This window comes from Nelumbo nucifera, chromosome 8, assembly GCF_055504915.1.
Source record: "Nelumbo nucifera cultivar China Antique chromosome 8, China Antique-T2T, whole genome shotgun sequence".
NCBI classification, from domain to species: domain Eukaryota; kingdom Viridiplantae; phylum Streptophyta; class Magnoliopsida; order Proteales; family Nelumbonaceae; genus Nelumbo; species Nelumbo nucifera.
Genome location: NC_142656.1, coordinates 10,413,860 through 10,539,889, shown reverse-complemented (window position 1 = coordinate 10,539,889; position 126,030 = coordinate 10,413,860). Strand labels below are relative to the sequence as shown.

Here is a 126,030-nt window from a genome sequence, read left to right as displayed (position 1 = left end):
AATACATCACAATTCAAGGGGTAGCATAGGTGGGGGTTTGGCCGTCTAGGACAATATTCAAAAAATCAATAAAAAATTCTTTCAAACCAAACAACCATTGGTGAATGCCCCCCTTAACTGTTTCTCGTCATAGATAAACAAAAACAAACTCACTAAAATGTGAAAATGTTGAATGGATTAAATACATCTAATACTGTGAGGCATGAGTTATTGGAAACAATCTCTTCTTTTTTTGAAAGCTGAAACCACCTCTTTGTATGTACAGATGTAAGGCTGTGTACATTTGTTTCTCCCCAACAGCATTAATTTGCTTTGCTTTATCCATTTATTCTTTTTACTCAAGTTATGCCATCGTGGGAACCACCGATCCACCAACTGCAATGTTCGTGACTTATTTTTGTGAGCTTGAATCTGCTACCCATAAGACACTACCCACACACACCTTACCCACTATACAATACAACCTTGCATCAAAAACATTTCCCCAAGTCCCCATTGGAATATTGTCATTCATGGGAGATGTTCCTGATATGTTGCTGCGATGTCATGTGCATAGGGCGTGGGTAGCAGATGCATATTATTTCTATGGGTTCGGATGTAGTAGGCACGTTAGATAAATACAATGAATGAATACGTAATAGTTGTGTGACACATGTCTCAGTTAATGTGTCTTTCATCTAAACGTTTTTGTTCCGTTAGATAGAAGTTATCTATTATTTTATTACCTTTGTCAAAATAATTAAAAAATAAAAACAATGAAATCGAAAAACCTAAATGTGTTGAGAGTTGGGATTCATTTACATTTTCTTTTTTCATTGTTTTTCATTTTTAATTATTTTGACAAAAATAATAAAATAATGAATAATTTATGTCTAACGAAGCAAAAAAGTTTGAAAGGCACATTAACTGTGACATATGTCACATAGCTATTATGTGCTCACTCGCTCAACTATTCACTAGGCGAGCCTTGTAAGCCATTTGTGGGTTGCTCCACTGTGCATGCCATAGACTAAGAACTAAGGTTGTTCACTGTCTGATTTGGTTTGGTTCAAAGAAAATCTCATTCCAAACTATTAAATTATAAATTGGGAAAATTTCATATCAAATCCAACCAGTCCAAACCATCATAGTACAATTTGGTCCAATTCCTAATGTACTTTGGGCCTCTATTGGGCTTAACCCAAATAAAAAGCCCCAATAACATGCATGCTCTCATAAATAACAAGATAACTAAAATATAAAGTTAAAATGTTAACAAGATACCTATTATTATTATTATTATTACATTTACACTTTTCCAAACATACCAGTTCCTTAGGCATTAAATTACATGTTGGAAATTGAAATAAGCAACGATAATATATAAAATGTTAAATGAATATATACATAATACATATGTTTAAACATATATAATGTATTATATATATTATACAATATATGCATATCTATAATGTTATATATTATATACATTAATACACATAATGTTAATAATTTGGTTTAATACAGTTTACGGACGGTTTAATATAATTTCTAAAATCTAAAACCAAATCAAACAAAAAAATTATGATATGAGAAATTCTAAAACTGTTTTAAGGTTAGACCAGATCAAACCGCCGTTTTCGATTTGGTTCGGTGCGGTTTGGCGATCTAGAGTCTAGACCTGCTGAGAACTGAGAATTTTCGGCAGTTCTAACTTCTAATACGTTAAACTCATTTTCTTGTCTGAACTCTGAAGCTCGTTGCCAGGTTTGCGCGGGGATTCGTTTCTTTCCCTCCATGTCGATCCAATTGTAAAACCTTTCGTTCAATCTCTCGCCTGAAATCGTCGATAGCTTAATCAGTCATGGCTCCTCCAGCTCAGTCGCAGAGATCTCAGTCTCCTTCTCAGCCCTCTGGGTAAGTTAATTTCTTCACCACTTACACTCTTTATAATTTTCTGATTTGTGTCAATCGAACTCATTATAGAGCCCTAATTTGATTCTCCAGAAAAGGAGAAGTCTCCGATCTGAAGGTGCAACTACGGCAACTCGCCGGGAGTCGAGCGCCGGGAACCGACGATTCAAAGAGAGAGCTCTTCAAGAAGGTCATATCATACATGACGGTTGGCATCGACGTGTCTTCGCTCTTTAGCGAGATGGTGATGTGCTCCGCGACATCGGACATTGTTCTCAAGAAGATGTGTTATCTCTATGTTGGGAATTATGCTAAAGGGAATCCGGATCTGGCTCTCCTTACTATCAATTTTCTTCAGAAGGACTGCCGGGACGAGGATCCCATGATTAGGGGGCTTGCATTGAGGAGCCTCTGTTCTCTGAGAGTGGAAAATTTAGTGGAGTATCTAGTTGGTCCGTTGGGATCGGGCTTGCAGGATCACAACAGTTATGTGAGGATGGTTGCTGCCATTGGGGTACTGAAGCTGTATCATATCTCGTCGTCGTCGTGTATAGATGCCGATTTTCCGTCCGCACTCAAGGCTCTTATGCTTAATGACCCAGATGCTCAGGTACCATTTTCCTGACTCGTTGGTTCCCATGTTTTCTGTTGGTAGCTGTGTAGTGTCAACAGAAAGTTATTAGGAGGGAAATACGGAACAGATTAATATTGCTTTTGGGTTCTTTCTATTTTCTTCTTTTGGTAATAGAAATCAAAGGTGACGGTAATTCAAATTCTGAGATGAAGAGAACTTTAAAATTTAAATGCTGCTTCAGGGGACCATCCCATCTTTACTTTAGTTTAATTATTTTGTCGTAATTGGATATCATGCATTTCAAGGCACATTTGCTGTCATGCACAATCCGTCGAATGTCAGCAACTGCATGCGCTAATCTATCTTTTTCGAGATTGTCTTGAACTTAAAATCAGAATTTATCTCAACAGTAGATATGCACTGTTAAGTGTAAAAAGCCAAATAAATTTAAGCAATCGAGGGAAGGGTACAGAAAGGAATAATGTTGACATGCGTTTCCTAGAAGGAGAGAAAAATAAGGTAGCTCCCCAGTTGCCCTTCCCCAACATAACAACCCTTTACATAAATAACTCAGGCTTTCAGCAGGTGGGATTACCCACCCAATACGATTCAGTTCTATTCACTCCTTAGTCCTTTCCCTGCCAGTGAGTCAAGCCATGATGTTTTCTGTTCTTACTTCCCTGATTTTGTGCTTATCTTGCCCAGGACTCGAGTACTACTATGTATCCACCCTACTACCACTTGAGAATTCTCTCCCACTAGATTGCCATACCCACAAGAGCTTGTGAATTTCAGTCTGTGAAGTAAAGCTAGGAGTCCAGTTTATGATACTCAGATACTTGAACATGCCTACCTTACCTTGTATCAGACACAATACAAACCTGATAAAGACAGTGAATACTGCATAGGCACTTATAGAGTGTATTTCATGGCATTTAGACCCTTGAAATTTGTAAAACATAATTTTTAATAAATTATACTAAGGAGTTTAATTAAAATTATCAATATTTAGAAACTGGATATCCATACTAATATTTGTGTTAAGGATCTAATGAAACGAACAGCCATATTCCTGTCTCCCATATTTATGTCTGTGCTAGTTTCCATGGATAGGCTTCTTTGAGTTTAGCCTGAACAATATCTGCAATCCTTACAAGACTAGAATATTGCATGATAATGTTGCCTTTATTCTTTCTGAATTCCCGATGTACTTGGATTTCCAATACAGCATATCATGTTTGGCAAGGGAAGGTTCCAATCCAACAAGATTGCAGGTCTAGTTGATGTAGAATCAGAGCTATAAATGCCACCCTATACTGATGTCTTCTGTAGAAGATGGCTTAAACTCCTTTCCTGTTTTAATCCAATGGGCCACCCTAATAATAATTAGCTTGGCCAAGGCTTTTTTGTTGATAAGAAACCAAGAAAACGTTCATTCATTAATTATAAGCAGAATATGCAATGAATTATACAAACAGTGGAGTTCCATTAACAAAAGTTTTAAAAAATTCTTTCTTTTTTATTAGTAAAATTAATGTTTGACTTCCCCTTGAGAACATTGAAGATCTTTAGCTTTGATATGATATAAACCCTCCAACTTTATTATCTTATTTTAAATATTAGTACCACCCATGCTGTGGTTGACTTTCAAGTTTCAATAATTGTGGCTGTTTTGATTTTACTGCTTCCATTCCATTAGTGACATTGAAGATAGTGAATTTCAAGTTAGTTTTTGATGCAGAGAATTACAAAACTGGGAAATTTGGGCACTTCAAATGTTTCTAATGGTAGTCTTAAATCTCCTTGTGGCTTCTAAAGCTATCGTAACTTACAACAAGAGGCCATATAATCTGCACTGCGTAATTCATGGTTTGGATAAACATATTTCTTTTATGCAATTGTGGAAGAAAAAGGAGGAGATTTTTGGGATTGAGATACTATTAGACTGTCTACAACCAAAACAAAGAAAGAGTGGGGGGGGGGTGATGGAAGGAAAAACCCATGGATGTGCAGTTGTGCATGTGCACATACAAATGCTTCATGTATCTGGGGATGTCAATGGATCAGGTTGGTAAACCCACATTGACCCAACCCTATTGGGTTGAATCAGGTCAACCCCAATTAGGTTTTTGGTCTGGTTAGAGTTGAGGTGGATCCTTTTTAAACTTGATCCATTGACTTTTCAATGCTGCAACATTTGTGTATATATGCTTGGTAGAGTATAGGTGTACATTGTATTATATATGAGATGGGCTGGATTGGGTTCAATACTCCCTCCTCATTTAGTCAGGGCGGGGTTGGGTTCAGGTTGGAGTTATTTCGGGTTGGTTTTGTGTTGGGCCAAGCTCGCACCGAGCCCAACCAGTTGACATCCTTACATGTATCCTTGACTGTGACCATATCCATTGTGTAAAGTTCTACCTAAGGATGGTAAATTTATTTCACATTTCGTTTGGATTGTTTATCATTTACATTTTAGCTAACCATTTATTGTCCCATGTTTGTCAATCCCCCCTTGTCTGATCCTGGGTCCTCCAAAAAGTTTCTCAAAATAAAAATTGGTGCTTTGAAGATTATTTCTTTGGTATACGATGAATTGCCTTGTGATGACCCAAAAAATATGTCTTTTTGGTAACCCAGTAAATATCTATTTTACCATTTCTTGATTTACTTAATAGAGTCTTGCTGTACTATAATATTATTGGTAAACAAAAGAGATTCCTGAAAATTGGTTTCTGCACATAATATTTTACTTTTTTGGTCCTTTATTCCTTGAAAATTCAGGTGTGCTCATATTAAATTAATTGCTTCCACTGTAATGCTTTGCCAGGTAGTTGCAAATTGTTTATCTGCCTTGCAAGAAATTTGGAGTTTGGAGGCAAGCACCTCCGAGGAAGCATCCAGGGAAAGAGAAGCTTTGCTAAGCAAGCCAGTAATTTATTATTTTCTGAATAGGTAAATGCTTTGTTCTGAAAGTAGTAATTGTGAAGTTTCATTGAGTAAATCATGGAAGCATGGGTTTGCTTCTACCAGGTTTTGTCTCTCTCAATAGTACATAGGCACTTATAGACCTTCATTTTTGAGAGAACTATCAGAGTTTCTCTGTTTGTTTTAATAATTAAATGTGTAAGCACATACAATGGAGTACGCATGCATGCATTTACTACATTGTATTAACTAGTAAATACCTATATTGCTTATATGTAAATTATTTGGACATTAATAACTTTTGTGTTAGATCCTTTTCTGATGGGTTTTTGCAATTATATTTTTCACATGTGAATGAATCTAAACATATTCATATCTTAGAACTTGCTCATTCCCACTTACATTGAAGGAGAAATCCATGTTTAATCATCAAACAAATTTACTTTCTTCTGAGTGAGTGTCATTTAGCTTTTTTGTTGGCAGATGTTGGGGCTGTTTTTTGTATATTGTTTTTCATATGGATGGTTTAGCGTTCTAAATTTGTATAGCTGGTGGAGTTTTTACATACTGGCTGCTTTTTCCATTTCACTGGCCTACTATGAATCGATTTTTCTATTCGTGGTGGGATGGGTCTTACATAGTTAGACCCTTAGAGTTACTAAAGTAGCCTTATTAGGCAAGTGGAACTGGTGTTATATGGAGGAGAGTGGTTGCTAGTAAGTAGTGGATTGGCCGTACTATCCATATCTTCATATGGTTGAAAGTGTATTGAAGAGCATCATGAATGTGGTTGCTTAAACAAGCATTGCATATAAAACTAGTGATGCATCAGATATAAATTTTTGGACTGGGGATGACCCCTTTTGTGACAACCTTTTTGACAATTTATTGGTTGGCTTTGTCAAGACAGGCCTACATCCATTGTCATCATCATCATCATCACCTAAATCTTGTTCCAACCATATGGGTCAGCTACATGAATCCTGATTTGCCATTCCATTCTTTTCAGTGACATATATCCATTGTTAAATTATGAGTTCAAGAGTGGCCTCTGCCGTGACTGTTAAGAAATTGTTGGAGATGTGGTAGTGTGGAATCTGCATCTACATTACTTTGAAAATGTTCCTCTCATGTCTCTGAGGGACCTCCATTCAACCAGGGTAGCATGGTTCCAATAATATGCACAACCAATCCTAGTGGTAATTTCTCAGTTAAAGTCATTTGTATATGGTGCTTCTAGCTAGGTGATTCATCTGTTTCATTTTTTGTGGAGTGGATATGGGAAGCCAAGGTGCTATCCAAAATCTTTTGTGTGGAAGAGAGTTCTGGACAAGATTTTAACATTCGATCTCTTAATATCTAGGAGGGATTTGGAGAGTAGGTATTCTGATGCTCTATTTATGGGATTGTAGAATCATCATTATTGCACACATTATTACATCGCATTTTCTCATATAAGGCATGCTCTCATTTTGTAGTTCTCTTTATGTCTCAATGATCATTCTTAGGAACTTACTTGGCTTAGTATCCTCATGGCCAATGGAGGGTTTTGGTAAGAAGGGGCATATTTATGGAATCTTCCACCTTTTTTCTTTTCAAATTGTTCGAGTCAATGTAAAGAATGCAATTTACATATTTTTGGAAGGAGAACCAACTCCTTGTAAGCTATGACCAGTTAAATATAGAGAGATAACTTTCTATCTTTCTTGGTTACCGTCTTGGAGGATTTCAAGAAATTCAATTTCAATCATTTAACAAATAAGTGGAAGCTTGCTTTTCACTCTTCTTTTATTCTTTCATTCTGATGTATAAAGAGCTGTACTTGGACCAAGACTTACCCCTTCACGGTAGTCAGTTTACTTGGACCAACAACCAAGATTTCCCTACCCTTGTGAGGCTGGACAGGTTTCTGGTTACTTCTAATTGGGAAGATATCTTTCCAGAGTTTAAGCAGATTGCCCTTCCTAGTTCAATTTCAGACCACATTCCAATTTAGCTGGTTTGTGGTGTCAGAGTGAGAGCAAAAGTCCCTTTCAAATTAGAGAATGCCTGGTTTGAGGATGCCACTCTTGTTCCTTTGTTGAAGTCTGTTTGGGAGGATCTGCAGGTTGTGGGTACCAATTCATTCATTCTGGCAAAGAAGTTGGGGGCCATCAAAGCAAGACTAAAGATATGGAAATTGGAGAAAAATATGAGTTTAGATATTGAGAAGAAGACTCTCTTGAGTACTATAAAAGAAATCGACTCAACTGAAGAATTGGGTCCTATTTCTGAGGAGCAGGGGACAGGAATACACACTTTTTCCACAAAACGGCAAATGCCAGAGCTAGAGCCTCTGCAATTACCAGGCTGGACGGAGAGGGCGGGGTGGGTGTCTCTGAGATTGATATGAAGCTAGTGGCTACTAGCTTTTATAAAAAGTTGTACAAGGAGTCTTAGTTCTTCAGACCTTTTCTTAGGTCCCTTTCTTTTAATCAGTTGAGTGATGTGTAGTCATCTCTTATTGAAAGATCTTTCACAGAGGAGGAAATAAAAGCAACAATCAAGTTGTTGGCTAATGAGAAGTCTTTAGGGCCTGATGGTCTTACAAATCTTTTCTATATTAAATGTTGGGATGTGGTGAGACAGGACATTTTGAATACTACCTTTATAACCCTCATTCCAAAGATTGAAGGTGCAGTGAATCTTAAGGACTTCAGGCCGATTAGTCTTCTGCATAGCTTCTACAAAATCTTAGCTAAAGTGCTTGCTGAGAGAATGAAAAGGGTCCTTGGTAGTGTTATCTCAAATAACCAAAGTGCTTTTGTTCCGGGTAGGCAGATGCTGGACTCTGTTCTCATTGCCAATGAGCTCATTCATTCTAGGAAAAAAGAAGGTTCCCTAGGGCTGATTTGTAAACTTGATATTGAAAGGGCCTATGATCATGTCAACTGGAGATGTGTTGATCTTGTGTTACATCAGATGAATTTTGGGCAGAAATGGAGGAATTGGGTTAAAGTTTGTATCACCTCTCCAAAGTTCTCAGTCTTGGTTAATGGACAGTCTACAGACTTTTTTGATAGTTCTAGGGGTCTTAGACAGGGTGACCCCTTGTCTCCTCTTTTATTTATATGTGTAATGGAGATCCTCACTCTATTCTGTAAGAAGGTGAATATTCTTCAATTTGCAGATAATACATTGTGCTTTGTGGATGCCTTTCCCTCACAAGTGGAGTTAATCCTTGGGATCTTATCTTGGTTTGAAGTGAATACTGGTCTAAAAGTTAATTGGAACAAGAGCCAAATTATCCTAGTGGGCCAGGTTTCCAACTTAGCAGATTGTGTTGGTATTTTGGCTTGTCAGATTGAGTCCCTTCTAGTCAAATATTTGGGATTCCTCTGGGGGTGAGCGGTGGTTCTTCTGCAATTTAGGACCCGGTAATTGAGAAAATGGAAAGAAAGTTGGCCTCTTGGAAGGCAAAATACCTCTCTTTTGGGGTAAGGTGACTCTGATTAAGAGTACTCTCTCCAATTTACCCACCTACTTCCTGTTTCTATTCTTTATGCCAAACAGGGTTGCAAATTAGCTTGAAAAGCTTCAAAGGAGTTTTCTTTGGAGAGGCTGGGAGGAGGAGAAAAAAGTGCACTTGGTGAGTTGGGAGCAAGTTTGCCTCCCCAAAGTTGAAGGGTGGTTAGGCATAAGGAAGTTGAAATCTTTTAATTCTGCTCTCCTCTGCAAGTGGATTTGAAGATTTGCAGCAGAAAATGATGCCTGCTGGAGATCTCTCATTGCTAGCAAATATGGTGTGGATTGGAGTAATTGGAGAACGAGGGACCCTCCTCCCAACTGGGGCAACTCTCTGTGGAAAGGGATAATGAAGAATTTTTCAACTCTGTTTGCTGGGGTCGCAATTAAAGTTGGCAATGGTAGCAGGACCAAATTCTGGAAGGAGGTGCTCAGATGAACCCCTTTCTGATTCCTTCCCTCTCCTCTTCCAGTGTGCTTCGGATCAAGAGGCTTCAGTTGTAGAGTGTATAGTGTATCTGGTGGTTCAGTTCATTGGTCTCCTTCATTTCGAAGGAACCTTTTCGATTGGGAGGTGGATGAGGTTTTGAATCTGTTGACCTGTCTTCAGAATCATGAGCTGGATTACAGTGTGGATTACAGTGCAGAGGATAAGTGGAACTCAGATGGGGTGTTCTCTGTCAAGTCTCTGGCTTCTAACCTCTGTAGGGGGTATTCCTGATTTCCCTGATCGGCAAGCGTGGAATCCAACCAGCCCAACTAAAGCCAACTTCCTAGTTTGGACTATGGCTCTTAATAAATGTCTTACTAGAGATAACCTAGTGAGAAGGGGCATTCAGATGTTGGACCTGTCTTGCAGTCTATGTGGGAGTAGTGCTGAATCCACGACTATTTGTGCATCCACTGCCCATATTCTGCTCAGTTGTGGAGCCAAGAAAAAGAAGACTGTTTGGAAGATGATTCCAGTTTCTGTAATTTGGTCCATCTGGACTGAGAGGAATAGAAGGATTTTCAGTAACAGGACTCTAAGTCCGGAAGAGCTAATTCAGAAAACAGTGGGCAAGCTGATGTCTTGGGTGTCTGTGTCTGCGGATTTCAGAAATTGTAATGTGTCAGCTGTTTTTCTTTCTAGCTCATGGTGGAATGTATAATTGCTGATTTGATCAGTCAGCCTTTTCTGGGACCGATCTCAGCCTCCTATGTGTAATTTCTTCTCAATAAATATTACTTTACCTTTTCCAAAAAAAATGTATAAAGAGCTACACATGTATATATGCTATACAGGGTTGCTCCATTGCGACCTGGGTGACCAGGGTTCAAATCTTGCAAATAGCCTCTCTGTATGTACAGGGTAAGGTTGCATACATCTGTCCCTCCTCAGACCTCACTCCACATTGGTGGGAGCCTCATGCACTGGGCTCTGTACATGGTTGTTCTCTCATTAACCATGCACAGATGCATATGGAGGTTGTTGCATCTTCCACTTTTTTGGAAGCCTTTCCTATCTTATTATATTCATGGGAGTGTTATCAGTCTTTACCATGCTGGTAACTTCTATATCTATTTCTGAGAAATGGATGGGCAGTTTGCCAACTATGTTTTTTTCTCAATCAGCAACAAACGTCAATGCTGTTCACTGATGGTAGCAGAAAAAGAGTACAAAAATGAAGGCGTTCTTCCCTTGAAGTTGGAGGAGGCACTACTGCATTGTGCTCAAGTGAACCTGGTATGTCCAAACCCTAAAACAAGGCTTCCCTTCTAGTTAGAGTACCATTTAAGGTCAGAAGGTTTTGACTGATCTTTGTACCCAAACCCCAAAACAAGGCTTCTTTCTTGACTTCCTTTCTCCTCCAAGCAAAAAGGGCCCCCTCCCCCTCCCACGAGGCCATTTAACCAAAACAGGGTATTTAGGATCCAGTTGGCAAAATCTGGAATGAGAACTCCTTTGCTGACTTGGTCCTCTGATTATCAATACCCTGAATTTTGTTTCTAAACAATTTTTCTCTCGTTTGCATGTGTCCATCTTCCTTCTATATGAAAGCTTATTGTGAACTTCATCATTTGTGAATTGTGGCAGCTTTGACCCTCTCTGTGAGGACTGGATAGCTGAATATCCCCCTTTTTTATAGTTGGGACCAAGGTTCAAAATATCGTTACGTATTGGCCCGCATCGGCCGATACGTATTGTATCGTGGCCTTCCCGATACGCCCCTACAGGGGGTGTTTTGGGTCAGACCATGGTTCAGAGGGTAGCCAGGCCTTAAATCGACCCCTCTGAACCAGATTCGAAAAAAAAAAACACAAAAAAAGCACTGATACACCGGCCTGTATCGATACTTTGAACCTTGGTTGGGACTGGAGCTCTTGTATTTATCTTTTTTCTTTGTGTTGGAATTTGTTTCTTCATTGATGATGGTGATGAAAACACAAGTAATAACAAGTAAACCTGAAATTTTCACTCTATAATTAAACCATCAAAGTAATGTGAAAGCTCTTTAGTTTCTTACTGATAACAAAAGCGTTGAAATTTCTTTTGCTGATAATATTGATTTTCAATATACACAATCTTGAACTATTTTTATTTTTTTTTTCAGTAAAAAAAGGTAGTGAAACAGACTTAATTCATTTCTGTCAAGTTCATTTTACAAGACTAGGTTTATTTGACGCTTTCCATCTTGTTGCATTTATTTCTCACTCTGCAAATGTCTGCATCTTCCCCAATTGAAATTTAGTTATGTAGATTCTATTTATTTAAGTTTTTTTGCTGAAATATTCTTGATTAAATTCTCACTTTGTATAATCTTTAGGAATTATGAAAATGAGCAATAACAGAAACAGTTTTTTTTCTCCTTATTTTATCTGAGGTCTTTGAATAATTATACTAATAGAAGCTGTTTTTCTTATAATCTTTGCAGGATTAAGGATTTCAGTGAATGGGCACAGTGTCTTGTGCTCGACTTGGTAGGAAAATATGTACCCTCAGATAGCAGTGAGATATTTGACATTATGAATCTGCTTGAAGATAGACTGCAACATGCAAATGGTGCTGTTGTATTGGCAACAATCAAGGTGTTTTTGCATTTGACCTTGTCAATGACTGATGTACATCAGCAGGTACATTATCAATCATCATCCTTCTGTTTTCCATCTCGTTTCTAGTACTAGTGAAAAAGAGGTGGATATTATAATTGCTCAATTGGAGATCCATGCATGCACAAAACATCAGGATGCTTTTTGTGTGGTCATTTTGAATGTCTGTCATACATGGGTATCTTATAGTTGTAATCAATTAAATCTCTTAACCATTTTCCTTGGGTTAGTTTTATGGTTTTAGTAGGATTTTTAGGTGCCTTTTACAGTTCTTACTTCTTAGAATCCCCATGATCATTAGCACACAAATCAGGGAATTGGAGTTTAGGCTTCATATTTTAGTTATTAGTGTTATTATTTCCTAATGATTGAAGATGGATAGAAAAGGTTTCTATTGTGTATATTCTGGGCCAAGAAGGAAACCGATCTCATGCCTATTGAATGCACAACTCACCAATCAATTTCCATCTCAAGACTGTATTCTATTCCTTTTTTCTTCTCTTTTTTTTTGTGAAAAAAGGGTAAAGAATTGTATTAAGTATCAAATAAGAACATCCATGTACAAATACTGCATTTTAACTTGCAGTTTTATTGGTCTATTAGTTCTCATTTTGAGACCATGTTGGAAGCCAATTGGGCTCTATTTATCTTTTATTTTATTACTAGTAAATCTTGTATTTTAACTGAACACGCATAATTGGATATCAGATGTTATTGGACAATTTCTGACATAGTGGAAAACCTGAAATAATGTCCATATCAAGATCTCCCTCTGCCCAAAAAATCTTAAAAAAAACATTATCCTGCTGCATAACACTAAGTAATTAGTGTCCTGCTGGATAACACCCGTTTCTTTCACAGCTTTGCTAATGCTAGGAGTAGAAGTTCAGGACTGTTATCAGTCTTGAACCCTAATGGATTTCAGGTTCGAAAATAAGAAGAAAGGTAAAGAGAAAAGAGGAGGAAGAGGGAAGAGAAGCAGTAGAACACAAGAGTTGAAAAGGAGCAGAAGCTTAATGTTCTGCCGCCGCCACTTTAATTAATATTTATAGGTTATGCTCATTACATGGAAAGGACAGATCTGCCCTTAGTCTTTACATAACAAATAGAGCAAAAATAAGACTGAAATAAATAACAACTGAAACAACTAAATGACCAATAGCTAACCCTAGGAAGACTAGAACACCTTCTACCCTACAAACACAGTGGGACCGTAGTTGTGGGGCCCACATCAGTGTTCTCTACACTCCCAACTTGGATAGTTCCGCCTCTAGCTTCTTCCGTGGTACAACTTTGGTGAGGATATCTGCCAACTGCATGTTGGAGGTGATGTATGGGAGACACACTTCTTGTGATGAGACCCTCTCTCGTACAAAGTGTCGATCAACTTCAATATGTTTAGTTCTGTCATGCTGCACCGGGTTGTGTGCTATATTAATAGCCGCTTGATTATCACAATACAGCATCAGGGGCTTCTCATACTCAATACCCAACTCCTCAAGTAGTGATTTCAGCCACTCCGTTAGCCATTGACTTGTACTCAGCTTCAGCACTAGATCGGGGGACAACACTCTGTTTCTTACTCCTCCAAGAGACCAGGTTACCTCCCACAAGAGCACAATATCCAAAGGTAGACCTTCTGTCATCAACACTCCCAGCCCAATCGACATCCGTATAGACTTCCACCTTCATGTGGTCATTGTTCTTGAACAGTATACCTCTACCCGAGCATCTCTTCAAGTATGCTAGTATTCTTTCTGCTGCTAGAAGGTGCGTGGTTCTAGGAGAATGCATGTACTGACTGACAACACTAACTGCATAGCTGATATCTGGCCGAGTGAGGCATAGATATAGGAGCTTTCCCACTAACCGCTGGAACGTAACTTTGTCTTCAAGTAGCTCCCCACTCTCTGCACTAATCCTGTGGTTCTATTCAATGGGTGTATCTGCAGGTTTGACACCCAGCTTTCCAGTTTCAGCCAACAGATCTAGAACATATTTCCTCTGAGAGACAAAGATCCCCTATTTAGATCTAGCAACCTCAATACCCAAAAAATACCGTAGTGTACCCAGATCTTTCACCTCAAACTCTTGATGAAGGAGCTGTTTGAGGGACTCAATCTCATGGCTGTCATTTCCCGTTACCACAATATTATCAACATATACTACAAGTAGTGTCAGTGAGGCCTCCACCCTCTTGATGAACAGTGTATGATCTGACTAGACCTGTACATAACCGAACTTCCCAAGGGCTAGTCTGAATCTGTCGAACCAAGCTCTAGGTGACTGCTTCAAACCATACAATGCCTTATTGAGCCGGCAGACCTTCTTACCTGCCTCTGTATCATAGAATCCAGGAGGCAACTGCATGTAAACCTCTTCCTGCAAGTTCCCATTCAGGAAGGCATTTTTAACATCCATTTGGTACAAAGGCCTAGTGTAGCTTGCTGCAAGAGATAATAGGACCCAAATGGTGGTCATCTTGGCCACTGGGGCAAATGTCTCCAAGTAATCTATACCATAAGTCTGAGTGAACCCTTTTGCAACTAGCCGAGCTTTGTACCTCTCAATGGAACCGCATTGTGCTTCACAGTAAATACCCATCTGCATCCAACTGGTTTCTTTCCTTTGGGCAAGTCAACTAGCTCGCAGGTATTATTTTTCAACAGGGCATCCATTTCAACTTGCATTGCACCTCTCCACTCCGGGACTGATAGGGCTTCTTGCACTGTTCTTGGAATAGGGACATTAGCAACGGAAGTGAGATAGGACCTGTAGGAGGGAGATAGGCGATCATAGGACAAAAACTGGGAGATGCAGTGGGCTGTAGATGTGGTGCAATGCCGTTTTCCTTTACTGATGGCAATGGGAAGGTCAAGGTCATTTGCAGGGGGACCTTAGCCGCAGTGGACTGCAATATCTGGACTTGGAGCCGCAGAAGAGGTTGGAGCTGGCCGGGACTGCTGATGACCGGGATCAACCTGCCTGCATCGCCTGTGATACTCTCAACTCCCGATCCCCCTGACCACCTTCGCTACTGCAGCCCTCATCATCCATTGGAATAGGTAAGGGAACAACCCCAAAAGTATTAACCCTGCCCTCACTGCACTCCCCTCTGAAGAAAAGGACCCAAATCTCCACGCTCACTACTAATATTAACCCTGCCCTCACTGCACTCCCCCTGAGGAGAGACCCGAGAATAGTAGGGTGTCTCCTCAAAGAAAGTAACATCCATGGATACAAACTTCTTCCCTGAGACAGGATCATAGCAGCAATAACCCTTTTGAGTTTGTGCATAACCAAGAAAGATGCATTTGGAGGCCTTGGGTTCGAACTTGGAGTGACGGGGACCGAGAAGCTGAACAAAACAGGTACAACCAAATGTTTTGAGGGGAACAATGAACAACTCCTCATCTGGGTATAGAAGGGAAAAAGGAGATGATATATCACAGTAGATGTACATGAAACAGGTATAAAACTGATCTGAAATCAGTAACCACACACAACAGCAACAGTCCGAACTGTTTTCACCCCCATAGAAGAGTTCGAAACCCCAAAAGAAAACTGAAAAACAGTTTGAAGAACAATCTGATATGCTGAAGCCGAATTGGGGTTTTAATCAGTCCTAAAAGCAAATTCTCAGCCGTACACTCCAGACAGTACCGTACGGATAAGGCTTGTAGTAGAGTTAATATGAAACCCTAAAACTGATCAATGTTGAGGAGAGAACTATTAGGGTTTGCCGCAGTATTAGATCACAAGGTTCAGTCCAGTACTAGGGTTTGCTGCAGGATTAAGACAAAACCCTAGAGAATAGAAAGATAAACCCTAGAGTGGTTCGGCCGCCCTTGCTAGATAGGTCCAACCTATCTTCTCTGATAGTACTTCTCTCAGAAAATAAAAAACTTACAATAGGATGTTGTTCGCTGCCTTCCAAGGTTACCCGAACCCTAGCCTTCTCTGATTCTTCCTGATCACCAACTCGCTGCAACTGTGGCAATTCTTCAAACAGCTGCTACCTATGGAGATCTCCAAGAACCAGTCAACGAACTCTACTTTCTCAGCTTCCAGCCTTAGATGATTCTCATGTGGTCGGCTGGACTAGACTCACATGAGAAACCCTAGCTCTGATACCAAGTAGAAGTTCAGGACTGTTATCAGTCTTGAACCCTAATGGATTTCAGGTTCGAAAATAAGAAGAAAGGTAAAGAGAAAAGAGGAGGAAGAGGGAAGAGAAGCAGTAGAACACAAGAGTTGAAAAGGAGGAGCAGAAGCTTAATGTTCTGCCGCCGCCACTTTAATTAATATTTATAGGTTATGCTCATTACATGGAAAGGACAGATCTGCCCATAGTCTTTACATAACAAATAGAGCAAAAATAAGACTGAAATAAATAACAACTGAAACAACTAAATGACCAATAGCTAACCCTAGGAAGACTAGAACACCTTCTACCCTACGAACACAGTGGGATCATAGTTGTGGGGCCCACATCAGTGTTCTCTACACTAGGAATAGGAAGAACTTCATTTCTAGTTTGGTGGTGGGTAACTGTGAGACAGAGGATCCTTTTATTATCAAGGAAGAAATAGTTGACTTCTTTGAGAAGTTATATTTGATGGACAGAATTCAGAGACCTTCTTTATCAGAATAGACTGGCTCTAAGATCTTGGAAGATAAGAAGTCATGGCTTGAGAGAGATTTTAGTGAAGAGGAGATTAAAGAGGCAGTGTTTAGTCTTGATGAACATAAGGCCCTTGGCCCTGATTGTTTCTCTTTGGTTTTTTATGAGGATTATTGGGATATAGTCAAGCTGGATTTGGTGGAGGCCTTTTCCGATTTCCACATATCAGCCAAGTTAAATCTAGGCAATAACTCAACTTTCATTAAGTTGATCCTAAAAAAAGTTGGTGCGGCTGAGATCAAAGACATTAGGCCAATCAGTTTTCTTGGTAGCTTGTATAAAATCTTGGCCAATGCCTTAGCTAATAGGCTGAAGGAAGTGATTGGAAGGTGTGGTGGCTTTTATTCAAAGTGCCTTAACCAGAGGTAGACAAATTGTGGATGGGATTCTGATTGCCAATGAAGTGGTAGCAGATAGAAAACAAAAAAGAAAAGAAGGGGTAGTTTGCAAAATTGATCTAGAAAAGGTGTACGACAGGGTGGACTGGCAGTGCCTTTAGAATACTTAGATACTTAAGGGATTTGGGGAGAGGTGGATTAGATGGATGAAAGGCTGTGTTCAATCTTCTTGGTTTTCAGCCCTCACCAATGGGGCCCCCAAGGCTTTTTTAAGGCCTCTAGAGGGCTGAGACAAGGTTGTCCTCTCTCCCTGCTTCTGTTTACTTTGGTGGCAGATTTACTGGATTATCTCCTTCAGTCTGCTTCAGCCAGTAATCTTATAAAAGGCTTTATGGTACTTAGAGAAAAGATCCAGGTTTCCCACTTGCTTTATGCTGATGACATCATACTCTTTCTAGAAGGTGAGATTAATTACTTTAGGAACTTGAAGAAAATTCTCGAAATGCTTTGAGTCTGTCATAGGTTTAAGAGCCAATTTATCCAAGAGCAGCATTGTACTCATCCATGTTCCCCAAAGAAAACTGAATACCTTTAAAGAAATCATTGGGTGTAAGGTTGAGGAGTAGCCTCTAAGCTACCTCGGCTTGCCTTTGGGGGGAACCCCAATTCTACTAACTTTTGGGACCCTGTGATTGAAAAATGTGAAAAAAAGGTTGGACTCCTGGAAAAGAAATTATCTTTCGAAAGGGGGTAGACTGACTCTAATCAAATCCTCCCTCTCCAGCCTGCCTATTTATTTTTTCTCGATTTTTAAGGTGCCTGTTAAAGTGAGATCTTGCCTTGAAAAGCTGCAACCTGACTTCCTTTGGGATGGAGGGGATAAAAAAGGGGAGCATATGGTTAACTGGGAGATAGTTTGCAAACCGAATAAGGATGGAGGTTTGGGTCTTGGACACTTGTTAGAAAGAAATGTTGCTCTTCTCGGGAAATGGCAATGGTGTTTTACCTTGGAGCAAGACAGCTTCTGGGCCTCCGTAATACAAAGCAAATATGGAAGAAACAATAACCGGTGGGACAGCAACACTATGACAAACGGTTTCTCTTTCGCCAACCCTTGGAAAGGTATTATGCAAACTCTTCCTCTCTTCTCCCCTCTAGTAAGACTCAGGATTGGCAATGGTAATCGTAACAGGTTCTGGATAGATACTTGGTGGGATCCTCGATCTTTGTCTGTTGCCTATCCTAACCTTTACAGCCTAAACTTGGATATCTTGGCTTCTGATGTTTTGGTCAGAGACAACCAAGGCCTGTCCTTTAATTTCAATTTTCGTAGAGTGCTATCAGATTTTGAAGCCCAATAAGTCTCCTCCCTCCTCCCTTCCTTGAATGATGTGTTTCTCTCTTTACACCTTCCTGATAAACGTATCTGGTCCTCTACCCCTATTGGCATCTTCTCCACCAAGTCCTTCTTCACCCACCTTATTATGGGATCCCCTACTGCCTTCTTGGTCAACAGAATTTGGCCTCAGGTGGTACCTCTCAAAGTTTTGTTTTTTATTTGGGAGGCAGTTTGGGAACATATTAATACCTGTGACATGATTCAAAGAAAGTGGAAGGGTTCTCTGTCTTTCTCGCCATATTTGTGTCGTGTATGAAGGATGACAAATCGATTGGCCACCTGTTAATTAATTGTGAAATGGCTCGTTCTCTTTGGCAATTCTTCTTTGATCTGGTGTTCGATTCTAGTTTCTATTTGGCTCCTTCCAATAGTGTTGCTAGCTTCTTCAATCAGTGGCCTTCTTGCAGTTTGGGTTCTAGAGGCAAAATCTTTTGGAAGGCTTTATCTCATGCTGTTATGTGGTGTATATGGGAGGAATGAAACAGGTGAATTTTTGACAACAAGATCACAAGGATGGAAGCCCTTAAAGAGAGAATTTCTTCTTGTATTTTTTCCTGGTTGCTCTCCTCTGATCAGTATGCTGATCTTGAAAGAAATTTATTAGAGATTCTATACTCTTCCCACACTGAAAATCAGCCTAGTCACCTCCTCACTCTTAGGCCAGTGCTAGATTTCTTCCTGATGTTTGATGACAGCTGCAGATCATTATCTGGTCAGCCTCCTGCAGCTGGCATTGGGAGAGCTATTCTGAACAGAGAGGGCTCTGTGATTTGGGTTTTACAGTGGTCCTGTTTGTGCTGTGGATGCGTCTGAAGCTGAAGTCAAGGCATTGGTGACTGGTCTGAGAATTGTTAGATCCCTTTAGGTGAACTCTATTCTCATCAAGGGGGACTCTAGGAGTGTTATTAATTGGGCCAAACATGCGGATAAGTCCTCTTGGAGGCTGGGTCACTTAATGAGATTTCTGAAATTTCTTCTCTCTTTTGTGGTTTTAGATGGATTCCAAGGGAGCTGAACTCAATTGCGGGCCTTTTTGCTAAATTTGGGGTGGATAGGAATTTTTTGTATAGTGCAAGCACTTTGCCCCCTTAAGTTGGGTGGTTTTTAATTGCTTTGTTTTGTTTGTGCTGTTTGTACATCCTCTCATGTACATCCCCCTCCACCTTTTTGCCTTCTTGAACAAAACAGCTACCTCTCAAAAAAATTAAAAAAAGAAAAAAAAACTATCATACTTGCACAACAACCTTTAACTGTTTCTGTTCAATTTCAGAAATATGGGCCAGTGTTGGCTATGTTGCTAGAACATCAACAGGTCCATTGGTTGTTGACATACACACTAAAAAAAATTGAGTGGGTATTTTGTTGGGAGTGTTGAAATTTGTCTGATGTTGTATACAAAATGGTGTTTATTGTTGAGTTTTGGTTCAAATTTTGACAAATGTATTACACTGCAACAATGTGGTTGTTGGTTTACTCCTAGCTTACATGTCAAGTTGTCATCAAACTTTGTGCCATCTGGCTGCTTAAAAATAATGTTCACTCCAGCTATTTTACATTTGCTTTCTCTTGTTGTCATCCTGGCCTAGATCCTACCAATCTCCATTTTGACAGCTCTCTGGTTCTACTGGCTACTTATCATATATGTATACATCAGCAGAGGGGAGATCACAACTCTTTTCCAGGAATTAAATTCTCTAATTTACTAGGTTCTGAGAGGTTGATCATTGAGCACCTACCTCACTGAGCTTGACTTTTCTGTAATAGTTGGTGGTTTCACAATCTGAGGGGAGAAAAGATGTATGTGTTCCCTTGCCACATCTGAAGGGGCATATCCTTGTGACCAAATATGGTGCCCAGAGAGCCCTATTTTATTCTGGGCAGTCATTTTCCCTACAGTAATATTTGACCTTATTCTTGTTTGATTTATGGTTTTGGGAGCTTTCATGCTTTGTCTTAGGATGTTTTCCCTTTCCATATAATTCTTCTATCTCTTCCTTGTTTTTCTTTAAATAAATAATTTTTGTTACTGGTCGTGAAGATAAAAATCTGAAAAAACCATGAACAGAGAAGTTGTTTATTGACATGAAAGAATATCATCTTTGGATAAGGAATATATTTGCATCATCTATTGTTTAACTGCTTGGTATGAAGTTTCTCTGTCATATAAATTTCGTGTTCAGGACAATTATAATAAGGGGTATAACAAATTCACCCTTCTATGGGGTGCTTCCCCGGCATTGACTTGGTTCCTCAGCTTGCTGTCATGGTGACTACTCTATGCCTAGAATTATATTATTATATTGCTATAATCTCTTTGATGGGAAGTTTTTGTGCCTTTAGGTATATGAGCGCATAAAAGCCCCTCTGCTTACCCTAGTGAGCTCTGGAAGTCAAGAACTATCTTATGCAGTATTAAGCCACCTGCATCTCTTGGTGATGCGTGCACCTATTCTATTTTCTTCAGACTACAAACACTTCTATTGCCAGTACAATGAACCATCTTATGTTAAGAAACTGAAACTTGAAATGCTGACTGCAGTGGCAAATGAGAGCAATACATATGAAATTGGTAACTGGACCATTTCAATCTATGCTATAAATTTTCTTTTCTATCCTTCCTCTTTGGTGATTCCTTCTTTGGTCATAAGCATTGTTCTTTTTCAAATCCATTATTCTTTATTGATAGATTTTCATGTATGCCTGTTGCATGGTCTGATTGAATCCATTTCAGTGACGGAATTATGCGAATATGTTGCAAACATTGATGTGTCCATTGCAAGAGAGTCAATTCACGCTGTTGGGAAAATTGCACTTCAGCAGTATGATGTGAATGCAATTGTTGACAGGCTTCTTCAGTTTCTAGAGATGGAGAAAGACTATGTGACTGCAGAAACTCTGGTAATTATTTTGTTCTTTTCTCTGCTAGTTGGATAGGCTTTCAATGTGGAAAATATTATCTCATTTTGAAGCTTTGAAGAGAAAAAAGTATAATGTCATAGATGTTTATGCGATTTTCAAACATACGGTTTTTCAGTTTCATATGATCTTGTTTACTTTCTTATGGAATTTTCTTATTCAGGTACTTGTGAAAGATCTTTTGAGGAAATATCCTCAATGGAGTCATGATTGCATTGCAGTTGTTGGGAATATCAGCAGTAAAAATGTTCAAGAACCAAAGGCGAAGGCAGCTCTCATATGGATGTTGGGGGAATATTCTTTGGACATGTCTGATGCTCCATATATTTTGGAAAGTCTTGTTGAAAACTGGGAAGATGAGCATTCTGCAGAGGTAATTGAGTTGTTGTCAGAGAAAAAGTTGTTTTTTATAGTCAAGAAAGAAAAAAATGAATTAGAAAAGAAAATACACAAAGATGAGACAGTCCGGAGTCCAGAACGGAAGCCTTTGAAGTCCCTGAAACAAAGGAAGACTACACAAAGAAGGTAATGATAAGCCCTTGGTATACGAAAAAAAAAAGAAATGCAGAACCAGACCCCCAGCTACATTGCACACCAGGGAACACCTACACAGTACACAGCTCTCTTCCTCCCCTGCCACAACCATTATTACTCTTTGAAGACCTAGATACGGCCATAGGCGCCACAACTAAATTCTGATACAAGTCCAAAACCTTCTCAGGTCTTCTCTTTTTGTCACATGACCTACTTATTTCATATTTTTCCATGTTTTTAGCATATTTTAATGTAGATTAAAATTGGTTCTAGCTGCCTTTATGACTGTTATAGTTCATATCGGCATAATGGATTCAGACAAGTCCATTCACTGATAAATACTGATGAATTTTGTGAAACTGACAACTGTTGAAACAAAAACTATTTCAACCAAATGTTTATTTCTTAACAGCTGTTCAAACCAATCATGTTGGATATACCAGAGTAATTTGTCTGAACATGTTGTGTTAGTTGCTTTTCTTTGTTAAAGAGTGCATATATTACTAGTTTGTTGAAGTTCAGTTTCTATATTATGCTAATTGTTTACACATACTCTTTTATTCCAAGAGAGAAAAGTGAACTTTGGGAACTCTTATAGAATGGTACCTATTTTGAAAAAGGAAAGGAAAAGTTGAAAATATAACAAGTATATATTATTAGCATTTGATATTTTTCTTGATAGCATCTGGTGCCCTGATTTGGTTGTCAGCATCAATAAAACTGATTGCCAAACAACCTGTACTAAAATCATGGCCCAATTAGTTGCATCTCAATGAACCCAAAATTGAATAGTCTTAGGCCTATTACTTGCATCTTCAATTTTCTATTTAAAAACATGCCTAAACTCCCTAATTTTCATCTCTGAAAAGCTTCTTCAATTTTCCGTTCAACAGTGATCATGTGGTTTGAACATAATTTAAGAGTCTCCTTGCCAAAATGTGGATTTTTTTTTTGAAGATAAATAAAAAAGTAAATTCATTAAGAATAAGACCGGAAGAATTACAACAGGAGTGATAAGAAATCTCCCCCAGAAAGAAAATTCAAACACCCCCAGCGTACACCCATACAACGAAAAAACCCTCAAGTCTCCAAGAAAAGAAGAAAATACTTGATAACGACATTGAAACAAGAAGAACAAACAGCCCCTCCTATAGATGCTTCTTTCTTCTTCCAGAGTTGGCCTCCATTTTCTTCAAGTTCTCTAGAAACCTTCCTAGAAAATTTTGTAGAGAACACTGATGTGGGCCCCACAGCAGTGGTCCCCACTGTGTTCGTAGGACAGCATGTGTAGTTATTTGTTTCAGTTATAGTAGTGTCAGTTTGGGTCAGTTTGTTAATTCAGTTGTTATTTATTTCAGTTATTTATTTACTTTATTTATCATGTAAGTACTAAGGGCAGATCTGTCCTTTCCTCTATGTACTAAACATAACCTATAAATACTAAGAGAGTGGCAGCGGCAGATGTGTTAGAACCTGTCCCTCCTTTCAACCCCTTGTGTTCTTCTGTTTCTCTTCTCTTCCTTCTCCTTTCTCTCACTTTTCTTCTGCTTTTGTAAACCTAAAATCTATTAGGATTCAAGACTGATTACAGTCTTGATCTTCTACTTGGTATCAGAGCCTATCTAGGGCTTCTCATGTGTGTCTAGTCCAGCCGACCACACGAGGACTAGCTAGGGCTGGAATCTTACGAAGAAGTATTTGGCGGCTGATTCTTGGAGATTACCAGGAGAGGTTCGCAGCAGTTGAGGACTTGCTGCGGCTTGCAGAGAGTTGGTAATCAGGAAGAAGCAGCGAAGGTTAGGGTTCAGGTAACCTTGGAAGGCAGTAAACCGAAATCCATAAGTAAGTTTTTTTATTTAGTTTTAGAGACTGCAATTAGTCGAGATAGGTTGGACCTATCTAGAAGGAGAGGCCGAACTGTTTGAAGTTTGTTTCTAGGGTTTGACTGTTGGGCCGAACCCCCCTTCACTCAGAGGTGATCAGTTTTAGGGTTTCATATTGACCCTACGACAGGTCCCACTTGTACGGACTGCTTGGAGAGTGCAGCTGAGCACTTATTTCAGACCTACAGTCGAAACCCTAATTCTGCTCTCGCAGCAGTGGGCCCCACAGCAGTGGTTTCAGAAAATAGCATCTCAGATTGCTCTTCTAGAGGATAAAAACTTGACAGACTGCCTGGTACTGTGCTTGCCGATTGGTTTCAGATCAGATTTGTGTTGGTTTCTTGCATATACTGTGATAGCCGATTGATTTCAGATCAGATTTGTGTTGGTTTCAGATCAGATTTCAGACCTGCATTGATTTCACTCTGTTTTCTGGTGTAGTGGCTCTAACAGTTTGTAGCCACTGATTCTTGACCAAAGATGGAGTTTAAAGGTCAGGGAGAAAGTAGTTTTGGGAACAATAGCTATGGTAGTGTATCTGAAACTGGGTTTCAGATTACAACTATGAGATTTGATGGGTCAAATTACTTGGAATGGGCTCAATCAGCCATGATGGCTATTGGAGGAAGGGGAAAACTGGGTTACCTCTTGGGAGATGTGAAAGAACCTTCCAAGGAGGACCCAACATACACCAAGTGGGTTCAAGAGAACTATTTGGTTATGGCATGGCTGTGTAATTCTATGCAGCCACATATCAGCCGAAATTACTTGTGGGCAAAGACAGTCAAAGAGATATGGGATGTGAAAGAAACTTATTCCCAACCCCTTAATGTTGCCAGAGCCTATGAACTGAAGTGTGAGGTGAACAACTTTAAACAAGGAGAGAAGCCAGTTTCTGTCTACTTCTCTACCTTGAAATCCTTGTGGCATGAGATTGACCATCTAGAGACCCTTGAGTGGGAGAGTCCCAAAGATGCACAGACTCACAGAAAGCAAGTCGAGACAAATAGGGTATTTGAGTTTCTGGCTGGTTTGAATTCAGAATATGACATTGTGTGACAACAGATATTGACAAGAGATAGTGTGACCCTTTCTCAGGCATACTCCCTGGTGCATAGTGAAGAGGCCAGGAGGAAAGTCATGATGCAGCCTCAGCCCCCTTTCCCATCCCTGACAGCTATTAAACCTAAGTCAGGGGGTGATCTAGAAAGGGACTGGAAGAAGGAAGATAAACGGGACCTAGTATGTGAACATTGCAAGAAACCCAAGTACACAAAAGATACTTGTTGGAAGCTACATCCTCACTTGGTCTCAGCAAAACTAAGAAGTAAGAAGGGTAATGCTCATGTGGCCGTGAACACTGATTCAGCATCCTCATCAGGCACATCCCTAGAGACTTTAGCCGCTGTTCGGGCTGCCCTCATACAGTTGGAAAAGGAAGTTGGGAGTTCAACTCAGCCATCTCAGTCACCATCAGCTCCTGCCACATCTGCATTTGCACATTCAGGTACTCAAGCCTCAGCTTACCATGCTTCAGCTCCAGGTAATACTGACCACTACTGGGTAATAGATTTAGGTGCATCCGACCATATGACTAGCTTGCCATCATTGTTCACTTCTTATCACTTGTCCTCTGGTCGAGATAGAGTATCCATTGCTGATGGTTCTCTTGTTCCAATTTCAGGCAAGGGTGACATCAAGCTATCGGATACTATCTCTTTATCTTCTGTCTTGCATGTTCCTAAGCTTGATACTAACTTGCTTTCAGTCAGTAGTATTACCAAACACATGAACTGTTCAGTAACCTTTTTCCCTGACCGATGTATTTTTCAGGACTTGGAGACTAGGAAGGTGATTGAGACTGGCCGTGAGACGTGTTAGACAGTTTTGTATGCCCTTAGCTTCAATCAAGAATGATGTACTTTATGAATTTATTGTAAATGAATAAAAGTACATATTTGATTCATGTTCCCTTGGTATGTTTCTGTGTAATACCCTTAAACTGGACACTTAATGAGACTCGTGTTAGTTTAGAATGTTCACAGCCAATGGATCGGTCTGGGGAGACCTATCCTGACAAGGCTGACACTGTAGTGCCACCAAGTCGGTTGGGGTGGCCTGTCTCAGCTGCCAGGGTGAGACCCTAGGCACATACAGTGTAGGATTAATAGAACCTTTGAACCGGACCAGATTTCTAGTATTGCCCTGGACCTTGGAGATAGATGGGCAAAACTGGAAAGTTACACCTAACCCCTAGACTTGATTATGATACTACACTAGATGTCGGATTGGGCTATCTTTGATGTACTAATCAGTGAGATCCTTAGCAAGGGTCAAAACCTGGGTATTTTGGGACAATCCGAGAATTCATCTGAGTGGGTGATCATAGTGAAAGGATCAGCCCCTTTGTCGGACAAAGGTAATGATCGGTGATGCACTCTCTCTGATGGAAACCAAGACTGCCGGTAGCCGATTTCAATTGTTGAGATTTTGTTTTGCAAAATATGTTTATATATAAAGATATATATATATATATATATATATATATATATATATCTTTATATATATATATGTTATGGTTTCGAAATGATTTGCAAAAGGTTTTAATTCCCGGGATCCATGTAAGTGGAGAGTGCAACACTGTTCCTTGCAGTCGAGGGAGAGGTCCTCCCTTGTTGGGCAGTGTTTGATCATTATGGGCTGAGAGGTTAAGTGTAAGACCATTGAGGATAATACCTGATGGGCTAATCTTGCATCTGCCCACAGTCCCTGGGTGTTACAAGGTGGCTTGGCCCAGAGACCACTTAGGGTAAGTGTTGGGCCCATAGAGCCCATAAGATGGGTTTCAGGGGGTGCACTGTCCATAACAGTGTATTCGGCCAGGCCTTGTAACAAAGGCTGGGCTGAACCCATGTGGCTGATGTGTAGATCAATGTTTGGGTCCCACACCATACAAGGAAGCCCAACTGGGCAGCAGTTTGGAAGGCTAATTGAGTACATAACCTTAAATGGGCCTCAAGCCCATTTCGAACTGGGCTGATTTGATCAGTCAATTAAAGGGGCGAATTCTGAAGTGGATCAGCTGATGGGATTGGGCTTAGACCCTATCCACTTAGAGAGTCCAAGATCTAAATGAGATTTAGATCTGGAAACCTCCTAATTAGATTAGGAGATGACTGATCTGATCTGCAGATAAGATAAGGATTATCCCTTATCACTTAAAGGGACTTCTAACTCAAATATGATTTGGATTAGCAACTCCTAATCTGATTAGGAGCTGATCCCTTTAAGATTATGAAAGAAGAAAGGGGCGAATATAGTTTTTGTGATTGAGGTTCAATTCTCTTCAGAGCAAAGAAATCACAGAAAGAGAGATTTCCTGCATACTGCAAATTGTCTCCTACTGCCTCCTTCCTGTCATTGCCATTCCTTTTAGTTCGATCTCCAGTTCTTGGGAGAAATCAAGATTTGATTTTGATTCCAATCTTTTGGGAAAAGATTGGTTGGAGCTGTACCCACAAGCCATCCAGTTGATTCTTGTGAAGGGTCAAGTTCTTTTGGAAGAACGTTGCTGATTATGCTCCATCCTTCACTGCGCCATCTTCAGTGGGAGCAGATTTTGGATCCTTCCTTGGGTGTGAACACCTCCATTGGGAGATATTGATTCTCTGTATCAGGTATATCCTCCCTCCTACTTCTTTTAGTTCAGATTTGATTTGGTTGTTGATTCAAGATTGATCATTGAAAATATGTTTTCTGAAATAGGGAATTCGATTCCCTGCAAAGATGGGAGAAATTTTTGAAATTCGCCCTATCCATTCCGCAAGATTTGGGCGTCCATGAGATGAATATCCCATCCCTTCAAGACGAACGGGATCTATCTGCTTGGAGAGAGTTCTTGTCGGGAGGAGTCAGTGGATAAGAAGTCTTTTGTTTCTCAGTCTGTGAGTCCGGTTATGCTTTGGCATAATCGATTAGGTCATTTGTCTTTTAGGTCTTTGAAGAGTCTGTTTCCTGCTTTATTTGAGTTTGTTGAGTTATCAAAGTTGAGGTGTGAGAGTTGTGAGTTTGCCAAACATTGTAGAACCTCTTATTCTTTGAGTAATAAAAGGAGTAATTCCTCTTTTGATATTGTGCATACTGATGTTTGGGGGCCATATCATATCTCTTCTATGGGTGGGTACAAATATTTTCTACTGTTTGTTGATGACCATACCCGCTTTTCTTGGGTCTATCTTATGTGTTCTCGAGATGAGGTTCCTGCTCTGACCCAAAACTTCCATCAGATGATTCTCACTCAGTTTGGGGCAAAAATCAAAGTCCTTAGATCTGATAATGCCAATGAATACTTTGCTAAGCCATTGACCTCCTACCTTCTTAGCCATGGAGTTATTCTCCAGAGCACTTGCCCTTATACACCACAGCAGAACGGCGTTGCCAAAAGGAAGAATAGGCATATCTTGGAGGTGGTTAGAAGCATTATGTTTACCTCCAATGTACCTATTCGCTTCTGGGGTGATGCTATCCTCATGGCAGTATATCTCATTAATCGGGTTCCTTCTCAGGTTCTTGATATGAAAACCCCTTTTCCCTTCTATACCCAGGCGAGGAGTTGTTCATTGTTCCCCTTAAAACCTTTGGTTGTACCTGTTTCGTTCAGCTTCTCGGGCCTCATCATTCCAAGTTTGAACCTAAGGCCTCCAAATGCATTTTCCTCGGTTATGCACAAACTCAAAAGGGTTATTGCTGCTATGATCCGGTTTCAGGGAAAAGGTTTGTCTCCATGGATGTCACCTTCTTTGAGGAGACACTCTATTATTCTAGGGTTTCTCCTCAGGGGGAGAGCAGTGAGAGTGGAAGTGGGGCTGTTTTGAGTTTCTTTCCTCAGGGGGAGCGCAATGGGAGTGGGGTTGTTCCTTTACCTATTCCACTGGGTGATGAAGGCTGTAGTGGTGAGGGTGGTCAGAGGGATCAGGAGTTGAGAGTCTATCACAGGCGATGCAGGTAGGTTGATCCTAGTCACCGGCAGTCCCGACCAGCTCCAGTTCCTTCTGCGGCTCCAGATCCAGAGCCTACTGAGACACCTTCCACTGTTGCCACTTCCCCTCCTGTGGATGACCTTGATCTCCCTATTGCCATCCGCAAAGGGAAACGACATTGCACCACTTCTACAGCTCACAGCATCTCACAGTTCTTATCCTATGATCGCCTATCTCCCTCTTACCGGTCCTATCTCACTTCCATTGCCGATGTCCCTATTCCAAGAACAGTGCAAGAAGCCTTATCAGTTCTAGAATGGAAAGATGCAATGCAAGTTGAAATGGATGCCCTGTTGAAGAATAATACTTGGGCACTGGTTGACCCACCAAAAGGAAAGAAACTGGTGGGATGTAGATGGGTGTTCACTGTGAAGCATAATGCTGATGGCTCTATTGAAAGGTACAAAGCCCGGCTAGTTGCAAAGGGGTTCACCCAAACTTATGCTATAGACTACTTGGAGACCTTTGCCCCAGTAGCCAAGATGACCACCATCCGAGTTCTGTTATCCCTTGCAACAAATCATTCTTGGCCCTTGTTCCAGATGGATGTTAAAAATGCCTTTCTGAATGGAGACTTACAAGAAGAGGTCTACATGCAGTTGCCTCCTGGATTCTATGATACAGAGACAGGTAAGAATGTTTGCCGACTGAACAAGGCATTGTATGGTTTGAAGCAGTCACCTAGAGCCTGGTTTGATAGGTTCAGATTAGCCCTTGGAAAGTTTGGTTATGTACATGCCCAGTCAGATCATACACTATTCATCAAGAGGGTGGAGTCCTTTCTGACACTACTTACAGTATATGTTGATGATATTGTGGTGACAGGAAATGATTGCCATGAGATTGAGTCCCTCAAACAACTCCTTCATCAAGAGTTTGAGGTGAAAGATCTTGGTGCACTACGGTACTTTTTGGGTATTGAGGTTGCTAGATCCAAGCAGGGGATTTTTATCTCTCAGAGAAAATATGTTCTAGATCTGTTGGCAGAAACTGGAAAGTTGGGTGTTAAGCCTGCTGATACACCCATTGAACAAAATCACAAGATTAGTGCAGAGGGCGGGAGCCTCTTGAAGACAAAGTTATGTTCCAACGGTTGGTTGGAAAGCTCCTATTATCTCTGCCTCACTCGGCCATATATCATTTATGCAGTTAGTGTTGTTAGACAGTACATGCATTCCCCTAGAACTTCTCATCTTCTTGCGGTAGAGAGAATATTAGCATACTTGAAGAGATGCCCGGGTAGAGGTATACTGCTCAAGAACAATAATCACACGAGGGTGGAGGTCTATACAGATGCCGATTGGGCTGGGAGTGTTGATGACAGAAGGTCTACCTCTGAATATTGTGCCCTTGTGGGAGGTAACCTTGTCTCTTGGAGGAGTAAGAAGCTGAGTGTTGTTTCCCGCTCCAGTGCTGAAGCGGAATACAGGTCAATGGCTAACGGAGTGGCTGAAATCTTATGGCTGAGATCACTACTTGAAGAGTTGGGTATTGACTATGAAAAGCCCTTAATGCTGTATTGTGATAATCAGGCAGCTATTAATATAACCCACAACCCAGTGCAGCATGACAGAACTAAATATATCGAAGTTGATCGACATTTTGTGCGAGAGAGGGTCACATCACAAGAAGTGTGTCTTCTGTATATCACATCTAATATGCAGCTCGCGGATATCCTCACCAAGGCTGTACCAAGGAAGAAGTTAGAGACAAACCTATCCAAGTTGGGAATGATAGATATCTACTCCCAACTTGAGGGGGAGTGTAGAGAACACTGATGTGGGCCCCACAGCAGTGGTCCCCACTGTGTTCGTAGGACAGCATGTGTAGTTATTTGTTTCAGTTATAGTAGTGTCAGTTTGGGTCAGTTTGTTAATTCAGTTGTTATTTATTTCAGTTTTTTATTTACTTTATTTATCATGTAAGTATTAAGGGCAGATCTGTCCTTTCCTCTATGTACTAAACATAACCTATAAATACTTGAAGAGTTGGGTATTGACTATGAAAAGCCCTTAATGCTGTATTGTGATAATCAGGCAGCTATTAATATAACCCACAACCCAGTGCAGCATGACAGAACTAAATATATCGAAGTTGATCGACATTTTGTGCGAGAGAGGGTCACATCACAAGAAGTGTGTCTTCTGTATATCACATCTAATATGCAGCTCGCGGATATCCTCACCAAGGCTGTACCAAGGAAGAAGTTAGAGACAAACCTATCCAAGTTGGGAATGATAGATATCTACTCCCAACTTGAGGGGGAGTGTAGAGAACACTGATGTGGGCCCCACAGCAGTGGTCCCCACTGTGTTCGTAGGACAGCATGTGTAGTTATTTGTTTCAGTTATAGTAGTGTCAGTTTGGGTCAGTTTGTTAATTCAGTTGTTATTTATTTCAGTTTTTTATTTACTTTATTTATCATGTAAGTATTAAGGGCAGATCTGTCCTTTCCTCTATGTACTAAACATAACCTATAAATACTAAGAGAGTGGCGGCGGCAGATGTGTTAGAACCTGTCCCTCCTTTCAACCCCTTGTGTTCTCCTGTTTCTCTTCTCTTCCTTCTCCTTTCTCTCACTTTTCTTCTGCTTTTGTAAACCTAAAATCTATTAGGATTCAAGACTGATTACAGTCTTGATCTTCTACTAATTCCTCACCCTCAATAGAAATCCCCAATAACTTGCTTACCTCAACTTTCATGTTAACTACCTCTTCCCAAGTCTAGCTCACTCTGCACAGCTTGAGTAACATCCATGATCAACTCCTTATCTTTAAAGGCATTAGTTGAGATCTCCTCACCTCTTCTATCTGTTTCTTGTAAAGGCTTTGTCCTATATTTTCTGGTTCCAAAAGCCTGGCTTAAAAGATCTTTTGAACCCCCTCCAGCATCAAAATGTGGAAATTTACCAGCATGGTGGGATTATCTACTTTTGGTCGTTTAAAGATGCTTGGTCCATAAAGCCTGTGTATATTCCTTGTATACTTTGGCTTGTTCTTAGTTAGTTGGATATTTCTTAGTTTTCTCCTTTTTGAGTCCACCTTATGTTTATATTTATTGGGCGGTGTATTTTTTCTCATTTCTTCGAGTCATTACTGGAGGAGAAAAATTAGATAGCCTTCTGTTGAATTGAAGATTTTTTTTTTTCATGTGTGATTCTTTACTCAATCTTGATCATGATATACCATTAAGGCCTAGTTTTCTTCTACTTTAATTTGATTATCTGGGAGTATTCAAGGCCTATCCAAAACTTCTTGTGTCATAGTTCAAAGCTAGCAACTCTGTTGAGAATCTTTGGTGTTTCTTTTTATGGTCTTGCAAGCACAATGTGTAGTTGTAGGTTGTCTTGCATCAAATATAATCATCAATTGGTGCTTCAACCATAAAATCCAGCTACATATAACCTGATTTGTACATTTTCTAGATCAGCCCAGATTGTACTATATCAATTTCACTAGAAGGTTCTTCAGGAGAGAATGAACAAATCCGATTTATGCTGATTTAGATATGCATTCAGTAGATTGAGTTTCTTGTTAATTAAGATGAAGATGCATCTTTTTCAAACTAGGAGCTATTTGGAGGTGGCCTTTGCTAGCAAGGCTTCTTTACCGGAGTTGGTGCTAATCACTCTTTTGCATGTATTTTTATCACCAGAACTGTTTTATAAATCTTTTCTCTAGACATATTACAATTCACAAACAAGCCATGAGTTCATATTCTTGATATTCAATTTCATTGATATCTTCCTCCAAGATAAAAAAAAAAACTACTTTTGATTTTTTGATTTTTGATTTTTTAGCTTTCCACACCTTCATTTTACCAGCACCAATCTCAAATTTATTGCATTGTTTACTTAATTTATTGTCTGAATAATTATGTTCTTGTTACAGGTTCGTTTGCATCTTCTCACTGCAGTATTGAAATGTTTCCTAAGAAGACCACCTGAAACTCAGAAAGCCTTGGGAGCTGCATTGGCTGCCGGTCTTGCAGATTCTCACCAGGTGCTTTTTGGCCTATCCCTCAAGAAGTTGAAAATGTGCCCAATTATTTTAAGAAGTTTTAGAATTTTTTTACAGCAGTATTCCACTAAATGGTCATTTGACTGCAGGATGTTCATGATAGAGCCTTATTCTACTATAGGCTTTTACAATACAATGTATCCGTCGCAGAGCGTGTGGTGAATCCTCCCAAGCAAGCAGTTTCAGTCTTTGCTGATACTCAGAGCAGTGAAATCAAAGATCGTATATTTGATGAATTTAACAGCCTATCCGTTTTATATCAAAAGGTGCTCTCTCTCTGAAAAAATTGCAAACACTTTTTTTGAGAAGTAAAGATTGTGGAAATATTTGTTGCATGTTACATGTGAAACTACATTTGTTTGGTTATTATGTCAGAATTTCGTGCATGGAATTGTTTTCTTGGAACAATGTTTTTGTTTTTTTATGGGAAACGGTAACTTTCATTAAAAATAATGGATAAAGATTACAACTGCTACCATCCAAGGGCGGGATGGGGGACCCTTTGATAAAAATTCTCATAAACAGGCCCAAAACAACTCCTGCCTATTGACTCCTTGCTTAGCTAAAGCATCAGCCGTACCATTTGCTGATCTTCTTGCCCAATTAAACCTCACCCCAATCTCCCTTGCTAAGTTCAAGATTTCTCTTAGCTGTTGTCTGAAAAGCCGGGTGACCAAGCTTCTAGATTGCAACCAGCCTATTACCAGTTTGGAGTCTCCCTCCACTTGTAACTGTTGCATTCCCCATTGCTTTGCCAATCTGAGACCTTGGAGTAAAGCAAAAACTTCTTCCCTTAAGGAGTCTCACACTCCTATAGGGCCTGAATATCGGGCCAGCACTCTACCCCCCTCTGAAAGCACCCCCTACACACCCGAGGGGCCTGAGTTGCCTAGAGAGCTTCCGTCAAAATTCAGTTTCCCTCTAAAGCAAGGTGGTGGGATGGGGATTGAGGTCCCTACCCCACCCGACCCCGATTATATATATATATATTAAATTTTATTTATATTAAATATATTATTATATTATTTATATATATATATCAAAACATTTTTAAAACATTATTTATAATTTAAAATATTTATTTATTTTTCAAAAAAAAATGTTATCTAAAAAAATTTCGGGGATTTGGGTCCCCATGGGGAACCCATCCCCGTCGGGGATCAGGGATGGAGGACAAATTTTACCCCCGATGGGGATCAGTGACGGGGACGGGGAATATGATCCCCGCCTTGAACCCGCCCCATTGCCACTCCTATTAGAGACCCTCTCGAAGTGTGTCACTAAATGTTTCAAATTCTCCATCTCCATTGGTTCTCCTTCACAAAATAGAATGTTGCCATCTGCAAGGTGTACTGTTTCTCAGTATCAGGCCTTCTAGAATTCCCGTGAGAAGAGCCAGTATATTGTAATGTAAAGTCTTTCTATAAGCTGGAGGATTTTTCACTGGTGCAGAAATCACTAATGGCTTTAGGCATATGTCCTCAGTGTATGATCAAGATGACAAAATTTAATGTTTCTTATTAGGGTGGTTCCTGATAAAAGATGCCCTTGTTAATAATAATTGATATTTCTTAAAGAGTTCCCATTTCATCAGAGTGTAATTTGGCCATAAATGGTGGGTGTGCTCCATTTGTCACATAATGGGTTTGCCCAAATTATTACCCAACTATAAACTTCTAACCAGTTACAGGTTTAAATGTATTTTTTTTCTTTATACTAGTTCTTCGTTCTGTGTTATAGCTATCTTCATCCTTATTTTTTTTGATAGATAAGTTATCTTCGTCCATATTTAAATGTATAAAGGATTTTAGGTAACAGACTTCATATCTTACAATCATTCCAACTTCCAAAAATACTCAATTAGTGGCTTTTGGCATTCTCGGTGTTTGAGCCGGATGACAAAATATAAACCTGAGTTTCTAAATTGAATATTGCCAGATGTTTCATTGTATATTCTTTCTTCTACTAGCTTATATCCTGGTTTTCCTTATGTATTTTTGAATGCAAAGGGTTGCAAGAAAAATTACTGTCTGACTGGTTTAAGATCTTGCAGCCTTCTTACATGTTTACTGATAAGGAACACCGGGGACCATTTGAGTTTTCGGAAGAACTTGGAAGTTTGTCTGTTGGAGAATCTGCAGAAAATGTAATTTCAGCCCAGAGAGTGGATGCAAATGACAATGATCTGCTGCTTAGCACCTCTGAGAAGGAAGAAAACAGAGCTCCTAGTAATAATGGCTCTGCATACAGTGCTCCTGTATATGATGGCTCCATTTCTCTTCCTGCTTCACAGTCTAGCTTAGCCATTGACGTCCTACTTGGTTTAGGTCTACCACCTGCACCTGCACCTGCACTTGTGCCACTGCCACCACCTATAAAGCTTAATCCAAAATCTGCATTAGATCCAACCACCTTCCAGCGAAAATGGGGCCAATTATCATTATCTCTGACACAGGTTTGCTTCACTTCAATATTCTTAATTATAACTATGTTGTTAAATATAGATAAATTTTAGCCATTTTTTTTAAAGCATGCATGATGGATGTCTTTCCAAGCTCCATGTTTGGTTGCATGGGTTTTTGTTTTTGTAAGAACTTAAGATTCCAATCTTTGGGATGTTCCAATGATTAGCTGTGCCAGGGTTGATGAATTTTTCATCTTTAACTTTTTGTCATCATTGTTTTGGTTCTGTTATAAAATGATTTGTTCTTTTTTGTTTGTTTTTTATTGGTCTTAACATTAATAACCAATTGTCCATATGCTGCTTTTTTTTTCCATCCATGAATAGTCAGGTCATCTATTGTCTATTAGTGCTTTGGTTAACACAGAAAAATAAAAGTTTAGAATAACTCTGAGATCAACCAAATTAATCATCAGTCCACAGTTCTTTGTGATCCTCAAGTATCTAGTCAACACTTCTATAATATTTTTATCGATTGTTTATGGCTAAAACCTGAAGTCTACCAAATTCTTGTCTATCCATATAAAAAGTGGAAACCACAATGCCTAATGCACGCTAACAGGGCTGTTTTGTTCTTTTTCTTTCTTATAGAAGCATTTGTTTATTATTTAGCCATGCTATCCCTCACTTCAGAGATGTATTTCCTTTATCTTGGTCTTGGTTCTGTTAATTTGTTCTACTCCGTACTTTTGTACTAATTTCATCTTTGAGGGAACCTCTCCCTCTTATGCTCACCATTCATCCAAAAAATAATTTGTTCAGGTCATTCCATACATTGATATCTTGTCAAAACAATTTACCATTCATGCAGGAATGCTCCATAAACCCTCAAGGAGCTGCAGCATTGATGACTCCTCCAGCCCTCATCCGGCACATGCAAGGTCATTCTATCCATTGCATTGCCTCAGGTGGTCAAACTCCAAATTTCAAGTTCTTCTTTTTTGCACAGAAAGCAGAGGAATCAGCAGGTTTCTTTCTTGTAGAATGTATTATTAATACATCATCATCAAAGGCACAGATAAAAATCAAAGCTGATGATCAAAGTACATCTCAGGCTTTCTCAGCTTTGTTCCAATCTGCATTATCCAAGTTTGGTATGTTGTAACGATTCCTTTTTCTCCTCACCATGGGCTCAATTTGAGGATAGAGTTTTTTCTTCTCTCATCTTTTTTCCTTGGTCAGCTGCTAGTTTTGTTTTTTTTGCATTACTTGAAGTCTTGATGCAATTTGCCTCATTCAAAGAAACCCAGAGCCCCTTGGAAGAAAAGAAGAGAAAAGATGGACCCTTTTTGTAGAATACGTTTTTTCGTCAAGATCCATAATAAAAAAACGGGTATTTCTCTTTGTTGGTTGCATTATATTTTGGGCTTAGTTTGGATAAATATGCAAGTAGACTAACCTAGCTACTGAATATCTGTTTTCCTTGCGAAGCCTTGATCGACCCAAGGCAGCAGTTTGGAAAGAGTATGGGGCGTTTTCTTCCTCGTATTGCAATACTGTTAGAAATTGTTAGTCGATAAAGAAAAGCTAATTGCGATGCTTTATGCCACAAGTATGGGGTGTTTTCTTCCAATGCTCAGTTTGGAAAGAGTACAAATACAAAGATGTACAGTGCAATTAAAAAAATGACCGCCTGCTTTTTTAAGGCTAAATACTTCATGTCAGGCATCGTTTTCAAATTAATTTCTAAAAACATTTGCGAACATTTTCCTTGAGATGCTAGCAAAGAGAGAAAAAAAAAGTGCAGCCTTGTAACATTACCATTGTTCTGCTTCCAGAAGAATGCAATCAACCTGATTAAACAGAGAAAGAAAAGCACAAGGAAAGGAGTTTGAATATGTGAAATGAAGAATACTAAACAATTTGCTTATTATTCATGTCTGTTGTGTACAGAAAATGGGAACAAATTTGGAAAGAAATATCCTATCAGCTGCTGCAGAAGACCGCTTCTGGACTTCAAAATTATAAATTTCGAAGACAAAAATGGTTCCAAAGGACTTGATAGATGGTTGAATTTGTAAGCACCACCTAAAACAAAAAGCTCCTAAAGTAACAGGACCCCACCTAAAATAGTCCAGGTTCCGTTTCTGCTGTGGTTGTAACCAGGTCCATACAGAAAAGAAAACGGCAGGCTGCACAATGCCAAGAGATAAAAGAATGTGTAGAGTGGAGATGCAATGAAAATGGACTTATGTAGATGCGCCCTGTTATTCTTGAATTTTGAAGATTGTGACAAGATGTTAATGAAATGATTTCAAGCATCTTTGTAAATTCGAGAATTGATCCCATCTCATTGTGATAATGATTCAAGGCCTGCCTCTAAATCTTCCAAGGTAATAGTGAGTAAACCATCTGTGTCACTACAATCAAAATCAAGCCTAAGATCCAAATTCTCTCTGGCATTGACAAGCATTGGATCCACTAAACCCCCGTTCATCTCTTGCCGCTGTTTTACTGTTGTTCCTCTCTCTATTAGTTCTGTGATTGCGTCCACACTACATGATTGATGTAATTTGAAACCATAAAGTGGGCTCTCCTCTGCTTGATTTTTCATTTTAAGATGAAGGATCTGAGCTAGTTCTTCAGAGCTGAAGTCACGAAAGTAGAAGAACTTGGTCACCCTTCTACAGAAGCCTTCATTAGAGGAGATTACACGTTTCATTGGCTCACTGTAGCCAGCAAATATAACAACAACTTTTCCACTATCCATCATAGACATGATCTCCTCTAAAGCCTCCAAACCATAGTCCTTGTCATCAGTTTTTTGCAAGGGTATCAACCGATAGGCTTCATCCACAAAAAGAATTCCTCCTTCTGCTTCTTTTATCTACCAATTGATATTTTACAACTTAGTTTCCATTTGACTACTAAAGAATTCAAATCACAAAATTTGATGGCATAAATGGCATACCTTTCTCCTGGTCTTTGGTCCTGTTTGCCCCACAAATTCTCCAACCAGATCAGTTCTTTGCACTTCTGTAACCTTGTCAGTAGGTAAAATTCCCACCATATGGAGCAGTTTTCCAAGGAGTCTAGCTACCATGGTTTTACCTGACAGATATAATAGTGCTCTCAGTACTTAGTAGCAGTGACGACAACTTTGTTGCTTAAGTCTTCCCATATATCAATGATGAATTACCAGATCAGATCATTAACTATTAATTAAAAAGAAAGTTACAATGTCAATAAATTCAGAGCACAATATACACAAGGACCATCATTCAAATATAACATTTTATGCAATGTTCAGTAATAGATGCCATACATTACTGACCCAGTATAGCATGCCAGTCATGAGATGGTACCTGCAATTCAGTCAATATGATATGACAAGAATGCAAATTAAAACAAAAAATCATAAAATCCTAACCATCCATCTATATTTTTTCCTTTTTCAAACAATTCGATTTGAGATTAAAAGGTATTCCAGAAGACTCCATTGAGCCGGATGATTACTAAGATTTGCAGAATGCTACAAGCCTCTCTCATAATCTTATATGTATCATATCCATATATGTCTTGTCCACCAAATTACCTGTTCCTGGATTGCCAAGGAATGCCATGTGAGAGACCTTCCGTGCAGCAACCTTAAGCCCTAGAGCTCTACGCTTCTCATCCATGAGCATTCCCTTTGCCCATTTACGTAGTTGTTGCTTAAGTTCATTCAACCCCACGATGTTCAACAATTCCTGTTCAAGTTCAGCCATCTTAGCTTTTGTCTCACTGCATGCTTCAATGGTTCTGTGCTTCTGCTGCTCTTCAAGATGCCAAGACAGGAGTTCTCGCAAATTCTCACTTTCTGGGCCTTGTGAGAGGTAATTTAGAGGAGTCATGCCCTCCTGTAGCATGTTTAACCAGTTCTTACTAAGTCTGTTTGAACATAAGCTGGTTGATAGTTCTAAATATGATATGTAATATAAATTGAGCATACATTGTCCTCAACACTGCAATCAGCATTGTAATCAAGAAGCGTCTTCACAGTTAAAGAATTGTCACCCATGAGTGAGGACCATACAGCAAGATGCAAAGGGGTCATACCATTCTGCATTAATAAAATATGAACAGAAGAAGCAAATTTTAGCACACTTCCACATTCATTGAAACAGAACAAATAGGGAAAATAAGAAGGAAATGTACATTAGCTTTAGCCTCCACAGTAGCACCATGATGAAGAAGTAACCTTGCTGCTTCACTGCATCCATTCTTTGCTGCCATGTGCAATGGAGTTTCCCCATACTGAGAAAGCCACATCTCGAACCATGAGATCAAAATTCAGAGAAAAGTCACTGTAGTTGATTTCTGGAAGCAGTTACCCACCATATTCTTAGCTTCCAACTTGACCTTTTCAGGTCCTTGCCAATTGAGCAAAAAATCAACTATCTCAACATTATTGTAACCAGCAGATACATGAAGTGGTGTCTGCATTATCTGCATATGAAATATAAATAACTAAGAAGAGAATCCAAAAGGAGGAATTAGCTGTCCTATTCATTAAAAGATTCACCTAGAAGAATAAAAACATAGGAAAAACTGTGCATTCAATGTGGATTTTTTCAAGCCAGATCCAAAATTGGCATATCAAAATTTCTTAACAGAATTTAAAGCCTAACAAACAGAAAATCTGGAGTGGTACACAACCAGAAAATATGTTAGCTTGTGAATTATGACCTTTTTTTGTTGTTTGTGCAACTTGTGAGTTGTGATTACAGAGCAATCAATGTTTTAAATGCATTGAGGCTATCTGAGGTGATGAATGATGAATCATAAAAATGCCTCGAGGATCAACTTTCCTCTTCACAGCTGAAAGTGGTCAGTGGTCACATCTTCAGATGCTATATTTGTGTATATGTGTTTTCAACATATTAGTACTTGTTTAATTTACATTTAAAGCATTTTAATTTCTTATTAAATGGTTTGTAAGTATATGATGAGTTTCTCTATCGCTCCTTACATTCTTGCAGTCCATGTTTAAGCAATCATTACCATTATATATGATCTCCCTATATAAAAACATCAACATCTTTTTCGTTTTTCTATACTTTTCCTCATTTTAATTCCATGCATTTCTTGAGGAATTGAAACTTATGCGGCTTAAGCTTCAATGATCTAAAGGAAGGACCCACCCTTTCAGTTCACAGCTATGTGTTTCTAATTTATCATGTCAAAGATAAAGACAATGGGGACAGATAAGTACTGAAGCTTTGAGCTTTAGTTGAAACATTTAAGTTAAGATCAAGCTCATAGAACGTGAGATTCATCTGCATTATCTTGTGCAGGGGAAAAAATGGAAACTGAAAATCATATGTAATTTCCAAAACACAAAGAGACAAAACCAAATTGAGTGTATTCGAGGACTTAATTGGTGAGCAAAACTAGATCCTACTAATGAAAGACAAATAGGAATAAGAGGTTTGTCTAATTCAGATAAAAGAATCACTTAAGGGTGGAAAGAAGTGAAAGATGAATCAAACAATCAATGCTTTAAAGATGGCCTTACTGCTAGAAAATGAAAAAAAAAAAAAAGAATGATGCGTATTTAATAGAAATGGGAAAATGATGGCAACTAATTTCTGAAGAAGAATGAAACTAGGAAACTACATAAACCCAGAACGCCAAAGAAAACAAGCGAGTCAGAATATCCCTCGAATCACAGTTCAAAAACGATAAAAAGAGAAACAAAAGAAAACCGAATAGACCAATGCAAACGATATGCCCTTCAGATCTTTTCTCTATGATGTTAAACACAGCAAAGAAAACCTATAAGGAACCTAAAATTCAAAGACGAAACTGAAACATCAAACCTACAGAATGCGTCCAAATATTAGAATTTATAGTCATAAGACCTTCAGAGTAAAACAATAAAACAAGAACCCTCTTTAAAGAAACACAAAACAACGAATGCATAATAATTAATCAAAACCATAACATCCCCAAAAATTCAAAGAAAAGCAGCAGAGGCGACGGCAACATAAAAACCCATATTAGATCATCGTCTATAACAAATACACAAGAACCGAAAAGAAAGAAATTCAAGAAATAAGAAAAGGAACGCCTAACGATCCATTTTTCGTACAATGTAAAACCATAGGCTGTTGAACAAAAAATGGGTGAGACTGTTAGAGAGAGAATGTATGTCATGTGTGTGAGGAGGAGAGAGGAAGCAGAGAGCTTACGACGGCATTTTGGGCGTTGATAAGTGACGGGTTTTCTTGGAGCTTAGTCTGAAAGGCGAGAAGATCACCCGACTGCGCACAGCTATGGATGGTAGTAGGTTTGGCAGATGCAGAGCTTTGATCTTGAGGCGACCGCATCTCTCTGGGAGAAGAAGAAGAACAAGAAGCAAGAGAGGGAGGGAGGGAGGGAGAGTGATGTTGGTCAGCAAGTTTTCTTTTTCTGGTGTCGGGTCGTAACGTTGTCATACTTTCAAGACGACGACGACGACCCCCGAGTTGCAGGGTGTCTTATACGTCAAAAACCGTCTCCCGCGTTCTGGCGGCATTTCCCAACTGCTACTGAAATCCTAAAAACCGGACCAAGATGTGAGGCCCAGAGGCTCTACTCGTCTCTGATCAGGGCCGCAAACTAGGGGTTCAAGACTGCAAGTTGGGCGGGCCCAGCCCGAAAATTTACACGGGCTGAATTTGGTCATCGGGCTGGGTTTGGCCCAATAAGTCGGACTTGTTTAGCCTTTATGTAGCCCAAACTCAGTTCAACTATATATATTCTACATACATATGTCTGTATGTAGAGCGGGTTCATTGGCCAACCCGGGCCCGATCCCAACCCAAGAACATCAAATTACAGTGCCGGTCAGACTCCGGCTGAGGCCTTGGGGAGATTGGGCTTGACCTTAATCTGGACTCGGACCTTAAGCCCAAATTTTAGGATTGAGCCTGAGTTGACCACAAACCCGCCCCAACTTGCCCAACGTGCACCCTACCGCTAACTGTACCTGAGAGTTTGCCGGATGGAATCGTTTCATTCGTTACTGTACAAAAAGCCCAAGCCCAGACTGGGCCCAAATTCAAGCCCAACCTGTCTAACCCAGGACCCAGCCCGAACTGAAAATTGACATATTCAGGCTGGTCAATTAGCGCACCGTGACCCACAACACATCCTAACTATGTATTGGAACTAGTATATATTAATGATAATGATTGCTTAAACATGGAGTGCAAGAATGTAAGGAGCTCTAAAAAAACTCATCATATACATACAAACCATTTAATAAGAAATTAAAATGATTTAAATGTAAAATAAACAAGTATTAATATGTTGAAAACACATGCACACAAATATAGCATCTGAAGATGTGACCACTGACCACTTTCAGCTGTGAAGAGGAAAGCTGATCCTCGAGGCATTTTTATGATTCATCATTCATCACCTCAGATAGCCTCAATGCATTTAAAACATTGATTGCTCTGTAATCACAACTCACAAGTTGCATAAACAACAAAAAAAGGTCAAAATTCACAAGCTAACATATTTTCTGGTTGTGTACCACTCCAGATTTTCTGTTTGTTAGGCTTTAAATTCTGGTAAGAAATTTTGATATGCATATTTTGGATCTGGCTTGAAAAAAATCCACATTGAATCCACAGTTTTTCCTATGGTTTTTTTCTTCTTGGTGAATCTTTGAATGAATAGGACAGCTAATTCCTCCTTTTGGATTCTCTTCTAGTTATTTCTATTTCATATGCAGATAATGCAGACTCCACTTCATGTATCTGCTGGTTACAATAATGTTGAGATAGTTAATTTTTTGCTCAATTGGCAAGGACCTGAAAAGGTCAAGTTGGAAGCTAAGAATATGGTGGGTAACTGCTTCCAGAAATCAACTACAGTGACTTTTCTCCGAATTTTGATCTCATGGTTCGAGATGTGGCTTTCTCAGTATGGGGAAACTCCATTGCACATGGCAGCAAAGAATGGATGCAGTGAAGCAGCAAGGCTACTTCTTCACCATGGTGCTACTGTGGAGGCTAAAGCTAATGTACATTTCCTTCTTATTTTCCCTATTTGTTCTGTTTCAATGAATGTGGAAGTGTGCTAAAATTTGCTTCTGTTCATATTTTATTAATGCAGAATGGTATGACCCCTTTGCATCTTGCTGTATGGTCCTCACTCATGGGTGACAATTCTTTAACTGTGAAGACGCTTCTTGATTACAATGCTGATTGCAGTGTTTAGGACAATGTATGCTCAATTTATATTACATATCAAATTTAGAACTATCAACCAGCTTATGTTCAAACAGACTTGATAAGAACTTGTTAAATATGCTACAGGAGGGCATGACTCCTCTAAATTACCTCTCACAAGGCCCAGAAAGTGAGAATTTGCGAGAACTCCAGCATTGGCATCTTGAAGAGCAGCAGAAGCACAGAACTATTGAAGCATGCAGTGAGACAAAAGCTAAGATGACTGAACTTGAACAGGAATTGTTGAACATTGGGGGGTTGAATGAACTTAAGCAACAACTACGTAAATGGGCAAAGGGAATGCCCAGGGATGAGAAGCGTAGAGCTCTAGGTCTTACGGTTGCTGCATGGAAGGTCTCTCACATGGCATTCCTTGGCAATGCAGGAACAGGTAATTTGGTGGACAAGACATATATGGATATGATACATATAAGGTTATGAGAGAGGCTTGTAGCATTCTGCAAATCTTAGTAATCCTCCGGCTCAATGGAGTCTTCTGGAATACCTTTTAATCTCAAAAAGAATTGTTAGAAGAAGGAAAAAATATAGATGGATGGTTAGGATTTTATGATTTTTTGTTTTAATTTGCATTATTGTCATATCATATTAACTGAATTGCAGGTACCATCTCATGACTGGCATGCTATACAGGGCCAGTAATGTATGGCATCTATTACTGAACATTGCATAAAATGTTATATTTGAATGATGGTCCTTGTGTATATTGTGCTCTGAATTTATTGACATTGTAACTTTCTTTTTAATTAATAGTTAATGATCTGATCTGGTAATTCATCATTGACATATGGGAAGACTTAAATAACAAATTTGTCGTCACTGCTACTAAGTACTGAGAGCACTATTATATCTGTCAGGTAAAACCATGGTAGCTAGACTCCTTGGAAAACTGCTCCATATGGTGGGGATTTTACCTACTGACAAGGTTACAGAAGTGCAAAGAACTGATCTGGTTGGAGAATTTGTGGGGCAAACAGGACCAAAGACCAGGAGAAAGGTATGCCATTTATGCCATCAGATTTTGTGATTTGAATTCTTTAATAGTCAAATGGAAACTAAGTTGTAAAATATCAATTGGTAGATAAAAGAAGCAGCAGGAGGAATTGTTTTTGTGGATGAAGCCTAACGGTTGATACCCTTGCAAAAAACTGATGACAAGGACTATGGGTTGGAGGCTTTAGAGGAGATCATGTCTATGATGGATAGATGAAAAGTTGTTGTTATATTTGCTGGCTACAGTGAGCCAATGAAATGTGTAATCTCCTCTAATGAAGGCTTCTGTAGAAGAGTGACCAAGTTCTTCTACTTCCGTGACTTCAGCTCTGAAGTACTAGCTCAGATCCTTCATCTTAAAATGAAAAATCAAGCAGAGGAGAGCCCACTTTATGGTTTCAAATTACATCAATAATGTAGCATGGACGCAATCACAGAAGTAATAGAGAGAGGAACAACAGTAAAACAGCGGCAAGAGATGAACGGGGGTTTAGTGGATCCAATGCTTGTCAATGCCAGAGAGAATTTGGATCTTAGGCTTGATTTTGACTGTAGTGACACAGATGGTTTACTCACTATTACCTTGGAAGATTTAGAGGCAGGCCTTAAATCATTATCACAATGAGATGGGATCAATTCTCGAATTTACAAAGATGCTTGAAATCATTTCATTAACATCTTGTCACAATCTTCAAAATTCAAAAATAACAGGGCACATCTGCTAAGTCCATTTTCATTGCATCTCCAAATGACTGTTTGCATTACTCTGCACATTATTTTATCTCTTGGCATTGTGCAGCCAGCCGTTTTCTTTTCTGTATGGACCTGGTTACAACCACAGCAGAAACGGAACCTGGAGTATTTAGGTAGGGTCCCGTTACTTTAGGAGCTTTTTTTTTTAGGTGGTGCTTACAAATTCAACCATCTATCGAGTCCTTCGGAACCATTTTTGTCTTCGAAATTAATAATTTTGAAGTCCAGAAGCGGTCTTCTGCAGCAGCTGATAGGACATTTCTTTCCAAATTTGTTCCCATTTTCTGTACACAACAGAGACATGAATAATAAGCAAATTGTTTATTATTCTTCATTTCACATATTCAAACTCCTTTCCTTGTGCTTTTCTTTCTCTGTTTAATCAGGTTGATTACATTCTTCTGGAAGCAGAACAATGGTAATGCAAAACCTTATATTTTGAATGTATTTGCACTGTACATATTTGTATTTGTACTCTTTCCAAACTGATCCTTGGAAGAAAACACCCCATACTTGTGACAGTGATCCCGTTCTAGGTGTTCCAGTTGGGTTTCACCCTTCACCTCCTTCAGTGCAGATCCCTAATGAACGACCACCAATCCGGCACGTGTATACTCATCGTCAGACACCGGCTCCTCCTCTAGTTTCTACCTTGTCTGCGGATCCTGTTGTTGCTTCTGTCACAGAACCTTCAAGACTTGATCTTCCCATTGCTTTACGGAAAGGTAAACGTAGTTGTACCCTCCATCCCATTTCCAATTTTGTTTCAGCCACTCGCCTTTCCGCTTCACATCGCCAGTTTGTTTCACTGTTGTCATCTATTTATATACCTACGAATGTCCAAGAGGCTCTTAGCTCACCTGGGGGGCGGCAGGCAATGGAGGAGGAACTCTTTGCCCTTCTGCATACTCAAACGTGGGAGCTCACTACTCTTCTTCCTGGTAAGCATGTTGTGGGTAGTAAATGGGTGTAAATTGTTAAATTCTTTTTGGATGGTAGTGTGGAGCGTCTAAAGGCCAGACTTGTTGCTAAAGGTTATTCACAAGTTGTATGGGGTGGATTATATGGAGACCTTCTCTCCAGTGGCTACGATTGGCTCTGTCCGTGTCTTAATTTCCCTGACAGTTATGTATGATTGGCCCTTGTTTCAACTTGGCATTAAAAATGCCTTCCTTCATGGTGACCTTATGGAGGAGGTATATATGGAGCAACCACCTGGGTTTGTTGCTCAGGGGGAGGATGGTAAGGTGTGCAGATTGAAAAAGGCAATTTATGGGTTGAAACAATCGCCTCGTGCTTGGTTTGGGAAGTTTAGTGAAGTGGTGAAGAATTTTGGAATGAAATAATGCCAGGTTGACCACTCAGTGTTCAACTATGATTCAGAAGTCGGAAAGATTTTATTAGTGGTCTATGTGGATGATATTGTCATAACTAGTAGTGACAAATTGGGGATCGATAAACTAAAGGTCTTTCTGCAAAATCATTTTCAAACAAAAGACCTTGGGACATTGAAGTATTTCTTGGGTATAGAAGTTGCTAGATCAAGACAAGGTGTAACCCTGTGCCAAAGAAAATATGTTCTTGATCTGCTGGATGAAACATGACTATTAGGTGCAAAACCGGATGAAACTCCCATGGAACCAAATGCTAAGTTGAGCAGTGATACAGAGGAAATATTTGATGATCCTGGAAGGTATAAATGGCTAGTGGGGAAGTTGAACTATTTGACTATCACGAGACCAGACATCTCCTTTGCAGTCAGTGTGGTGAGCCAATTTATGCAGAACCCTCGTATACTTCACTGGGATGCAGTTTTTAGAATTGTAAGGTACCTGAAGGGAGCTCCAGGCCGTGGGTTATTGTACAAACCAGGAGGAAAACTTGAAGTAATTGGGTATACAGAAGCAGATTGGGCAGGCTCTGTGTCTATAGAAGATCTACTACAGGTTACTACACATTTCTTGGAGGAAATTTTGTGACATGGAAGAGTAAGAAGCAGACGGTTGTGGCAAGGAGCAGTGCTGAAGACGAATACAGAGCCATGGCACACACTACATGTGAATTAGTATGGCTGAGGAATCTCCTACAAGAAATCGGGTTCTCCATGGATAGACCTATGAAATTGTACTGTGACAATCAAGTTGCACTCCACATCTCATCTAACCCTGTTTTTCATGAGAGAACAAAGCACATAGAGATTGTTTGCCACTTTGCGAGGGAGAAGGTCCTTACTGGAGAGATAAGCAAAGAACACGTGGGATCAGGTGATCAATGGGCAGATTTGTTTACAAAAGGCTTAAACTCAGGGAGAGTGAACTATATTTGTAACAAGCTGGGATTATATGACATATATTCTCCAGCTTGAGGGGGAGTGTTAGAGCTAGCCGTATAAGGGTAGATTAGTCATTTTATTTCTGTTAAGTTATGTGCTTAATTGGCAGTTTTAATAGAGACTTCCTGTCCCATACTTAAGTGGGGGCAGTTTAGTCTTTGTACAACTAATTAGAGGCTAATTCATATTAGGGTCGACTGATAGGGTTTAGGCTATGAGATTCGACTGTTCTTCTTCTTCCTTCTTCTTCTTCTTCTTTCTCCCTTACTCTCTACTGGTTCGAACTACTTAAACACGGCTGTCAAAACAAGAACAAATCATTTTATAACAGAACCAAAACAATGATGACAAAAAGTAAAAGATGACAAATTCATCAGTCCTGGCATAGCTAATCATTGGAAAGACATCCCTCATGCATGCTTTAAAAAAATGGCTAAAATTTATCTATATTTAACAACATAGTTATAATTAAGAATATTGAAGTGAAGCAAACCTGTGCCACAGATAATGATAATTGGCCCCATTTTCGCTGGAAGGTGGTTGGATCTATTGCAGATTTTGGATTAAGCATTAAAGGTGGTGGCAGTGGTACAGGTGCAGGTGCAGGTGGTAGACCTAAACCAAGTGAGTGATCAATGGCTAAGCTAGACTGTGGAGCAGGAGTTGGTAAAGCTGGACTGGGATATGTTGGTTCTGGTTGTGTCTGTGAAGCAGTAAGATAAATGGAACCATCATATACAGGAGCACTGTATGCAGAACCATTATTACTAGGAGCTCTGTTTTCTTCCTTCTCAGAGGTGCTAAGCAGCAGATCATTGTCATTTGCATCCATTCTTTGGGCTGGAATTACATTTTCTGCAGATTCTCCAACAGACAAATTTCCAATTTCTTCCGAAAACTCAAATGATCCCCGGTGTTCCTTATCAGTAAGCATGTAAGAAGGCTGCAAGATCTTAAACCAGTCAGACAGTAATTTTTCTGGCAACCCTTTGCATTCAAAAAACAGAAGGAAAACCAGGATATAAGCTAGTAGAAGAAAGAATATACAATGAAACATATGGCAATATTCAATTTAGAAACTCAGGTTTATATTTTGTCGTCTGGCTCAAACACCGAGAATGCCAAAAGCCACTAATTGAGTATTTTTGGAAGTTGGAATGATTGTAAGATATGAAGTCTGTTACCTAAAATCCTTTATACATTTAAATATGGACGAAGATAACTTATCTATCAAAAAAATATGGATGAAGATAGCTATAACACAGAACGAAGAACTAGTATAAAGAAAAAATACATTTAAACCTGTAACTAGTTAGAAGTTTATATTTGGGTAATAATTTAGGCAAACCCGTTATGTGACAAATGGAGCACACCCACCATTTATGGCCAAATTACACTCTGATGAAATGGGAACTCTTTAAGAAATATCAACTATTATTAACAAGGGCATCTTTTATCAGGAACCGCCCTAATAAGAAACATTAAATTTTGTCATCTTGATCATACACCGAGGACAAATGCCTAAAGCCATTTGTGATTTCTGCACTAGTGAAAAATCCTCTAGATTATAGAAAGTCTTTACATTACAAAATACTTGCTCTTCTCACAGGAATACTAGAAGGCCTGATACTGAGAAATAGTACAGCTTGCAGATGGCATCATTCTATTTTGTGAAGGGGAACCAATGGAGATGGAGAATTTGAAACATTTAGTGACACACTTTGAGAGGGTCTCTAATAGGAGTGGCAATGGGGCGGGTTCAAGGTGGGGATCATATTCCCTGTCCCCATCCCCGATCCTCGTCGGGGGTAAAATTTGTCCTTCATCCCTGATCCCCGACGGGGATGGGTTCCCCATGGGGACCCAAATCCCCAAAATTTTTTTAGATAATTTTTTTTTGAAAATTAAATTTACTTAAAATAAATAAATATTTTAAATTAGAAATAATGTTTTAAATATGTTTTGATATATGTATATATACAAATAATATAATAATATATATTTAATATAAATAAAATTTAATATATATAATCGGGGCCGGGTGGGGTGGGGACCTCAATCCCCATACCCGACCCCGACCTCGATTAGGGATTCCTATTGATCCCTGTCCCTGTCCCCACCCCACCAAAACAATCCCCATCCCCGACCTAATGGGGTCAGGGAAGTCAGGTCCCTGTCGGGGATGGGGAAAATTGCCATTCCTAGTCTCTAATTTGAAAGCTGTTTGTTCTGTAGCTACAGTAGTTCGAACCAGGATAAGAGAAGAAGAAGAAGAAGAAGAAGAAGAAGAAGATGAAGATGAAGAGAACAATCGAACTTGATAGATTAAACCCTATCAGTCGACCCTTAATATGGATTAACCTCTAATTAGTAGTACAAGGACTAAACTGCCCCCACTTAAGTATGGGACAAGAAGTCCTATTAAGACTGCCACATAAGCACATAACTTAATAGAAATAAAATGACTAATCTACCCTTATTCGGCTAGCCTAACACTCCCCTCAAGTTGGAGAATATATGTCATATAATCCCAGCTTGTTACATATATAGTTCACTCTCCCTAAGCTTAAGCCTTTTGTAAACAAATCTGCCCACTGATCACCTGAGCCCACATGTTCTGTGCTTATCTCTCCATTAAGGACCTTCTCCCTCACAAAGTGGCAATTAATCTCTATGTGCTTTGTCCTCTCATGAAAAACCGGGTTGGATGAGATGTGGAGTGCAGCTTGATTGTCACAGTACAATTTAATAGGTCTATCCATGGAGAATCCGATTTCTTGTAGGAGATTCCTCAACGATACTAATTCACATGTAGTGTGTGTCATGGCTCTATATTTGGCTTCAGCACAGCTTCTTGCCACAACCGTCTGCTTCTTACTCTTCCATGTCACAAGATTTCCTCCAAGAAATGTGCAGTAACCTGTAGTAAATCTTCTATCAGACATAGAGCCTGCCCAATCTGCTTCTGTATACCCAATTACTTCAAGTTTTCCTCCTGGTTTGTACAATAACCCACGACCTGGAGCTCCCTTCAGGTACCTTACAATTCTAAGAACTGCATCCCAGTGAGGTATATGAGGGTTCTGCATAAATTGGCTCACCACACTGACTGCAAAGGAGATGTCTGGTCTCGTGATAGTCAAATAGTTCAGCTTCCCCACTAGTTGTCTATACCTTCCAGGATCATCAAATATTTCCCCTGTATCATTGCTCAACTTAGCATTTGGTTCCATGGGAGTTTCAGCCGGTTTTGCACCTAACAGTCATGTTTCATCCAGCAGATCAAGAACATATTTTGTTTGGCATAGGTTTACACCTTGTCTTGATCTAGCAACTTCTATACCCAAGAAATACTTCAATGTCCCAAGGTCTTTTGTTTGAAAATGATTTTGCAGAAAGACCTTTAGTTTATCGATCCCCAATTTGTCACTACTAGTTATGACAATATCATCCACATAGACCACTAATAAAATCTTTCCGGCTTCTGAATCATAGCTGAACACTGAATCGTTAAACTGGCATTGTTTCATTCCAAAATTCTTCACCACTTCACTAAACTTCCCAGACCAAGCACGAGGCGATTGTTTCAACCCATAAATTGCCTTTTTCAGTCTGCACACCTTACCATCCTCCCCTGAGCAACTAACCCAAGTGGTTGCTCCATATATAACTCCTCCATAAGGTCACCATGAAGGAAGGCATTTTTAATGTCAAGTTGAAACAAGGGCCAATCATACATAACTGCCAGGGAAATTAAGACACGGATAGAGCCAATCTTAGCCACTGTTGAGAAGGTTTCCATATAGTTCACTCCATACAACTGTGAAAAACTTTTAGCAACAAGTCTGGCCTTCAGACGCTCCACACTACCATCTGGCAAGTATTTATATACACCCATTTACAACCCACAACATGCTTACCAGGTGGAAGAGTAGTGAGCTCCCACGTATGCTGAAGGGCAGAGAGTTCCTCCTCCATTGCCTACCGCTACCCAGGTGAGCTAAGAGCCTCTCGGACATTCTTAGGTATAGAAATATATGACAATAGTGAAACAAACTGGCGATGTGAAGCGGAAAGGCGAGATACTGAAACAAAATTGGAAATGGGATGGAGGGTACAACTACGTTTACCTTTTCATAAAGCAATGGGAAGATCAAGTCCTGAAGGTTCAGGGACAGGAGCAACAACAGGATCTGTAGACAAGGTAGAAGCTGGAGGAGGAGCCGATGTCTATCGATGAGTATACACGTGCCGAATCGGTGGTCGTTCAGTCGGGATCTGCACTGGAGGAGGTGAAGGGTCAACCCCAACTGGAACACCCGGAATGGGATCACTGACTCGAAGAGGAAGCAAAGGTGGAGACACAGATACTTCAGGTCCCGAGAAGAAGGGGAAAGACTAAAAAAAGGTGACATCAGGACAAACATAGCACTTCCGAGTATTGGGATTATAACACTTGTACCCTTTTTGAGTCCGAGAGCCAAGAAAGACACACTTAATAGAGCGTGCATCCAGCTTGTCTATTCCAGGACTCAGATTGTGAACAAAGCACACACAACCAAAGATACGAGGTGTTAATGGAAAGGGAGACAAGGTGGGGAACAAGATAGAGAAAGGAGACCGACCATGAAGAATTAAGGAGGGCATCCGATTAATAAGGAAACACGCAGTAAGTACAACATCACTCCAAAATCGTTTAGGAACACTCATATGATGAAGAATAGACCAAGCAGTTTCAAGGAGATGACGGTTCTTTCGTTCAGCCACCCCATTTTGTTGGGGAGTGGATGCACATGAAGTTTGATGAATGATGCCATACTGTTCTAAATACTGTTGAAAGGAAGTAAGAAAGTATTCACGACCGTTATCTGAACGAAGAACTTTAATTGGAACACCAAATTGTGTATGTATTTCAGCATGAAATTTTTGAAAAATGGAAAATAATTCACTCTTTTCTTTCATTAAATAAATCCATGTCATCTTTGAACAATCATCAATAAAAGTGACAAAATACTTGTAACCATTATAAGACTCTATTTTAATCGGGCCCCAAACATCTGAATGAACCAAAGAAAAAGGACTCAACATATGACTTTCAACTCTAGGACTGAAGGGAACACGACGATGTTTCCCATATTGACACGGCTCACACTGTAAAGACAACAAATGACTCAAAGACGGAATCAGTATCTTGAGTGCCTTGAGAGATGGATGTCCTAGTTGACAATGCCACTGTAGAGGAGTGAGTGAAGTCTGAAGTGCAACTGACGATCCACCACCGTCAAGGTAATACAATCCACCAGCCTCATGCCCCCCACCAATCTTCTTCCCAGTCTTGAGATCCTGAAAAACACAAAAGGAAGGGAAAAATGTAATAGAGCAATTAAGAGTTTTGGTTAATTTACTAACAGACATAAGATTGAATGGAAACTTAGGGACATATAGAACTGATGATAAAGAAAGAGAAGCCGTGTCAACATTACGAACACCACAGATGGGAGAAGAGGAACCGTAGGCAAGGGTAACAGTTTAAGATGTGGAAGTTTCAGAGAGGGAAGAGAACACACCTGGAGTCCCGGTCATGTGATCAGAGGCTCCAGAGTCAATAATCCAGGGAGAGGGTTTGGATGACAGACAAGCTATACCTGAGTGGGCAAGGGTGGCAGTAGTATGTTGTGAAGTAGTCTGGAGGAACTGCTCATACTCATCACGCGGTACACTCACCATCTCCTTCCCGAAAATAGATGTAGATGTGGAAGGAGTTAGATCTGCCTATTGGTTATCACTAACATCAACCCCACCAGCTACTGCATGATTGGCCCATGTAGAAGGAGGGCCATGGAGATCATAACAGAAATTCACTGAATGTCCGCCCATGCCACAATGGGTACACTTCCTTGTAGAGTTACTTTTTCCTTTACTACGGCCTCCCCCTGAGTCACGACCACCTCGGGAGGCATGTCCTCCCCCTTTAGTACCACGTCCACCTCCTTTGGCTATCACAAATGCTGATTTGTCAGACTGTGTGGGATTCTCTGTAGGCCCCAAAGAAATCCTACAAAGCCGTGCAAACACTTCCTCAAGTGTAGGAAGAGTAGAGCCCCCTAATATTTGGGCCTTAACTGGTTCATATTCTGATTTCAACCCCACTAAGAACCTAGTGACATCTAGTTGTTCCCTCTGTTGTTACTGAACCTTAACATCTGGAGTGAGGGGATGATAGACATTGAGTTCATTTCTGAGGCTCTTCATACTGACATAGTACTCTTCTAGGGTTTTATTCCCTTGCTGCAGATCGAAATACTCCTGATAGAGTTGATATACCCTTGTAGTATTATCCCGCCCAGAATAAAGCTTCTTGGCATGTTCCCATATGTCCTTAGCTGTATCTAAGAACATAAAGTTGGCACTTATTTTGGGTTCCATACTATTCCATAACCATGTCATGATCCTGTTCCCAGTCATCAAACCCTGAAGAGTCAGCAGGTGGTTTATCTTCCTTCACATGCTTCACTTTCCTCTTTGCCTTGAGAAAAACTTCCACTGACTTGGCCCATGGTATATAGTTCTCACCATTAAGTTTAATTAAAGTCATCTGCACACCCATATAGTCAGAGGGAATCACCACACTAGGTTTCTGATCACTACGACCATCTTCAGTTGCTGCCATGATGCTCTAGCAATGCTACTTCTAATCTGAATTCCCAGTAGCCAACTAAGTACTGCTGTTAGGAGTTTGATGTTCCAGACACTACAGCAGTCCCCAAACACAGTTGATAGGTACACAAACTTTTGTTCTTGTTCACACCACTACTGATTTCACAAAATCATGAATCACACTGACATTAATTCAGCAACTCACTGACTGCATACAAGCCCTCTTGAAGCTGCTCAATAAAGATTGAGCATCACAAGCACCACCACACAACCATAGCTGTCACACATGGTACAGATCTGTCTGACCTTTTCAGAGGGCACTACAAGTCCAAAGAAAACATCAACTACTGCCACTGCAGTAACCTGTCATTCAATTCAGGTCACTTGTGACCAACAAGGGCTTCAAAACAACTACAGACCAACAAAAAAAAGGGTCAAACATACCCTTACACCATTCGGCCACTGTAAACACAGCTTGTTCTTGGACCTTTTTCCAAGAACCAAGGCTACAAAGAACCTAGTTCTCTAGGTTCTGATAAGTCCCCACAGGTTTTGAAGGCTTTCAACCTAGAAATACCAACAACACAAAAAAAAAGGAGCTAACCGACCTTCGATGGAGAGATTTCAGTCGACCATCCACTTCTGAAGTTGTTCTCTTGAAAAAACAGTCAGGTTCTGCGTAGAGAAAGAAGAACTGAGGTGTTCTCAGACCTAGGTCAAATCTGTGTTCTCCATTTTTCAGTCCAGAAAGAAGAAAAAAAATGAGGTCACGAATCTGTGAGGTGATTTAGAGAGCAACGTCCTGCTCTGATACCATGTTTGTTCTGTAGCTACAGTAGTTCAAACCAGGAGAAGAGAAGAAGAAGAAGAAGAAGATGAAGATGAAGATGAAGAGAACAGTCGAACTTGATAGATTAAACCCTATCAATCGACCCTTAATATGGATTAGCCTCTAATTAGTAGTACAAAGACTAAACTGCCCCCACTTAAGTATGGGACAGGAAGTCCTATCAAGACTGCCACATAAGCACATAACTTAACAGAAATAAAATGACTAATCTACCCTTATTCGGCTAGCTCTAACAAAAGCCAATTGGAATAAGAGCTGTGTAGCGGGAATAAATAGGCAAGAAGAAGAGGTGCTACCTATGGCAACAATCAAGGCTATGGGGTAAGTGATTGGCCTATGGTATATTTGGGTTTGCCTCTAGGGGGTAATCCTAGGTTAGAGAGTTTTTGGCACCCAGTTTTGGAAAGAATCACAAAGAAATTAGCAGGTTGGAAAAGAAATTACATTTCACTAGGGGGTAGACATAGAATCACTCCAATCAAGTCTACTTTGTCCAACCTACTGGTATATTTCTTGTCACTTTCAAGATACCTATTAAGGTAGCAAGTCAAATTGAAAAACTGATGAGAGACATTCTTTGGGAACCGTGTGATTCAAAAAACGATCATCTAGTGAAGTGGGGGATTGTCACTAGGAAGCAGGAGGATGGGGGTTTAGGCATTGGTAATATTAGGTTAAGAAGCCTGGCCTTGTTAGGAAAGTGGTTATGGAGATTTCCCATAGAGCAAGATAGCTTGTGGCATTAGGTGTTTGTGAGCATTCATGGTATGACAACAAACGGATGGGATGCTGGTGTCAACCCCAAGGCCTCTCATTTATCCCCCTGGAAAGCAATAGTTGGAGTCCTACCATCTTTTCAACCTTTAAAAAGGTATGATGCTTGCCCATGTAACAAAATTTTGTTTTGGGAAGACATTCAGGTTGGGAACGCTCCCCTTAAGGATAGGTTCCCGGTTATGTATTCTCTTTCTTTAGACAAATTAAAGGTATTTCCTCTATTTGTGTGAATGAGGGTTCTTGTGACTTAGGTCTGAGGAGAGGGTTGAGGGACTCAGTAGTGGCCTTTGCAGATGAGCTGTTCTCTTTGTTGGGTGCTGCTTTTCTAGACCAGCCTTACCCAGATAATAGAATATGGTCAGAGTCCTCCTTAGGGTTATTTTGTTGCTCTTCATTTTTCAATGCTTTACTTAGTTTTGTTGTTGTTCCTACCCCTTTCCCTACAAAATAAGTGTGAGATACTCCTGTCCCACCAAAGGTTAGGGCCTTTTGCTGGGAAGAGGTTCTCCAAAAGGTTAACACTTCGGACGTACTTCAAAGAAAAAGGAAAGATTGGTGCCTTTCACCACATGTTTGTTGCCTTTGCTTGATGAGTGGTGAGACAGTAGCTCATCTATTTATTTCATGTCCTTTTACTTCTTCTATTTGGGTTGGTTCACCTCTCTCTTTGGTTGCTGGCGGACTCCTCCTTCATGTGTGCGGAATCATTTTGACTCTAGCTTCTTCCAATTACCAAAGAAAAGAGGCATGGTGATGTGGAAAACAACAAGAGCAGTTGTTATATGGTCAATGTGGGAGGAGAGAAATAATAGGATCTTCCAAGGGCAGGAAAGATCCAAAGAAGCACTTATAGAGGGCATCACCACCAGGATCATACATTGGCTGAAAGCTTTGGAGCTTTTAAAGATTTTTCCCTTACTGACTTCACTAGAGAATGGAATGTCATAGCTGGTTCCTCATCTTTCTTTCCTTCAGTTTAGGAAAGTTAGATCCCACCACCTTGCTTTAGAGGGAAACTGAATTTCGACGGAAGCTCTCTAGGCAACTCAGGCCCCTTGGGTGTGTAGGGGGTGCTTTCAGAGGGGGGTAGAGTGCTGGCCTGATATTCAGGCCCTATAGGAGTGTGAGACTCCTTAAGGGAAGAAGTTTTTGCTTTACTCCAAGGTCTCAGATTGGCAAAGCAATGGGGAATGCAACAGTTACAAGTGGAGGGAGACTCTGAACTGGTAATAGGCTGGTTGCAATCTAGAAGCTTGGTCACCCGGCTTTTCAGACAACAGCTAAGAGAAATCTTGAGCTTAGCAAGGGAGATTGGGGTGAGGTTTAATTGGGCAAGAAGATCAGCAAATGGTACGGCTGATGCTTTAGCTAAGCAAGGAGTCAATAGGCAGGAGTTGTTTTGGGCCTGTTTATGAGAATTTTTATCAAAGGGTCCCCCATCCCGCCCTTGGATGGTAGCAATTGTAATCTTTATCCATTATTTTTATTGAAAGTTACCGTTTCCCATAAAAAAACAAAAACATTGTTCCAAGAAAACAATTCCATGCACGAAATTCTGACATAATAACCAAACAAATGTAGTTTCACATGTAACATGCAACAAATATTTCCACAATCTTTACTTCTCAAAAAAAGTGTTTGCAATTTTTTCAGAGAGAGAGCACCTTTTGATATAAAACGGATAGGCTGTTAAATTCATCAAATATACGATCTTTGATTTCACTGCTCTGAGTATCAGCAAAGACTGAAACTGCTTGCTTGGGAGGATTCACCACACGCTCTGCGACGGATACATTGTATTGTAAAAGCCTATAGTAGAATAAGGCTCTATCATGAACATCCTGCAGTCAAATGACCATTTAGTGGAATACTGCTGTAAAAAAATTCTAAAACTTCTTAAAATAATTGGGCACATTTTCAACTTCTTGAGGGATAGGCCAAAAAGCACCTGGTGAGAATCTGCAAGACCGGCAGCCAATGCAGCTCCCAAGGCTTTCTGAGTTTCAGGTGGTCTTCTTAGGAAACATTTCAATACTGCAGTGAGAAGATGCAAACGAACCTGTAACAAGAACATAATTATTCAGACAATAAATTAAGTAAACAATGCAATAAATTTGAGATTGGTGCTGGTAAAATGAAGGTGTGGAAAGCTAAAAAATCAAAAATCAAAAGTAGTTTTTTTTTTTTCTCTTGGAGGAAGATATCAATGAAATTGAATATCAGGAATATGAACTCATGGCTTGTTTATGAATTGTAATATGATTAGAGAAAAGATTTATGAAACAGTTCTGGTGATAAAAATAAATGCAAAAGAGTGATTAGCATTAACTCTGGTAAAGAAGCCTTGCTAGCAAAGGCCACCTCCAAATAGCTCCTAGTTTGAAAAAGATGCATCTTCATCTTATTTAACAAGAAACTCAATCTACTGAATGCATATCTAAATCAGCAAAAATCGGATTTGTTCTTTCACTCCTGAAGAACCTTCTAGTGAAATTGATGTAGTACAATCTGGGCTGATCAAGAAAATGTACAAATCAGGTTATATGTAGCTGGATTTTATGGTTGAAGCACCAATCGATGATTATATTTGATGCAAGACAACCTACAACTACGCATTGTGCTTGCAAGACCAGAAAAAGAAACACCAAAGATTCTCAACAGAGTTGCTAGCTTTGAACTATGACGCACGAAGTTTTGGATAGGCCTTGAATACTCCCACATAATCAAATTAAAGTAGAAGAAAACTAGGCCTCAATGGTATATCATGATCAAGATTGAGTAAAGAATCACACATGCAAAAAAAAATCTTCAATTCAATAGAGGGCTTTCTAATTTTTCTCCTCCAGTAATGACTCGAAGAGATGAGTAAAAATACACCGCCCAATAAATATAAACATAAGGTGGACTCAAAAAGGAGAAAACTAAGAAATATCCAACCAACTAAGAACAAGCCAAAGTATACAAGGAATATACACAAGGTTTATGGACTAAGCATCTTTAAACGACCAAAAGTAGATAATCCCACCATGCTGGTAAATTTCCACATTTTGATGCTGGAGGGGGTTCAAAAGATCTTTTAAGCCAGGCTTTTGGAATCAGAAAATATAGGACAAAGCCTTTACAAGAAACAGATAGAAGAGGTGAGGAGAGCTCAACTAATTCCTTTAAAGATAAGGAGTTGATCATGGATGTTACTCATGCTGTGCAGAGTGAGCTAGACTTGGGAAGAGGTAGTTAACATGGAAGTTGAGGTAAGCAAGTTATTGGGGATTTCTATTGAGGGTGAGGAATTTTCTTGGAAGGTTTCTAGAAAACTTGAAGAAAATGGAGGCCAACTCTGGAAGAAGAAAGAAGCATCTATAGGAGGGGCAGTTTGTTCTTCTTGTTTCAATGTCGTTATCAAGTATTTGCTTCTTTTCTTGGAGATTTGAGGGTTTTTTCATTGTATGGGTGTACGCTGGGGGTGTTTGAATTTGCTTTCTGGGGGTGATTTCTTATCACTCCTGTTGTAATTCTTCCCATCTTATTCTTAATGAATTTTCTTTTTTATTTATCTTAAAAAAAATTCCACATTTTGGCAAGGAGACTCCTAAATTTTTTTCAAACCACATAACCACTGTTGAATGGAAAATTGAAGAAGCTTTTCAGAGATGAAAATTAGGGAGTTTAGGCATGTTTTCAATTAGAAAATTGAAGATGCAAGTAATAGGCCTAAGACTATTCAATTTTGGGTTCATTGAGATGCAACTAATTGGCCCATGATTTTAGTACAGGTTGTTTGGCATTCTGTTTTATTGATGCTGACCACCAAATCAGGGCACCGGATGCTATCGAGAAAAATATCAAATGCTAATAATATATACTTGTTATAGTTTCAACTTTTCCTTTCCTTTTTCAAAATAGGTACTATTTTATAAGAGTTCCCAAAGTTCACTTTTCTCTCTTGGAATACAAGAGTATAAGTAAACAATTAGCATAATATAGAAACTGAACTTCAACAAAATAGTAATATATGCACCCCTTAACAAAGAAAAGCAACTAACACAACATGTTCAGACAAATTACTCTGGTATATCCAACATGATTGGTTTGAACAGCTGTTAAGAAATAAACATTTGGTTGAAATAGCTTTTGTTTCAACAGTTGCTAGTTTCACAAAATTCATCAGTATTTATCAGTGAATGGACTTGTCGGAATGAATTATGCCGATATGAACTACAACAGTCATAAAGGCAGCTAGAACCAATTTTAATCTACATTAAAATATGCTAAAAATTTGGAAATATATGAAATAAGTAGGTCATGTGACAAAAAAAAAAAAAGACCTAGAGAAGGTTTTGGACTTGTATCAGAATTTAGTTGTGGCGCCTATGGCTGTATCTAGGTCTTCAAAGAGTAATAGTGGTTGTGGCAGGGGAGGAAGAGAGCTGTGTACTGTGTAGGTGCTCCCTGGTGTGCAATGTAGCTGGGGGTCTGGTTCTGCATTTCTTTTTTTTTTTCGTATACCAAGGGCTTACCATTACCTTCTTTGTGTAGTCTTCCTTTGTTTCAGGGACTTCAAAGGCTTCTGTTCTGGACTCCAGACTGTCTCATCTTTGTGTATTTTCTTTTCTAATTCATTTTTTTTTCTTTCTTGACTATAAAAACAACTTTTTCTCTGACAACAACTCAATTACCTCTGCAGAATGCTCATCTTCCCAGTTTTCAACAAGACTTTCCAAAACATATGGAACATCAGACATGTCCAAAGATTATTTCCCCAACATCCATCTGAGATAAAAATCAAAGCTGATGATCAAAGTAGATCTCAGGCTTTCTCAGCTTTGTTCCAATCTGCATTATCCAACCCCTTAATGTTGCCAGAGCTTATGAATTGAAATGTGAAGTGAACACTCTTAAACAAGGAGAGAAACCGGTTTCGGTCTATTTCTCTACCTTGAAGTCCCTGTGGCATGAGATTGATCACTTAGAGACTCTTGAGTGGGAGAGTCCCAAAGATGCACAGACCCATAGAAAGCAAGTCGAGACAAACAGGGTGTTTGAGTTTCTGGCTGGTCTGAATTCAGAGTATGATATTGTGCGGCAACAGATATTGACCAGAGATAGTGTGACTCTCTCTCCCAGGCATACTCCTTAGTGCATAGTGAAGAGACCAGGAGGAAAGTCATGATGCAACCTCAGCCTCTTACACCAACGCTTGTAGCTGTTAAACCGAAATCAGGAGGTGATTCAGAAAGGGACAAGATGAAGGAAGATAAAAGAGATGTGGTATGTGAGCATTGTAAGAAACCCAAACACACAAAAGAAACATGTTGGAAACTGCATCCTCATTTGGTCCCGACAAAGTTGAGAAGCAAGAAGGGTAATGCTCATGTGGCCGTGAACATTGATTCAGCATTCTCGTCTGGCACAAGAGGCACGCCTTTAGAGACTTTAGTTGCAGTTCGGGCTGCTTTAATACAGTTGGGAAAGGAAGTTGGAAACTCAGCTCAGCCACCGCAGTCACCGTCATCCCCTGCCACATCTGCTTTCGCTCATTCATGTACTTGAGCCTCAACCTACCATGCCTCAGCTCCAAGTACTACTGAACCCTGTTGGGTAATAGATTCAGGTGCATCCGACCATATGACTAGCTTGCCTTCATTGTTTACCACTTATCATTTGTCTTCTGGTAGGGATAAAATATCTATTGCTGATGGTTCTCTTGTCCCCATTTCTGGCAAGGGTGACATCAACCTATTGGATACTATCTCCTTGTCTTCTGTCTTGCATGTTCCTAAGCTTGATACTAACCTTCTTTCAGTTAGTAGTATTACCAAACATATGAATTGCTCAGTAACTTTCTTCCCTGACCGACGTGTTTTTCAGGACTTGGAGACGAAGAAAGTGATTGGGACTGGCCGTGAAACGAATGGGATCTACCTGCTCGGGGAGAGTTCTCGTTGGGAAGAGTCAGTGGATAAGAAGTCACTTGTTTCTCAGATTGTGAGTCCGGTTATGCTTTGGCATAACCGATTGGGTTATTTGTCTTTTCGATCCTTAAAGAGTCTGTTTCCTACTTTGTTTGAGTTTGTTGAGTTGTCCCAGTTGAAATGTGAAAGTTGTGAGATTGCTAAACATTGTAGAAAATCTTATTCATTGAGTAATAAAAGGAGTAATAGTTCTTTTGATATTGTGCATATTGATGTTTAGGGGCCATATCACATCCCTTCTATGGGTGGGTATAAATATTTTTTGAAAGTTCTTAGATCTGATAATGCAAAGGAATACTTTGCTAAGCCATTGGCATCGTACTTTCTTAATCATGGGGTTATCCACCAGAGCACTTGCCCTCATACACTTCAGCAGAATGGGGTTGCAGAAAGGAAGAATAGGCACATTTTGGGGGTGGCTAGAAGTATTATGTTTACCTCCAATGTCCCTATTCGCTTCTGGGGTGATGTTATCCTCACGGCGGTATATCTTATTAATCGGGTTCCTTCCCGGGTTCTTGATATGAAATCTCCTTTTTCCCTTCGATACCCAAATGAGGAGTTGTTTACTGTTACCCTTAAAACATTTGGTTGTACCTGTTTTGCTCAGCTTCTTGGACCCCATCACTCTAAATTCGAACCAAAGGCCTCCAAATGCATCTTTCTTGGTTATGCACAAACTCAAAAGGGTTATTGCTGCTATGATCCTATCTCAGGGAAGAAGTTTGTCTCCATGGATGTCACTTTCTTTGAGGAGAAACTCGATTCTCAGGGGGAGAGCAGTGAGAGTGGGGATTTGAGTCATTTCCTTTAGGGGGAGCGCAGTGAGGGTAGGGTTAATACTTTTGGGGCTGTTCCCTTACCTATTCCATTGGGTGATGAGGGCTGCAATAGTGAGGGTGGTCAGAGGGATCAGGAGTTGAGAGTCTATCACAGGCGATGCAGGTAGGTTGATCCCAGTCATCAGCAGTCCAGGCCAGCTCCAACCTCTTCTGCGGCTCCAAGTCCAGGTATTACAGTCCCAGGGCCCACAGAGACTCCTTCCACTATTGCCACTTTGCCTCTTGCACCTTGACCTTCTCATTGCCGTCCGTAAAGGGAAACGACATTGTACCACATCTACAGCCCACTACATTTCCCAGTTTTTATCCTATGATCGCCTATCTCCCTCCTACAGGTTCTATCTTACTTCCATTGCCAATGTCCCTATTCCAAGAACAGTGCAAGAAGCCCTATCAGTCCCGGAGTGGAAATATGCAATGCAAGTTGAAATGGATGCCCTGTTGAAAAATAATACCTAGGAGCTAGTTGATCTGCCCAAAGGAAAGAAACCAGTTGGATGCAGATGGGTATTTACTGTGAAGCACAATGCAGATGGCTCCATTGAGAGGTACAAAGCTTGAGTAGTTGCAAAAGGGTTCACCCAGACCTATGGTATAGATTACTTGGAGACCTTTGCCCCGACAGCCAAGATGACCACCATTCGAGTTCTATTATCTCTTGCAGCAAGCCACACTTGGCCTTTGTACCAAATGGACGTTAAAAGTGCTTTTCTGAATGGAGACCTACAGGAAGAGGTTTACATGCGATTACCTCCTGGATTCTATGATACAGAGACAGGTAAGAAGGTCTGCCGGCTCAATAAGGCATTGTATGGTTTGAAGCAGTCACCTAGAGATTGGTTTGATAGATTCAGACTAGCCCTTGGGAAGTTCGGTTATGTACAGGCCTAATCAGATCATACATTGTTCATCAAGAGGGTGGAGTCCTCTCTGACACTACTTGCAGTATATGTTGATGATATTGTGGTGATAGGAAATGATAGCCATGAGATTGAGTCCCTTAAACAGCTCCTTCATCAAGAGTTTGAGGTGAAAGATCTTGGTGCACAACGGTATTTTTTGGGTATTGAGGTTGCTAAATCTAAACAGGGGATCTTTGTCTCTCAGAGGAAATATGTTCTAGATCTGTTGGCGGAAATTGGAAAGTTAGGTGTCAAACCTGCGGATACACCCATTGAACAGAACCACAGGGTTAGTGCAGAGAGTGGGGAGCCTCTTGAAGACAAATTTATGTTCCAACGATTAGTGGGAAAGCTCCTATATCTCTCCCTCACTCGGCCAGATATCAGTTATGCAGTTAGTGTTGTCAGCCAATACATGCATTCTCCTAGAACCACGCATCTTCTTGCAGCATAAAGAATATTACCATACTTGAAGAGATGCCCGGGTAGAGGTATACTGTTCAAGAACAATGACCACATGAAGGTGGAGGTTTATACGGATGCCGATTGGGCTGGGGGTGTTGATGACAGAAGGTCTACCTCTGGATATTGTGCCCTTGTGGGAGGTAACCTTGTCTCTTGGAGGAGTAAAAAACAGAGTGTTGTCTCTCAATCTAGTGCTGAAGCTGAATACAGGTCAATGGCTAATGGAGTGGCTGAAATTCTACGACTGAGATCACTACTTGAGGAGTTGGGTATTGAGTATGAGAAACCCCTGATGCTGTATTGTGATAATCAAGCGGCTATTAATATAACGCACAATCCGGTGCAACATTTTGTACGAGAGGGGGTCTCATCACAAGAAGTGTGTCTCCCGTACATCACTTCCAACATGCAGCTAGCAGATATCCTCACCAAAGCTGTACCAAGGAAGAAGCTAGAGGCGGATTTATCCAAGTGGGAATGATAAACATTTATTCCCAACTTGAGGGGGAGTGTAGAAAGCACTGATGTGGGCCCCACAGCTATGGTCCCACTGTGTTCGTAGGGTAGAATGTGTTATAGTTATCCTAGGGTTAGCCGGTGGTCAGTCGGTTATTTCAGTTGTTATTTATTTCAATTTTATTTTGTTCTATTTATTATGTAAATACTAAGGGTAGATCTGTCATTTCCATTTATGAGCATAACCTATAAATACTAAATAGAAGTGATGGCGGCAAGAACATTCAGATTCTGTCCCTCATTTCAACCCTTTGTGTTCTACGGTTCTCTCTTCTCTTCCTCTTCTCTTCTCTTCATTTTCCTTCTCTTTCGAACCTGAAATCTATTAGGGTTCAAGGTTGATAGCAGTCTTGAACGTCTAAAGGTATGCTGTAGTGGTTCCTTTTTCACCGCACCATGGGCTCAATTGAGGATAGAGTTTTTTCTTCTCCCATATTTTTTCCTTGGTTTGCTGCTTGTTTTGTTTTCTTGCATTACTTGAAGTCTTGATGCAATTTGCCTCATTCAAAGAAACCCAGAGCCCCTTGGAAGAAAAGAAGAGAAAAGATGGACCTTTTTTTGTAGAATACGTTTTTTCGTCAAGATCCATAATAAAAAACGGGTATTTCTCTTTGTTGGTTGCATTATATTTTGGGCTTGGTTTGGATAAATATGCAAGTAGACTAACCGAGCTACTGAATATCTGTTTTCCTTGCGAAGCCTTGATCGACCCAAGGCAGCAGCCTCTTTTCTTCAGTTGACTTGATATAAATGGCCGAGCTTCGATGTACTTGTTGACCAATGAAGCACGGAAATTCTCCTTGTTAAATGTTATTCTTTGAAAATATCAATAAAAATGCTATTCTTTGGAAACGACACTTTTAGATCAATTCCTGCAGAGGAAGAGGTTTGTATCTGAGGCAGCTTTTGGGTTTGTGAAACAAAGATAGCGACTGCAGTGACGAGGGCTTTTGGTAAATTCAGAGAATTTGAAAGTAGAGGGAAAAGCCAAAAAGGACATGGGCGAGAGTATAAAAAAGGCCACAAGTTACAGAGCTATGGTGTTAAGAAATGGATTACGTGTTAGAATTCTCCGCCTTTCCGTTATAACTGGAGCTCACTAACTAATACGTCCAACGGCATCTGGGCCTCGTGCCGCGATGCGAAACTGAAGCTATTTGAGCCTGCATTCTGCAAGTTACCTTCCTTTGGTTTTCTTGGTTGTGGTTTCTGCATCTAATTCTAATGTGATCAACCATTGAGACGCAGCGATGTATAGAGTACCAAGAGAGCTTAGCTACTTTATGCAGGTCCTCGTATTGCAATACTGTTAGAAATTGTTAGTCGATAAAGAAAAGCTAATTGCGATGCTTCATGTCACAAGTCTGGGGTGTTTTCTTCCAATGATACTCAGGGGCGGAGCCAGGGGAGTCATGATTGCCCCCACTGTCTAGAAATCCCCACACTTGATACAATTGTGAGTCCCCCCTCACTTCCAACCCAATGGTTTGTCCTCTATGGCCCATTCATAAGTTTTGGCCCCTAATAAAAAATTTCTGGTCCGCCCATGTTTACACTCCTTCTAAACAGATATCTGGCCTCTACGGTTTGCCTTCCCTCGCGTTGCATGAAAAACAAAAGACAAAAAAGAAGTTATTGTAAGCCATGATCCAAATGAGAATTGCAGCATAGGCAAAGCTTCTCTCTTTTGGGGGACATAACACAGAAGAAACTTCTCTTTGTCTTATCATTTTTTCTGTGTTTTTGCTTTTATTTTATTGATGGTTGATGAGGATTCTTGATTTTTCTATGGGGATGGGACATCTAATGTAATCGCATTTTCTTGTCCTTAACTCTTATCTGGTCGTTTCTTGGTTTGCCATCACTGGTCCATGTTCATTTGGGTTTGTAAGCGTCTGTGAACCTTACAAACTACAAAGGAATGTCTCCGCCGGAAATTATTGTAATCGCAGTTCAATACTGGTTGCTTGTACCAGCATGCACCTCCGCCGGAAATTATTGTGACAAGACTGGTTGCTTTATCTTTTTAAGTTCGGCCATCAATTTTGTTAGTATCAAGAAATCAACATGAGCTTGCAGTTCAATACTCTAGAATCTAGATGCAATCATGTTTACATGACCGCCTGCTTTTTTAAGGCTAAATACTTCATGTCAGGCATCGTTTTCAAATTAATTTCTAAAAACATTTGTGAACATTTCCCTGAGATGCTAGCAAAGAGAAAAAAAAAGTGCAGCCTTGTTACATTACCATTGTTCTGCTTCCAGAAGAATGTAATCAACCTGATTAAACAGAGAAAGATAAGCACAAGGAAAGGAGTTTGAATATGTGAAATGAAGAATACTAAACAATTTACTTATTATTCATGTCTCTGTTGTGTACAGAAAATGGGAACAAATTTGGAAAGAAATATCCTATCAGCTGCTGCAGAAGACCGCTTTTGGACTTCAAAATTATAAATTTCGAAGACAAAAATGGTTCCGAAGGACTCGATAGATGGTTGAATTTGTAAGCACCACCTAAAACAAAAAGCTTCTAAAGTAACAGGACCCCACCTAAATAGTCCAGGTTCCGTTTCTTCTGTGGTTGTAACCAGGTCCATACAGAAAAGAAAACGGCAGGCTGCACAATGCCAAGAGATAAAAGAATGTGTAGAGTAATGCAAACAGATCATTTGGAGATGCAATGAAAATGGACTTATGTAGATGTGCCCAGTTATTCTTGAATTTTGAAGATTGTGACAAGATGTTAATGAAATGATTTCAAGCATCTTTGTAAATTCGAGAATTGATCCCATCTCATTGTGATAATGATTCAAGGCCTGCCTCTAAATCTTCCAAGGTAATAGTGAGTAAACCATCTGTGTCACTACAATCAAAATCAAGCCTAAGATCCAAATTCTCTCTGGCATTGACAAGCATTGGATCCACTAAACCCCCGTTCATCTCTTGCCGCTGTTTTACTGTTGTTCCTCTCTCTATTAGTTCAGTGATTGCGTCCATGATACATGATTGATGTAATTTGAAACCATAAAGTGGGCTCTCCTCTGCTAGATTTTTCATTTTAAGATGAATGATCTGAGCTAGTACTTCAGAGCTGAAGTCACGGAAGTAGAAGAACTTGGTCACTCTTCTACAGAAGCCTTCATTAGAGGAGATTACACATTTCATTGGCTCACTGTAGCCAGCAAATATAACAACAACTTTTCCACTATCCATCATAGACGGATCTCCTCTAAAGCCTCCAACCCATAGTCCTTGTCATCAGTTTTTTGCAAGGGTATCAACCGATAGGCTTCATCCACAAAAACAATTCCTCCTGCTGCTTCTTTTATCTACCAATTGATATTTTACAACTTAGTTTCCATTTGACTATTAAAGAATTCAAATCACAAAATTTGATGGCATAAATGGCGTACCTTTCTCCTTGTCTTTGGTCCTGTTTGCCCCACAAATTCTCCAACCAGATCAGTTCTTTGCACTTCCGTAACCTTGTCAGTAGGTAAAATTCCCACCATCTGCAGCAGTTTTCCAAGGAGTCTAGCTACCATGGTTTTACCTGACAGATATAATAGTGCTCTCAGTACCTAGTAGCAGTGACGACAATTTTGTTGCTCAAGTCTTCCCATATGTCAATGATGAATTACCAGATCAGATCATTAACTATTAATTAAAAAGAAAGTTACAATGTCAATAAATTCAGAGCACAATATACACAAGGACCATCATTCAAATATAACATTTTATGCTATGTTCAGTAATAGATGCCATACATTACTGGCCCAGTATAGCATGCCAGTCATGAGATGGTACCTGCAATTCAGTTAATATGATATGACAAGAATGCAAATTAAAACAAAAAATCATAAAATTCTAACCATCCATCTATATTTTTTCCTTTTTCTAACAATTCAACTTGAGATTAAAATGTATTCCAGAAGAGTCCATTGAGCAGGAGGATTACTAAGATTTGCAGAATGCTACAAGCCTCTCATAATCTTATATGTATCATATCCATATATGTCTTGTCCACCAAATTACCTGTTCCTGGATTGCCAAGGAATGCCATGTGAGAGACCTTCCGTGCAGCAACCTTAAGCCCTAGAGCTCTACGCTTCCCATCCATGAGCATTCCCTTTGCCCATTTACATAGTTGTTGCTTAAGTTCATTCAACCCCACGATGTTCAACAATTCCTGTTTAAGTTCAGCCATCTTAGCTTTTGTCTCACTGCATGCTTCAATGGTTCTGTGCTTGTGCCGCTCTTCAAGATACCAATGCAGGAGTTCTCGCAAATTCTTACTTTCTGGGCCTTGTGAGAGGTAATTTAGAGGAGTCATTCCCTCCTGTAGCATGTTTAACCAGTTCTTACTAAGTCTGTTTGAACATAAGCTGGTTGATAGTTCTAAATTGGATATGTAATATAAATTGAGCATACATTGTCCTCAACACTGCAATCAGCATTGTAATCAAGAAGCGTCTTCACAGTTAAACAATTGTCAGCCATGAGTGAGGACCATACAGCAAGATGCAAAGGGGTCATACCATTCTGCATTAATAAAATATGAACAGAAGAAGCAAATTTTAGCACACTTCCACATTCACCTCTCTTCTAACTTCATTGAAACAGAACAAATAGGGAAAATAAGAAGGAAATGTACATTAGCTTTAGCCTCCACAGTAGCACCATGATGAAGAAGTAACCTTGCTGCTTCACTGCATCCAATCTTTCCTGCCATGTGCAATGGAGTTTCCCCATACTGAGAAAGCCACATCTCGAACCATGACATCAAAATTCAGAGAAAAGTCACTGTGGTTGATATCTGGAAGCAGTTACCCACCATATTCTTAGCTTCCAACTTGACCTTTTCAGGTCCTTGCCAATTGAGCAAAAAATTAACTATCTCAACATTATTGTAACCAGCAGATACATGAAGTGGAGTCTGCATTATCTGCATATGGAATAGAAATAACTAAGAAGAGAATCCAAAAGGAGGAATTAGCTGTCCTATTCATTCAAAGATTCACCTAGAAGAATAAAACCATAGGAAAAACTGTGGATTCAATGTGGATTTTTTCAAGCCAGATCCAAAATTGGCATATCTCTCCGGTAAAACCATGGTAGCTAGACTCCTTGGAAAACTGCTGCATAAGGTGGGAATTTTACCTACTGACAAGGTTACAGAAGTGCAAAGAACTGATCTGGTTGGAGAATTTGTGGGGTAAACAGAACCAAAGACCAGGAGAAAGGTATGCCATTTATGCCATCAAATTTTGTGATTTGAATTCTTTAATAGTCAAATGGAATCTAAGTTGTAAAATATCAATTGGTAGATAAAAGAAGCAGGAGGAGGAATTCTTTTTGCGGATGAAACCTATCGGTTGATACCCTTGCAAAACACTGATGACAAGGACTTTGGATTGGAGGCTTTAGAGGAAATCATGTCTATGATGGATAGTGGAAAAGTTGTTATATTTGCTGGCTACAGTGAGCCAATGAAACGTGTAATCTCCTCTCATGAAGGCTTCTGTAGAAGGGTGACCAAGTTCTTCTACTTCCGTGACTTCAGCTCTGAAGAATTAGCTCAGATCCTTCATCTTAAAATGAAAAATCAAGCAGAGGAGAACCCACTTTGTGGTTTAAAATTACATCAATCTTGTAGCGTGGACGCAATCACAGAACTAATAGAGAGAGGAACAACAGTAAAACAGCGGCAAGAGATGAACGGGGGTTTAGTGGATCCAATGCTTGTCAATGCCAGAGAGAATTTGGATCTTAGGCTTGATTTTAATTTTAGTGACACAGATGGTTTACTCACTATTACCTTGGAAGATTTAGAGGAAGGCCTTAAATCATTATCACAATGAGATGGGATCAATTCTCGAATTTACAAAGATGCTTGAAATCATTTCATTAACATCCTGTCACAATCTTCAAAATTCAAGAATAACAGGGCACATCTACTAAGTCCATTTTCATTGCATCTCCAAATGATCTGTTTGCATTACTCTGCACATTATTTTATCTCTTGGCATTGTGCAGCCAGCCGTTTTCTTTTCTGTATGGACCTGGTTACAACCACAGCAGAAATGGAACCTGGACTATTTAGGTGGGGTCCTGTTACTTTAGGAGCTTTTTGTTTTAGGTGGTGCTTACAAATTCAACCATCTATCGAGTCCTTCGGAACCATTTTTTTCTTCGAAATTAATAATTTTGAAGTCCAGAAGCGGTCTTCTGCAGCAGCTGATAGCACATTTCTTTCCAAATTTGTTCCCATTTTCTGTACACAACAGAGACATGAATAATAAGCAAATTGTTTAGTATTCTTCATTTCACGTATTCAAACTCCTTTCCTTGTGCTTTTCTTTCTCTGTTTAATCAGGTTGATTACATTCTTCTGGAAGCAGAACATTGGTAATGTAACAAGGCTGCACTTTTTTTTTCTCTTTGCTAGCATCTCAGGGAAATGTTCACAAATGTTTTTAGAAATTAATTTGAAAACGATGCCTGACACGAGGTATTTAGCCTTAAAAAAGCAGCGGTCATGTAAACATGATTGCATCTAGATTCTAGAGTATTGAACTGCTAGCTCATGTTGATTTCTTGATACTAACAAAATTGATGGCCGAACTTAAAAAGATAAAGCAACCAGTCTTGTGACAATAATTTCTGGCGGAGGTGCATGCTGGTACAAGCAACCAGTATTGAACTGCATTTGTGAACCCTTTGATCCACCTTTTACGTGTACCCTCCAATAAAATTGCACCACTGTATCTCCTGGATATTTTCATTTCAAAACTAAGGGCTTCATATTTTTAATGCGACTAACCAGCAACAATTTGCAAAAGAAAAGCCTTCAGGGTCAGGAGGCATTCCTTTGTAGTTTGTAATGTTCACAGACGCTTACAAACCCAAATGACCATGGACATGGCAAACCAAGAAACGACCAGATAAGAGTTAGGGATAAGAAAATACGATTACATTAGATGTCCCATCCCCATAGAAATATCAAAAATCCTCATCAACCATCAATAAAATAAAAGCAAAAACCCAGAAAAAATGATAAGACAAAGAGAAGCTTCTTCTGTGTTGTCACCCAAAAGAGAGAAGCTTCGCCTATGCTGCAATCCTCATTTGGATCATGGCTTACAATAACTTCTTTTTTGTCCTTTGTTTTTCGTGCATTGCGAGGGAAGGCAAACCATAGAGGCCAGATATCAGTTTGGAAGAAGTATAAACAGGGGCGGAGTCAGAAATTTTTTATTAGGGAGCCAAAACTTATGAATGGGCCATAGAGGGCCAACCATTTGGTAGGAAGTGAGCGGGGTGAGGGTGGGGGGGAACTCACAATTGTATCAAGTGTGGGGATTTCTAGACAGTGGGGGCAGTCATGACTCCCCTGGATCCGCCCCTGAGTATAAATACAAATATTTACAATGCAGAACCTTATATTTTGAATGTATTTGCACTGTACATATTTGTATTTGTACTCTTTCCAAACTGAGCCTTGGAAGAAAACACCCATACTTGTGACAGTGATCCCGTTCCGGGTGTTCCATTTGGGGTTGACCCTACACCTCCTCCAGTGCTGATCCTACTAAACGACCACCGATCCGGCCCGTGTATATTCATTGACAGACACCGGCTCCTCCTCCAGTTTCTACCTTGTCTGCGGATTCTATTGTTGCTCCTGTTCCAAAACCTTTAGGACTTGATCTTCAAAGGTAAACATAGTTGTACCCTTCATCCAATTTTCAATTTTGTTTCAGTCTCTCGCCTTTCCGCTTCACATCGCCAGTTTGTTTCACTATTGTCATCTATTTCTATACCTAAGAATGTCCAAGAGGCTCTTAGCTCACTTGGGTGGCGGCAAGCAATGGAGGAGGAACTCTCTGCCCTTCAGCATACTCAAACGTGGGAGCTCACTACTCTTCCTCCTGGTAAGCATGTTGTGGGCAATAAATGGGTATATACTGTTAAATACATACCGGATGGTAGTGTGGAGCGTATAAAGACCAGACTTGTTGCTAAAGGTTATTCACAGTTGTATGGGGTGGACTATATGGAGACCTTCTCTCCAGTGGCTAAGATTGGCTCTGTTCGTGTCTTAATTTCCCTGGCAATTATGTATGAATGACCCTTGTTTTAACTTGACATTAAAAATGCCTTTCTTCATGGTGACTTTATGGAGGAGGTATATATGGAGCAACCACCTGGGTTTGTTGCTCAGGGGGAGGATGGTAAGGTGTGCAGATTGAAAAAGGCAATTTATGGGTTGAAACAATTGCCTCGTGCTTGGTTTGGGAAGTTTAGTGAAGTGGTGAAGAATTTTGGAATGAAACAATGCTCGGTTGACCACTCGGTGTTCAGCTATGATTCAGAAGCCGGAAAGATTCTATTAGTGGTCTATGTGGATGATATTGTCATAACTGGTAGTGACAAATTGGGGATCGATAAACTAAAGTTTTTCTGCAAAATCATTTTTAAACAAAAGACCTTGGGACATTGAAATATTTCTTGGGTATAGAAGTTGATAGATCAAAACAAGGTGTAAACCTGTGCCAAAGAAAATATGTTCTTAATCTACTGAATGAAACAAGACTGTTAGGTGCAAAACCGATTGAAACTCCCATGGAGCCAAATGCTAAGTTGAGCAGTGATACAGGGGAAATATTTGATGATCCTGGAAGGTATAGATGGTTAGTGGGGAAGCTGAACTATTTGACTATCATGAGATCAGACTTTTCCCATGCAATTAGTGTGGTGAGCCAATTTATGCAGAACCCTCGGATACCTCACTAGGATGCAGTTCTTAGAATTGTAAGGTACCTGAAGGAAGCTTAAGCCGTGGGTTATTGTACAAACTAGGAGGAAGACTTGAGGTAATTGGGTATACAGATGCAGATTGGACAGGCTCTGTGTCTGATAGAAGATCTACTACAGGTTACTGCACATTTCTTGGAGGAAATCTTGTGACATGGAAGAGTAAGAAACAAACGGTTGTGGCAAGAAGCAGTGTTGAAGCCGAATACAGAGCCATGGCACACACTACATGTGAATTAGTATGACTAAGGAATCTCCTACAAGAAATCAGGTTCTCCATAGATAGACCTATGAAATTGTACTGTGACAATCAAACTGCACTCCACATCTCATCTAACCCTGTTTTTCATGAGAAAACAAAGCACATAGAGATTGATTGCCACTTTGTGAGGGAGAAGGTCCTTATTGGAGAGATAAGCACAAAACATGTGGGCTCAGGTGATCAATGGGCAGATTGTTTACAAAAGGCTTAAGCTCAGGGAGAGTGAACTATATATATAACAAGCTGAGATTATATGACATATATTCTCCAGTTTGATGGGGAGTGTTAGAGCTAGCCGAATAAGGGTAGATTAGTCATTTTATTTCTGTTAAGTTATGTGCTTATGTGGTAGTTTTAATAGAGACTTCCTGTCCCATACTTAAGTGGGCGGCAGTTTAGTCTTTGTACAACTAATTAGAGGCTAATTCATATTAGGGTCGACCGATAGGGTTTAGGCTTTGAAATTCGACTGTTCTTCTTCTTCTTTCTCCCTTACTCTCTACTGGTTCGAACTACTTAAACACAACTGTCAAAACAAGAACAAATCATTTTATAACAGAACCAAAACAATGATGACAAAAAGTTAAAGATGACAAATTCATCAACCCTGGCACAGCTAATGATTGGAACTTCCCAAAGATGGGAATCTTAAGTTCTTATAAAAACAGAAACCCATGCAACCAAACATGGAGCTTGAAAGACATCCATCATGCATGCTTTAAAAAAAATGGCTAAAATTTATCTATATTTAACAACATAGTTATAATTAAGAATATTGAAGTGAAGCAAACCTGTGCCAGAGATAATGATATATGGCCCCATTTTCGCTGGAAGGTGGTTGGATCTAATGCAGATTTTGGATTAACCTTTAAAGGTGGTGTCAGTGGCACAGGTGGAGGTGCAGGTGGTAGACCTAAACCAAGTAGGTCATCAATGGCTAAGCTAGACTGTGAAGCAGGAGTTGGAAAAGCTGGGCTGGGATATGTTGGTTCTGGTTGTGTCTGTGAAGCAGGAAGAGAAATGGAACCATCATATACAGGAGCACTGTATGCAGAACCATTATTACTAGGAGCTCTGTTTTCTTCCTTCTCAGAGGTGCTAAGCAGCCTTGATCGACCCAAGGCAGTTACGCTGGGGGTGTTTGAATTTGCTTTCTGGGGGTGATTTCTTATCACTCCTGTTGTAATTCTTCCAATCTTATTCTTAATGAATTTTCTTTTTTATTTTTCTTCAAAAAAAATTCCACATTTTGGCAAGGAGACTCTTAAATTTTGTGCAAACCACATAACCACTGTTGAACGGAAAATTGAAGTAGCTTTTCAGAGATGAAAATTAGGGAGTTTAGGCATGTTTTCAATTAGAAAATTAAAGATGCAAGTAATAGGCCTAAGACTATTCAATTTTGGGTTCATTGAGATGCAACTAATTGGCCCATGATTTTAGTACAGGTTGTTTGGCATTCTGTTTTATTGATGCTGACCACCAAATCAGGGCACCGGATGCTATCGAGAAAAATATCAAATGCTAATAATATATACTTGTTATAGTTTCAACTTTTCCTTTCCTTTTTCAAAATAGGTACTATTTTATAAGAGTTCCCAAAGTTCACTTTTCTCTCTTGGAATACAAGAGTATAAGTAAACAATTAGCATAATATAGAAACTGAACTTCAACAAAATAGTAATATATGCACCCCTTAACAAAGAAAAGCAACTAACACAACATGTTCAGACAAATTACTCTGGTATATCCAACATGATTGGTTTGAACAGCTGTTAAGAAATAAACATTTGGTTGAAATAGCTTTTGTTTCAACAGTTGCTAGTTTCACAAAATTCATCAGTATTTATCAGTGAATGGACTTGTCGGAATGAATTATGCCGATATGAACTACAACAGTCATAAAGGCAGCTAGAACCAATTTTAATCTACATTAAAATATGCTAAAAATTTGGAAATATATGAAATAAGTAGGTCATGTGACAAAAAAAAAAAGACCTAGAGAAGGTTTTGGACTTGTATCAGAATTTAGTTGTGGCGCCTATGGCTGTATCTAGGTCTTCAAAGAGTAATAGTGGTTGTGGCAGGGGAGGAAGAGAGCTGTGTACTGTGTAGGTGCTCCCTGGTGTGCAATGTAGCTGGGGGTCTGGTTCTGCATTTCTTTTTTTTTTTCGTATACCAAGGGCTTACCATTACCTTCTTTGTGTAGTCTTCCTTTGTTTCAGGGACTTCAAAGGCTTCTGTTCTGGACTCCAGACTGTCTCATCTTTGTGTATTTTCTTTTCTAATTCATTTTTTTTTCTTTCTTGACTATAAAAACAACTTTTTCTCTGACAACAACTCAATTACCTCTGCAGAATGCTCATCTTCCCAGTTTTCAACAAGACTTTCCAAAATATATGGAACATCAGACATGTCCAAAGATTATTTCCCCAACATCCATCTGAGAGCTGCCTTCGCCTTCGGTTCTTGAACATTTTTACTGCTGATATTCCCAACAACTGCAATGCAATCATGACTCCATTGAGGATATTTCCTCAAAAGATCTTTCACAAGTCCCTGAATAAGAAAATTCCATAAGAAAGTAAACAAGATCATATGAAACTGAAAAACCGTATGTTTGAAAATCGCATAAACATCCATGACATTATACTTTTTTCTCTTCAAAGCTTCAAAATGAGATAATATTTTCCACATTGAAAACCTATCCAACTAGCAGAGAAAAGAACAAAATAATCACCCGAGTTTCTGCAGTCACATAGTCTTTCTCCATCTCTAGAAACTGAAGAAGCCTGTCAACAATTGCATTCACATCATACTGCTGAAGTGCAATTTTACCAACAGCGTGAATTGACTCTCTTGCAATGGACACATCAATGTTTGCAACATATTCGCATAATTCCGTCACTGAAATGGATTCAATCAGATCATGCAACAGGCATACATGAAAATCTATCAATAAAGAATAATGCTTTTGAAAAAGAACAATGCTTATGACCAAAGTAGGAATCACCAAAGAGGAAGGATAGAAAAGAAAATTTATAGCATAGATTGAAATGGTTCGGTCACCAAATGCATATGTATTACTCTCATTTGCCACTGCAGTCAGCATTTCAAGTTTCAGTTTCTTAACATAAGGACCATTGTACTGGCAATAGAAGTGTTTGTAGTCTGAAGAAAATAGAATAGGCGCACGCATCACCAAGAGATGCTGGTGGCTTATTACTGCATAAGATAGTTCTTGACTTCCAGAGCTCAGTAGGGTGAGCAGAGGGGCTTTTATGCGCTCATATACCTAAAGGCACAAAAACTTCCCATCAAAGAGATTATAGCAATATAATAATATAATTCTAGGCATACGAGTAGTCACCATGACAGCAAGCTGAGGAACCAAGTCAATGCCAGGGAAGCACCCCATAGAAGGGTGAATTTGTTATACCCCTTATTATAACTATGTCCTGAACACGAAATTTATATGACAGAGAAACTTCATACCAAGCATTTAAACAATAGATGATGCAAATATATTCCTTATCCAAAGATGATATTCTTTCATGTCAATAAACAACTTTTCTCTTCATGGTTTTTTCAGATTTTTATCTTCACGACCAGTAACAAAAATTATTTATTTAAAGAAAAACAAGGAAGAGATAATATGGAAAGGGAAAACATCCTAAGACAAAGCAAGAAAGCTCCCAAAACCATAAATCAAACAAGAATAAGGTCAAATATTACTGTTGGGAAAATGACTGCCCAGAACAAAACTGGGATCTCTGGGCACCATATTTGGTCACAAGGATATGCCCCTTCAGATGTGGTAAGGGAGTCCACACATACATCTTTTCTCCCCTCAGATTGTAAAACCACCAACTATTACAGAAAAGTCAAGCTCAGTGAGGTAGGTGCTCAATGATCAACCTCTCAGAACCTAGTAAATTAGAGAATTTAATTCCTGGAAAAGAGTTGTGATCTCCCCTCTGCTGATGTATACATATATGATAAGTAGCCTGTAGAACCAGAGAGCTGTCAAAATGGAGATTGGTAGGACCTAGGCCAGGATGACAACAAGAGAAAGCAAATGTAAAATAGATGGAGTGAACATTATTTTTAAGCAGCCAGATGGCACAAAGTTTCATGACAACTTGACATGTAAGCTAGGATTAAACCAACAACCTCATTGTTGCAGTGTAATACATTTGTCAAAATTTGAATCAAAACTCAACAATAAACACCATTTTGTATACAACATCAGACAAATTCCAACACTCCCAACACAATACCCACTCAATTCTTTTAGTGTGTATGTCAGCAACCAATGGACCTGTTGATGTCCTAGCAACATAGCCAACACTGGCCCATATTTCTGAAATTGAACACAAACAGTTAAAGGTTGTTGTGCAAGTATGGTAGTTTTTGTTTTTCTTTTTTTCATTTTTTTGAGAGGTAGCTGTTTTGTTCAAAAAGGCAAAAAGGTGGAGGGGGATGTACAAACAGCACAAACAAAACAAAGCAATTAAAAACCACCCAACTTAAGGGGGCAAAGTGCTTGCACTACACAAAAAATTCCTATCCACCCCAAATTTAGCGAAAAGGCCCGCAATTGAGTTCAGCTCCCTTGGAATCCATCTAAAACCACAAAAGAGAGAAGAAATTTCAGAAATCTCATTAAGTGACCCAGCCTCCAAGGGCACTTATCCGCATGTTTGGCCCATTTAATAACACTCCTAGAGTCCCCCTTGATGAGAATAGAGTTCACCTAAAGGGATCTAACAATTCTCAGACCAGTCACCAATGCCTTGACTTCAGCTTCAGACGCATCCACAGCACAAACAGGACCACTGTAAGCCCAAATCACAGAGCCCCCTCTGTTTAGAATAACTCCCCCAATGCTAGCCGCAGGAGGCTGACCAGATAATGATCTGCAGCTGTCATCAAACATCAGGAAGAAATCTAGCACTGGCCTAAGAGTGAGGAGGTGACTAGGCTGATTTTCAGTGTGGGAAGAGTATAGAATCTCTAATAAATTTCTTTCAAGATCAGCATACTGATTTTCAGTGTGAGAAGAGTATAGAATCTCTTATAAAAAAAACAAAAACATCGTTCCAAGAAAACAATTCCATGCACGAAATTCTTACATAATAACCAAAAAAATGTAGTTTCACATGTTACATGCAACAAATATTTCCACAATCTTTACTTCTCAAAAAAAGTGTTTGCAATTTTTTCAGAGAGAGAGCACCTTTTGATAAAATTTAGCCATTTTTTTATAGCGTGCATGATGGATGTCTTTCCAAGCTCCATGTTTGGTTGCATGGGTTTTTGTTTTCGTAAGAACTTAAGATTCCCATCTTTGGGATGTTCCAATGATTAGCTGTGCCAGGGTTGATGAATTTGTCATCTTTAACTTTTTGTCATCATTGTTTTGGTTCTGTTATAAAATACAAATACAAATACAAATATGTACAGTGCAAATACATTCAAAATATAAGGTTTTGCATTCTACATATTTGTATTTATACTCAGGGGCGGAGCCAGGAGAGTCATGATTGCCCCCACTGTCTAGAAATCCCCACACTTGATACAATTGTGAGTCCCCCCCATCCCCACCCCCACCCCCACCCCCCTCACTTCCTACCCAATGGTTTGTCCTCTATAGCCCATTCATAAGTTTTGGCCCCTAATAAAAAATTTCTGGTCCGCCCATGTTTATACTCCTTCCAAACTGATATCTGGCCTCTACGGTTTGTCTTCCCTCGCGATGCATGAAAAACAAAGGACAAAAAAGAAGTTATTGTAAGCCATGATCCAAATGAGAATTGCAGCATAGGCAAAGCTTCTCTCTTTTGGGGGACATAACACAGAAGAAACTTCTCTGTCTTATCAATTTTTCTGTGTTTTTGCTTTTATTTTATTGATGGTTGATGAGGATTCTTGATTTTTCTATGGGGATGGGACATCTAATGTAATCGCATTTTCTTGTCCTTAACTCTTATCTGGTCATTTCTTGGTTTGCCATCACTGGTCCATGGTCATTTGGGTTTGTAAGCGTCTGTGAACCTTACAAACTACAAAGGAATGTCTCCGCCGGAAATTATTGTAATCGCAGTTCAATACTGGTTGCTTGTACCAGCATGCACCTCCGCCGGAAATTATTGTCACAAGACTGGTTGCTTTATCTTTTTAAGTTCGGCCATCAATTTTGTTAATATCAAGAAATCAACATGAGCTTGCTGTTCAATACTCCAGAATCTAGATGCAATCATGTTTACATGACCGCCTGCTTTTTTAAGGCTAAATACTTCATGTCAGGCATCGTTTTCAAATTAATTTCTAAAAACATTTGTGAACATTTACCTGAGATGCAAGCAAAGAGAAAAAAAAAGTGCAGCCTTGTTACATTACCATTGTTCTGCTTCCAGAAGAGTGTAATCAACCTGATTAAACAGAGAAAGAAAAGCACAAGGAAAGGAGTTTGAATATGTGAAATGAAGAATACTAAACAATTTGCTTAATATTCATGTCTCTTTTGTGTACAGAAAATGGGAACAAATTTGGAAAGAATATGTGCACAATGCCAAGAGATAAAAGATTGTGTAGAGTAATGCAAACAGATCATTTGGAGATGCAATGAAAATGGACTTATGTAGATGTGCCCTGTTATTCTTGAATTTTGAAGATTGATACAAGATGTTAATGAAATGATTTCAAGCATCTTTGTAAATTCGAGAATTGATCCCATCTCATTGTGATAATGATTTAAGGCCTGCCTCTAAATCTTCCAAGGTAATAGTGGGTAAACCATCTGTCACTACAATCAAAATCAAGCCTAAGATCCAAATTCTCTCTGACATTGACAAACATTGGATCCACTAAACCCCGTTCACCTCTTGCCGCTGTTTTACTGTTGTTCCTCTCTCTATTAGTTCTGTGATTGCGTCCATGCTACATGATTGATGTAATTTGAAACAATAAAGTGGGCTCTCCTCTACTTGATTTTTCATTTTAAGATGAAGGATCTGAGCTAGTACTTCAGAGCTGAAGTCACGGAAGTAGAAGAACTTGGTCACCCTTCTACAGAAGCCTTCATTAGAGGAGATTACACATTTCATTGGCTCACTGTAGCCAGCAAATATAACAACAACCTTTCCACATCCATCATAGACATGATCTCCTCTAAAGCCTCCAATCCATAGTCCTTGTCATCAGTTTTTTGCAAGGGTATCAACCGATAGGCTTCATCCACAAAAACAATTCCTCCTGCTGCTTCTTTTATCTACCAATTGATATTTTACAACTTAGTTTCCATTTGACTATTAAAGAATTCAAATCACAAAATTTGATGGCATAAATGGCGTACCTTTCTCCTTGTCTTTGGTCCTGTTTGCCCCACAAATTCTCCAACCAGATCAGTTCTTTGCACTTCCGTAACCTTGTCAGTAGGTAAAATTCCCACCATCTGCAGCAGTTTTCCAAGGAGTCTAGCTACCATGGTTTTACCTGACAGATATAATAGTGCTCTCAGTACCTAGTAGCAGTGACGACAATTTTGTTGCTCAAGTCTTCCCATATGTCAATGATGAATTACCAGATCAGATCATTAACTATTAATTAAAAAGAAAGTTACAATGTCAATAAATTCAGAGCACAATATACACAAGGACCATCATTCAAATATAACATTTTATGCTATGTTCAGTAATAGATGCCATACATTACTGGCCCAGTATAGCATGCCAGTCATGAGATGGTACCTGCAATTCAGTTAATATGATATGACAAGAATGCAAATTAAAACAAAAAATCATAAAATCCTAACCATCCATCTATATTTTTTCCTTTTTCTAACAATTCAACTTGAGATTAAAATGTATTCCAGAAGAGTCCATTGAGCAGGAGGATTACTAAGATTTGCAGAATGCTACAAGCCTCTCATAATCTTATATGTATCATATCCATATATGTCTTGTCCACCAAATTACCTGTTCCTGGATTGCCAAGGAATGCCATGTGAGAGACCTTCCGTGCAGCAACCTTAAGCCCTAGAGCTCTACGCTTCCCATCCATGAGCATTCCCTTTGCCCATTTACATAGTTGTTGCTTAAGTTCATTCAACCCCACGATGTTCAACAATTCCTGTTTAAGTTCAGCCATCTTAGCTTTTGTCTCACTGCATGCTTCAATGGTTCTGTGCTTGTGCCGCTCTTCAAGATACCAATGCAGGAGTTCTCGCAAATTCTTACTTTCTGGGCCTTGTGAGAGGTAATTTAGAGGAGTCATTCCCTCCTGTAGCATGTTTAACCAGTTCTTACTAAGTCTGTTTGAACATAAGCTGGTTGATAGTTCTAAATTGGATATGTAATATAAATTGAGCATACATTGTCCTCAACACTGCAATCAGCATTGTAATCAAGAAGCGTCTTCACAGTTAAACAATTGTCAGCCATGAGTGAGGACCATACAGCAAGATGCAAAGGGGTCATACCATTCTGCATTAATAAAATATGAACAGAAGAAGCAAATTTTAGCACACTTCCACATTCATTGAAACAGAACAAATAGGGAAAATAAGAAGGAAATGTACATTAGCTTTAGCCTCCACAGTAGCACCATGATGAAGAAGTAACCTTGCTGCTTCACTGCATCCATTCTTTGCTGCCAGGTGCAATGGAGTTTCCCCATACTGAGAAAGCCACATCTCGAACCATGAGATCAAAATTCAGAGAAAAGTCACTGTAGTTGATTTCTGGAAGCAGTTACCCACCATATTCATAGCTTCCAACTTGACCTTTTCAGGTCCTTGCCAATTGAGCAAAAAATTAACTATCTCAACATTATTGTAACCAGCAGATACATGAAGTGGAGTCTGCATTATCTGGCATATGAAATAGAAATAACTAAGAAGAGAATCCAAAAGGAGGAATTAGCTGTCCTATTCATTCAAAGATTCACCTAGAAGAATAAAACCATAGGAAAAACTGTGGATTCGATGTGGATTTTTTTCAAGCCAGATCCAAAATTGGCATATGAAAATTTCTTAGCAGAATTTAAAGCCTAACAAACAGAAAATCTGGAGTGGTACACAACCAGAAAATACATTAGCTTGTGAAGTATGACGTTTTTTGTTGTTTGTGCAACTTGTGAGTTGTGATTACAGAGCAATCAATGTTTTAAATGCATTGAGGCTATCTGAGGTGATGAATGATGAATCATAAAAATGCCTCGAGGATCGACTTTCCTCTTCACAGATGAAAGTGGTCAGTGGTCACATCTTCAGATGCTATATTTGTGTGTATGTGTTTTCAACATATTAATACTTGTTTATTTTACATTTAAAGCATTTTAATTTCTTATTAAATGGTTTGTAAGTATATGATGAGTTTCTCTAGTGCTCCTTACATTCTTGCAATCCATGTTTAAGCAATCATTATCATTATATATGATCTCCCTATATAAAAACATAAACATCTTTTTCGTATTTCTATACTTTTCCTCATTTTAATTCCATGCATTCTTGAGGAATTGAAACTTATGAGGCTTAAGCTTCAATGATCTAAAGGAAGGACCCACCCTTTCAGTTCACAGCTATGTGTTTCTAATTTATTATGTCAAAGATAAAGACAATGGGGACAGATAAGTACTGAAGCTTTGAGATTTAGTTGAAACATTTAAGTTAAAATCAAGCTCATAGAACGTGAGATTCATCTGCATTATCTTGTGCAGGGGAAAAAATGGAAACTGAAAATCATATGTAATTTCCAAAACACAAAGAGACAAAACCAAATTGAGGGCATTCGAGGACTTAATTGGTGAGCAAAACTAGATCCTACTAATGAAAGACAAATAGGAATAAGAGGTTTGTCTAATTCAGATAAAAGAATCACTTAAGGGTGGAGAGAAGTGAAAGATGAATCAAACAATCAATGCCTTAAAGAAGGCCTTACTGCTAGAAAATGAAAAAAAAAAGAATGATGCGTATTTAAAAGAAATGGGAAAATGATGGCAACTAATTTCTGAAGAAGAACGAACCTAGGAAACTACATAAACCCAGAACGCCAAAGAAAACAAGCAGTTCAGAATATCCCTCGAATCACAATTCAAAAACGATAAAAAGAGAAACAAAAGAAAACCGAATAGACCAATGCAAACGATATGCCCTTCAGATCTTTTCTCTATGATGTTCAACACAGCAAAGAAAACCTATAAGGAACCTAAAATTCAAAGACGAAACTGAAACATCAAACCTACAGAATGCGTCCAAATATTAGAATCTATAGTCATACGACCTTCAGAGTAAAACAATAAAGCAAGAACCCTCTTTAAAGAAACACAAAACAACGAATGCATAATAATTAATCAAAACCATAACATCCCCAAAAATTCAAAGAAAAGCAGCAGAGGCGACGGCAACATAAAAACCCATATTAGATCATCGCCTATAACAAATACACAAGAACCGAAAAGAAACAAATTCAAGAAATAAGAAAAGGAACGGCTAATGATCCATTTTTCGTACAATGTAAAACCATAGGCTGTTGAACAAAAAATGGGTTAGACTGTTAGAGAGAGAATGTATGTCATGTGTGTGAGGAGGAGAGAGGGAGCAGAGAGCATACGACGGCATTTGGGGCGTTGATAAGTGACGGGTTTTCTTGGAGCTTAGTCTGAAAGGCGAGAAGATCGCCCGACTACGCACAGCTATGGATGGTTGTAGGTTTGGCAGATGCAAAGCTTTGATCTTGAGGCGACCGCATCTCTCTGGGAGAAGAAGAAGAACAAGAAGCAAGAGAGGGAGAGTGATGTTGGTCAGCAAGTTTTCTTTTTCTGGTGTCGGGTCGTAACGTGCTCATACTTTCAAGACGACGACGACCCCCGAGTTGCAGGGTGTCTTATAAGTCTTAAAAACCGTCTCCCGCGTTCTGGCGGCATTTCCAAACTGCTACTGAAATCCTAAAAACCGGACCAAGATGTGAGGGTCAGAGGCTCTTCTAACTAGGGGTGCAAGACTGCAAGTTGGGCGGGCCCAGCCCGAAATTTTCCTCGGGCTGGGTTTGGCCCAATAAGTCGGACTTGTTGAGCCTTTAGGTAGCCCAAACTCGGTTCAAGTATATATATTCTACATACATATGTATGTATGTAGAGCGGGTTCATTGGCCAACCCGGGCCCGATCCCAACCCAAGAACATCAAATTACAGTGCGGATCAGACTCGGGTTGAGGCCTTGGGGAGATTGGGCTTGACCTTAATATGGACTTGGACCTTAAGCCCAAATTTTAGGATTGGGCCTGAATTAACCATAAACCCGCCCCAAATTGCCCAACTTGCACCCTGTCGCTAACTGTACCTGAGTTTGTCAGATGGAATTCTTTCATTTGTTACTCTACAAAAAGCCCAAGCCCAGACCGGGCCCAAATTCAAGCCCAACCTGTCTAACCCAGTACCAGCCCGAAGTGAAAATTGACATATTCTGGCTGGTCAATTAGGCTCAAGTGGACCTATTAGGACCAATGTACTAAAATGCTGCATGAACTTGAACTTGTTTACTATCATTACTTTAAACCTTTGAGGGGGTGTTCTTTTTTCGGATTTTGAGAGGGGGCAAGGTTGGTCAATGGAATTTCGGTTTTCATTGACCAAGAATCCTATGTTCTTTTTTCAGATTTATGTGGGGACTAGAGAAAGTTTATTTTCTTGGGTATCGCTTACCCGGGAAAGTGATACCCACCTCCTAGGTGGATAAATAACCTTCCCACTTTGAGGGAAGCTATCAACGCTTGAATGGGACAAAAATGCTCTTTTTAATAATAGATTTTTATGGGTAAAATAATCATTGCCTTATTTACATGAGAAATAAAAGAACATGAATAAATACACTTACATAAGTAACTACATTTACCTGAATAAATAACTTACCCAAAAGCGAACAGAACCGAAATAGGAATTTTGTATGTTTTATATGCATATATGCAATTCAACACGAGTAATTGAACTAAATTCAAGCCGGTCTCGAGCTACCTAATGCTAGGCTCAAGCTCAATCATAAAAATGGAAAATCTCGGGATTTGGGCCTTGCTCAGCCACTGCAAAAATGCGGGTTGAATCGAAGTAGGCTCAGCCCGACCAAGTTGCACCTTTAGTCAATTTAAGCCTTACTGTAGAAAATATTACGGCAATAGTTCTAAGCTTCTAATAAATACAGGTAATAAACTGCTAGAGCTAGTTGAGGTTGAAATGGAAAGCACTCTTCTGAGTTCAAATGTCAAAGTCAGACAGCACAGATACTATTCTCGACTTTGACCATAAAGATAATTACAGTCCTATCCCTCTAATATATTTTCTTGGCAGTTGGCACAGATGCCAATAAGTAGATTATACAGGTGGTCCACCATAAATTGAATGATTAATTTAATACAAAATGAATTAATAATTTTCTTATAATAATTATTAATTATGATAATAAATTGTAATTATTAAAATTAATAATTTTATTTTATGCAACAATAACTAACAACATTATTTATTTTATTGATACTGGTTAATAATTAGAATTCATAAATCATGAAAATTAAACTTAGCTTTTTGGGGTTGAGTTGGGTTCTATTTAAATTTAATTTCTTCACTCTTTTTGTTTTTTTTTCAAAAAGAATATTTTCAACTATGGAATTAATATATATTTATGAACACAAATATGAGTTCACATGGCGCACCCACTGTGCCCCACAACACATCCTAATTATGTATTGGGAACATCTTCCAATGACAAATATGGGAGATGTCCCCAATGCACGCTGAGATGTGCATGCAGGGTGCCTGTCAAGGAGTTCACATCTGTGCCCCACAAGGGGGTGCCCTACAATGTCCCACAGTGCATCTCAGCCGTGTATTGGGAATATCTCCCGATAATAATACCAGACCCAATGATATCATCATCGGGAAATGCTCCCAATACAAGGCGGGAATACACTGTGGGATGTTGTGGAGCGCCCGGGCACACTCTGTGGGACATTGATGTGATTTCAACAAAGCTATGCATATGAATGTATAATTTGTATTATTTGAACATATAATTTGTATACTACAATCTAAACCTCAGATGGTTTGGAATATTGGATTGCCCAAGGCTTCAACCAAAATCCAACGGTTAATTTAAGATGATACTCGTATAGATGTTTATTTTGATCCTTCGGTCCCAACCATCAGACGAGGCATTCCTTCCACCTTGCATCAATGGGTTACGAGTAATATCAAAGTAAGTCATTTTCTTAACCCAATGGAACATGGAATCTCTCTCTACTTCAAAATTTATTTACCCATGATTCAATTGAGCATATTATACAAATAACACCATCCACCAGTGTTGACAAGCCAATTTGGAAGAGAAATAAGTTGAGTACTAATACCGTGAAATCTGCATACTAGACTTTTCTCAATCAAAATCCATCTTCTTCTGCCTCCTCCTTTAAATGGTCATTAATTTGGCAAACCAAAGTGTCCTTTAAGTACCAAGTGTTTGCATGGAGGCTCTATGGGGAGGAGTCCCCACAAGAAGTAAGTTGAGACAATGGAATAAAAATGCAGAGGTATGATGCATTTTTTGCAGTCATGAAGAGGAGAGTGTTTCACATCTATTTTTCAAATGTGACTTTGCAAGAGCTGTTTGGTGTCAAGCCCAACTTGGTATAAACCCAATATAGTGAATGATGAGCACCCACAACAACTTATTTCGGATTGGCTTCAGTCACTTGGGAAATCTTTTAATGTAGATATCAGATTATGCTTTTTGTCCAAATTTCAGGTATGGGAGGCACGCAATAAGAAGTTTCATCTAAACAAGGATGTGAATTCCGTTTCTTTGGTGGACAAAGCAAATGAAATAATTGTTGATTCATGTCTCATTCTTTGTCAAGACAAATTAAAGGCATTGTCCCTAAGCTCAATAACTGAGAACCATTATCTAGTATTCACTGATGGATCTTATGATCAACATGCAAACAATGCATGCATTGGTTTTGTCATCAAGAAATCTGATGATAGGCAGATCATTGCAGCCTAAGGATCAGCCTACAGAGCCATTAATGGTTATGATGCAGAGCTTCGTGCAGTCATCAAGGGTTTAGAAGCTGCTATAGCGTTGCAATGCCAATCAGTGCGAGTTTTCTTGAATGCTAAAGTAATAGTAAAAAAGTTAACCTTCTAATAATGGAACGTACATGGATTAATCAAGTGCATTTTGGACGGGTCTTGCATCTCTAAAGTCAGTTTAGGGATTTAAAATTCATTTAACACTTTAGCTCATCTTTTAACTTATTATGCTTGTAAGTATCAAAGGCACTCTACTATGTGCATATTACCTTGTACTACTTTACTCACAATATAATTTAATCACCACTCTTTTGCTTGAAAAAAAAAAACTCAACCTAACCTTTTCAACTTGAATTCAAGCTAACCTATTATGAATTGAAGATTAGATTCAGTGCTCACAAGAGTGTATTTACACCATTCTTACAGTCTTTCATATTCATACATTGGGAATATCTCCATACTTGTATGCTTTTTTTTCATGGGGAGATATTCCCAATACAAGGCTGCAAGTGATTGCAAAGGATGTGAGCATGGTCTTGTGAAGACTAAATCCAATTTTTCCGAATTGCATTTCTATTTGGTATGACTCTTTGAGAATGAATCATTATGGGTTAGATCCAATTGACACCCCCACTCCCCACACCAATCCCATAGCACATTGGAAGTGTGCATTGGGAATATCTCCCCATGAATGATATGCAGTTGCAATGTGCTGTGGGGTTGGTGTGGGGAGCAAATCTGAATTTGAGTTTGGAATCTGAGCATAATGATTCCCAATGTGCCAAGTGGCTCAATTGGTAAGGTATTTGACTGGTTGTAGTAGAGACTTTGTGATCGAACCCCCTGCATCAGGATTGTGACCTTAAAGGGGTAATAAAAAAGGGTTTGAGAAATAAATAACCCCATTTTATTGGAAATGAAGTCATTTTTCTATCTAGATGATGGGTCAATGGTTCAACCATTTGTATTAAAGGAGTCAATCCATGATATCATAAATTAAATAATAAAAATATAAAAACTTACATAAATTTGCAAAAAAAAATACAGACACGTCTCCAACCAATGACCTGACTGAATCAAATGCGTCAATGGATCAATTAACTGGCCAACAGTTTTTTGCTGATGAACAGGTTAGAGGTGAAAACGGATCCAGAAATATAGCCTGGTGATGAATCAACTGGTCTGTCCAACTGAATGAAATCACTGCTATAGTGTTATAGTCAAGGTTCAAATTTTCGTTACATATCTTTAGTACTGTTCCTTTTCGCCATTCCGGAAATGTATCGTGTCCGTATCGGTAACGTTTCGGTGAGTATCGGCCTATTTCGGTGCTGTATCGGCCGATATGAGCTGATACAGTGCAATTTTACTGTTGAAAAAAAAAAAAAAAAACTTCATTCGAAAGAGGGCTTCTAAACCCATTTTAGAAGCCTTCTTTCTTCCCAAAACCCTCTAGAAACCTTTATATCATTCTTGGAGAATGAAATCTAGCCAAAACCCACCAAAACATCCACAAATTTCCAAAATCCAACAAGTTTTTCAAAATTGTTAAAAAATGAGCGAAAATATGTATGCTTTTTCAAATTTTTTACAATCTCAGTCAATGTTTTTGTGTTTTTTTAGTTTGGATGCTTAGAAACTTCTTTGTGTATGTTGATATGTTATTCTTGTGCAAAAAATCCCATTTATTTTGCTCCTATATGTAGATCTTTGTGAATATTTGAAAATTTTCTAGAATATTAAAAATCTGAAAGAAATGAAAATTTTAGTTTTTTTTTTGTGATCTACCTCTAAATATTGATTATGTTGTAGATCTATGGATAATTTATCATGTCCATAGATCAATTTAAATTTCTTCTAAATAATTGTTTTTTTATTTTTTTTAATTTTTAGAATAATATATAATATATAGATAATTTCTTCAGTTTTTTTGTGATCTAACCCTATAGGTTGAGTATGTTGTAGAGCTAATAATGACATCAATATATTGAAATATCATATGAAAATTTTAATTTGTTTTTTATTTTTAAATTATAAATATTTATTTATCTCTACTTTTTTACTATGATAAAATTCTAATAATAAATATTTACAATAAATATATGGATGATCTATTATGTTCATAAACCCATTCAATTTTTTTGTTACATATTTACTTTTTAAATTTTAGTTTAATTTTAGAATAAAACATGCAAAATAATTATTTCAATAAAAATAAATAATTATTTAGTTTTTAGAATGAAATATGAAAAATAAGTATTTCATCTATTATGTCCATAAATTCATTCAAATTTTCTGTTACATATTTACTTTTTTTTTTTAATTTTAATTTAATTTTTATAATAAAACATGAAAAATAATTATTTGAATAAAAATAAATAATTATTTAGTTTTTAGAATAAAACATGCAAAATAATTATTAATTTTAGAATAAAAATAATAGATGTCCATGGAGCCATTCAAAAAAATATTTGTTTAATTTTTAGAATAAAACATGCAAAATAATTATTTGAGTAAAAATAAATAATTATTTAAAAAATACAGAAAAATGTTTGATTCAATAATTAAAAATTTTACATAATTATTTGATTCAATGATTGTTAATTGCTTAAATGTATTAGATAACACTTGGAAAAATGTTTAAAACAATTAAAAATATTTTTTAGTAATATTTAAATATACAAAAATAAAAGGCATTGATATATTTCACATGATAATCTATAATTTGAATGTGAAGATAATTGTGGCCTCAAAAATATGAAAACAGTTATTATTTGTTTAATTGGATATTTGTATTAGATAATAATTGAAAAAAATAAAAATTTTTGTAATAACAATTGAAATTTAATTTACTAACACATTAACACTTAAAATTGGATAATTTATATAATAATTGAACTTTTATGTGATTTATGATTTCATGTAAAGTTTTAACTTTTAAACATCATAATGGGATTCAAATGTTGAATTTGTAAATTATAATAGATTTAAAATTTGAAGTTGGAACTGAATTAACTATTTTATTAATTAGTATGTTTTTGTTCCCGTTTGTTGATTATAATATTTTTTTTTATAAACCCATTAAAACACGTGATTTTATGTATAAATAGCTCATTTAAGTCTTATATTTAGTGATATTTATGTTTATTTATGATTTATTAGAGTATTTATAGCATTTCCATGTGTTTTCATGCATATCTTAATTTTTTGTCCGTATCCATGCGTATCCAAGATGTATCCCGATACGTCTCTTAAATTTACCCTTTCGATACACATAATATTTCTGATACTTTGAACCTTGGTTATAGTTAAATACATCAGATGGAATTGGATATACTTAGATCCAAATTTGATTCAAATCTTTCCCCTAGTTCAAATTAGACAGGTCAAATTCAAATACTGAGTTCTGTTAATCAATTATACTAAATTGATGAGAGTGTTATATATTATTAGTACGTATGGGATATAGAGTGAGTTTATATTCAGCAAACAATCAGATCAAATTCTAATTACCTTGGATAAAGAGATAGCATTTGTAGTTCTACATTTATGCTTGTCAATAGTGGTTTCGGTTTCTTTGTCAACGAGGGAAGTATATCTGTTAATGGGCCAGGTAGCCTCACAGACTGGTCCTGCCTGGCCTGTTTTTCATTGAGCTTGGACAAAGTTTTAGGCCATAGGCTTGGCCTCGGTTTCAAAGCATTAGGCCTGATTATTTTTTAATCGAGATCGAGTTTTCTCAAATAAACTCAGCTTGATAATATTATATATAATAAAAATATAATATATACTAATATATATTATATTATATATATATATATATAGCTAATATATTATAATATGTTTATCAAGATTGGGCTTCAAGCTTGGGCTCAGGTTTTGTTTGTCATTTTGGCCTTATTTACATCTTGGTAAGCTATTTATCTAAGTAAATGCATTTATTCGGGCAAAAAACATTTGCTCGGATAAGTGAATTTACCAGAGATTTTTTTTTTAATTTTTTTAGATAAAGTTGTATAATAACAGTTTTATCCAAAAAATAATAATAATATTATTGAAGGAATAATATTATCTCATCATGTATTAACAATTTTTAATGTAAAATATATAAGTGATTTACTTAAATATCAGGAGTGTATTAATTGCCCAGATAAATAAATTAATTGGGAATTGTTAAGTATCAATTGCCAATTTACATGGGCTATTTGAAATTTGTTCTATTTATAAGATCCACTAAAATCAAAATATGGATCTGAATTTATTTCTTTTTTATTATGAAATCCTCCAAGTTACCCGCCCTCACTTCCCATAAAACGAATGAGGCCGTGATAAATAAGCAAAAGCCCGACCGAACCCAGCCAACCAGCCCGTGAACAAGCGCAGGTGTAAGGGGAAGTGCTCATTTATTTGGTACTTTTGGTTGTGTATATTTATCCTCATTTGTTTGGTTGAAAAGAAACACAAGGGGCTCCAACTTGCAATTGCAATTACTGCTACAATCCCGACCATATATAGAGCATTGCCCTTTCCCGCTGCTTAACAACAACTATAAAGCAATTATGAGATTATGGTTTTTCCAAGTGCACTGCACAACCCCTCACCTCTTTTTTTTTTTTAGAGTTATTTGTGATTGTTATTTTAATTTGGGGAAATTCTACTTAGTATTCGAATCATGGTTTTAAAAAATACTCGGAAATAGAACCGCTCTGATTACTGGTTTTTGGGTTAATGGTTCAATCATCTGGTTTGAATGGATAGTCCGTTTTGACAACAATAATTAAAAATAAATAAAAAATGGCCAAAACTATTGAGCGGGTCGATGGGTCAACGGGTCATTGACCGATTCAATGATTTTTTGCCAGGGACCATATTTAGGGTAAAACGGAACCGGTTGCCTAGAAGGTTCCCAGGCCTAATGGTCTGACCGTCTAGGTCAACAATGGTTTGAAAACCATGATTCGAACTTTTAAACGTGTCACTATAGCATCCAAACTTTCAAAAAGTATCAAGTTGGTCTTTACTGTTAATTGACCATCAATTATCTGATCACATGATGACATGTGCAACTTAAAATTTTTGAGAATGTCAAGATTACCCTTCAAAAGAAGACATTGTTCATTATCTTCTACCTTGAGACTGAACCGGTTAAGGTATTTGAGATTCTGGACTAATGAAGACACCATTCATTGTCTTCTACCTTTACATGATAGGCCCACCTCTAATTAGAACAAGAATGAAAGAGGGAGAAACGATGACACCTCTAACCAAAGCAGGAATGAGGGAGGGTGAAACGGTGGCATCCCAATTCCCATTTGGGATCAACCTCTTTCTTGTTCTAGAGGCCGATGGTGCATGTTACCGAGGAACAACAGCCCATGGATGAGCGTTGGTGGCCGGTGACAATGCTGCAAGATCAAGGCTACCATCAACAAATCCAGTCCAATTGACACCCCTAAATTAATTACTATGCTGTGCTGCCCATCTTCTTGAGGGGTGACCCGGTATCCACCCAATTTTAAGAATCAATCTCCGCTATAAATATAAATAAAGGGTTCCACCATGATACTGGAAAGATGTGATCCAAGAAAAGCTTTTAACCAAACAATCAATGTCATAAAAGGAGAGACCAAGCGGTATTCATTTAAGTTGGGGGATTTTGATTGACCAAAACTCTTCTGGTCTTCATACCCTTCCGGCATCAAGAAAGTATTATGAAAAGACTTGGGCGTCACGAGTCGAGATAAAGAGGAATAAGACATACTGACAGACACCAAGCCCTTCGAGTTCGGAATCTGCTATATTTCGTGGTTATGTTTTTCATTCCTACGATTTCATCTTATAATATCTTCTATAGTTCTCCTCGAAACAAATTTAAAATAGAAAATGGATTAGGTTTTTGAGTTCCTCTCTCATGGTTATAATGTAATTGTCAGCATAAGAACAACACTTTACTCTGTATCTGTATCTCTTATAGGCTTGAGCAGTCAGATTATCAAGTCATCGGCATCTATTTATTTGCTTATCTATTGTTCTAAATTCAATGAATATGAGAAAAGAAGACGAAAAGAAGAAAAAAAAAATTAGAAAACAGAATGTACCGGTGAAGGTGATGAGATCGGGATTCTTAGTCGAATCATGCGCTCAAGGAAGGCGGTTATGTTTGAGATCGGAGAAGGTAGCCACCTGTTCCAACAACATGTCCTCACAAAGTGTTGTTTTTCCATCTACATTTCTGACCTTCATCCGTTTCCTTTAAGTTTTGTCAATTATGTTAATAAAAAAATTATTTTTTCAATTTTGTATTTTCATCATTGGCATGAATATCTGAATCCATTACCAATCTGATATGGGAGGTAGTTACAGATTAGAGATTGGATATCATTTATAAGAAAATTAGATGATAGGTGAAAGATATTTTTGTACTTTTAAAAATATCTTTGTAATTATAAGCGTCAAATTAGATATCAATTTGACGCTTTTTAAAAATTTAGATATTACAGTGAAGACTGGATCTACTTCTCACACAGAGCATTTTGCACCGCGACCTTACACGCACATCCTACTATACATTGGGAACATCTCTCATATTTATAAATTATTATTCATGAAAGATGTTTCCAATGTATGGTGCATATACCTGTGAGGCGCCAGCCTGTTCCACTACTGTGACACATTTGAAAGTTAAGGTATGGATTTCACCTTTCACGTGAAGTCTGAAGAGTGCGAGTCCCCTGCACTTTTGTGTTTTTTTTTCCTACACATCTGGAACGGGCCATTCATTGCACGTGTAACTCGAAGTATTTAGACGGGTGAGAGAAGATTCCAAATTGTCTACGGTTCTACTCGTAAAATTTGCTGGCTGCTTGGCAGTTGGCACTTTCAGATTCGGCAGCTGACATGGCACAGTATATCCTGACTCCTGAGGGAGAGTTGTTGGGCATGATGGCTCCATGCTCTAGCTGCGAGTCTGCGACTTGTTGGGCTGGTTAAGTTACGGTCATAACTCTTACGGATGGATAAAGTTTGTGATACCAGTGGCCCAAGTTTGTTGATCATCTCATCTCTATTGCAAAACCCAAGAAACAAACAAACCACCCGCCCCTCCCCCTCTCTCTCTCTCTCCATATCCACTATCCATTATTACCTTACCTTTTTCTAATTCGAAGATATTTTCTGTGGGTCCTCCTCCTCTTCCAAATATCTTTCTTATCCATACACAGATAAAATGGGCTTCTCATGCCTGAATAAGTTTGAATGGATTAAGCAGTTGGAACCGGAATGACCCATTTCAATTCTAATTCCAAAGCACTATTTCTGTAAATCAAACAGGCCCTAAAAGCTATTATTACATGGTCTATATTATTATATCAAGAGTGCCCCTCAGCTCGAGTTGGACCATGCGGCCATGTATACCCCCAGGCCGGACTGGCTAGGGGTATGAAGTTCACGACTGGTGAATCACGAGCCAGTGCGCCCCATGAACATGATCTGCCCACATGTTTGGCATGAGTGCATGACACAATTTGTTTGGACAGACCGATATGTATATTTATGTATATATATAAATATATTAATAATATATAAATATGTATTTTTTATTTTTTTTCTTTGTAAAGAAATAATGCTAATCCAATACGATATAGTCTTGGGCCCATGCTATGCCTAGGGGTGCAAATGGATCAGATCATGTTCCAATCAAATCCTATTTAGTTAGATTCAGATATCTCTATTTTGGATCTTCATATCATATCTGATATTCAAATCCTTGGGAATTGGATCGAATTTGGATCATCCCCTATTCCATCCTATATATATATATATGTGTGTGTGTGTGTGTTATTTTATTATTTATATTGTAATTTCTTTATATTATTTTTGTTATAAAAAACATGTATATACATGATAAAAATAATTGAAAAATATTTATATTTTTTGATTGTCTTTATTTAATTGTTATATATTTTCCTTTTAATAATTTATTATTTAAAAATAAATAATATCGAATCATATTCAGATATTTGACATCCTAATTAGATTCAAATTTGAATCAATATTTAAAAAATCTGATTCAATCTATATTATATTAGATGGATTCAAATATATCTTGATTCGAATCCCATCCAGTCTGTTTGGCCGTTCCTCCCTTATATATTTGGCCGTGCCAACGATGAACATGACCATTTACTATCGTACAAGCAATTAGCGGCATGACAAAACCGTGTTGTGCCAATCCAATATGGCCCACATTACACCAATATCTAACGTCAACTTAATTTGGATTGATATTAGTATGTATAAATATCATATAAATATTTATTAATATATAAATATTTTTTCTTAAAAAAACCTTATTTATATATTTTTACATGCACATGTGTCCATGCAACATATGGCAAAAATTTTTAAACTTAGAGAAATAGTTTTTCGGAAGCATTATTGCTTTTTTACATATAATAATGTTAAAATTAAATTTACCTCAAATTTTAAGTTTTAGGCTGTGTTTGGTTGCAGTGCAATTTTATTTGCACTAGTACAAATGCATGGGAGTACAAATGTTAAAAATGCAATTTCTTGTTTAATTTTGTTTTAGATTTTATTTTATTCTGTTTTATATCTTAATTTACTTTATTTATACTGCAACCAAACAAAATAATCTACAATTTGAAACAAAATATGTCAGAATTTATACTCAACACTGCCATGTTTTTTCATTAGTGCAAATTTATTTGCTTTGCAACCAAACACAGCCTTAGAAAATAAGATAATTTGATAAAAAGAAGTAGAGAAGTTGGGCCGGCCTGATCTGCGGTTCATAGCTCACTAGCTAAGGTTGCATTATGTTGACCTCAACCTGATCTAATCCAAATATCAGAAAAAAGAAAGAAAAAAACCTTGACCTAATCATATCAGACTAAGAACTCTAATCCTGTGTGAGAGATATTTGAGTTCACATATCCTCCCCACAAGGGACCGCCCCACAACATCCCACATCACATCTCCGCCAGGTATTAAAAATATCTCTCAATGATAATATCATGGATTCTGATATTATCTTTGGGGATGTTTTCAATACACGATGGGGATGGATGTATTGTGGGACATTGTGGGGTGGTCCCTTGTGGGGAAGAGATGTGATCATTCGAGAGAGTTTAGCTTCAATACTCATAAGGCCGTATTCACACACAGTTTGTACACCTTTTATAGCCATGCGAATGGTGTAAGCACGTAGTACTGAAGTCGATTTCTGTTCGAGAGCGGCAGAATATTCGATTGAGTTGCTTTCATTGAGCTGCTTCTGAAAGAAGCTTACCTTCACCAATAATACAATTTTTCGGTCTCAAATTGGATTTTTTTACCAAACATGACTTATAAGCTATCCAAAGGGACCGAAAGGCAGAAGCCTTCCACCAAAAAAAAAGAAAGTCTGAAGCCGGGCCACTGCATAAAATCCACCACACTAGCCAGCTAAAAAGATTCCAATCCAATGGTTTTCTCAATGACTTATAAACCGGCAAAGTTGCACGTGTGACGTAGCAGACATTTTGTCGCAGGCTCGCAGCTTGGCTTAATAGCTACGACAGGAAATACAATAAAAATGAAGGGTAATTTCAGCAATCCATCTGCGATTAAACAGACGTATGGTCCACGTGTCCTCACTCCACAGTCTAAAAAGTAGAGATGTGGTTGCTTTAACGTGTGGTCATCACGGTTCCCTCAGCGCCACATATCCTTTATTTCTTCCTTTTACGGGAACCAAGAGCGCGAAATTCGTCCAATCGGCCCAACTCTTATATTTCAGTCCGTTGGATTAGAATGTAAATATCTTTGCCTCCTCTAATCCGACGCTTCCAAAAGAAAGCTTCGCACGACGTGGCCAACCGATGGAATCCACTTATACACCATTATGATTGGTCGAGTACTACGAATAGACCAAAATATTTTTGCCAATAATCATACGACACGTCATTTTGGCCTGTAGGCCCTTGTGTACGGATTTTACGTGGCGCATGACGATTGGCATAGTATTACGAGTAGAACCGTTGAAGGTTCGACCTCTGCGCGCTGTTTTGTCATCTCTCACATGTGTATAATTTCAAGAAAAAAGAGTTGAGCCGCTACGACTCCCTCGTTAATCGCCGTCGGCCACCATGGCCACTGTCGCTAAGCTTCACGTCTCTCCGCCGAGCCTCAGAGATCACCAAAGAACCGACCATAGGCCAAGATTCCAACCTTTTTTCCACCGGAGTCCGGCAACATTAGATGCAATTCCGGTTCCAGGGCAACCGAACCTCCACCGTAGAATATCTCTGCAGCCATGTAGGTCGTTTAGATCCGAGAATGGAAGAGAATCTGTAGAGAAGGAAACCGGCAAGGCGAGCAAAGATAAAAATTCGAAGCAAACTCGGTTGCAGCCAAAGAAGAGAACTGGAGCTTTGTACTCTTTGAAATCTATTATTCTGAAGCTTTCTGGTTCTCGTCCACCGTTACAAGGAGAGTGTCGTGACGCAGTGGCAAAGGCAGAGGAAATTTTTTTCTCGGTTAGTAGTGTTTTCTCCTACTCAACAAAATCCCTATTGTTCCTTGACAAAGTTAGTGCTTAATAAATTAAAATGCCACCTTTGTGGAGAAATTAAGTAAGTTTTACTAGGATGGAACCTCTGGAGAAGATCGTTTAAAGATTCCACCTTTTGGTGCTCATATGAATTATAAAAGCTTCAACTCAAACTTGACTTTTTTTTTTTTCTTGTAAAATCATAAATTTGATTTTGAGCCCGCAAATTTGAAGATTTTTCTTATATTTCCTTTTTGTTCCCCCTTATTTTAACTGGACAGGTTGCTACCCAAGTTGGTAGGTATCTTGTAACCATGACGAGTACCGGAGTAATACTTGCGATTGGATTTCAGTTGTCAGGTTCGAAATCACATCTTTCTTCAAGAAACCCTTCAATTCTTTTCTCTCATGTCATTCTTACAGTGCTGCGTATTTAATGAAGGCGGGGATAGTCAGATGAACACTTTGATTTGGTATAGCTGGCTTGGGGGAATTGTCATCGGGACAATGGTAGGCGCTAACATGGTTTTAGAAGAACACTGTAGAGCTGGTCCCCGGAACGTTGTCATAACTGGAAGGTACTAAATAGTCGAGTTTGAAATTGATTTTCTTAATTATATTATCTCCTCTTTTAATTTATTCTTCTTCTTTCAGCATTTTCTTTCACTGCAACTTGAAAATCCATCTATGCTTTTTTCTTCATAAAAAATTGATATTATCAATATGAAGACATGGATTTTGTTGAAGCATTTCTGAATTGTGATATCGCTTTGTGCTAGTTGGTTCCTTCCGGGTTTGTTCTTTTTCATTGCAGTTTATTGGATTATGAAACTATAACCATGAAATTTTATACTTGAATTTGAGAAAATTCTGAGCTTTTCTTAGTCAATAATTGCAATATGTACAGAAATTACTCCAGATGGCTGCGAACAAAAAGAAGATATAGTAAATTAAAATTGAGATTATCCAGAAAAATGTACACTAACATTGATTCTGCTTCTGTTTTTCGCTACAGTACAAGGGGTCTGGGCAAAGCACTTGCTCGGGAATTCCTTCTTTCAGGAGATCGTGTTGTTGTTGCTTCCCGCAGGTGGTGTTTCGAACCTTGATTCTGATATCACATGGCTGTCTATTTCTTATTTCTCATAGTTAAATGTTCATCATCTGGAATGTTCTCTCTGATGTCTTTAAGTTCCTTATTGGATGTTATGAAGGCAGCCCTGAGTCAGTACACAAGACTGTAGCAGAACTTGAAGAGAACCTAAAGGAAGGAATTCTCAAAGGAAGTCGCACATACAGAGAAAATATGGCATATGCAAAGGTGGTTGGTATTGACTGTGATGTCTGCAATCCTGATGATGTAAGAAGGTTGTCAAACTTTGCTGTCAATGAGCTTGGCTCCATAGATATTTGGGTGAGTAATGCACTTTTTTTTTTCAATTTATTGGCATCATTTATATCTTAGAGATAAAAATTATATACTCACATCAACCACATTCTGTTTAGTGAATATATAATCAGACTCTCCCACACACTAGATCCTTGCCTATCTATCCCAGTGAAATTGTGAAAGTTGAAACAACAGAGAACACAGAGGTCCCTTTTATCTAACATTATCTTCCATTTGTACGTTTGTACCTTTATTTCATCTTGTCCTGACCCTTACATTTCTGGACACTGATGGACAGATTAATAATGCTGGCACAAATAAAGGTTTCAGACCCTTGTTGCAGTTCACAGATGAAGATGTTGAACAGGTTTGCTTTTTTCTCATTAAATATACATTCTTATTTTGGTTTTTTTTGGGACATGGCATTTGATAGGTTTGCCTATCAAAAAAAGTTTTATTTTTTAGGGATTTAAGCAAACATTAGTTCCTTGTTGAGAGGATTGGAAGCTGTTACATTGCAGCAATTTTATGCATTGAAACTATGGTGAATTGGGGGTTGCTAACCTGAAGCTCAAGCAAGGAAAATTGCTGATTGATGTTTGAAAAGTATGATAACTCCTGACTACCTCAGGAAGGATTCCATGGTGCTTGATAGCTATGGTGCCAAGATATGGATACTGACATGGACATGGATATCAGTATGGGTATCCTATTTAATATGTTTATATCATGGTTTACTATATAATTTTCTATGCTAAATGTCAATTCTCAATACTTATATTTTGCAAAGTTAAATGAAATTTATAACATATACATATATTTTATAGTATGATTTTTAAATTATATTTTTACATGTTATAGAAGTCTTAATGCTATAAAATATACTCTAGAAGTGTGCATGCAATGTACATTGTCGTATTTGATATGTATCATGTTTGGCACCATTATGCTTGGCATGTACAAGTATCTAGGTATCATTGCTTGAGAGCAGCTGGTGGCAATGTCTTACTGTGTTTATTGTTTTTGCCTGTAAAATCATGATATACATGACTCTGCCCCAGAAAGTTGTAATGGATCAGTTCAAGGTATTTGGATTTTGTTCCGATTATATAAGAATCCAATTTGAAACCAGTTTTTTGGTCTATGTTGAGCTCAGGCTGGATGTTGATATTGTTTATTCTTAATAGTATCTGTTATATGGATTCTGAGTCTCAAAGAGTTTAGTTAAGATACAACATCCTAACAATCTTTTATAATTACTGTATTGGATTTTGGTTTGCTAACAGATCATCTGATCCATAAAGAGTATTACTGCTCTGTCAAGCAAAAAAGTTTAATGTTATTTGTTGTTAGACATAGTTATGCTTTGAAAAAATTCCTTGTATGGGAATTCTTTCAAGCCACTGCCCATGTTATTTGCTTATTGTCACAATACTACACTTTGATTTCTTTACCTGATATTTTTTACTAAAATGTGTTTGTCTATGAATAGATTGTCTCGACAAACTTGACTGGATCTTTAATCTGCACACGAGAAGCGATGCATGTGATGAGATCGCAGGAGAATGGAGGCCACATTTTTAATATGGATGGCGCGGGCTCAGGGGGATCTAGCACTCCTTTGACAGCTGTGTAAGTAACAGCTATGTCCTTATTTATTTCAGAGATTCATTTTCTTATTCCTTTGCATAGATGCTGAAATTCTATCTGGAATTTTGTCTGTCCTTATTAAGATATGGGGTTTCCTTATTTTCAATGGAAATATCTATAAATGATGCTGACATTATTATTATCTTCACTGACTTTTAGCTATGGTGCAACAAAGTGTGGCCTGAGACAGTTTCAAGCATCACTCTTAAAAGAGTGCAAGCGGTCTAAAGTGGGAGTACATACAGCATCCCCGGGCATGGTCCTCACAGATTTGCTTCTGAGGTATTTTAATACTTAAGTTATTTCCTGCTGCTAATGTTATTGCAGCCTTTGCTGTTAAATCAATATCTGGAATTCTAAGATTGCAAGGATGCAACTTCTTAATCTACATTAAGGGTTAAGAATTCAAAATTTAGATCCCATTTTGAAGAGTGGTCTGAGTTCCAGTTGGCCTATAACTCCATGTAATTATGTGAGTTGTCAACTTTTCGTGAAGTTTATAATTAATCTCATGATTTGCTCTAATATCTTAATTTTTGAGTGGTTGAATGTTCAGGAAGATTTTTTAACTTCTTCATTGATGATCTATAAGAATTGTCATGTATATATTTTGGACGTTTCCTTTTCATCAAAACATTCTCAATACCACTTAAAACTAGGATCTGACAGTGAACATGGAATTGGTGGTTTACTTGTAGTGGTTCAACTCTTAAAAATAAGCAGATGTTCAACATCATCTGTGAGCTTCCTGAAACAGTGGCCAGAACTTTAGTTCCTCGGATGAGGGTTGTGAAGGGTACTGGAAAAGCTATCAATTACTTAACCCCACCAAGGATCTTGATTGCTTTGGTAACTGCATGGTTGCGCCGAGGTCGATGGTTTGATGATCAGGTAATCTCATTCTATTTTTCCATGTAAATGTTATTAGCCTACCATTTTCCTTTTCCCCCTCGAAAGTCTAAAATCTGTTGATTATACGGGCTGCTTTGACATAGTCTTGCAGACAAAATATATTTTTTGTGATACCATAATGCTTTCAATACATAAAATCCTTGAAATTGAAGTGTCAGGTTTGGATGGAGCAACATCAAGAATTGCTACATGTATAAGCCAGAGAGTTCTAAGCAAGAGAGACCCTGTTCAGACAACTAAGGGGGTTTTGATGTGACAATTTCTTTTGTTTTAAAAAAACAAAAGAAAAATGCTCATTCGCAGCTACTTGTTGCCAAGTGACTAAGTTTTTACTAGCTGATAAGAAAAAGTCTTTTGCTTGTTGGCTTATTGCACTGGAGGATATAAGGCACCTATAGGCAGCTTATTAGTTATTACCACCGAAAATTGTTTTCTTAGTACATTTCAGGATGGTGAATAGATTCCAAAAAATCCAGTGATTAATTCATTTTATAACAAACATGCTGCATTTATAGTTGATCCAATTAGTAATTTTGAGGTCATTTGTTAAAACTGTAGTTCTTTTCCTTCTCTCACAATTTAGGTTTCTGCCTTTTGGATTTAGGCACATGTTTTTCCTTCCATGTTTGATCAAATACTTGGGAGGAAGTGTCTGAATTAAATGACATTGCTTTGTCTTTTAGTGGATAGAATAACTAAAAAGCATAAAATATTTGAGGGTATACTAATCGACTCAATTTCAGCTTCAGGCCTTCAGCCATTAAGGAGCTCACAAACTCACTAAAAGACAAAGCAATATGTCATTCAGTTCAGCCACTTTATCTGTTATCATACAGCTCCTTAGTTCATCTTAACAAAACCTTATTCCAACTCTTCAAATACTTGTAAATTCTTTTTCCAAGTCAATGTACAACTCAAAACTGTATGATCACCATTGAACTCAAAGTGTTCATTTTCAGTTTTTTTTTTATTTTTTTTTATTTTTTTTTTTATTTTCGTTTTTGTTAATGAAAAAGAGAGGTCTTACTTCAGCATATTTTCTAGGGGAGAGCATTGTATGCAGCTGAGGCGGACCGAATTCGTAATTGGGCTGAAAGCCGTGCTCGGTTCTCTTTCACAGATGCAATGGAGATGTACACAGATAATACTTGGTTCTCTGTCTTTTCACTTTCAGTTGTTTGTGCATTCATTATTCTTTCAAGTTCAGGTAGCTCACTTCCTGGCACCTGAGATTTCATCATCAATTGCAATTGGAAAGACCAGAGTAGTCCCCTCTCATAGCAAGGGAAGCCAACCATTTAACTTCTTATATGCATGCTCAGAAAAGGGTAGAAGGCAAAATACCACCAATATATGGATTTTCTCCCAGCATCCTTTTTAAAATTCTCAATAGCCATATATAGGATCCCCAATACTTTTACCCAAAAAGAGGAAAAAGAATCTTGAAATCTTGCTGTCTTCTGGTTACAAAGCCATCTGTTTAGTGTTGCTATGTACTCCATTTAGGCCAGTTCCTTGGTCCCTGTAATGAGCAGCAAGCACAACACATGTTTCATTGACTGAGCACTCTCCATTGAGATGCATGTTGGATGTAACCCCATTTGTTGAAATTGTAGTCAAATGTTGTTGTAATGTTGTAACTATACTTCTATGAGCATTTTTTTTTTTACAATTATCCTTGAATAATTTCAGGATCAAATCCTCTTTTAGTTTTAGTTATCTGGCTTAGAAGATAGAACGTGATGGGTTATGCATCAGCAATTCAGCATTATTTACTTAAGACAGTTTGAAGAACTGGCAGCATTCAAATGATTCAACTTACATGGGTTTTCTGTGCTTGAAAGTTTTACTCAATGGACCATCTTAAACACAGATAATGCATCCGATATACATACTAACATTGCAGTGGAGAAATTAAATCTTCGAATCATTCTAAGGGCATTCATATACTGGTGGTATCAGAATCAAGGTTCAAAATATCGATACGCCCCTACCGGCGTATTGGGTGTTTCGATACTTGTTTTTTTACTTTATTTTTATTTTTATTTTTTTTTCAAAACTGGTTCAGGGGAACCGGTCTAGGACCCCTCCATCCCCTGAACTGGTCAGACCCCTGATACACCCACTGTAGGGGCGTATAGGAAGGGTCCTGAAACGATATGTAAAATTTCATTCAAGGCACTATCTTAGAACACTTCTATAATGCAACAGATATACAAACCTACATTCTTTACAGTGGAGAAATTAATAAAAGCTTAGAATAATTGCAACTTCGCAAAGACTAAGATCACAGCTAACACAACCGATATACAAACCTACATTGACTGAAGTGGATGAAAAAAAACTAATCATCCCAAGGGCATTTATATTGATTTATGGGCTGGATTCCCTAATGATTATATCTCTTGTGCAGATAAATTGCTTAGACTCTCCAAGTTCCCCCATTTATTTCTTACCCATTAATAAAAATAAAAATGGCTCAATGTTATCGTCAAAGACCCTGATTTCATTCTTCCATTTATACCCGTCATTAAAATATATTTCCATCTTATTACATTTTCAGAAATTTATTAATGTAATTTTATTAGTGTAATAAACTTAATAATTATTATAGTAAAATTTGTTATTTTCAAAGTACTGTAATTACAGTAATTTTGAAATAACTGTAATTCAATAATATTTATTAGTGTAGTTAAATTAATTATTTTTTTCAAAATAATTATTATTGGAATTTTGGTGTAGTAATTAAATAGAGTAATCATTACAATAAATGTTTTACTATAGTTACAATTTCTTAAAATTAATTTTATTACACTAACAATTAAATTGTGTTATTTTCCAGAAAAAAATACTAGAAATCAATGAATATACAAAATTTTCAACCAATAATTTCTTTATAAATGTCATTTAAAATTAATTAAAAATTATAAAATTGAAAAATAAATTCAACAATTATAGCTCCTGGAAAGAGGTGGTGGAGTTTGCAAATTGGCAAACAAAATATCATAATTTTGGAGAAGAAAATTAAAATATATATTAATGTAATTTTGGAAATTTTCTTTAAAATGTAGTAAATAATTATTGGAATATTTTGGAAATTTGGGAATTTTTATTACATTTGATAGATTTTGGAAAATTATTTAAAGATTGTGTGATTTTCATTTTAAATTATTAAAGATAAATTAGTATTAGTAAAGGAAAACATTAATTTGAACCAATAATTACACAAATTATTTCTGTTATTAATTTAAATTAGTATAATATTGGAAAATTTTAGAAAAGGAAATTATTAATTAACTTATATTGAAAGATAAAAGATAAATTAGTGTAATTTTGTAAATAATATATTTAAAAAAGAAAATAAATTATTTAATATATTTAAAAAAATCAATAATTTAGTATATATACTTTTAAAAATTTACCCGGAACCGACATTCAATATATCATTTGGATCAATTTTACCAGTAAATTAGACTTAGACATTGGATTTTCTCGTGCATCGCACGAATTCCCTACTAGTTCTATTAAAAATTAAAACGAGAATGCATGCACCAGCTTATGTGTTTTTTAAGAGGAGTGTAGGTTCCAAGCATATATCTTATAATGTGGATGCCAACAAAAATTACATGAAAAGTGCCAGAGAAACAGAATCAGGTCAGGAGCCGTAGAAAACACGCAAGGGAATATAAAGAAATGGATGAAGAAAATGCATTTCTCGTTGTTAGCATTTTCTTGCTTTTGTTTTGTCTATAATTTCCCACTCCACCCACCCCATTTCCATTGGAATGCATTTCTCACTGGAATTTAGCATTAACTTGGCTTTGTCTCTGCCATTTCCGATTTTATTCCTATTCTCTACGTTTTTCATATATTTTCTGTCAATGGTCATATGGTCCAACAGGTTCTCCTGAAAAAACAATAAAATTGTCAGTTCTACTCAGAATATAAACAAACAAAATTAATGTTAGTTTATTCCGATCAAAGTCAATCTTGACCATAAAACATGGTCTACTACTTGGGCATGCCAAGAAACCATTTCATATCATAGATGAAGAAAAACGTAGAGGGAAATGTTTCTTGGTACACCGTAGACAGCTCATTCTCATTACATTATTAATACGCCTGCATTGTATCTTGCACCGGCGGAAGCAGTTTTCTTTCCTTGGACATTATCCCATAAATGATCAGCGGCAGACATCTTCTTCCAAAGTAACCATGACTTGACATCTTCATTCGTTTGAACTATAAAAGAGATGATGTAGTGTAAAAGGGAATGGAAAGGTAAGCATAGAGGTGAACCAAGAGCAAAGCAGAGCTTCTATGAGTGGTCATATGGCTGAAGTTTTGGTGACATCTCTTCTTGCTAAATTGGGAGAGTTGGCCTGGTTTGAAACTCATTTGCAGCTTGGTATTGGGGATGATATCAAGTTTATCAGGGATGAGCTTTCAACCATGAAGGCCTTTCTGAAAGATGCAGAGAAGAGGGGCCCAAGAGGTGAGGTTGCAAACAAGTGGGTGGCGCAAATCAGAGATGAGTTCTTCAAGCTTGAGGATGTTCTTGAGGAATTCCTCCTTCAAATGAAGCTTCTCAAGTCAGAAAACTCATGTGTACCTCGCTTGTTTCAAAAGATGCTTGTCTGTCATCAGTTTCGTTCTGAGATGGAAAATATCAGAAAAGAGATTGAAGACATATCAAAGAGAAGGGAACAATACAACCTCCAAGAAGAAGGAACTAGTTCTGATCATGGAGAAGAAAGAAGGGAAGATCGCAGCGCTGCCTCGCCTTTCGTCGAGGAAAAAGATATCCTAGGGATTGACAGAAACGTGAAGCAACTGGAGGAATGGTTACTACAGGAAGAAGAGGTGAATCAACGCAAGGTGATCTCAGTGGTAGGGATGGGTGGTCTAGGGAAGACCACTCTGGTAAAGAGAGTCTACAAGAAGGTGGAAGCCTGCTTTGATTGCTTTGCTTGGCTCAATGTCTCTCAGACCTATGAAATGAAAGACATCTTGATACGCATGCTAGAAGAATTCTACAGTTCTAGAAAGGAGCCAACTCCAAATGCCGTGGAGACAATGAACGAAGACAAACTCAGAGAGAAGATCCACAAGTACTTGCAGGAAAAGAGGTATGTCCTTGTTCTTGACGACATTTGGGATATTCATGTTTGGGAAGGACTGAAACATGCTTTGCCTGTAGCTGGGTTTGGTAAGATAGTATTCACTACTCGTGTAGAAAATGTAGCTTTTCCACTTGATGAGAATTGCCATGTCCACAAACTTGGTGTCCTACCTCATGAAATAGCCTGGGAGCTCTTCTGCAGAAAAGCTTTTCACACCATCACACCCCAGGGAAAATGTCCGCAGTACTTGCACAGATTTGCTGATGCCATGTTAAGAAAATGCAATGGCTTGCCTCTAGCAGTAGTAGCCCTGGGGAGTCTCATGTCCAAGAAGGGTATGCCTCTGATAGAATGGAGGAATGTCCTCGAGAATCTTGATTGGGAGCTGAATCACAACCAAGATCTCGAGCAGCTGAATCGGGTCTTGCTGACAAGCTACAACCATCTGCCTCCACAGCTTAAGTACTGTTTCTTGTACTGTGCTTTGTTCCCTGAGAACACTGAAATTGAGCGGGAGAAGCTGATTCGTTTGTGGGTGGCCGAAGGTCTCATCGAGGAACACCCACGAAAGACACCAGAAGAGGTTGCAAATGATTATTTCATACAATTAATTGATCGAAGCATGCTTCAAGCCATTGTTTCAGATTTTGATGGTGGCTGCTTGAAAGCTTGTAAGATGCATGGTCTGATGCGCGATGTTGCCATTCACATGTTTGAGAAGGAAGAGTTTGGCATGGTCATAACTCAGCAAAACAATGAGACTGAGAGAGGATGCCGTCGTGTGGCGATTCATGACACTCCGGCCATTGAGTTTTCTTCGACTATGAGCAAGTGGAATATCCGTTCCTTACTTGTCTTTGGCAAAGGTGAAGCTGCATTGTCTTCTGTAAATCGAATTATATGGAGAGGAGCCAAGTTGTTGAGGGTACTGGATTTGGAAGGCGTCAAGATTGCTAGCTTGCCAGAGGATGTGGGTGATTTTATTCATCTACGTTATCTGGGTCTGAAGAGAACACACATCAAAGAGCTCCCAGCTTCCCTTCAGAAGCTGCGTGTTCTTGAGACCTTAGATGTTAGATATACAAACCTGAGAAGCTTGCCTAGGGGAATCATCTGGCTGCAACAACTAAGGCATCTTCTGTTCCATTCTCGCAGGCATTCTTTGCCAATACCATTAGGTGCAAGAAGTCTGAAACGTCTTCAAACTCTGCATGGCATGAGAACTGATAAGAACACTGTAAGAGAACTTGGACACTTAACCCAGCTCAGGACATTATTCATTGGGGAAGTGGGCAGTGGAGGAGAACACAGTGGAGAATTGTTTCAGGCAATCAAGAAGATGAAGCATCTCTGTTGTTTAACTTTAACTTCCTCTCGGGACATAAAGCTTGAATTGGAATCACTGTCACCTCACCCGATCTACCTTGAAGAATTAACACTGGAGGGGAGAATAGAACAGTCTTCAATGTGGTTTGCCTCTCTCAACTGTCTACGCTTGCTCCACTTATCACATAGCAAGTTAAAAGAGGACCCACTTAGCACCCTTTGTCAATTGCCCAATTTGGATACACTCTTCCTACTTGATGCCTATGCAGGGAAAAGAATGGGTTGCAGCGGCACCGGATGCTTTCGGAGGCTAAGCAAGATGGTGATCGTCGGCCTGAAGGAACTGGAAGAATGGAGCCCCATTGAGCAAGGAACCATGCAATGTCTTCGGTCTATTGTCATCGCGACTTGTCCGAAACTAGCAAAGCTTCCGAGAGGCTTCCAATATCTTTCTGCTCTCGAAAAGTTGGAGCTTGGGGAGATGCTGGAGGAATTTGTAGATAGGCTACGGAGTGACAGAGCTGGAGAAGATCGATGGATGGTTCAACACATTCCTAATATTAAGCTTGTGCATGTAGTAAATGAAGAACTGGTTTCTGAAGTTTTATCTTGAAGATCATGGAGACCATGCAGTATAATGACGCTAACTGTAACGAGCTGATCAGCCTGTCTTTCAAGGTTGCAGACTTGTAGTTGAATATAATAAATGTATGAATTCATATATATATAACAATTGAATTAATGAAGCATAATATACTTCCAGGAATTCCTGCAAAAACTCGCATACGTTACCTTCTTTTGCAATATGGGTTCTGATCGTTGCCCTCTGGAGTAAAAGCAGATAAAAAAACTTTACAACTCATTCACCAATCGACATGGCGGTCTCCACTCTCTGCATGCATGTGTGAGTCGATGTTGTATATATATACACTTTAGTGATGCAGATAAGGTCCAATCTTTCTGCATGGATTCAGACACCATTAACATATATACATAGACGTAAGGCCACACAAATCGTCGAACATTGGTGGGCCATTTCGCAAGAAACCTGCTGTAAGCTTTTTGGGGTTTTACATATGGAGGAGCAAACCTCTGCTTCTGTACCACCAACCCTCTCGATCCTGCTCCTGCCTACTGCCTAAGACGGGTCTGCTTTGGATTCTCTCTGAACCCTCAACCCCAGATGTCCAGATAGACCCGTCACAGTGATCAATGAGATCACCATGAATTAATTAACAATTAGAGATTGCTCTACAAAAACAGATAGTGAATGGGGTGAATGTATCTGAAAATTAAACTGCCCAGATTTAATAAAATAATTCCTCTGCTTCATTGATCAATTTTGGAGTAAATTACTTTGTTGGATAGGCTTGAGAATGTTTGCTTCCAGTGAGAGAGAGGGTATTCCCCTCCCAAATGTGCCATGCCACCAGAAACAGTACAAAAGTAGATATTCCCAAACAGAAATCGAGTGCATGTGCTCCACCGACCACTTTTGTTTTCAGTAATGAACCCTTTGATCTCTCCATATGGGTTGGATAAAGCAAGCTTGAAATTCAAGACAATTCCATATTTTCATATAAACATTTTGGTTTGACCCACTCCACTTGGGCACTTGCCTTTTTCTTTTCTGGGTTGTGTGTCTTTTATCTTTCCTTTGTTTGCTAGGGCCTTAGGGCCAATAATCCACAGCTGGTTTTAGGGCCCATCCGGCCCCCTGATTTGGTTTGATTGTCCACATTACTCCACACTGATCAGAAGGACCTTCTATTCTGAGTTGAGTCTGGGGACAAAAAGCAACTACTCAATATATAGCATTAGAGGTTGTGGGGTATTCCTAGCACTCAATTGAACAATCCTGCACCCACCAGATGCACTGATTACTGTCAGTGATGTGGAGAAGCCTTTGTACTGCTAGTCTGCTACTTCTTGGCAATCCTTTTGATTGATCACATGACCCACTACTCTTTTACTTTTGTTCTTTCTGGATCACGGCCCACAAGTTGTACACAAATAATGAGACAGAGAACCAAGGAAAATGATAATGAGTTGTCTATGTATATTCAAGGATAAGGGGTTCTTACTTCCTTCATTTTCACTGGACCGGCTGTGAACCCATTTACAATACAGGTTTGAATGAACCCAATTAATCAACTCACCATCTTCAATTCTGCAATTAATTTTCGTGGTTTGTAACTGTTCTACTCCTCCTACCAGTGATGTGGTAAGTGGTGAAGAATAATTTCCATTAAAGTACAAACAAAGACCTAGGTGTTCTGTTTAACAGTTATCCAACCTAACACTGGGGGATTCACATGTTATCCTCATAGTGGGCCCTAGGGCCCTAACTGCCCTCAACATCTCTGCATGTTGACCCACCAACTCGGGACCAACTCACTGGTCTAATTTTAGTTTTTGATTGGCCTGAACAATCATTTGTTATCCTCTAACCTTCTTTAATTATGCAAATGAAGAGCTATGTCTTTGGATGCCAGAGAGAAAGAGAGATCAAGTTTGAGTTTTGTCCTCTACCATGAACTTGTTGCCTGGTTTATTTGCACCGCAAATTCATTTGCATTAGCTAAATTTGAAAAGAGTACACATACAAATTTGTAGAGTATAAAACCTTATGTTTTGTATTATTTTATATACATTTGTATTTTTACTTCTTCCAAACTGAGCCATTCTTGCAAAAATGTGAGTGTGTTTCCTTCAAGAACTTTCCCTCAACTTTTTTATTCTCTATGAAACCAAACACAACACAAGGGAAAATTTCGGTATAATTTTTATAAAAAAAATCAATATAAATGGGGTAGATAACCTAAGGTCCAAGGTCTCAACAAATTTCCAAAATTTTTAACAAGGGATCCATCAGATCGATTTTTGGTTCAGTCTTTTGTCAATGTGATTAGATGACTGCTGTTTCCAGCTGGACTTCCTTTCACTTAGAGTAACAGAAACCTATTAAGAAAAAGTTTTGAATTTAAATATTAAATTAAAAAATATAATTCTATTCTACCTAATACTTATAACGACCCGTTATTTCTATGCTTTCGTATGCTTAATGTTTCCAACTATTATACACTAAAATTGAAGTTACAAAGAATCTCCACTAGTTTCTACCCATCCATCCAGCTCTAATATAACCTGTCAAGGGCTGGATTTATCATTAATATCAAGCGACCCACGAGCCACGAACCCAGTTACCCAACGCCAACGGTGGTAAATAGGTCCTGAGTCCGGCCGGCGGTGTCAATCGGCGAGGACTGTGTTTTCGAATCGTGGTTGACCCAGACAGTCGGGCCATTGGGCTTGAGAACCGTTTAAACAATTAATTCTATTTCATCCTTCACCCAGTTTTTAGTAAAAGATTGTTGATTTGATCAGTAATCCATTGATCTAGGTGATTGAACCATCAATTCATTCAATCTGAATAACGATTTTCAGCTATTTTTTATTTTTTAAGTTAGAACAAGCCATATATTCGATCAGAATGATCAAACTGGTGACCCAAAAACTAGTGGCTAAATCAGTTCCGGTTCTGACGTTCTGATCGATTTTTAAAACCTTGATCATGGATTAATGCCCATTGGCCCCAGTCTTGAGACACAAAACTGACGCTAAACGCTTCCTTCACTTGTCTGGACGTATATGTATAAAATGATACGTCATAGGTGGCCCTTACGCCAACTGTATTCCAGTGCTACCGCAAATGTAGAGCAAGAATATAATAATGAACGGAGAATGCTAACAGCAGTACAGGACAGGATAAGAAAATAACAAAGCTGTGGTCCACAGGCACATACCAAAAAAAAAATGTAAGGGGCAAATTGAAAAACTTATCATCCATTTTAGTTGAAACAAATTCAGTTTAAGGGGGGAAAAGAGTAGTGAAAATAGAAGAAAAAGTGAGTGGAATTGGCAAACTTATTTTTTATTGGTGATTTGGGGTGAATTTGCGAAGGTGTTGTTTGGGAGAGGGGAAATTGGAGGTGGTGGGTAATGGCCTATTATGAAGGGCCTTAAAACCAGCAGAAGTCAATTTAGAATAGGCTGGTAGACAACCAATCAGACATCATCTCTGGAGAGTTAGAGAAGAAGAGAGAAGAGATGTGAATGGACCAATGGTGCTTCCATCTCACCAAACCATCTGTCTTCCTTCTTTCTACTTCTTGATTTGTGGGGTTTCAAACTTTTCATGGGTATTTTTTTTTTCCTCCTTGAATTTAAGATGCAAGCTTCCTTAAAATCGTTCAACAAATATGCGAGATGTGTGCAACTATATTTGTCTTGTTAATAGTGTGGATGGTGTCTTGTAGGTAGCAGATCCTAATTCTAGGTAGGGGTGTCAATTGGACTGGATTTGGTCCAATGCAATCCAGTCCAATGTGAGTCCATTATAAATGGATCAGGTCCAATCCAGTCCAATAAATATTTTGGATCATTTTGGACCGGTCCAATTCAATGTCTAGATCATTTAATCTGTTTAAATTCGTTTTGATTTGAATTGGTTTCAACCCAGACCTGGTCCATTGATACCTATATTCTTATCTTATATCAATGGACTAGATATTGGCTTAATCCAACCCAATCCAATATAAATTTATTACGGATGGACCAGTTCCAATCCAATCTAATAAATATTTTGGACCGAATTAATCCAATCCAATATAACTTGTTGGTCCATCCAATCCATCCAAATTGATTTTAGACTGGATGGGGTCCAATTTAAAACTGGTCCATTGACACCCTTAGCTAGCTCTAGGAGTGAATTATATGTCAATCAATTGAACACTTAAAAAGTATTTAAGGAGTGAAGATAAATTCACTAGCCATGACTATGATCTACATATACAATATTGTGACCCAATCTATTGAGTAGCACAATGAAGTGGTTGAAGACATTTTGCACCATTGTGTGGATAATGTGAATGCTTTTATCAAACAAAATTTGTTATAAAATATTTTGGAAATTTATTGCAAGACATAAATAATTGCTTTGTTATGGTGTAGATTGATCACGAGATTTAAGCATGAATGATACATTGTGAAGTTGCTTAATTTAATCCACACTATAATGTGTACCGAATTGAGCTGCATTTCTAACAAATCCCTCTTTTCATTGTGGTGTGGATAAAAAATGAACCGAGCCGCAATATTTTCAAGTGAACTACACTATCGAACAACCCCTAATTTTAAGCAAAATTTGAACACCTATCACATAGTATAGAGAGTAAAAGAAAAAAAAAAATAGTAGTAAATCCTTAATTTGCTCTCGAAGAATGTTTATTGCTTGTTAAATCAAGATTTTAATCAATCATATTAAAGATATTATGTAATTTATTTATTTTTTTTGCAAGTTCTTATCATTTTTTACTTTTTTAGGAACTCTCATAATATTTACCATCAAAACTTTAACAATATGTAATATGTGGTATATTATTTCAATCATTGGTTCACTTTATATAGGATCTTACTAGGATCAAGTTTAATTGAATTTTATGATATTCATTATTTAATTATATGTATAAATTATACATGAATAATGTATATAATTATATAAAGTTGAAAACTAATAAATTAAGCATTTTATAATTATATAAACATATTAGTTAAAAGTAATTAAACTTATAATAAATATTTCGTTTTTTTCACAAACAATGCCTGTTTTTCTATACTCATGTCCTCGAAAAAAGGGGTTATGCTGCAAAATGTAAAAAGGAAAAGGACTATAGATATATTATGCGTTGTAAGAAAGAAGAATAGCAGCCGGCCGGCAGACAAAAGCGCCACCGACCACCAAGCGAAATCGGTTGAACTTAAAACCGGAAATGATTCAACAAGGAATGGGGCACTACCGAGCTTCCAACCGTCAAAATGGAACCATAACATCGCTTGAATCCCTAATATCCAAATCCAACGGTAAATATTTAAAGAGCACACGAGCTCCAGTTATGTCTGTTTTTTGCCTATTTTATTCCAGTTAAACGCGCTCCAGTAATGTCGTGGCTTGTAAAGTTGTAATCCGGCAGAATAAACGAGATGTCAAAAGTCGCGAAGCGGAAGCGGAGTAATCGTGTGGACCCCACATTACACCCCCCACCACACCGCGCTCGCGCTGCATGTGAAAAAGGGTTTCTCAATTCTGCTGTTCTGCACTGTGAGTCTGTGACTTTCAAATCTCCACTCTCCAAACAAGATAAGGCAGTCTTCTCTCTCCAACTTTGAACCTTCGAATTCCAAAAGAGAAAACGTAATTCTCGGCAGAATCTCGTCGCAAAAAGAAATTCTTCCTCTTTCATTCCTGAACTCATTTATTACTTCGCAGACCGAAACAGACAGAGTCTGAGAAAACAGGGAGAAGCCCGGTGATAGAAGCTCGCCGGCTTTTCTACACGCGCTGCCGGATAAAACAAAACCCATCCACCGTCCCGGTTGTCTTGTTAGCTTATGTTTTTCCGTTGAGATCATTTGCAGGCAAGGTTAGCTTGTTCGGCGAGAATCCGCCAATGTCGTCACCCCCCGTAGCCTCTCCTTCTCCCACTTCTCCGCCTTCTACGAATACTACCTCTCCGGTGACTCCTGTATCTCCCACCGTCTCCCCCCCGCCTCCCAATTCTACCTCTACGGTAACTCCTGTCGCCTCTCCGCCCCCGGCAGCTCCAGCCCCCTCTTCTACATCCACCTCTCCACCTCCTTCGTCGACATCGAGCACCCCGACTCCACCACCTCCTTCTGGTTCTAGCACTCCATCTACTCGCTCTCCTCCGCCGCCTTCCGGGAGATCTCTGTTGTCTCCACCGCCGCCGTCGTCTTCTACATCATCGTCTTCTTCCGACTCGTCTAACGGTATCTCGACCGGACTCGTCGTTGGGATTGCGATTGGTGGGATCGCTGTGCTTGTTGTGCTAAGCTTGCTCTTTGTCTGCTGTAAAAAGAAGAAGAGGAGAGATCATGGCGTAGACTACTACGTACCTCCTCCTACGGGGCCAAAAGGTGAGATCCCCCCCCCCCCCCCCCCCCTTTCCCGGATCCCGTGTTACAATTGCTCCGTGCTGATATTGCGGGATTGAGATTTTCAACTTTAGTTGGCTTAATTTTGGAAAAAAAGAAAGAAAGAAAAAAACTGATATTTGAAATTCAATTGATCAGAAGAAAGCCTAAATCTGGTAATGCTCATTAGTACAATCTCGCGGTCGAAAGATTTTTATTTGGAAAAATCTCAGGCGTTTTTCTTGATATTCTTATCCGGGTTTTGGATTATTGTTTTACATTTTTAGCATTAAAGTGTTCAAAATTCGAACTTTCATTTATTTTATATACAGAAGACCTAACTTCGGACATTGTCTTCTTTGTTTTGGTACGGGGTTTACCATAACTGCTTGTTTGCATTCTATGGATTTGAGGTGTGGGTGCGGCTAGTATAGTAGTATTACAATCCTGAAAACATTCTGCTTTAGCCTTTAGGTTGTAAATTGGAAAAAATGTTTGCTTTTATTAGCTGAACTGATGAATTTCAAACTTATATTTTTTTCTAAGTCCAAAGTTTTTCCTTTTGAGAATGTGGGTCCAACAGCTGTACTTTGAACTCCTTAAAGAAATTTCATCTGCAGATGCGAGAAATTTGGAATCGTTCTGTGTTTAACTGTAAATTTCGAAGGGAAAATCCCATTCTTCGTTGTTTCGTGCGTAGGGATTGGCTAACTAAATAAAAATAAGAAATCCCGAGAAAGCAAGCGTTTCTTCCCTCTATGTCTAGAGTTGTCAGATTAATCTGCACTCTATATACTCCGAATGTTGATATAGGTCTAGGATCTTGAGTCTCTTGATAGTAAGAGGAGCCAGGAGTATGTGTTATGTTTTCAGTTTGATAATAATCCTTGGATCGCTATTTTCAGTTTAAATATGTTTACAAACTACATCGAGAAAATGCAACCGGGAGTTGTTTCCCTGCTAAATTTAGACTGCTAAATTTGTTTTGTAAACCAAAGCTTGCTGGAAAAAAAAAGATCCTCTGTGAATATCATCTTTTTGTATCTTGAGATAACCTAGAGAAAAAAGGTGTGCATGCATTTTGAACCGAGCTAAATCCTTGCATACAGGTGACTGATGACCTAAATTCTTTTAAAGTGGCACTTGACTGGGTTGGTATTTGTTCACTTTTATGCTAGGAGCTTGATTTATCAACAAATGCATGATAATGGAAGTTCCATTGCCAGAAATAAATTTCCTCTTTGTGCATCAACTTGCATTTTTGTTAAATGTGTCTGTTTGTTGTTGTTTTTTTTTTTTTTATCAGTGTGTCTCTGTTTGTTGTTTGTCATTTTCATACTTAAATATGGGTTGGCTCTTTTTATAGCTTCAACTACGGAAGTACACAAATGTCTTAGAAGCAGTATATGACATGCTAAATAACAGGCATATCTTTTAATGTCATAGAGTCATTCAGAAAATGCCTTTTATGGGTAAATGCCTTTTATATTGTACATATGGGCTCCTAAAGGCTAAAGCATCATTCTACCTGTTTTTCAGGGTTCAAGCTAGCACTCAAGCTAATTCATTTTCCTGTTGTTAATATCTTCAGATGACCCTTATGGTGGACGTCCTCAACAGTGGCAACATAATGCCCCTCCTCCCCCACCAGGGGACCATGTAGTCACAATGCTGCCAAAGCCCACTCCTCCACCATCTGTTGCATCACGACCACCACTTTCACCAACTCATGTTCCCACACCACCACCTCCGCCTCCATTTACAAGCAGTAGTGCAGGGTCTGGATCCAACTATTCAGGCTCTGAGAACCCGCTCCCACCACCATCCCCTGGCATTGCCTTAGGCTTCTCAAAGAGCACATTCACATATGAAGAATTAGCAATGGCCACTGATGGCTTCTCGAATGCCAACTTGCTAGGGCAAGGTGGGTTTGGATATGTTCATAGAGGAGTGCTTCCAAATGGGAAAGAAGTTGCAGTTAAACAGCTCAAAGCTGGTAGTGGGCAGGGGGAGCGTGAATTTCAAGCGGAAGTCGAGATTATTAGCCGAGTACATCACAAGCACCTTGTTTCATTGGTTGGATATTGCATGGCTGGATCACAAAGGATGCTTGTCTATGAGTTTGTTCCAAACAACACCTTGGAGTTTCATTTACATGGTAAGTCTAGATTTCCCTGTTTGCTGCTTTTGCTCTTAGTATAGGAGTATAGCACCAAAATATTGATCTAATCACAATATGCTTAAAGAAGCATGAATTGTGTTGTTTTCCATATGAAACTTCCAATTGTGAAGTTGCTCCTCATACCTCACTATTCCTTGATACCTCATTTCTGAAATCTGTTTTTCTGAGTAATATCTGATCATTGAAAATAACTTCTTGCAGGAAAAGGGCGACCAACTATGGACTGGCCCACCAGATTGAAAATTGCCCTAGGCTCTGCAAAAGGACTTGCGTATCTGCATGAAGACTGTGAGTTTTCTTATATAATCTTCTCATCATAAACCACAATTTGATTTGTAAGATTTTGATATGACAGTTATGTATTTATACTAATTGCAAATATTTCCAACTATAGGTAATCCTAAGATTATTCATCGTGATATCAAGTCAGCTAACATTCTTCTTGATTTTAAATTTGAGGCAAAGGTAGGTTTTGTATCATTGATTTTGTTAATGATGTGATACTGGCTATCCTTGAAACTATCTGAAAAGACCTGATGTGTTCTAGTTTCTTACATTTATTTGTATCTTTGAGTTAATGAACTTGAGTTTTTGCTCAGGTTGCAGATTTTGGGCTTGCAAAATTTTCCTCTGATGGAAACACTCATGTCTCTACTCGAGTAATGGGAACTTTTGGGTAAGATTTCATTCCCCCATGTTTTCTATTATCAGCTCCAATGCTGTTTTTTAAAGTCAGATTCAACTATGAAAGTTTAAAAACTCTGAAGGGAAAGGAGGAAACCACAGAGATTTGTTCCTGGTTTTAGTTCTCAATTCTTGTATTTTTTTAACAATTTTACCTTATCATTTTGGTTTAGTTTTTACAACTGCTGGTCAGGATTGCATCCCTGGTTAGTAGGGAGACTGGTTTGGTCAGATTCCAGTTTCTTTTATTCTAACCACTGAAAAAGCAAAGAAACCCTTCTGTTCTGGGCACATTAGATTTTAAAAATTTTAAAATAAATATGCACTTGTTTTCCTTTTAGAACATATAGTTTTGACCAGTGGTTAGAGATGTGCCCCCTTTATCTAATTTGGAGGTGTCTGGACTAGGCCACTGAAAAGCATGTTTATCAATGGCTTGCTAGGTTAAAGCAATCCTTCTAACTTTTTTCCTATTCTCTTTCTCTTCTCCCCTTAAAAAAGCACTTCCATGAGTTTTTGATATGCCACCAAAGGCATTAGTCTGATTGAAGCAATTTGAAGTTTTCTAGATTCTAGAATTAGAAGAGCAAGAAATCAAGAGTCTGGCCATGTTAGCCTATCTTTTGAGCTTGCAACCATCAATTCTGCTAATTTTGATTGTGAAGTTGGAACCTGTTTTTCCCCCTGCTTTTAATCATTATGGAGATTAACATACTCATGGTTACACAGGTATCTGGCTCCAGAATATGCATCAAGCGGCAAACTCACAGATAAATCAGATGTTTTCTCTTTTGGAGTCATGTTGCTGGAGTTGATTACCGGGCGCCGACCCGTTGATACAAGTCAAACCTTCATGGATGATAGCTTGGTGGACTGGGTCAGTAATTCCTTGTATCAACCTATAGTTTCTTTTTCTCCTTATGAAGTGTTGCAAGCAGTGTTTCATGGACACAGACACAGGAGTTAAAATTCAATGCATGTCCAAGAGTGGGAACCTATACTTCTTTTTTTTTTTTTTTGAATTCTAACATTATATACTTGCAAAAAAGGGGTCTACTATGCTGCCTTTGTTACTAAGCAAACTTTGATACGTAAAATGGCATTCGTCTTGTGCCATTATGTATTCATTTATGTCAAACAAACCAGGATATAAAAAGGAAATGTTACATGGAACTGTCATTAAGAATCTGTGAAGTGTCGGATTCCATTCTGTCATCGATGTAGGAGAGTCCAAGCAACATTCCTTATTCCCCACTTTTTTCCTGCTTAAAATGAAACACTGCCATCTCTGTTAACACTTGGAATTTTTCAGCAATACTTGAAAATGCTATCAATTATTTTCTAATAATTTTGCCAATATAGAGCATCATTGGTCACAAAACCTGAAATGAATTAACATAGCTTTTGCTGTTTTTACACTGCAGGCAAGACCATTGCTTACAAGGGCTTTAGAAGATGGCAACTATGACACTCTTGCTGATCCACGGTTGGATGGTGATTATGACCAGAGTGGGATGGCACGGATGGTTGCCTGTGCTGCCTCTTGTGTACGCCATTCTGCAAGGCGTCGACCCCGCATGAGCCAGGTAACAACTTAGATTTTTGGAGCTTGGCATATCATCTTTATGACCAAGTTGGCTTTTTGGCTCAATTAAAGTGACAGAGCTTCAATTTAATCAGACTTTCTCAGCCTTTTATATCAGTCTGAGAAGCTTTAGGATTTTGGCTTTAATGCCATATTCCCCTTCTCTAATTCTAACCAATTACAACGGTTTTAAACTAAGCAGATTGTTCGGGCATTGGAAGGAGATGTCTCTCTGGCTGATCTGAACGAAGGCATCAGACCTGGGCATAGCACAGTCTACGGTTCCTATGGGAGCTCAGATTATGACACAATGCAATACAATGAGGACATGAAGAAATTCAGGAAGATGGCATTAGGCAGCCAGGAGTACGCTAGCAGTGGGTATAGTGAGCCGACCAGCGAGTATGGTCTGTACCCATCTGGGTCAAGCGGTGAGCAAACCACCCGAGAGATGGAGATGGGGAGGATGAAGAAACATAGTCGTGGTTTCAGTGGAAGCTGACAACTGATGCCCACCTGCCTGTAAAGAAGCACCTACCTCCCTCAATTCGGACCTTAACTGTCTTAATTGCGAGTGGTAAACAACCTGTCTTCATAGATTAATACAATTGCTATTTTTTCCCCTGGAAATTTTCGGTTGTGATTGTATTTATTTTTTTTAGTTGCTTATACAACAAAATAATGAGAGCAAACTGGGTCAATTCTTTGGTTGTTGGGACTTCCTTCTTGAGTCTTGCATGTACATACACGTTATACCTTTGTGATGATATTTCAACCGGTTTGAGTGAGCCTTGGGAGTTTGAATTGAATTTGGTGAGTTGATAACAAAGCACGTAAAGCCGTTTACAGGTTGTCATGAGCAAGGAAGAGAAAATCTCAGGCGCTCCTTATTATATACTCGTCAACTATCTTCTATCACCACCGTGCAATCTCATCACTTCTCAATCATGTGATAACGTTGTCCTTACTTGCACTTCTTCTCACTAGTCCAAGACTCTGGTTGGTGTAAGCGAAGCGATGCTGCAGACTTGCAGAGAGCAAAGTTTTTCTCATTTGTGGGCCATGAAGCTTCAAAATCATGATTACCCAAATTAAATTATGAAAAGCCAAAGTCTTTTTGGTGTATCTGTTTATTTATTAGGGATGAAATTAAGGGATTTGGATTTGGTTATGGTTCGTTTTGGATTTTTGTACGAGAATACAAAAAATAATGTAATGTATGGACGAAATTTCTGAAACTTAAAATCTTGCTTCTAATCATGGTTTTTAAAATCGGACCGGACCGGACAGTGGGATCGGAAAAATCGGGAATGGTCACCTGACCAGTTCCGTTTTTCTCCAAACCTATCTTTTCCCTCAAAACTGTTGATTTTGGTCAGCAAACTGCTGAATTGGTTGGTTAATCGTTCGAACTGTTTGAATGGTTTTAATCGTTTTTCAAAATTTTTAATTTTTTTTTGTCAGAATGGGCTGGCCATTTGGGTCAAATGGTCGGACCGTTTGAACTCTGCAACGATCATTCTTGTTGGTGAATCATCAAGAGAATATGTATATGATATCATGGTATGACTTCTGAATCAAATTTCGTTTATGGGTCGCAGCCATGGTTCACATCAATTGAAAAAAAATGATGTTACTGATCTGACCTTCTTCCTCCAACTGAAGGGGCTTAAAGTGTGAAGACTTCCAAACGCTAGCCTATTGTGCATTTGTTGATAGGTATTTTTCTATTATTTTCAGATTGTAAGTTGATGAATAAAAAAAAACGTTGAATCAATCAATAAAGTGGGTGTGGCTTTCAGATTGTAAGTCCAACGCGGATTACTTGGCATCTGATGGGTGCCGCACATGGGCTTTGCTAAATAGGTTAGCTGTGATTGGAGTGAGCGTGCGTGAATACTGAGAATACCGATTGACTTGCCTCCGAAGCTTAGTTGGAAGTTGGAAGCATCCCCTCAATCAGACACCTCATGGGCATACGGGGGGTCGACTGGTTGGCCGGAGAATGGCCCAATAGCGACATATTCTTAAGAAACATTTAGTAATCGTTTGGTAAGAAGAAATGATTCCTGGTTTCTTAAAGAATAATCAATTTTTCAAGTGTTTGGTTTCTCCAAAGTTGGTAGAAATGCTGTTCACATGAAAATTTTTATGCAAGGTTCAAAATTTTGCCACGAAGGGCATATTAGCTGATACTTATCGTATTGGGGCCCTTCCGATACGCCCCTACACAAGGTGTTTGGGGGGGTAGACGGGTCTACCAGCATATCGGGCTGTCCCTACTAAGTCATGGTTTTAAAAAACGAGCTAAAAATGGAATCTTTCTGGCCACTAGTTTTCGGATCGACAGTTTGATCGTCTGGTTCGAATGGACAACTCGTTTTAATAAAAAATAATTAAAAATATAAATGACCAAAAACCATTGAACGGGTCGACAGTTCAACCGCCCGGATCAATAAATCATTGACTGATTTAACGATTTTTGGCCAAAGACAAAATTTGACATAAAACAGAACCAGTTGGCTGAATAATCCGAGAGACAGTGTGAGTCAACGGCTGTTCGAAAACTATGTACCAAGTCATAAATGAACTCAAAAATCACCTGCTGTTTTGCGAAACTATCTCACAAAGCTTCAGGCATCAATCCAAATCACAAAAATCAAGAATAATAGATTCATCTACTGATTTTTGATAAATCAGTCTTTCCAAATAGGATTTTTTTTCACACAATTTTAAGAACTGACTGATCCAAGCATTCCCTTGGTTGCTTAAGATCCTTATAATATTTAAAACTACGGTTCGGGGCTCAAGCTAAGCTGATCAGAAGTTTAACATTTTGTTTGAGCTTTTGGCAATGCTACTTCTAGAAATAATTTAGACAGTTCAGCAATATCCGGCCGTGTGGTATTTTTGGTGGTAGCTTGGCAATATTCCACGTGGCAATTTTTATGGTAGCTTGAAAGGGGTTTCTATTTTTATTGTGAGGCAAGAAAGAGTTTAACCATGGTTCGACCTGGAGACGGAACCACTTTGGCCACTGGTTCCTGGGTCCAATGGTCTAACCATCCAGTCTGAACCCCGACCAGACAGTTTTGGGGTTCAAAATTGGACCCAGAGCCATGACCGGTTCCTGGGTCAACCGGTCCAATTTTTAAAACCACGAGTTTAACCTAATAACCTCTTCTGTGTAATTTAAAAAAAAAAAAAGCCTAACATACGATGGTTGCTTTTGTTTTTGGAAACAAAGCATATTGTTTTTACTGATATCGAAAAAACAAAACCAGCCGTATTGCCGAACACTCCCTTAAGTTTTTTGGAAAAATACTTAAACCTCCCCTCACCTTCTTAAAATAATTCCATCCCGGCTGTTGATTATTGCCAAACAAAAACCACCCCCAATCCGATCTAGTCCAATGTAAGTTCATAATAAATGGATCAGGTCCAATCCAATCCAATAAATGTTTTGGACCAATTTGTACCAGTCCAATTCAATGTTTATACCATCCAGTCAGTTCAAATTCATTTTGATTTAGATTGGTTTCAATCCAAACCTAGTCCATTGACACATATATTCTTATCTTATATCAATGAACCAGATATTGGCTTAATCTAACCTAATCTAATATAAATTTGTTACGGACGAATTAGGTCCAATCAAATCTAATAAGTATTTTGAACCAGATTGGTCCAATCCAATATGTCTTATTGATCCGTCTAATCCGTCCAAATTGATTTTGGACTAGATGAGGTCCAATCCAAAACCGGTCCATTGACACCCTTACTCATAGGTGATGACATGAAATTGTCCTTAGACATTGAAGTTTCATTAAAATCCTAATAATTCTCCAGTTCAATTTGACTTTAGCCTTCATTTGGGAATAGTACAAATACAAATATGTTTAGTGCAAATACAAGGTTTAGAAATACAAATATGGACCATATTTACAAGATTTTGCACTTAATATATTTGTATTTGCATTCTTTTCAAAACATAACCTAAATTACATGGAACAAAATACACACTATGATTTACCTTTAGGCTATGTTTGGTTTGAAGGAAAAAGTAGGGAAAGATAGGGAAACCAATACAAGGGTTGTAAAGGTTTCCTTGCCTTTTCCTTCCTTTCCCTATATATTCCTTCAAACCAAACATAGCTTTAATATAAGGCCCTGCTTGTCTTTCAATAAATGGGGGAGGGGAAGTTGTTCAATGCATCAATTCCATTTTTGCTTTTTGGTAACTATGGGTCCCATGGTAAATTGCTTTACCCAGAGGAATCACTTACGATAACGTTTCCATCTCTCAAGTAGATAAATAGCTTTCTCACATTGAGGGAAAGTTGTCAAAACATTATGGGAAAAATTGTTCTTTCTTAAGGGTGGAGTCGTTAACTTTTTATGAGGGGGGCCAAAAGCTAAAGTGGATTGGGAGAGGGGGCAGGGAAAATAAATATTCTTTACGACAAAGAATATTATATATTTAATATTTTCCAATTAAAGTCATAGGCTTGAAAGCCTTGCATAGGCACAGATTTTGACTAGGGCTGCAAGTTGGGTCAGGTTAGGTTGGGTTGAGGCCAACCCTAGTCCAACCCTAAGTTTTAAACCCCCAACCCTAATCCTAAACCTAACTAAATTCCTTCAACCCTAACCCAACCCAACCAAACTTTCTTCCCCTCCTTTAAAATCTCATAAAACTATTTTATCTCAAATCTCAACTCAATTTTCACTAGGGCTGCAAGTCGGGCCGGTTCAGGTTGGGTTGAGGCCAACCATAGCCCAACCGTAAGTTCTAAACCCCCAACACTAACCCTAACCCAACTTGACCTACCCAACCCTAACCCTAACTCTAACTAAATTCCTTCAACTCTATCCCAACCCAACCCAAAGTCAACTTCGGGTTGGGTCCAACCCTACCTTCTTCCCATCCCTTAAAATCTTGTAGAACTTCTCAATCTTAGATCTTAACATTCATTACATATATTAATCCTATGTTTTATTAGTATTTGTTTGTTGATGTTTTTATTGGTTCTTTAAGTGCAAAATTCAGAAAAAAAAAGTGTTTGAAATGACTATAGTTTATTATGATGACTTATAATATATCTTTTATGGGTAGCAAGTTATGGGTGGCAAACAACATAGAGGAGATAAAGAATAAAATATTTATAAAATATAAAATATGTTATCAAGGTTTTAGTATTTCCAATTACGATTAAGTGAAGAGGTTATCTTAAACGAAATAAATGATAGTATGTGGTAGTGACTATACAACTATCATGCATCTAAACAAATCAATGTATGATCATATATATAACATATATTTATATATGATATGCACTATAGAGTCAGGTTCGGGTTGCCCAAGGGGTCAACCCTAACCCAACCCGAAGTAAGTCGGGTTCATGAATTTCAACCCTAACCCTAACTTGAGCATCAACCCCACCCAACCAACCCGACTTTTTCGGGTTGGGTTTGGGCTAACCTGGGCCAAGTTGCAGCCTTAATTTTCATTATATGTATACCCCCTTGAAAATATATATATATATATATATATATATATATATATATATATATATATTAATCCTATGTTTTATTAGTATTTGTTGTTGATGTTTTTATTGGTTCTTTTAGTACAAAATTCAGAAAAATAAGTGTTTGAAATGACTATAGTTTATTATGAGTTATGATAGATCTTTTATGGGCGGAAAACATTAGAGAGGAAATGAAGAACAAAATATTCAAAAAACATAAAATATGTTATTAAGGTTTTAGTCTTTTCATTTGGGATTAAGTGAAGTGATTATCTTAAAAGAAAACATGATAGTATGTAGTGAGGGCTATACAACTATCATACATCTAAACAAATCAATAGATGATATATAATATATATAACCTATATTATATATGACATATACTATAGAGTTGGGTT

General features: G+C 38.5%; 9 protein-coding genes and 1 pseudogene across 11 annotated transcripts; 5 read left to right on the top strand and 5 right to left on the bottom strand.

Annotated features, from left to right (window-relative positions):
* The first annotated feature begins 1,645 nt into the window (after positions 1 to 1,645).
* On the top strand, positions 1,646 to 36,620 carry LOC104592200 (beta-adaptin-like protein A). 2 transcript variants are annotated; one of them, XM_088892801.1, is made up of 11 exons: positions 1,646 to 1,896; positions 1,987 to 2,503; positions 5,298 to 5,422; positions 11,815 to 12,013; positions 20,751 to 20,979; positions 21,142 to 21,308; positions 21,490 to 21,699; positions 32,673 to 32,783; positions 32,891 to 33,067; positions 34,855 to 35,256; positions 36,074 to 36,620. In XM_088892801.1, exons 1-11 carry the CDS (start codon positions 1,844 to 1,846, stop codon positions 36,365 to 36,367), a joined length of 2,484 nt encoding a protein of 827 aa, XP_088748927.1. In that variant the 5' UTR covers positions 1,646 to 1,843; the 3' UTR covers positions 36,368 to 36,620. The 2 variants fall into 2 exon arrangements, with proteins under 2 accessions (XP_088748927.1, XP_010249727.1); XM_010251425.3 differs by lacking the exons at positions 34,855 to 35,256; positions 36,074 to 36,620 and having other exon boundaries at positions 1,681 to 1,896; positions 32,891 to 34,460.
* Positions 36,621 to 37,100: 480 nt separating this feature from the next.
* LOC148789623 (uncharacterized) lies at positions 37,101 to 41,810 on the bottom strand. The gene is made up of 7 exons (XM_088892802.1): positions 41,436 to 41,810; positions 39,580 to 39,690; positions 39,400 to 39,498; positions 39,194 to 39,304; positions 38,798 to 39,101; positions 38,174 to 38,313; positions 37,101 to 38,089 (listed from the first exon to the last, which is right to left on the bottom strand). Exons 1-7 carry the CDS (start codon positions 41,679 to 41,681, stop codon positions 37,553 to 37,555), a joined length of 1,548 nt encoding a protein of 515 aa, XP_088748928.1. The 5' UTR covers positions 41,682 to 41,810; the 3' UTR covers positions 37,101 to 37,552.
* Positions 41,811 to 47,980: 6,170 nt separating this feature from the next.
* Positions 47,981 to 60,603, bottom strand: LOC104592604 (beta-adaptin-like protein A). Its single transcript, XM_088894027.1, has 4 exons — positions 60,523 to 60,603; positions 57,795 to 57,905; positions 57,511 to 57,687; positions 47,981 to 48,505 (listed from the first exon to the last, which is right to left on the bottom strand). Exons 1-4 carry the CDS (start codon positions 60,586 to 60,588, stop codon positions 47,996 to 47,998), a joined length of 864 nt encoding a protein of 287 aa, XP_088750153.1. The 5' UTR covers positions 60,589 to 60,603; the 3' UTR covers positions 47,981 to 47,995.
* Positions 60,604 to 66,875: 6,272 nt separating this feature from the next.
* LOC148789622 (protein CfxQ homolog) lies at positions 66,876 to 69,335 on the bottom strand. Its single transcript, XM_088894026.1, is given in 6 exon segments — positions 66,876 to 67,767; positions 67,770 to 67,875; positions 67,960 to 68,099; positions 68,582 to 68,885; positions 68,978 to 69,088; positions 69,201 to 69,335. Coding segments are annotated over 6 exon segments (1,218 nt in total). The 5' UTR covers positions 69,330 to 69,335; the 3' UTR covers positions 66,876 to 67,339.
* A 322-nt stretch (positions 69,336 to 69,657) lies between these two features.
* Positions 69,658 to 71,389, top strand: LOC148789621 (protein CfxQ homolog). The gene is made up of 2 exons (XM_088893069.1): positions 69,658 to 69,744; positions 69,874 to 71,389. The coding sequence occupies exons 1-2, from the start codon at positions 69,658 to 69,660 to the stop codon at positions 70,405 to 70,407; spliced, it is 621 nt and encodes a 206-aa protein (XP_088749195.1). The 3' UTR covers positions 70,408 to 71,389.
* A 4,263-nt stretch (positions 71,390 to 75,652) lies between these two features.
* LOC148789620 (beta-adaptin-like protein A) lies at positions 75,653 to 79,205 on the bottom strand. Its single transcript, XM_088894028.1, has 2 exons — positions 76,366 to 79,205; positions 75,653 to 76,184 (listed from the first exon to the last, which is right to left on the bottom strand). Exons 1-2 carry the CDS (start codon positions 76,822 to 76,824, stop codon positions 76,050 to 76,052), a joined length of 594 nt encoding a protein of 197 aa, XP_088750154.1. The 5' UTR covers positions 76,825 to 79,205; the 3' UTR covers positions 75,653 to 76,049.
* A 1,043-nt stretch (positions 79,206 to 80,248) lies between these two features.
* Positions 80,249 to 84,567, bottom strand: LOC104592603 (uncharacterized; annotated as a pseudogene). Its single transcript, XR_016079314.1, has 7 exons — positions 84,239 to 84,567; positions 82,387 to 82,497; positions 82,207 to 82,305; positions 82,001 to 82,111; positions 81,605 to 81,908; positions 80,983 to 81,122; positions 80,249 to 80,898 (listed from the first exon to the last, which is right to left on the bottom strand). The product of XR_016079314.1 is annotated as an uncharacterized LOC104592603 (transcript).
* A 13,199-nt stretch (positions 84,568 to 97,766) lies between these two features.
* Positions 97,767 to 103,907, top strand: LOC104592199 (putative chlorophyll(ide) b reductase NYC1, chloroplastic). Its single transcript, XM_010251424.3, has 10 exons — positions 97,767 to 98,242; positions 98,538 to 98,616; positions 98,699 to 98,834; positions 99,272 to 99,346; positions 99,475 to 99,670; positions 99,945 to 100,013; positions 101,139 to 101,278; positions 101,456 to 101,578; positions 101,995 to 102,187; positions 103,253 to 103,907. Exons 1-10 carry the CDS (start codon positions 97,853 to 97,855, stop codon positions 103,436 to 103,438), a joined length of 1,587 nt encoding a protein of 528 aa, XP_010249726.1. The 5' UTR covers positions 97,767 to 97,852; the 3' UTR covers positions 103,439 to 103,907.
* Positions 103,908 to 106,072: 2,165 nt separating this feature from the next.
* On the top strand, positions 106,073 to 110,178 carry LOC104592198 (disease resistance protein RPM1-like). Its single transcript, XM_010251423.3, has one exon. It carries the CDS (start codon positions 106,529 to 106,531, stop codon positions 109,268 to 109,270), a length of 2,742 nt encoding a protein of 913 aa, XP_010249725.3. The 5' UTR covers positions 106,073 to 106,528; the 3' UTR covers positions 109,271 to 110,178.
* Positions 110,179 to 114,684: 4,506 nt separating this feature from the next.
* LOC104592196 (proline-rich receptor-like protein kinase PERK15) lies at positions 114,685 to 120,910 on the top strand. The gene is made up of 8 exons (XM_010251422.3): positions 114,685 to 115,653; positions 117,242 to 117,808; positions 118,034 to 118,120; positions 118,227 to 118,297; positions 118,432 to 118,508; positions 119,246 to 119,393; positions 119,941 to 120,102; positions 120,304 to 120,910. The coding sequence occupies exons 1-8, from the start codon at positions 115,167 to 115,169 to the stop codon at positions 120,601 to 120,603; spliced, it is 1,899 nt and encodes a 632-aa protein (XP_010249724.1). The 5' UTR covers positions 114,685 to 115,166; the 3' UTR covers positions 120,604 to 120,910.
* Positions 120,911 to 126,030: the final 5,120 nt, after the last annotated feature.

What these genes read in the sequence shown, in the direction of transcription:
- LOC104592200 (XM_088892801.1), top strand. Translation starts at nt 1,844, where the DNA reads ATGGCTCCTCCAGCTCAGTCGCAGAGATCTCAGTCTCCTTCTCAGCCC. An exon ending in TTAATGACCCAGATGCTCAG is followed by an intron (nt 2,504 to 5,297) that starts GTACCATTTTCC and finishes ATGCTTTGCCAG; the next exon opens with GTAGTTGCAAATTGTTTATC. An exon ending in TATCATTATCTCTGACACAG is followed by an intron (nt 35,257 to 36,073) that starts GTTTGCTTCACT and finishes CCATTCATGCAG; the next exon opens with GAATGCTCCATAAACCCTCA.
- LOC148789623 (XM_088892802.1), bottom strand. Translation starts at nt 41,681, where the DNA reads ATGACAACGTTACGACCCGACACCAGAAAAAGAAAACTTGCTGACCAA. An exon ending in CCTTGGCAATCCAGGAACAG is followed by an intron (nt 38,314 to 38,797) that starts GTAATTTGGTGG and finishes TATATCTGTCAG; the next exon opens with GTAAAACCATGGTAGCTAGA. An exon ending in GACCAAAGACCAGGAGAAAG is followed by an intron (nt 38,090 to 38,173) that starts GTATGCCATTTA and finishes ATCAATTGGTAG; the next exon opens with ATAAAAGAAGCAGAAGGAGG.
- LOC104592604 (XM_088894027.1), bottom strand. Translation starts at nt 60,588, where the DNA reads ATGTCTGATGTTCCATATGTTTTGGAAAGTCTTGTTGAAAACTGGGAA. An exon ending in AAGATGAGCATTCTGCAGAG is followed by an intron (nt 57,906 to 60,522) that starts GTAATTGAGTTG and finishes TTCTTGTTACAG; the next exon opens with GTTCGTTTGCATCTTCTCAC. An exon ending in TATCCGTTTTATATCAAAAG is followed by an intron (nt 48,506 to 57,510) that starts GTGCTCTCTCTC and finishes AAGATCTTGCAG; the next exon opens with CCTTCTTACATGCTTACTGA.
- LOC148789621 (XM_088893069.1), top strand. Translation starts at nt 69,658, where the DNA reads ATGGTAGCTAGACTCCTTGGAAAACTGCTGCATAAGGTGGGAATTTTA. An exon ending in AAGTGCAAAGAACTGATCTG is followed by an intron (nt 69,745 to 69,873) that starts GTTGGAGAATTT and finishes ATCAATTGGTAG; the next exon opens with ATAAAAGAAGCAGGAGGAGG.
- LOC148789620 (XM_088894028.1), bottom strand. Translation starts at nt 76,824, where the DNA reads ATGCGTGCGCCTATTCTATTTTCTTCAGACTACAAACACTTCTATTGC. An exon ending in ATGTGACTGCAGAAACTCGG is followed by an intron (nt 76,185 to 76,365) that starts GTGATTATTTTG and finishes TTTCTTATTCAG; the next exon opens with GGACTTGTGAAAGATCTTTT.
- LOC104592199 (XM_010251424.3), top strand. Translation starts at nt 97,853, where the DNA reads ATGGCCACTGTCGCTAAGCTTCACGTCTCTCCGCCGAGCCTCAGAGAT. An exon ending in AACGTTGTCATAACTGGAAG is followed by an intron (nt 98,835 to 99,271) that starts GTACTAAATAGT and finishes TTTTCGCTACAG; the next exon opens with TACAAGGGGTCTGGGCAAAG. An exon ending in CTCACAGATTTGCTTCTGAG is followed by an intron (nt 101,579 to 101,994) that starts GTATTTTAATAC and finishes GTTTACTTGTAG; the next exon opens with TGGTTCAACTCTTAAAAATA.
- LOC104592198 (XM_010251423.3), top strand. Translation starts at nt 106,529, where the DNA reads ATGAGTGGTCATATGGCTGAAGTTTTGGTGACATCTCTTCTTGCTAAA.
- LOC104592196 (XM_010251422.3), top strand. Translation starts at nt 115,167, where the DNA reads ATGTCGTCACCCCCCGTAGCCTCTCCTTCTCCCACTTCTCCGCCTTCT. An exon ending in CGAGTAATGGGAACTTTTGG is followed by an intron (nt 118,509 to 119,245) that starts GTAAGATTTCAT and finishes ATGGTTACACAG; the next exon opens with GTATCTGGCTCCAGAATATG. An exon ending in ATGATAGCTTGGTGGACTGG is followed by an intron (nt 119,394 to 119,940) that starts GTCAGTAATTCC and finishes TTTACACTGCAG; the next exon opens with GCAAGACCATTGCTTACAAG.